The 144,179-nt window shown below is 43.3% G+C and overlaps 1 protein-coding gene across 2 annotated transcripts; it reads left to right on the top strand.

Annotated features, from left to right (window-relative positions):
• The first annotated feature begins 62,510 nt into the window (after positions 1–62,510).
• MAMLD1 (mastermind like domain containing 1) lies at positions 62,511–143,409 on the top strand. Of its 2 annotated transcripts, none has more exons than XM_050310288.1 (5): positions 62,511–62,932; positions 109,836–111,542; positions 139,223–139,369; positions 140,819–140,900; positions 141,172–143,409. In XM_050310288.1, the coding sequence occupies exons 1-5, from the start codon at positions 62,879–62,881 to the stop codon at positions 142,188–142,190; spliced, it is 3,009 nt and encodes a 1,002-aa protein (XP_050166245.1). In that variant the 5' UTR covers positions 62,511–62,878; the 3' UTR covers positions 142,191–143,409. The 2 variants fall into 2 exon arrangements, with proteins under 2 accessions (XP_050166245.1, XP_050166246.1); XM_050310289.1 differs by lacking the exon at positions 62,511–62,932 and adding an exon at positions 74,981–75,192.
• Positions 143,410–144,179: the final 770 nt, after the last annotated feature.

Genomic DNA, 144,179 nt, shown 5'->3' with positions numbered 1-144,179 from the left:
TGGCTTCCTTTAAGCACTAAAACTAGCGAGGGCCCAGCCGTGATGGAAAAAAAACCCCAACAACCAAACAAAAAAAATCTCCTTATATGTTATTCCTGTCCAGGAAAGGTGGCTAATGGGGGAACAGTGTTTCTGTTAAAAGGGAAATTACCAGTCAGGTTTCTTTTTATATCAGATCATATTTTAAAAAGAGGGGAAAAATAAATATAGGCATTTCTAGAACAGCTGCAGCTACCTCTGCACCACTCTGTCTGTATCCATCCGTTTATACCCCTTTACTCATGCAATAATAAAAACAGCCCTTTTCCATATTCACACTTTAAAACACACACTGCAGTTCAACCTGGTGTTTCATGTAATAATCAAACCAATTCCCCTGCTAATAGCTGCACACACATTTGTGCGTCAGTTCTTTAAATACCCGACCTTTGGGAAATAGGCCCTGGGTTGGAGCAGGAGGCACTCAGGCTGAGCATACAATGAGTTTAAATGGAATAAGCTAATTTGTCACTGTTTTGTTATGATTGAATATATGTGTTTAGAATGAAATTTAATTTAAATCCAATTTGTAACATCTCTGTGGGTGGGACAAAGGGAAAAAAAAAAACAAACCCAAAGGATATATGAACTGGATACTGTACTGTGAATGTAATAGGACTTCTGAGTTTAATGTTCAATTAAAAAGCCCAACATGTTCTTATTACTGTTTACAGGAGTGGGTTTGGGGGAGATTTATTTTATAAAAAAACTCACTGTACAACCCTTTTTTTGTCACCAACTCATTCAAACTCTTTACCTAGTACAGTTCAGCCATCTGTTATTCTTGAAGGAAAATTCAGTCACAGAGGTATCAGGAGATAAAACGCGCATTTTTATATAAACATTTCCCTGAGTTGCCACGTTGGTTTTTTTTGTGGGTTTTTTTTTTTTTTCACTTGAGAAAATGAAGATGAATTAGGATCCCTGGCTGTTGTGTTTTGATACGAACCAGAAGAATCTAAGTGGAATAAACAAGCGCGAGCCTTGTGGGCGCTGATTAGTCACAGGCGGCAGCGCTGGGAGCGGCGCTGCACCCGCGCCAGGCTGTGGACCCGCACCCAGCCCTGCCAGCCCTGCCAGCCAAGCCTGGCATCCTCTGCTCCCACACCTCCTCAGCTGGGGAACGTGATGAATGGGAGGAGGAGAAGCAGCGCTTTTCAGTGGATCGGCAGTTTTTTGTTGGGTGCCTGACTGGAGGTGGGGGTCAGAGTTTCTATTTGGGGTCCCAGCTGGTAGAAGTCAGGATTGCTTGAAATGACACTACTTTACACTGGATTTCTTCTATCAGTTATTTTTTTTTACTCTCCTTTACTTAGGAAAAATTTTGCAATTATCATATATTAAGCAGGGTGCTTAAAGAAGGTTCAGAACATGATACTAGCCCAGGAATGATAAGTCAGAGGAAGGGAGAGAGGGTGGGAAAGCAGGTGCTCACTGTCCTTTATATGAAGGATTAACAGCTGGAATCAAGGTATCTAACTCTGAGTGTATTGGCAATCATTAGTTCGTATCACCTTTGCATTGCTTGTTTAACCTTGAAGGTCTGTATCGAATACACCCTTCAAATAATCATTATTCATAGATATATAAATATATACCTATAGTAGATCCTGCAAAGACAGATATATTTATTATAGACCCTTAAAATACATACAAATAATTAAATACTTTGTTGCTTATACAGTATGTTCTTTCATTTGCATTTGATTTGCTTAATATTAAGTAAGGACTTATTACAAGCTCTCAAAACAGATATATCCCTTATTGAGTAATTAATACTAATCTTGCAAACACATTAACAACAGAGAGGCAGTAACAGCTATCTTAGGAGCTGTTACAGTCCATCTTATAAATCCTGTCTTAGTGTGTGGATTAGTTCATGTTCCTCTGGAGATGTGAGAATCTACAGTGTTGATCCTGGTGCCGTGCATAGGGCCGAGTCTGTAGGGATCTCTTCCCCTCAAGATTTTGAGGTTTTTTGAACGCAGCTCTAACAGTGCATTTGAAGTGTATGAACATGTAGTTGGGTGAGGAACACACATGAAAACCACACCTGCAATTTTGAACTAATTCAGAGCTTTTCATTGTGTTTGGCTGGGATTAGGAATAAGCAAGTTAGGTCTTTAAATTTAAAATATTTAAAAGTTAATAGAAAAAATAAGAAATCCCTTTTAAAAATTTGTTTATTAAAGTCAACAAATAGTATTGCTTCAGGTAAGTTTTGATGATGTTGCTGTGGGGTTTTTTGGTGGGTTTTTTTTAAGTCTCAAAAACCTGCAAACATAATGTTTTTCCTCAGATATAAATATGCTCTCAGGTTGTGACCTCCAGAAATTACTTCCATAAAGGGAGTGCTGACTGAAATGATTGTAAGCATGATTTTACTGCAATAACTTGCAGAATAGAGATGATGCAGTAAGTGTGATGGTTTCGTATACATTTACTCGAGGCTTTTAAAATCACTTTTGTGGCTCGATGGTAGGACCACCCTGCTTTATCTTCCATATGTATATTTATATTTGGATGTCCACAAGAGCTGTATTATCCTGTCTCTGAGTAGGAAGTGCATGGTACCTCCTGCCCGCATTGCCTACGCTGGCTGTGCTGCACCCTCACAGAGCCAGGGATGTCACCTGCTGTCTGTGCCTGCATTAATCTTCCTAGAAATACAAAAGCAATCTTATGGATGCAAAAGGAGTGTTTTGGTACCGTCCATGTTTACAATTCTAATTGGGATTAATGAAGAAAACAGATAGACCATACACACACACACAAAGGTACAGTGGCAGAGTATTGATTAAAATTAAATGGGTTCTGTTCATGTAACCAAATTAACTCAAAAGTAAGCTAGGTCCACATTCAAAGACGTGTAAGAGCTGAAGTCATCGTGAATCCAGAACCACTTTCTGAGATCTGAAATACCAGCTTACTTCAAGCATGGCAATAAATATTTATATTTACAGTCCTGTTTGGTTTGAAACTTGGCTTATCACATATTTGCCAGAACAAGAAACACTGTTACATTGATTGACTGTATACAGCATCTCTGACATAGTCTGTCTTAGAAATGAGCGTTCCTTCAGTTTTCATCCTCTTTCCTTTTCATCTGCACTGTCAGATCAGTGTTTGTAGTGGCACAAAAGGGGATATGCTACAAATAGTCCAACTTTCATTACACTGGTGCCCAGCAATGCAGGAGTGGATTTCGGTTCATCATGGGAGAGTCACTGTAATTGTCTCAGAGCTTCATTAGCTGTCAGTCCTCCCCTCTGTGTCTGACATGTCAAAACCCAGAGACAAGCTGCTAATTTCTTGTTGAAAGCAGCCACAGTCTCTAGAGCTTGAAAAGATATACAAGCTCCTTCCTTTTATGCTAACACACCTGACAAGTGCCAAATGCTCTTACCTCCTGGTGAAATCTGAAATCAACAGGTTTCGTGGGTGCTCAGAGCTCTCAAGTGGCTTTTTGAAACACAGAGACCACAGTGCCCCAGCTGGGCTGGGTTTTGGGGGTTTCTTAGCATCCATCTGTGACTGCCACGTGCATCCTGTTGACAGTGAGCAAATCACTTAGTCCACATCCTTGTCAGCTTCTTCATCTCAAAACGGTGCCCTAACAGGTCTGTGGTAAATTCCTGAGTATTGGTTATGTGTTCAGGTTTTACGCTGATGGTCATTTTACAGGAAAATGTCATAAATAATATTTGGATCCTTAAAGTACTCATATGAAATTGTTCATGTTGTGTCTTATCCTGACTCCACAGCCAGACAAGATTTAGGTCCTTCCCAGCTCCTAGTCTTGTTTGCCCGAGAAGAAACTCAGGAGCATGTGTTGGAACCCAACCAACATGGGAACACCATGTGGGTGTCTGTGGGTGCACATCTGCCCTACATCTGTAAGATGAGATGCTGTGACAGGCAACACAGTTTTTCTTCTCCTGAAGCTTGACTTTCTCAAGTAGGTTGGAGGCAGCTTGGCAGCTTTGTTATTCCCAGCCTAGCAGATCCAGAGCAGTCCTGGGGTAGGTCTGTGAAGGCTGGGGATTCTGCCTACATGGTTGCCTTCGGCAGCAACATGATAAGCAGCAGCTTGTGGCACCATCACACCCTCCCACACTGGGGATGACTAGAATGTGCAGTTGTCTTCCTTGTTTCCTAATCTAGTACATGATTTTATAGCCCTTGGATCCCGCGCTGATCCCAGACAGGCATACGGATCTCACACACTGTTACAAAGGAGGAAACCCTGAGAAGTGCTAAACCTCTACAACTTAAGCAGAGTTGATAGAGACTCTCAGAATTGCAGCTCTTCTTTCATTAATCTGATGTATGCAACCATTTGGCATTTAAAGAAGAGGTTTGTTTTGTTTGTTTGTTTTTTTTGTGAGAACGGCATTGACCAAAGATATTGTCTAAACACACAGATGTTACATAGTCTTTACTGTGATTGCTTTCTGCAGTTTTGGAGCTGTTAATTTTAGCTCTCCATTTCTACAGCAAGACCTTTTGGCATCTTCATGGAACAGGAGCAGTGTCCTGATTTAGCACAGCTCCCTGATACTGACATTGTATAACTGAAGGAAGGAAATAGCTCCCTTGGTATGTGCTTTTACTGTGAGCAGCACTGGGATATTTGTTGAGATTCATTGAGAAGTAGAGGCTGTAAGAAGTTGTGGAGTACTGTAGCTTTCCAACAGAAGACAAGGATATGGAGGCTCCAAGGGAAACAGACAACATTTTAATTCTCATAATGCTTACTATCCTTTGCTTCCAGGATGAGAAAAGCAGTAAATATTGAACAAAGAAGTAAAAATCAAGCAAAGGATGTTGATTTGTATGCACAGCAATTGTTGGAATAAAAATCAGTTCAGACCCCAGTGACTCTTGCCAGTCCTTGTTATGGCTGTAGAGATGTGAATGCACAGAAAGTAAACACAGCTTAAAATTCAAGGTACCCATCAGATTGCAACTTCAAATAGATCGTTCTCCTTTCCAGAAATGACTGGAAAGTTTCCATAGGAGGGCAGAGGCCTCAGGGGAGCAGGACCTGTGGAACTGTGTTGTGTGGGGAGCTGTATCCCCAGTCCCGAAATGCTGCTGCTATTCCATTTGTTGTTAAGTAACACAAAAATCTATTGCAGAGCAAAACAAAATGAGAACTCTGTATCAGAGTAGATGCCAGACATGCATTAATAAAACAATAAATGAAATTAATAATTTATCCGTGGCTGTTTTTACATTTTGGGTGGGTTGTTTTTGTCTTTTTTTTTTTTTTTCCCTAACACTAGTAGAAGGATATTTCCATTCAAACTGAACTGGAGTGAAATTACTTTTACTATAGATAAAACGTATTCAGATGAGTGGCATGCTTTCCCCACAAAGCTAACTGCAATCCCAATTAACACTTCTCAAAACTGAATTTATTTTTTTCCCCCTACTTCCTAATGAGGTTTTTTCCTCCCTGCTGTCTTGATACAAAGCTTTATGCCGTATGAGTGTGTTCATATGGTGCTTGAGTGCGTTATCTGACCTTGATTGGTGTTTTGGGAGCCAGTTAAATAGATTACATAGAGGTTACCTTGACAACTGTCTTTGCTGATTTAGCAATGCAGTTCATTCTTGGGCACAAGACTCTCAGCAACTGTGGAATTCCACTGACTTCATATTAATCATTAACACAATGTTCTGGGGAGGCTCTGCCGAGCTAGCAATAAGGACTGTATTGAAATTATTTTTTTTACTGGGTAAATGTTATAGACCAAGATATGTTTACAGTATGAAATGTTGTTCACAGTCATAAAATGAAAATATATGTTCCTGTTTATTTTTTCCTCTCTCTTCTAGTTTCAACAATAATATTGGAATAATAAATCTCCTATCATGTCTGATGGGAAAAGATGGTCTTTTAAATGAAACTCTTTCCTTAACATTGATCTTGCACCGTACCTTCTTTCAGGTCTGTGCTGTAACCTCGCAGGCATGACAGATAGTTAAATTCAGTGTGCAAAAGCTTATAAGCCTGAAATCTGATCTCTATTAACTTCAAGGAGATTGCTTCCGATTTACATTAGTCTTACATATCGGTCAGAATCTGGCCCTTTTCAAAAGATGTTTTTGAAGAGACAGCCTCTTCTTTTTTCAGAACTGTTGTCCAAAATTGTTTACAATAGCTTAAACATTAAAGCCTGTGTGTGACTGGGGCTTTGGGCTTTGTCTTTAAAATTAGTATTTTTACTTTTAAGCACCCAGCTCAACCAGAATTTTGCAGGAGGATGTTCAAGATCCTGGGACTGTGCTTTGCAGGAGGCTGGAAACCTTGTGGAAATTAGACAAAGTTTTTTATGAATTAAATATGAAAATGAATAATGTAGTCAGAGCAGGGGCCACACTGTGGTTTTTCTTCCAATATCATATTCAGTATACCTCGTAATGTCTTGTCCATCCTCCCCATTTTCAATTGGCAGCATTGTACTCCAAATCCAGCTGTTTTCTGGGGGTTGAAAATGCATAACTGTGTCATGCAAAATTTCGTGCACAAAGTCAGTGAACAGCAGAGTTGGGGTCTAGAACACACGGATTTCACATGTGGAGGAAGATTGTATGGAACTTGTGGACAGACATATTGACTGACATATTTATCTGCCAGCATTAGTTTTCAGAGTTAGTCCATTACAAATAAGGCAGTCATTTGTACTTCCTGGAGCAGTTGTTTGCAGACTCAGAAAGGCAGAATTAATCATGGTGTCTTCAGCTCCTGGTTGTGAGTTCGTGTTTGCCCAGTTTGAGAAATATTTTCTTTAAACTGAAATTATACTGAAGAATAATTTTCCCCAGATTTGTTCTCTCATTCTTTGAGCAGTTTGGTGCTGGGCCAGTACCACAGGCATGAGCCCTGTTTTTTGTTTGGGGTGAGGTCAGTGCACACATTGCTGGGCTGGGCGCTGCTGGGAGTTGACAGCAGAGCCTGTGGCCACCACAGCTCCTGAGGGTTTTTCTAGGTGTTTTCTGCAGAGAGCACTAGAAAAAATAATTGGCACTTTTCTCCCAGGCAGGGTCTGGCAATGGTCTCATATTCTTTCTGAAGCCAAGAAGGACCTTTCACTCACTTCAGTGCAGAGGACCCCACTTGACCACACAAGGAGGCAGCTCTATCTAAACTGATTTCAAATCTTTTGGAGGCAGGTATCTGTCATTCATAAATGGCTTAGGGAGACTTTACAACTGCTTTTGTACTCCTGATTTTGTGTCCCTGATGATGCCGTGGCATGCTGACAGCATTTGAGACAAAACATTGGTGGCATCAGTGGAAGAGTCAGTAGATTGTGTGGCTGAGTTACTTTACCCAAGTGCAGTTCTTCCCTGGTCCCCTCCAGCAGAGCTCTTCTGCATGCCCAACTTAGGATTTCTTAGCATAAAAATATACAGGTCTGCAACTGGAGCCTAATTTTGGACATGCACCAAAGTATCTCTGATACAGTATACGTACATTTATTTTTTGCTAGTGCAAGTAAGATCAGGATCAGTCTGAAGCAGGCTGGTGGGGCTTGAAATGCTTCACTGTGAGTGGAATTGCTTAGGGATTGCTTAAGGAAAGAGCAGAACTTTGTTACTAGAAATTTTAATCTGTCACTTTAAAAGACAGTGAATGTTTCCAATACATGCTCTAGGGTGTTTCACAACTGGCAGAGCTGATTTATTTTGGAGGCCTGTAACCCTGCAAGGATTCAGAAGTATTTTTGGGGGGCCTCTAATTTTAAGTTACAGGGTACAGCTGATAGAGACTTCCTTGACACAATTTCTCCCTTTTCACTTCCAATATCTAAGTTTGAATATTGAGCACAGTGGTGCCCAGCTGCCAGCCACCTGACTGTGGTGCTGCAAAATTGGTCCTCCTGGAAAAGGACATGGAATAGCTAAAGTATAAATAGAGAGAGGATTGGTTTAGGATTTTCTATTGCAACTAGGACAGTTCCTTTTATCAAAGGATAAGCATGAAACATCTAACTTCTACATTTTGTACTAGAAGAGTTTCCAACTATCTTTGACTCATTTGAAAATCTAAGGATCAACAAAAGTCTTATTTTAGAACAAGATCCATTGCAGACTGCTTTTAGCCCTATGCCATTTTTACATCCATGTACTCATTCCTGCAAGCTGTGACTTCATTTGATCAGAATCCAACCCATCACTCCCATCTGCCTTTCTGACACTGCAGGAAAAGCAGGGAGATATTTTTGTCTTTCATAAATAAATATTTCCCTTGTTCATATGTGAATCCCCTGTGCAAACCCAGTGGCCCTCTGTACTGATAATTGCCACATTTCAGCATTCATAGGAAAACGGGGTTTCATAAGTATCAAATTACCACTGGTAAAAATTTTAAGAAAATGTAATTTGATGCCAAATATCTATGCATATCAAAGCTTAATGACTAGTCAAGACAAACATCCATGGTAACATCTGGGATATATCTATGCTTTAGCCATTTAACCAATACAGTCAGAAGTTTCCAGGCAGTGGCCATCTGGGCCTGAGCAAATTCTTCCAAGACTATTAGATACAGTTTGAGGTCCACAGACCTGAGATTAATGGTCATTTATAGCTTTTAAATTTTCTGAAACAAAAAATCAGAAACTTTCACAGACTCAGATATTATAAGAGCCACTCATGGATTACCAGGAGGATACTTTAACTAGATACTATAGAAATGATGTTAAATTATGAATAGCAGCCCCTGTGATATATTCTCACAAGACATGGTCAAAACTATCCATACTGAAGTTATGCAAAGAGTTAAATCAGGCTTTATCCAGGCTGATGAAGCAAGTGTCTCTGGAACCTATTAATTCTTTTCCCAGAGAATACTTCTGTGGTATTGGGGCATGGTTCCTGATGGGCTTTGGACTGGAACAAAAGACATGTTTAGATGCTGATGCTGGAGGCTGCTCTAACTTATGTTTGGGGACTGTCTAGCAATTAGGTTGGGATCAGGGGATTTCAAAAGCCACCTTTGCACCTCCTGTTTTGAGCTGTAGTGTGCTTTTTTATCTTGTGTCATAGATCATACCGGGGAGGGGACTGGAACAGTAATTTGCTGTATTACTTTTCCCTACACACCAATAAATAGAAAACATTTTGTATTTTTTCCAGATTTATTCTTTGGGAATAATTCCAGAATTTAGGATAGGTACAATATTTTTCTGGGAGGAAAAAAACCTTTGCAGACTTTTGTTGTTATATATGTTTTTCTAAAAGATCCCTAATGGAACAAGATAATTCCACCTGTGTGCCATCACTCAATATAAGGGTAAAGTTGTCAACAGATTGTGCAGGGAGATGAGCACTCTGGTTCCCTTCATATTAAAGTAAGATATATGTGTGTTATTTCCTTACATGTCACCTGGAAGGTTTCCCCTGAGTATTGCCAAGCCATACAATTAACACTGCTGAATTCCCCACAGGACTCTGCACTTCTAATTTTCTACCCACACTAAGACAGTGATTTCAGCCCCAGCCCAGCTTCAGCATTGAGTAGCAGTCAGGTACAGGCAACTAGAAAACTTGTGTGACAAAGGCTTTGCTAAAGCAAGACAGAGCACTAGCTTAGAATAAAGAATTAATTCTCTGTCTTTGCTTTACTTTTCTATTTTTTAGGGGGTGGGGAAGTGGGAAAAACAACCTCTCAGGTCAAGGTTGAAGACTTTGTAGTGCAGAACAACAAAGCTTGACTGTGATAATCTACAGAGCACCTGCCCTGAGGATAAACAAACAGTTCACATTTTTGTGCTTTCAAGTGTGGTATAAGCAAAATAGCACAAGCAAAAGGTTCTTTTGAACCTTATAGAAAAGGGAAAATGGAAATCTTAAGAACAAACAAAATATTTTATATCTTGTGATGGATTTTGTAACAGAAGCTGCAGCATGCAAATCAAATTGATCAAAATCAACGATGTCATTAACCACATGGTTGGATCCAAGACCAGAAGGTGTTTTCCCAATTTTTACCAGTTCATTCTTGAGCTTAATTTTGTCTTCCATGCCCTGCACCTTGCTGATGGCAGAAGCCCACTGCTCACCTCATGAACCGTGCCTGTGTTTAGTTCCTCTTTGTCTTTATTTCACTCTGTTAAGGATTCCAAATTCCAACCCATGACTTAGCTCCCCACTGGAATTTTTGGTCAGGTCATTCCTGTTGCTTCATTCCCTGATTCTGTGAGCAGTACCAGCACGTAAAAACTGCAACTGAAATTTGGCCAATTGCTTTATTTTTTTCTAAGTTGATTGAACAGCTCTTATGATTCTCTCATACCCAGTTTCCCTTAAGCAGGGTGATTTTTCCAAAAAGTTTTCCTAGTTGCCATTCTTTAATATCCTTTCCATGTACTCCAGAACTTCCCAGCACCTCCTTTCTTTATAGCCTGAATAATCACATTTTTAGACTCTGCTGTTCTAAAGCCTTCTCACAGCTAGTTGAATTTTCATAACTAACACACCACACACCTATCACATGCTCCGTGCTGACCATCCCACTGACATACATGCAAGATTTTCCTCCCTCTTTTGGATTTCTGTTGTTCAAATATGGTGTTGATGAGACTTCAGGAGAAGTCTTGCATGATCTCTACTTTGTGCATAATGTACTCTCCAGCCTTTGTGAAAATGTTGTTTGGGGTAATCCTTCAAGGAAAAAGTTCCCCTTTCAAGTATGGGACTTTGGTCTTCCAGCACAAACACTGAGCAAATGGGCTTCTGGTAGCTTTAATTTTGCTTCAGGTGGTATTCTGAGTGATACAGAAATTAAAAATAACTGAGGAGGGAGAGCGTTTACAGACTGCACAGGGAACCATTAACCAGGAGTATGTGGTTAAGCATGGATAGTGAGCTGTGTGGTGTCGAAAGACAGACAAAGTGAAAGGGAACACAAGCCTCAGGAGTTCACATCAGGCTGAACAGCAACAACTGAGTCCAACAAACAGACACGCTTGGATTTCCTGAGGGCAGACTTTGTCCTGTTCAGGAGACTGGTTGACAGAGTCCCTTGGGAGGCAGTCCTGAAGGGAAAAGCAGTCCAGGAAGGCTGGACATACTTTAAGAAGGACATCTTAAAAGCACAGGAGCAGGCTGTCCCCATGCATCAAAAGAGGAGTCAGTGAGGAGGACGACCAGCCCAGCTGAACAGAGAGATTTGGCTGTAGCTCAGGGAAAAAAGGAGAGTTTATGACCTTTGGAAGAAGGGGCAAGCAACTCAAGTGGTGGACTTGGCAATGCTGGGTTAACTGGTGGACTTGGTGATCTTGGAGGTCCATCTGAAAAGATTCTGTGATCCTAAGCTTGCTGGTGTTCTGAGAGCTGTTACTGACTACAGCCAGGCTCCGTCTTGATCCCACCGGAAAACCCTAACAAAATTCCTATTTATTTCTCTTGCTGAACAATCCTGGGAATAACAGAAATATCTATATGCAAGCAAAATGTGTGTGTGTTTGTGATTCTCCTCTGGGTTCTATTTTCTGTAGAATCAAAGTCCCAGTTCCCATTTCATGATGAATCTAAGTCTTCAGTTCAGCTTCACTTCTGTTAGCACCACAGAGAAATCTCTGACAAGACAGATGTCTGCAGCCACCAGAAGCCTTAAATTGAACACCTAAAAATAGAAAGCTGCAGAATTTATAAATATTTTTGCAAATCAACCTTTTATAACTACCCTCCTTTTGTAGCAGTGGTAGTTAGCATTGAAATCCAAGTATATTTCAGCAAAAGAGAAAGCTGACCAAGCAGCCCAAGAAATTCTGCAGAGTTCTGCAAATTGCAGGAGGCCCAGGGAAGGAAATCACTGCATGCCAAATTTTCCCACTGATTTCTATTGTCTCTACTTATCATATGTAACACTGGGAATTCATTGTGGAGCACTGTATCTTCCCCCAGTTCTTACCTAGCTAATAGCCTGATTATGTTTTATGACTTTGTATTCTCATTCAACATAATTTACTCTTCAGTTAGAAAATAAGACTGTCCCCAGAGAAACAGCCAGCCCTTTGTTCTCTTTGTTCACAAATTAGTTTGGAGAAGGATCGACCGGTAGTGTAGAAAGCCTGTATTGGATCTGCTAAGATCTCTTCCTATTCAGATTTGCTTTCTGTGGCTGGAGGCTACTCTTGATAGTTATTTGGAATGAAATATTGTTCATCCCCTTAACAAAGAGATAGTTGGTTCCATTCAGTACTTCCATGAACCTCAGACAGTGTTTATATAGCACATATTCCAAACACGCCAGCTATTTCTTACCATCATATAGTTTCTCTGACCGTGGGCTGGGCTTCTCTTTTGTCAGAGGGCTTCTGTTTACCTGGCATCTTTTTTGTTCTTTTGTATCTTTCTCTGTGCAGTCATTTCCTAAACTGTCTGAGCAAATATGATTATGAAGAGGAAGAACTGCAGAATTCCCCTGAAATGAAGTTCCTTCAGCTTTTCTTCCAAAGACTTGCTCCTCTCTCCCTATCTCACACCTGAGGGTGGATACTCCCTTCTCCATTTCCCTGACCCCAGCATGTGGATATTGCTGTGGAGCCCACGAGCAGGTCACTGTGGATGATTTCCATTTATGCCTCATGTCTCAGTAAACCTCCTCCTGAGGACTTCTCTCTTGTGCATCCCACAACCCGTTTCTTTCTGGTTTCACATTGCTACTGGATTGACCTGTGCCAGATAGGAACAAAGTCAGGGGACTCTTTAAAGAGAAAGTTACTCAGCCTGACATCTTTGTTGTTGAATATATCTTTCTCAGAGTTGATCTCTACTACCAAGACTTTGCCAGGAAAGTCAAACCAGTAAAGGCTTTCTGAGAAGGATTGAGTTCTGCATATAAAAACTGCCTCTATTGCTAACCAGGCTTCCCTAGTTACATAAGCCATCCTGCAGAAGATTTCTCTTGCTGCTGTAAATTGTGCCAGGCCAGGTGACTTCCTTTCTAAGCTATTTTGGCAATATGCTGCCTATGCAAGCATTGTAGGCTAAACAGATCCCTTATGGTGGATTGTTTTGGGCCAGGTGAATTCTTTCTGTTGCCCTGCTGTGAATATCTATGAAAATCCAACTTGGGTCATACCAAAGCCTCTGGTTTAGCTGCAGTAGTGGGAATGGGGGAGGAGGAAGGCAAGAGGCCCCTCTATTGAACTTAAATCCTGGGCACTGCAGCCAAAAAAGCCCCCAGCACATCTCAGTATGCCCAGTCCAACAAAGTAGCTCACACACACACATATATATATATATATAGAAACTATCACCAGAGGATGTGAGCATTGACAGTACATATCCTTCCTCTTCTGCGTGTTGAAGTCATCATGGACAGGACATATTGGGCATTTTCTTATGCTTCTTCAGCCCTTTGAAAGTGCAGGGCCAGGTGCACAATTCCTTTAGATTAATGCCAGTGCATCTCTTTACACCAGCTGACAGCCTTGCCCACAGTTCACTAAATGCTATTTATTATTTTATTTTGTTTGCTGGAGTGACAATGGAAATGACATTGATACACAGGTCAATTTAATCCTGCTGACATAGCCTCGAGGGGTTTTTTGTTGGTTTGTTTTTTTATTTTATTTTATTTTTCTCCTCTCCCAAGAGAACCTCTCTTACAGTTTTATATTTGGTAAGGTTTATTAAATAAGATCAGCATATTAGCAGTCTCATAAGCTTGTTATTTTATGTATCTCTTTATTTCTTTAGCTTTATTAATCGTCATGGTACTTGAAGTTGCTAGCATGAAAAATGCACTGTAAGAATAAATAATCATTATTATCAAAGTGCTTTCATAAAATGATCTGTAGGATTAAATCCTTATTAGAGCAGCATTATTGGTCATGATTATCATTATTATTACGTATTAATTAGTAGTACCAAGATAGTGCAGCTTTCAGAGTGATCTTTACCAAAGTCAGTTAAATATGAAGGTTTCAAATTTCAATAGATTTAGTGGTTTAGGACATGGTAGTGGGATTATAGTTAATATTATTTATTCAGTTCAGTACTTGAAAAGAGCTGATGATGTGCTCAATGCTTGCACAGCAGAATTTGCTGCCTGAAACACATGCTTTAAGAAAGGGAAAGGAAACAGTTGCACTAGAGTAGGGTTTTTTTCTGAATTCTGAAATCCAGGAGTTCAGTGTTGTTTATGGCTCTGCCACTTCCTGCATCTATTTAATTTTGTGCTTTGTCATTTATTTAACACTTCTCTGACTCAGTGTATTGATGTGCATAAAGTATGTTCCATTAATTAATCTGTGTAAAGCATTTTGAATTATAGGTACCACGTAAGAATGGAGCAATTCTTCCCATACCTGAAGAGAAGCTGCAGTTGACACAGATTGCCATGTTATATTTGTACTCTTCATAGATGTGGTGCCTGTTTGGTTAATCTAACTGTGAGGTGACATGATGGGCAGATTGTGTACAGCACACTTCTCTCTTTTTCTTTTATCTGAAATGATACTATTACTCCTTCCCTTTGATGCAGTAACCTAGTCAAGCTTCAAGAGACATAGGATAAGAAAAGACTGACAAATAAAATATTATTATGGCAGGTGTCACGAGATGGTACTGTTATATAAAGTCTTCCAAGTTCTTTTTTTTCCCCCCCGCTTTATTATGTGAGCAAACGTTCAGTCTTGGGAAGATACACTGTGTTCGTAAATTTTCTTTTGCAAGGTCCTGGATAGAGAAAGTCAAATAAATAATTTGTTTTGTTGCCTCAGCCTCTGGATGGAGTTGTTCTGGAGACAGTTACTCTCCAATAGACAGGCATTAGTACTTGGCTAAATGCCTGAACAAAGCCATTGCCCTGCTGTTGCCATCTCTCTTCCAGGTCTAATTTTGCTTGTTGCCTTCCCTCTTTATGTCATGCCTCATATGTAGCATCCTAGGATTTTCTCTGTGAGATACAGAAATCCAACTTAGGCACAGACTCTGCCTGCAAAGCAGGACCAGGTGAGGAACTTAAAAGTGACGGTCCCAGAAGAACAACATATTGAAGGGGAGCTGATGAGTGAGGCAGGAGGAGATGCCCCAGAGAAGGACAGCCTTTCACTCTGGCCTCTGAGTGCATAGATGTCCCCTGCTACTCTGAAATTTCTTTTAAATATCAATACACAAAAAAAAAAAGCTGACCCTTTCCTGCAAAAACAGAGTGAGGGAGAGACCATTTCTTTTCTCATCTGTTAATTGGGCATCTTCTAGGAAATTGGAAGCTGAATGTCCCTCTGCCAAATCTGGCATGTAGAGCTAAATTTGGGTCTCTCATGGGCTCTGCCCATCAGGCTTTTTGAGTGCTGTGGGCTCTCTCAGCCTCTTCCACTGGCACTGCTCCAGCTTCACACAGTGAAACACCAGCGGTTGAAAGAACTGCTTGATGAGATGTCCTAACTTTGTAACCTGCCATGTGAGTGATGTAACCCTTGTTTTACAGGATATTCCTGTCATAACCCTTCTGAATTGAGAAGAGCCAGACACTCTGAAGAGATGAAAGAGATCTGGGTTGAGGTCCCCATCCAAGTGAGGCAGAGTGGGGTTTAAAATGCAGATCACCCAGGTCACAGGCACATCCCCTGTCTCCTACAGCGTGGGGTTTAGTACATGTTTTAAAGATATCTACTCAACTGGTCCCTGCTGGTTAGTTAATAGTCTCCTGTGCTGAGTAACCTGGTCTAGATTCTTGCCATTAGTGTGCCACGGGGGGCTTAACATATTATGGACATAATGGCTCTTCCTTTAAAAGCACCAAACCCTTCTTGCACTCAGTGTCATTTTGGGGTATGCAAGGAATGCACCAGCAGGCTGCTGAGAGCAGCAGCTAGTCATTTGAGCAGTCTGAACTTTTTGCTTGGCTGCCCTATTTAAAATGGGTACCAGTGGAGCAATAGATTGGCATCTGATGTTAGTTAGAAAAAAACCCTACACACTTAAGTGAAACAGTAGCAAAGTGATTTTTTTCTGTAAATCTCTGGAATTAATAACTACAGCTATTTGAGAAGAGAAACAGTATCATTCATACTGAAAAATATTCTCTTCCCTCCCACAGGGGAAGCCTGTGTAGGTGTGGAGCTGTAGTCTGGGAAATTAAAAAATGCAAATTAAAAAATGCAAATGTAAGAGAGAGGCATTGCTTGCTGCAGTGCTCTAAGGGTTTTCTTGAATAGCAGCAAATTAAAGAAATGCTATGTAATCAAAGTTTATATCAAGCCTATGAAAGAAAAGCAGCATTATTTCTAAATATAGTGATAGGACTCTCTGCTCCTGATCCTTTACATTGTGTACGTATTACCAGTAAATTACAAAGATACTGCATTATGTGTTTCAACAAGTCCTTGAAGAAAATGCACATTATCCTTTTATATGCCACTTTATTCTGTTGTATTAAAACATGATGATTGGGAAAGAAGAGGTAGTTGGGCTACTTGTTTTTTCAGCTGGGTTCATTCAGGTTTTTTCGCTCCGTTTCCCTTTGCTGTCAGTACCAACAAGGGCTTCCCAACCGCAGCTCTTCGCTGCCGATGGCAGTGCAGGTCAGTCACGTAAGTGGCATTGATTGGGTAGAAGTTCAGATAGTAGATCTGTTCTGCCTTCCACATCCCCTCTCAATTTATCCCTACATAACCCTGCCCGCCTGCTTTTCTCAGTTTCACATCAACTTCATTTGTGGTCTGTTTGCAACATTTCCCACAAAAGGCCAACACAGCCCATCTAGGGAAAATAAATGCACATGCAAAGACTACCTGTTCACTGTTTCAAGGTAAGCACAGTGCAGTGAGGAGGAATCCAAGCCACATGGCTACTTAGGAACTTGCCAGCATAAGGGTACATAAGGGCAATATCCAAATGGATTAACAGCACCGAGAGTGGGCAGTGTGGCTGAGGAAGAGAGAATCAGGCAAATGGTGCATCCTAGCAACATCCAGGTAACCTGTGGTCTCCAAGGCAATATGTAACTGGTTTTGAGAGGGATGAGATCGTTGCCAACTAAAATGAAAAATAAGCTGTGGATGGAAACTCATATTTATTTGATTGGTAATTACATTCACTTCCTTCAGCAGAACTCGGGCACTACTAAGAACAGAGGCACAGCCATGAACCACACAGCTGGGAGTGTCACCAAAGGTAAGGAGATTCTCTTTAGGCTTTGATTCCTATGTTTGAAAGAACTTTTATTGCTTTGTGATGTGATGATTTCACAAGTTTCACTGTTTTTTGCGATTCTTGGTCACTCCTCTTTGGCAGAAAACTCATTGGGACCGGAGGTTTGCCCATGACTATCTCTGGGCCCCTGCAGAGACTGGGTGGAAAGTAAAATAGAAACAGAAGTTTCATGGAGTCTTCTGTCTTCCTCAAATGTTGCAGGGGAAACCTGCAGCCACAGCGAGGTGCAGAGCCTGGAAGTTGTGGAAAGTAGAGCAGATTTGTATAAAAGCAAAACAGGCCTTACACAAATGCTCGTGGCCAGAGAATTCAGATTCTTTTGGCTAAAAATGTGCCTGCAGCCTGAGCTGTACACAGAATGCAGCTCTGTGGATTTGGCAGATTGAGCAAATGAAGACTTCAGCAGAATCTCTAGGTACTTGAAAAAACTAGGCCAAGCACACCCAGGTAGATAGCCACTGAATAAAATATTTTTTAGATCCTGATTTTAATTAAAATAAGGCATAACTACCCCATTGTGACACTGCTACAGTTTACAAGTCTTTCTTCATTTATTTAATCAATCAAAGTAGATAAATCAGCAAATAGTGCTTTCAAAGTCTCCTAGATTAAGAGATGAAACTCAGATAACCTTCACCAAATATGTTAATAAAACCAGAATTAGCAAAATCCTCCAAATACCTCTATGGATGAAAAATACTAAAGGGATTTGAAAACAGCTCTTAACAACAGTTGTAAATAGCATATTTTTTGATTTAATAATGTAATATAGGATATGCTGCTTACTGTTCTTTCTCATTAGCTGTGGATATTTGAATAAAATTAGGCCTGGATTGAGATATCCTGCAGTAGAAAAAAAACGTGGCATTTTCAGCAGCTGTTATCACCATGGTGTGGTGAGGTGAGCAAAGATTCCTCCAGGGCATCTTCTTGAACTACTTCATATATTTCAATGACTTTTCCTTTCTCTTGGGCTGTCAGAGGGAAGAAAAACAGAACTGCATTGGGGGTGCAAAACACTCACTGGTAGGACTATGAAAGTCACTTATGATGTGACCTTTACTACCTCAGTGCTGAAAAGTGAACTTCTCCAATCCCAAATGATTACTTCAAAGGAGTCACCATCACAAAGGAGTCACCATCACATTACTCACATATTGTATCTTAACAGGCTTTTGTAACTAGGCTAGCTCTGATTCCAAAGTGGCAGTTTATTAGAAAAGAACTTAAGGGTTTCCATGATTAGCATTCTAAACACTTCATGGTACGACATAGGAAAGGCAGGTCTACCTCTCCTTTGACATTTTAATCCTAAATTGAGATGGCCACTCAGATTTTACAGTCATCAGTGTGTCTCTGTGGTGAGCATTTAGCAGCCTTGAAACTCTTCCAAATTGTCTGGCTTTAGCTGCTTAGAAGAATCCATTACTCTCAAATTCAAATACCATCATAAAAGCTGCTGTAGCACCAGGGGTCCTCAAAAGGTCTTTGTCCAATTCACCTAACATTATCAAAGTGCTTGTAACTGGACATTTATGTTACATTCCTAACTTAGTCTATTTTTAATGTAATGGGCATTGGGAAAAGATAGTGAATTTTTCAAGGTCTTAATAGAATCTAATATATCTTTTCTATTGGGTCTTCTGTTATTTACTCTCATCCCTTGCTCCTGACAGCTAGAGTCAAATTCTCCTAACAGCAGTTACTGGTTTTATGGGTGTCAGTATTAGCTGTTCTGCAGCCTTTAAAGCGGCTAAAGAAGTTACTGAAGTCATTATCATTTCTATCGCAAAACAAGTCGAGGTGTCAGGCTTGTCATTTTCAAACAAACTAAATCATACCTTCCTGCCCTGACATCACTGGAATTACCCATCTGTTTCCTGTATTTTAGTGCCTTGTTGATTTGAGGAGTGCCTCGCTCATGTTTCTGGCTAAAAGTGACGTGCACATCAGCAGGCATTGAAGCAAGTTTGCAGAGCCTGTTCAGGGAAAGGATTGAAGGACTTTTGCCTCTAAAACTATTAATCTTGTAACTTCCAAGCAGAGAAATCAATGATGTTTTGGAAAGTCAAATTGTTCATAAAGGAACTGTGGGTGGTGTCAGCGCAGAAAAAAACCATGGAAAATACAGACAAATCGGTGTATTTATTTGATATTTGATGGTGTGTATGAGAAATGTAGCGAATACCTGTAACAAGAAACAAACAAGGACATTTTTTTAAAAGCCTTGTTGACCAAGGAAAGGGGGAAACAGATCTAAAACCAGAAGAAGCAGGGCTGTAAGAAGTAATAATCAAATGCATATAGTAACTAGAGCTGGAGTACAGTGCATAACCTTTTCCTTCAAATGTGGATTGAAATCTTTCCAAATATCAATTAATCCCTAATCTACCATGCATTTCCTAGTTGCTTCCTGTGCATTATTAATGGACTGGTCACCCTGAGATGAAGGTAGGAAGTAAAAGCAATTAAATTCCTCTCCCACCCCTGCAGATACAATTGACCTAGAGGATTCAGCTACAAGTAAAAATGAAAAAGCTCCCAAAAAAGAATAAACATGCCCTTCTTGCCTGAGCCAAACTGTGTAGTTTAAAAAGCCACATGCAAGAGCAACAGCAAGCTCTCTTTATATAAAACATCAAATTTTAAGGTTCAGGACTAATCAAGGAAAAAAGCAAGTGCCCAGTCTCTGCTGATTTTTTGCTGGTGGTGTTCTGTAGCTGAATGAATACTTTGAGCCAGAACTCCAGACACTGATTCTTTTTTCAGTGTAGAAAAGAAAACCCCATCTGTCTCCTGAGAGGTATTGATCCCATTTGAATTTGAACAAACAGTTTTAACTTCGTGTTTTTGTGGAGGGTGATGGCCACAGAATTCAGGAAGGCTTCTGGCTGTATAATACAGTTAACTCTGGCCTGAGAGGGTACAGTCATCCTAGCCTGCAATTATCATACAGATCAGTCAGCAAGGATAACAAGGAGAGCTCTGTGGCTGTTGTTTGCACTCCAACGTTAAAGATTCGTGTTTGTTTCCACGGTGTTGTAACGCCGAGGTGAAAGTCTATCCCTTTTGCTCTGTTTTCAGCATCATTGGAGATAAATACCAGGCTAAACCAGGCATATTTCCAAATCACCCTGATTGTCCTTCTGTTTAGAAAAAGTCTCCTACCTTAACAAAGGTTATGTTACCAAACTCAGGGTGTATTAAGAGCTAACTGGTAAGGGAAGAAGGAGGAAAACACTGACAGTGCCTACGCAGGGAAGAAAGGGGAAGGAGTGTCACATGTTTTTATTAAAGCAGAGGGTCCTTTCTGAATGTCTGTGAGTGAGGTTCTTGGTAATACCCATCTTGCATGTGACTGGAAGTATTTTCTCACTGCTTTTTCTCTATATTTCTTTCTTGGTCTTTTAGGACCACAACATCTTTGAGATGTTGCTCAGTTGAGTGACAGGGAAAAGGGAGGGAAGGAAGAAGGAATTATTAAAAATGTGAGCTAGACTTCCTTTTGAGCTCGAGACATTTGGTCTTTCTTATGATAAGAAGTCTTAGAGGGGTGGCAAGAGGAATGCAAACAGTTAGAAACTGAACCAGTAGCCCTGTAACAACTGGATCATAGGTTCTTTGAATGCTTATTTTGCTGGTGCAATAAAGCTTTTGACAGCAATTCTCTGAATCTGTGCTGATCTCAGGTGAATCCAGTCCACAGGCAGTGCTGGCTCTTCTGGGTGACTCTTTGGTTTGGTTTAGAAATAAGCGCCTAGGTTTGCACAGGAGCCCAAGGTGTGCACATAAAGGAATGATTCAAACATGATCACAGTAACAGTTTATACCTACTAGAAAAAGACATTTTGAACTAAGTAACTTAAGCATATCTTTCCCATTTTCTCATTGCATGTATTTTTTCAGAATAATTTATGAGGGAAAGGGCAAGTTTTTACGAACGTATTCTTTTTTTTCCATAAAGCCATCAAGGGACTTCATTATCTCTTTGGGGATAGTCAGTAGACATTGCCATTAAGATACACAGCAAGTGAACCAAATTTGGCTCTCCTTGCCATGGAATCCTGTTGCAGTCAGGAGAACTCCAGCAATAGAAACCAAGGCTGACTCCTACTAAAAGGGCTCACAGTGGGGCACAGGTGAGGATGGCTGGAATGGGAAACAGGAGGTGTTTGTTTTGCACTGTAATGAAGAATGGCTTTGGAAACAGAAAGATGGACAGCAGAAAGATGGGCTAATAGTAGCTGAGACTGAAGTGACCATAAAACCATGGGCAGGATGCAAATTGGTATTGTCATAAAATACTCAAACAAAACAATATCAAGTATTAAAAACTGTTCTTACATGCCAGCAAGACTAAAGCAAGAACTGAGTAAAGTGACAGAACGTGAGCTTTGGTTGATTCTGTGCCTTTTAATGAGACCATTGTGCCCGTTCTGCAAAACAACATAAATTAAGGAGAGACCGTCCACTTTGATTTTGAATTTCCATGTTTGTCAAACTGAGTTTCTAAAGTGATTTTTTTTCCTCTTTTTCTTTTCAATAGACAAAAAATGTGGAGATCGTATTATATTCTGATCACTTGTCAAAATTCCTTTTTTAAAATCAAAGCTGTTTAATGTTCAAGAATCCTTTTTATGCATATAAAAGACTATGTTTTACTCTTCTATGATTTAAAACTGATTTTATTAATATTAGCAAAAATGTTCTCACAGACAGACTGAACTCTTGTGCCTTAAGTCAAATCCCAGCTAATTATGGTTCAGCTGTAAAGTTATAAACCCTTGAAAAACAAGGTTTATAAGAGAAGTATTGACACAGTCTTAACTATAGCCATGTGAATGGAGCTACTGTAATATTGTTTGGAAATACTGTTCTAAAAGGGAATCTTTTATGAAAAGAGATGCCAGCTGTTCACTCTGGAAACATTTATTTCATTGGCCCGTGATAAAATTGGCTGTGGAAGATATTATTCTGAAACACAGCAACTTCTTAATTTCATTACGACCTGAAGTCACTAAGGAAGACATGATGCCTAAGAGCTGAGAAAAAGGATTGTCACTGTGTTTTTTGCTTATATTGCTTTTCAACAAATATACACATTTTCTTAGAATAATTCATGCTGGGCAGGCCCTCAGCTGGTCACCAAGTAACTCCTGCTCAGAGCAGGAGAAAATAATGATACACCATTTTTATTTCATTTTTGGAACTAAGATTTTATTTTTATTACTAATAACAAAAACAAACAAACAAACAAACAGGAATAGGTAGATAGTTGGCTTTAACCACAAGAACCCAAAATTTAAAGAGAGAGTGTCCAGTTGGCTGGCTCATGACAATCTGCCATGTGGATTCTGAGTTAAAAAGGTTGCTGTGTCTGGGAGTGAGATCCAGCATCCAAGAGTGCTGGCAGGGGAGATGCCACAGCTGAAAATGCTGCTCCAGTGATATTTTTCTGCAGAGAACCTAACAGGAAATAGCTGTCTACCCTCAATAATAAGATCTGGCAGGAGTTCTCTTGTACATCCCGTGGAGCTTGCTCACCTCACAAAATCCCCTTGTCTCAAAAGTAACGGGGAGGTATGGAGAGGTGTAACTCTATATGTGCCCAGGTACACCTGGGTATGAAGTCCTGAAACATATCCTATATTATATTCTATATATCTTATATCCTATCATCTTTTAATGGTGCAAAATTCTCGGAAATGCAGGAGAAGAAAGAACTTTTGTTTACCTGAGTTATTTTTCTGTAATGTGCATGCAGTGCTAAGACACATCCATGTGTGTTCATTCCTTATTGCTGAATCTTCTTGTCCTTGAACAGGGATGATGAACTTCTTGTACTGGCCAGTGCCTGCTGCTATTGCTGACTGCAGTCTCTATCCTCTGCCATGTCATTGAACTTCCATCACCAATGGCTTCATTAGCAATTACTGTTTTGGTGAAAAAAAAAAAAAATCCTATACCATGTATTATGGGATGACCTGAGACCATTACGGAACTGAACGTTCCCATAAGGATAATCTAGCCACAATATATCAAAGTGCTGAGAAAATATCCTTTGTCTCAGGTCATGTAACCAATGTGGCTGTTAAATGTTTTAAAAGCAGTTATATAACTGGCATTTAAAATGTTTTATTGAAAACCCTTAATGCTACTGTAACTAAAGTGACCTTTAGCGGAGTAACACACATCACATCTTAAAATGGGATTTGATTAAAAATATCAAATGTTATAATGTGCTCATGGCTGTACATGCACCATCCTGTCATACCAACCACAGAGGCAGATGCGCTCGCTTGGGCTTTTCAGTGTTATTTTCAGCTTAAATTTATAACCTAGTTACTTTACAAGGAATGATTATTATGAGCTTTTAAACATTCCTTGCAACATTTGACATATGAGCACTTTATTATTGGTATTTTTTTATGAACAGGTGGTATCTTTTAAGGCAGATGTTCCCAAACAGAGAGCATTTGATCTAGGGAGAGTTGGCTGATCAGAGGATTCTCACTGGCTTCTCTTCTCTTCCCATGCTATGATTACATCCTTCTGAGAAACAAAAAAATGCATCCATTAATCTGTACTGTCGTACAAGAAACCACAGAATTGCGAGAAAGTAGAAAGGTGATTTTACATGCTAATGCAAAACAAGACAGCTGTGAATTATTTTTTTTTTTCTCTTAAGAGATTGCCCTTATTAGAAGCAATTTTAAGAGCCCCACAGAGAAACCTAGATTTAAAAAAAAAAAAAATTAGTAAATGTCATGTTACAAGTCATATACTGCTGATGTTTGGAGTTCTGAAACACAAAATCATCTGAACAGCTGAGTGGAAATGTTTTTGAACTCAGGATAACAAAGCTAGAAGTAGAACAGATACACAGGTGAAAAAAAAAAATCCCTGAATAACAATTGAAATGAGAGATTCTTTAAAAAAATGGAGAAATGCCCTCTCTGAGACAACCTGGCCCGCTAAGAAGCATAATCCTCTTTTCACTTTCAAGTATTCTGAAGAGGAGTAGGTGGAAAAAAACTTACTCCAACATATTAGAGCAAAATATCTTTTTATCTTTCTTTCTTATCTTACTTACTTTCCTAATAGCTTTTTCACCACAGCCTCATGAGCACTGGCCATTCCAAACAGATTATCCTCATTATTTTACAGCTAGGAAGTTCAGCCATGAAGGAGTAAAGCACGGTGTCCAAGATCGATCCAGAAGGCCCAGGATAGGTAGAATCAGGAGCTGAACAGAGTCCTTAACATATGCTTTCATCACCTAAATATTCTTCCCACCCCAAATTCCCCTCCCAGTGCATATGCAAATATCTCACCCATATTTAACTGGCATGTACAGGATGGGCAAGACTTCTGTTGTATATGAGATTGTCTGGAGCAGCATTCAGAAACCCAGCAGATGAATTTGTTACCAAAGTGTTTATAAGTAAACTGAACAAATGCATGGCCAAAACAGACATACAGCTTTGAAAAAAAATCCATGCAGAAATACTGGGGGAAAGTTTACCAGTGTTAAGAGAAGAATGATGTTTTATAGTAATAAAATGGACTTGATAACCTCCCCATGTCTGCTCACACTTTCAGAAAGTCACCTCTGCCCCCACAAACTTACAAGGGAGGGTCCTGTAGGGAGGCAAAGCTTTTTAGGCTTCCTGGGTGCTGCTGGAAAAGAGGCTGCAGGTGTGCAATATTGAGAGAAAGGCTCAAAAAGGGGGAGCACTTGGGGGCTGGAAGCAATCAAGGGTCCTGGAGGAGCCTGGAACCACAATGAAGAAAGATGGCAGCACGAGGTAAGAGAATTCAGCAAAACAAATGTTGTACTAAAAATTGTTTGAGAAGTGATGCTTCAGGTACCAAATTTATTTCTCTGTGGCTGGTATGTGACTGTGAAAACCGTAGAGGTTGGCTGGATGAGGCAGAATTGATGCTGTTATTGCCAGAGCTGCTGTATATAAAAGGGAGCTGATCTCTGGAGCCATGGGGGTGCCTTAGGAAAATGTTTCTGAGTTGCAGGAAGTTAAGAGTCCTGTTAAATACATTTAAACTAAAGTACAGAGAAACCTCTCATATTGGTAGCAATTGCACAAAAACTCTGGAAGTTGAAACCAGCCAAGTGCTGCAAAGAGGGAGGTTGAAAATAACTGTAGTTGTGAAGATCATACTGAATAGTCAGATCAGCATTTGTGCTCAGTCAGACCAGGACTTGTCTGCCAGAGAGTTTGATTTTTGCGAAGGGAGAACAATGGAGTCGCGCATGCAAAAAATGATGCTTTGTGGAGGGGAATGTCTCTTGACCAAAAGGAAAAGACAGACTTTGGGAGCATGGGCTAAACCGATGCTTAAAATCTATAAGTGTGAGCAAGAAAAATAGGAAGAAATAGAGAAATGGCATAAGCAGAAATTATAATATCCCTGAATAAAGAGCTCTAAAGTCACTGGATAAAATAACAGGCATAATGGTGGTGGCAGCTCCTGTACGCTGTTGGGCCATGGTGGAGATGCCAGTGAGCTTGTAGCATGTTACTCATTTTGGTACTTTTGTAGTAATAACTGAGTGGTAACAACAAAACAGTTCTAAGAAATGTCACTGTGCAGCTGGGAAACCAGAAGATTACCCGTAGAATTTCTTCTAAAAGGGAATAACTCAGAGAACAGCGAATCCCACTAAATGTTTATACACTAAACTTCACTTGCTGATGAGCAGTTCAGTCCCCCCCCCCACTACAGGGCCCTGGAGTGGAGCTGGCAATTAATCTCCAATTGCTTGGGTGGGAGCAGTTCACAGCTGAAGGGGCTCTGTGGATTATAAATCTGGCAAGCAAAATGGGAACTCGGAGAACTGGTAATGAGGGAAGTGCCAATAGTTAAAGCTATAATCATCAGAACTGTAGGGCAGATAGTCGACACCTATATGGCAATTTTCAATTCAGTAACTAAAGCTAACAGAGTTGCCTAACAACACCACTGAGCTGCGATTACAACTGGCAGCATTATGTAACTGTGACAACCAGACGAAGCGGAAAAAAAAAAAAACCTGAGAGAGAGAAATGCATATATATTTCCAGTCTTAGTTACTGAAGGAGTCTGGGGGATGGAGCCCCATATTTGAAAGCTGCAGAGAGAACATGCTCCAATCCATTTCGGATGCTCCTCCTCAACACCCCAGAGACCTACACACACACAAAGAAAAGGATTAGACAAAGGTTTTGTGTTTTTTTTTTTCCTTACCATGAAAGTGGCACCAGAACCATATATTTTCCATTCACTGAATAATGCAATCCAAGTACACTTAAAGAACCTGGAGGCATGGCTAGCCTCAGCCCTAGCCACCAGTATGGAATTTTGCACTGCAATGTTCACATGCTCAAATTTACCATAGCAACCTCCACATCACATTTAATACACAGAGACATCCCTCCTCTTGCCTGTTTAAAGAGCCCTTGTTAAGTGGTTTTGCTGTATTTTAGATGCCAAGATGTCGGTAAGATTGATGGAAGGGTGCACAATCAAACTTGCAAGGAGAGCCTAGCATCTAGCTCATTATGTAAGAGAATTAGCAAGGCAGTTCTTTTGACATGACAGTCCATTATGGCGGCTGTCAATCATACCTTAACATATGCTTTTTTTGTCCTCTTTGGTGATTTTTTTTTTTTGGAAAAAAAAAAGGTTGTTCCGTTCCTGTTCCTCAATAAGGCAGTGTGTAGATGCTTTGTGTGTGTGCACAGTAGCTGTTGCAGACCTAGATGGGCAGTGCTTTCTCCACATAATCGCTGGGTAACATATAATTATGCACGCATGTGTAATCCTGACTTGTGTGGTTCTTTGTCCCAGTTATATGTGCACAGAGGCTTCAATCTGCTGTTGCTTCTCATCCATCTAACAGTTTTGGCCCTTACATATGAGATAGTGGTGCTTAGGTGTTTTGGTACAGAAAGCCAAGGTGTACTACCTGAGGAAAATCCACCTGGAAGGGCAGTTGTATTTATTAACTCCCCCTTCAGGAGAGGGAAGAAAAACTTGAACTAAGGGTTGTCTTACAATGACAGTGAGACCAGAATAATATCAACCACTTTTCATAAAAATAGTTTCATATAATGAAGAGAGATTAATGAACTAAGCCTGGAAGATCATTGACTGTTACAGTGGTTGGTAAGTGGGGAAATAGAGGCACAGGGAATTGAAGTTTCTAAATCCAGTTCAATACCTTTCCTGAAGTCTTCTACAATTGAGCTATCTCCTATATAAAAAGGAACAGAGATGGAAAGGAAGCAACTTCTGAGAAAGGCTCTTTCATCTCTGGAAAAAAAAAACATCTGAGAGGGGGGAGGGGGAACCAGAAGGACAGATTGCCTCTGAAAAATAAAGAAGGTCATCTGTACAGGCTCATCTTGACTGGTGTGCTCTTTTGAGAGAGATGGTAACTGGCAGTAATGCATACAAGGGACTCTGGGAAGTTAACACATATCAAACAATAGTGCATTTGCAAACATAGAATATGTATTACAGTAGCATTATCTTTTCATGTTATTTTTAAGAGAAAAAATACTCTACATTACAAGGCAACTCTTCTAAATTGTGGCTTTATCTGCTTTGATTCACACATGTGTATCAAGCACTACGGTTGAGACTAGGAGTACCCTTTACTGGCTTTGGGTTCATTTATGGGAGGGAACACGTGGATAAGTTGGAAAAAGAAGCTTTGTTGCTGCACATCCATCTTTCTGCCACTCCTTTCTTAGTATCTCTCCTTTTTAGCCCATGTAAAACCAGTCTTCTGGGGCAACAGAAAGATAACTGGTAAGACAGTGCTGCACCAGTGGGAAAGGTGTAGCACATCTGTCCTAGTAAAGATGAACTTCCAGAAGGAGGTTGGTTCACTGGGAAAAACAAGGTTCAGCATGATAAAAATGCTTTATCTTGATTAGAACTTCCATTGAGGTGAGTAGGAAAGTGGGGTTGCATTTCAAGAGCCCAGTGAGAATGCAAAGGTTTGGGAAGGTTTCTTCCTGAAGTAAATGTTTTCAGAGAAGTCCTTTAAAATATTCTCCAGGTTCTCAGTTTATCTTGAAAGGAGTGATGTGTGACTCACTGCTTGGTGTTATGGTGTTACTTGTAATCCTCGACAGGACTGGGACATCCATATAAATGCAGATAAATTACACCCTCTACCCCAAGGATCACACAGATTGAGGCTTCTGTCCTGGAAATTGCTGACTGAGGCAAATACTCTTGCTTGCATACATGACAATAATTTTGAAAGGGTCCTCCAGAGCCAAGGCTTAAGAGACCTCCCAGCAGAACAGGTCTTGGACAATTGGTATCATAAACATTGTCTTTCTGCACAAATGGATCAAGCATCATTGATTTCACTGGTACTGCTCAGATGTGCGGTGGTGTGCAGATGTTTGCTTCTGACCTTTTAACATTATTTTCCATTAAAAATAAATGAATGATGTCCTGAAATACCAAATAGCAGTCCATTCACATCATTCTAACTGACTTTAGGTTAGGTGTTTTCCCTTCTGTGCTATCATTTGATATTCCTTAATAACTATTCTTCTTTATTTGAGGAGGAGAATATAGATAGATATATAGATAGATATACACACAGACACACACAGCCTATTACATTCAAGGATGTTCTACTATTTCATCCTGAACCAGCCACGTGGTGACTTTTCTCCTGATCTGGTCTGCAGTGAAATCAACGGGAACTGTTCTATTAAATTCATTTGGCAGCCTGGTCTTTGTGATATCTACCATAATGGCACAGTGTGGTCCCAATCCTGCAGTCTGACTCTGGGAAAATCCCAATTGACTTCAATGAGAGCTTTCCTAAACTATAGATTTCACAATCAGGTAATGAGAAGCAATGAGCATACGCTGCCCTCTCTATTAGATCCTGTAGTCAGGCTGCTTCTGATGGGCTTCTATAAAGTGATTTTTCTATGGCAATCTGTGCTTGCAGCAGCACCTGCTCTGTTAGTCTCTCAATTCTTCACTTAACAAAACAGCTTGACACTGCAGGTGAAAGATTCTGAAATGTTTTAATTAACTACCTTGAGCACCGTTTGATTTCCATCTCCCTAGATGTTTCACAAATTCCAAACTGCTTGGTTCCGTGACTGCCATCAAACAGGATTTGAATGTATGAAACAGGCTTCTATAAAAGGAGGAAAAGGTGTTGAGTTTATATTGTAGAGTTTATATTGTAAATTTTATATCAGGCTTCTGTAAACAGTGTGTGTACACACCTCGTTATCACTGGGAGATTTGACCAGCAGTATTTCTAAGGCTGCAAGAATAGTTCTAGAAATCATGGGCCAAATCTTATGGATCTGATTTAGTCCAAAATCCTATTGATCTTGGAACTTTTGGGTTGAGGCTCATCTTGAGTTTTAGAGAATGAAATGAAAGATCAATGGGAAGAGCAAAAAGAACCCACCTAGGGTTTTTTAAACCTATTAATTTTTCAGCTTATACAAGAATATGCATTTTGGTGGGCTGACATTGTACAGAAGCAATCAGAGAAAGAACCTCTAGGTCGTAGCATGGAATCATTACTGAAATGTTCCTGCCATAATAGCACAGCTCAGTTCAGCAGGTCAGTGCTGTGCACCTACAACCTCTCAAACAGGGATCAAAGGAAGGCAATAAAACACAGGGCTGGCAATCTTTCCGAGACAGCCCACACCTTAGACACCCAGCCCAGCTGCTCGGCAAGGCACGGGAGAGCTGGAGAGACAGGCTGGGTGTCTGAGTGCAATGGAACAGGTTCCTCTTAAAGAGCTCAAAATGGACCTATATCAAGCTGGGGCACAGCCAGGCAGGAGTAGCTATTACGTCTTATTTACATGTATCAGCCAGAGTTACTTGCTTACAGGATTTGATATCAGGCTTCTGAAAAAAAATGGGAAAAGTAGGCATGTGCAAGGAGGGAAAGCCATCAGATGTCTCTTGTGGCCAGCGGGAGCTTCTTTTAGTCCTGCCAAAATGATGAAAATATACCTTTAGTTAAAAGATAAAAGCTAAAATTCTCCTGTAACAACTTGCCTCCACGATCTGAAATATCACAATACTTATAAAGGGATGAAAGCAGAGCAGTTTTACCTGTACAGCAGCAAAGCACAGTGTATATTTTTGGAATCCAGGATTTGAACATTATTTAGTCTATATGGAATGGGTTTAAAATGTTCTGCACACCAGAAGAAACACCAGTTACCAACAAACCTTTAATAATCAGTAAAGTGCTGCTGGGGGAGAAAAATATCCTTTTAAAAATTTTTTTTAAATTTTTATTATTTTTTTAAATTTTTTTAATCGACACAGGTATCTTTGCAGATATTACTGCTCTGAAGTCACAAACCTTAATCTGTAGGGTTTTTCCCCCTCACATTAAGCCCAGTAAGCTAAATGAAGTGTTCTGTGCTCCATTGTGTCTTTTCATAGTTCCTGAACAGAAGCCAATTTAAATAGTTAAAATCCATTTATGGGTAATGTTCCTCACAAACACTGCACCACTGAGACTATTTGTCTTTCTGAACCTGTGCTACTGCTCACTGCATTAGCAGTTTAATCAGATTTGTTAATGAATAATGTTTTGCTTGCAAAGTATATCTTACGTGCATTAAGCTCTTAATTGTGGAGTTGCCACAAGCCCCAGATAAAAGGCAGCGCACACTGAAGGAGTTGGGGAATCCACATTCCAGCTGGGTTCCTGCTTCCCCTCGCTCCTCTGTGTAATTCCCACTGGCTGGGTAACAGACCCTGGTGAGCCCAGTCTGGCTTAGCTGAATTTTCTGGGTGCTCTGAGCACTGTCTTGCTTCCCTCTAGTCCTTAGTGGGGCTCAGGTAGGAGAGGCAAAAAAGATGATTTTTGTGGGGTCTGGTGGGGTTTGTTTGTTTAGGGTTTCTTTTTTAGTAACCTGAAACAGAGGAGAGTATGGGAAGTTTATTTCTGAAAATATCAATTTAACCCCATAGAGTATTTTCTGTATTGTTGATAATTGATGTGGTTTTCTCTACTGATACCATTGCTCTAACCTTGGAGTTTACTTTCAGTCTTTGGCTTAGCATTTTAAGAAATTAACCAAAAAATGGAAGTTTGATGTAGGTCTTGGGCTGTTTTAGCCTGCTATTTCTTAATGCCTGGTCCTTACTTTCATCCTGAAGTTCATGTCTTTTTCTTGAGTGGATTTAATTTATTAGTCAAATCTATTTGCAGTTGGGCATCAGAATTCCACAAACTGGGCAGTCCTTATTAAAGTACACGCTGGCTTGTACATTCTGACTTGTGATAAATCACAGTACTGTGTATGAAACTACTCATTTAATTGCAACATGGAACAGTGGGGCAGAAGTAGGAAGTGAGGTTTTATTTCTCTTTGAAGTTAAACACTCCACTTCTCATTTTCTTATCAAGTTTTCAGTTTCATATGCCTTTGAAATACAGCAATTATATAAAACACTGCTTTGAACTATGTCATAGAAAACTGTGTGCCAAATTTTTTAAGTCCTGGAAGTACATATAAACATTAGTTGTTTCACATAAGATCTTGTTTTGTGGGTTTTTTTGGAATGCAAACTAGAATATTGAGTCAGAGTTAGGCACTTCTTTAAGGACATAATGGAATCTAGAAATTATTAAGTAGGAAATCAGGTCCTGAATCCACATATTAGTGATCAATTCCTTCCTCAATTTGCTTGGCAAAACGCTTCTGCAATGTTTTTATTATATCCATTTTCTTCTGTAGTGATTCCATTTTTTCTTCCCCCCAGGAAAGACCAGTATGGTCTCTGGTTGCATTATCTCAAAGTGCCTTCCTTAAAGCATCTTTTTCAATACTGTAAATTGTAACTTTTATTGAGTCATTTTGAAATCTGTCTGACTTCAAAGAAACGAGACAGATGTGCTCATCATCGGGGTGGTTTTGTCTGCTCTGTGCCTTCCTTCAGCGTTGGGCTCTGCCCCGGAAATCTGAGGAAGCTCTGGCTGTGCCCACACACAGGGCACAGCTGGGCTGAGCACTGGCAGTCCTGAGCTATCAAAAGCACCCGTGGGCAGTGAGCTGAGCTCAGTGTTCACTGTCCCTTACTTCAGGGTAAGGCTCACATGGCTCAGCCATAAGAAGAGGTGAAGCACTGCCCGTGTGGGAGACCACTCATGAAAGCCATCACAGATCCCTGTTACCAGCACCTTTCCTCCTCAGCCCAGTCCTTTTTTGCCTCCCTGCCACTGAGCACTTTGTGGGAGGCAGCAGCTAATGGTCCTCCACCCCCTGAATGTCATCAGAAACTGCCTACACGCATCTTCCCCCAGCTGGCTCTGGAGGCAGCACGCTCAGGTGAAAGGTGGTGCTGACAGCTGGGACTCCTGGCAGTAGCACAAGGTACTTATTGAGGCAGACTCTGCATTAAACGTTCCTCTGCCTGCTTCACTCACTTGTTCCTGCCCTTTCCCAGCTGATACAGGGAATTGCCCTGCTTGAGTGGTGCTAATTTAGGACTACGTTGCTGGCATGCCAGCCTGGCTCTGTGAAACTCTCCTGCGTTTTTTTGCCTCTTTAAAAAAAAAAAAAAAAAAAAAGGAATAAAATAAATTCCTTTGTGCTCTCCTCCTTCCGCAGTGGTTTCACAGGTCGGGATTAGCTGGTGGCACAGCAGCGATGCTGTGGCACCACCACTGTGGCACAGCTGCTTCCCAGGCAGGGCTGGAGAGCTGGGGGCCCTCCTCCCACGAGGCTCTGCCACCACCAGGCACCGTGTCCGGCTGGCGGGGCCACCGCCGTGTCCCCAAGGGAGGGTGCGGAGCCCTCGCCGGAGCGGCCGGGCCGGGGCAGACGCGCCCAGGGCGGGCGCGGGGCCAGCCCCGAGCGGGGTCACACCGAGCACGTCACCGCCACCGACGGCTCCCCCGCTGGCCCGCAGTTCCTTCCTGGCTTTATTTATTCCTTGTGGCGAGCACCAGCTGAATGCTCCGTTTTATCCCCGGCAGGACAGGGCACACCCAGCGAGGAGGAGAAGCAGAAAGTTCATCGCGGCTCCAGCCAAGGCTGGGAGTCTCCGCGGGGTTACTGTCGACAGGAGCGAGAGAGGCTCACTGGGCTGGGGAAATAGGAGGTGTAAAACGTAAAGAAGGAGGCAGAGCCGAGCGTGTCGGCTCTACCCAAAGCAGAGCTAGGTAAACCTGCCGCTTGTTGGGTCACAGCAGCTGCTGTAGCCCCTTTTCCTACTGTAAAGGCACAAAGAAACCAGATTGTGACTGAAAGCCTGATCTTACATGTTTGCTGCTCTGACACTGTATTTTGGCAGTCAGACGGATTGAAATTGTTGAAATTAACATATATGTGACTGACTGCTTTTGTTGTGTGTGCTTCTGTGATGCTTATGTATGGGGTGGCACACCCCAACACATCCCACTGATTCTGAAGCTGATCCTGACTGTTTATCTGGCTGTTCTTCCTAATCACTGCAAGGTTTTTATTTAGCACCTATCACTGTGCCAAATTCTTTGTATCTTCTCCCTTCCCAATACACTGTCACTGCTTGCCCTTCAGCTGATTCCTCAGCAGCCCCCGTGGCAGAGAATATTTCAAAATGTTGCTAAGCTGACACCATTTTTCTGCAAGCTTCCCTCATAAATCCAGCAGACTTGGAGGAAGTAATTGCTCCATCTTTGGCTCAAGATAACTTCTGACACCATGTAATGTTTTATAAACACTCGAGAGGCAGGTTTCTCAGGAGAGAAGGCACACTACCTATTATTAAGTGTATGAACAGTCAGCTCTGGCTGATTTTTATGCTAGTGTTTAGAAACTTCTGAAGTTTTACTTCAGTAGAACCAAGATTTTACCTTTTTGGTAGACAAAGGATGCTCTCAGCAGTTCAGTCTGATTATCAGCAGTCACATCCACACCAAAATTATGATTTCATTTCTTAGTCATGTTCCTACTTGCAACCAGATACCTCACCCCTAATATTTCTCGGGTAGCTCTGGTATCTTTTTATGTACAGTTCTATTTCCTCTCTGGACACAGGACTGAAATATGACCAGGTGCCAAGGTATAAAGTGCATATGAAGAGCAGTCTGGCTCATCAGCACACCAGCTAGTGCTGCAGCCAAGGGTTTGTGTACAGGCTACATTTTTGTGTGAACTGAACTATGTATGCTATAAACACTTGAGGGAGAGTCAATGAGAATATTGTTACATAAATAAAGTCATTTATTTCTTTGGCCTGAGAAACTGCTGTGACTAAAACATAGAGGAAGATCAAAGAGAAAAAAAACCCCACTTAAATAAGACGTTATTAATTGGTGAGTCCAGCTTCCCTCTTATAAACTGGTCAAGTGGGCCAGTGCAAGTTCTTAAGCCCTGTAATACAACTGGAGTAAAGCTGCAGAGCACAGGAGAGGGGAGGCTGTTCTTGGCTGGGTCCTGGCTAACACAGACAAGTTATCTAAAGGTGTAGCTGAACCAGAGAGCAGCAGCATGTACATAGAGTGGTGCTGTACTTCATTTGAAAATGAAGCTTTCTCTTTCATTAAGAACACATGTAAATATCTGAGGAAAACTGATTTTTAGAACACTTTAGGAAATGGGCAAATTAAGTCTGACAGACTAGTGATAGATAAAACAACGAATCTAAGACAAAAGGTGCATCAGGGAATTCTCAAGACATCTTTCATAATAACAAAGCCGAAAGCCCTGTGAGATATGGAAAGATAATTTTCTTTCAAGATATGGATTTTTTTTTTCTCTCTAATTTTCTGGCATGCTGTTCCTAGTCAGAGGCCTGGGAGCTTCTCCTCCATCTGCTTGCAATGCTGGGTCTTGCTTGCACAAGACATCACCAGTGAGTAAAGTTACTAAGACCTCATGCTCTCAGACATAAAGTATTATTCCTGTTCTAATAGGAGAAATAAAATATTGAGGCCTTACTAGTATTCAGGAAAGGACAATTAAATGTTCAGAAGCAGGTCATGAGCTTATCTACACCGATGTTAACTAGGATAAAAATCTTAAGAGATTTAAATGCTTATGATTCACAGCGTATGTAAGTACTGACTGATGAGACTTAAGGAAATATTTCCCTCTAGGGCAGGCTTTTCCATAATCAACCATTACAGGCACGCTTCCTCTGGTCCACGATACCAGACTACAGGGACGGCAAGTGTGATCCAGGATGGCAGTTCCCATCTTCCTGCAGCTGTGGCCAGCAATCCCTGTTCTCTTGGAGACATGCCCACGGCAGATGTACAGCCCATGTGGGGGTTTCATCGGGCAACGTGGGGTTTTCCACTTATTTCTTCTTTCCTCATTTTAAGCTCCTGCCCAGGTAGCCTCATTGAAAAGACTTCTAGAATTACTGTGTGGGTTGATTGTTGATCTGATGTTACGCCCTACTAGTCAGTGACTGGTTGAGCAGGGAGTGTTCTCATACACGTGTGTTGCTGTTGAAGACTGGGCTGTGGACTATGCAGAGTATAATGTCAAGACAAGATCACAGTCTGGAAAAAAAAAATATATATATATTGGGAAATTACTTAGTATGCTCTACTTTGGGCACAGTATTTCTTCTGTAGTCATCACATGCCTTACTTCAAGGACAGCAGAAACTGCGAAAGGGGCTGGCAGGAAGGCAGGTGTGACTTTGAACAAGTATGGTCCTGTTAGATCAGCAGTGAAACCCATCATCTCCTGCCACCAAAGACAGGGGTCCTGTCAGGCTGCTGCTTTTATGCTGTGAAACTAATGCATGGATACATTTGTAGGAGAAGGGAGGGCTGTCTGAGGTACACAAGTAGGGGACTCAGCAGCTGGGGTGGGTGCCTGCATTTTGCACATCCAAGGGGCAGCTTTATAGACTCAGTGAAGCAGCTTGGCATCCACTACAGTGCTGTGATCTGTAACAAGTCTCCTGTACCGTGAAGGCACTAAAAGTTGAAATCAACTCCCTTTTCTGTTGACAGCTCTTTATGATCCTCTCACTGGAAATACTGAAGTCTGCAGTTAAAACGGAAATATGTTTAAGAAGTATACTTTTGTCTGTGTTTGCCTTGGCTGGAGGCTGAAGTGAGTACAGTGTGCAAGTGTGGTGCAATAAAAGGGGCTTCAAGAAAGAAAAGAGTATGAGATGTGTATGTTACAGATGTAAATATCACTAGCACAGCTGCGCTGCAGAATAAATTGAAAGGTTTATAATGGGTTTCTGTCAAGAGGTTGCATAATGGTTAGGAAGGCGATACATGGTTCAGATGGAAGCATGGTTCAGATGGCAGCAGATGGAAAAGTATTGATTTATATTAGTGACACTAGAAAAATAAAGGAAATAATTGAGCTACAGGAGCTAGTTTCATGCTAAAAGAACAGTGTTCACATTCCAGTTGCTTGCTGCTACTGGGTGTCAGGGTGACACCAGGGGAGATGCCTGTATGTCAACCACTGATTAGCAGCTCTGAGGGCCAAATAATTTAATAGCTATCAACACTGAATTTAATAGCGTTATTCTGTATTCAGCTAGTGCTACTGGAAGCAGAACTTTGTTTTAATAAGAAACAAAACAAACAATCTGTATTTCTACCAGATTCTATGTAAATCACAATTCTGCTCAGCACTGGAGAATGGGAAAGATGTCAAAATGCTACTATAACCTCCTATGTGCTGATCAATCTATACTGACTTACCCCGGATGACTTTAAAAATGATGACAAGATGACTCCATTTTCCACTACTGGACTGGAGTTTAACGTGAAATGGAAGATCACCAGAGCAGAGCATCCCAAATAACCTTTGTTCCCAGTTAAAATCCATAATGAGGTTGGTAAGACACAGAAATTTTATCCCTGTACTGAAGGAGGGGTTTTTTTCTGGTCACATAAATCAGAATCTGTTCCTTTGTGCCACTTTTAGAGGATCTGGCTTTCTAACTTGGGGCTTGTAATTCACCTGTATGGGGGCTGTATCTAGGCTGAATGGGTTAGGAGAGTTCCCAGGGGCTCCAAGTTCCCCAGGCATGCAAATTGGTTCCCTGCTGCCCAGGCAGTCAGGCTCCTCCCCATGAAATCAGGAGGGATGATGGTGGGTTGCTGGGTCTCCCCTTGAGAGAGACTACCAAGAGAGCTGAGGCAGGAATCTGAAATGGGAACGTGCTCCTGTATCTTCCAGCTGAGCCGATGACATAAGCATGGGCTAAACTCACAGCTGAAGAGCTGCATGCAAAGGGACTCCTGCTCTCTCCACTTCTTTTCTCTCCCTTCCTTCATCTCCCACTTCTTTTCTGAGCAGAAATGCTGAGCTGAAGCAGACTGGGTTCCAGTTGAGTCTCATCTCCCACAGGATACTGTGCTGCCCTTTCTTGGAGCTTGGACAGAATTCATTTTGCTTAAATGCAGCTTCTCTTGCAAATGTAGTTGCATGGAGAGATGCACCTGAATGTAGGTCTCCATGTAACTTAGCCTTGGAACAATAAAAGTTTTGTAAATTAGGATTAGGACTTGAAATCTGAGCCACAAATTATACAGGGGTCAATTAAGGCTGTGAATTGTGTCGTGCAAAACTATGTATTTTCATCAGCCTCTTTGCACACTTAACTCGTAAGGTACAGGCTCCTCCAGCTGGATTTGCACTGTGGTGGAGCAGCTTTCTGGCAAAGGTGGCCACAAGTTCACACTGGCAGAGTGAGGCCTGAAGGACCTTTCTTGTGTTCCTTTGGAAAGATGGAGTGTGCTGAGTTCTGGGGTTGCTGCTGACATATCCTGCCCCTGTAAGTGACAGTGCAAAGCCAGAAAGATGACTGGGATTTCTGGAGGGACCTAGGCTTCCTCCTAAAGGAGTATTAATAGTGGCTGCTGCAGGAGCAGATGGGATTTGTAGGAACCCCAAGCTCCATCTGTTCACAATAGACGTGATGAGCCCAAGATCCAGGGCACAGCTGAATGCCATGGCCAGCCCGGCACTGTCAGCTGGAGGTGAGGAACAAGTGGGTCAGAGCAGCAAGATTAGAAAACAGGCAGAAAACACTTTGCACCACTGTTAAAATATACCTGTAGTAGAACCAAAAGTCTAGCAAGACAACCTTCTAAATACAACTGGCTGTCCTTTGAACAACCTTCTTTTCCCTTCTAAGTTGCCCACGGTTGTGGCTGTACTGAAGGAACCAGAGCTGACTGCAGCCTGCAACCTTTTACTTAGTGGGTGGAGCTGGCACAGCAGCATTTGTAACCTCAGAAGCTTGAATAACCCAGTTTCTAAAATCATCTTACTCGCCAGCCTATGCAAAGAACATATAATTAGAGCAGCCTTGACTATTTCAGTTGAAACAGCTCTTGCAGCTTCTTGTTAGTTTTGATAACAGGAATGTTGCTGCTTCTGCAAATTGCTGTAACAATCTTCCAAGGGCTCAGTCCTGCAGTCAGTACGTACCATTCCTGCTGAGCAGGCTGCTCTTAAAACTAAGGGACTGTCAGCCCTGGCAGAGCAGGGAGCAGTATTGGCTGATGTTCTGCAAGTTTTCCTGCATAAGAGGTAGAAAAGACATTATCAATTGTTATTGATGCAGTTCTTCACTGTAATCTGCTCAGCTAAAGGTGTTTGCCTCCATCAGGATGTCCACAGCTAACTTTGGTCAATGTCCATGAGCTCAGCTGTGGTCAGGAGCCATCTTTCTCTGCTGCAAAAAAATCAGCCCCCTTGTCTCAGACAGCATCCCTTGCTAATTAACTCAATGCTTCATATGGGGAGAAGCTGCTTAAGCTACCTTAACTCTGTTACCTTTGTCATGTTTGCCATTCTCCAGGATGGGAAAGCCTTATTTTGGCTGTGATTCTCAGTTACCATCTGATATTTCCACACCTGCAGCACCAGGGCACAATTTGCCTCTTCCACAGCATCAACTCCTAGAACTGCTAAGCTTCAGACGAGGCCACATTTGAAGTGGACTTGTTTTGTCAGCTGTGGCAATCTCAAACTGTAGCTGTGGATGCACAGAAGGCCAAATCAACTCTGCATCCTGAAATGCCTTGGGATCGTCAGAACTTCTCACCAAAAGGCAAAGCTTCCCTTAGAGAGCCCCGGCTGGTGTTGGTGGTGTCAGGCTAATGCATGAGCACACCAGGATCTTCCCCACTTAACATAAGTTAGAGTGGTGTATTTGAAATACTTTAACACAAATTTATCAGTCACTGCCTCTGGGGAATTTGCCTGATATGTTGCAATCATCTGGATATTTTAGCGGAGTTTCAATAGACTTGCGTCAAAATCATTTTGCCATCATCTTGACATAGTAATGTAGTCTCCAGTGACTGCAGTGACATTATTTTGCCATCATCCTGATATCATCTATTACACCACTGTGGTCCCCATGCTCTGGCATTGCTGAGTGCTTTGCCTCATTATATTATTTTCATAAGCTTGCTCTGAAATTAGTGCAAAATAGCTGTGGTTTTCATAGCACGTTACATGCATAGGGGGAGTTCCCTGAAATCAGAAAAGATATTTCAAGTATACTGATCTGCTATTTTAAGAACACTCCAGATTTTTAACATTTTTCCTTTAAATGACCAAAATGTTTAATTCATGCAAAACTGCCAGAAAAAAATGTTCACTTAGGAGGTAAATGATGTTTTCCTCAGACTTTGGCAGGAGTACTGAAAACTGGTTCCAAATTATGCTTTGTTAAACTCTCCATCATTAAAAGCAACATAAACTTAATCTTTTTGGGGTGTATACTATATACTGGTATATACAGGCTTGCTTATTGCAGCCTGAAATAGCCTCAGTATTCTTATGTTTGTGATTCAATGGCTCCTATGTTTGGGATGCAGCTCATTTTGAATAAGCTCAGTCCTTGATGATATCATTTTAAGTCTTGATCACAAACATATCCCAAATATCTTCACAGGCATGGATAATTTCAGAAATGGATAGTACTGCTGAAGTGTCTTGGATAGGGAAAGGCTTAAGTCTGTGCTTAGCCTGGCCACATTTAGCTAAAGCCATCTTAAACTCAGCCATTTTCTGTCGTTTAGACAAACAGTTTCTTCAGTGGGATTGTTCATGCGAACACCAAGTACACACGTAAGTACTTGGAAAATCCAAGAGTGCAAGAGACAGATGTAAAGATTTCCACTGACTTTAGTGGCTTTAAAATGGCTTCAGTAGCTTTACACTGGGTCCACAGAGAGCTTCTACTTCTCAATATTTGTAGAAACAGGAAGATAACTTAAGCTTGGTGCATCAGTCAGTGCACAGTGGTGAGCATCTGGCAATCCTCTAAGTACTGGAGTTTGAAACTTAAGTATGAAAAATGCTGTCTGTTATGTTTCAGCTCTCTTTAAACACCAGGAATGAGGAGATAACAACACTGACATCACTGGAGACCCAGGGCTTGATACTAAATAGAAGTTCATATTTTGCAACCTTTTTGTAAATTGCTGTAGGGTCCCTGCTTCTTAGCACCCTGCCTTAGTGTTCTCATATCTCTATTCCATGGGTCTCTTTTCCACCTTTTTAGTTAATCACATTTTCTAAAGAGAACAGCAGTAAAAAATAGGTATCCAATGAAGGCATTAATCCTTTTTTTCATGCCCTCATAGGAGGCCATCAGATTATAAACAAAAAATAATAAAAAAAAGTTTGATTATTTCTTAATCAGGGGAAAAGTAGCTAGGGTTTCTTTTTTTTTTTTTTGCTATTGATGTTACCCTTTTCAAAAGTACACACATAGCAGGAGTTTTAAAGTTTCAGCTTTTAAAGTGTGTTGTCTCACATTCCAATACTGATCCTTGCAGTATTGTCTCTTGGTTGGCTGCCCTTTCATTTCTCTTCAATTACAGCTCCCTCAAAAGCTGTATAGAAAAAGATGCAAAAGAATAACACAGGCCATTATTCTGGGCTTTCAGTGGTGATAGACTCCACTATAGCAGACATTCAAATAATGACTGAACTATCACTCCCCTCAGAAGCTGTTCTAACAAAACACCACCAACAAAATTCATGGGTTAGTTAATGTTTAATTGTGACAAGTTATGGGATGATATGGAATCACTTTTTGTTCAAAACCAGAATTACCTCACGGTTCTGTTAGCTATATTAAATCTTCATTAGCCCAAAAAACGAGACTGAAATCAGGCCATTCATAGACTGACATCTGCTGAGCTTGCAGATGAATAAAACTTTGTGCTTCTCCCCTACATTCAGTGGGTTGGCAAACAAATAATTATTTTCTGTTTCTATTTTGTTCATACAAAGCCACCAAATCATGGTGCAAATACATGCAATAGTAAATCTCCCATTGTCTCTAACCGGAGCCATGTCTGGGCCCATCTATATGCAAGTTGTAAAGTCTGTCCTGAAAAAAAAGCTGCCTGGTAACCCTGTGAGTATGCCAGCAATCATAAATGTGGGCTATTTTATAGGGCATGCTGGAAAACTACTTGTGCTAGGGAAAAAGTTCCTGACAGCAGCAGCCCCTGTCCCTGGGATGAGAAAGCAGGCACGTCCATTAGCAATTCCTTTGTCAGTAGGAGCAGCTTATCTTCATAATGCAGCCAAGGGAAGGGTGAATTACTATCAGGAAAACAGGCGAGTAGCTGCTCCTGTAAGCTGAGTGGAAGGAGAATGGGGAGCAGGTTGGTGGGACTGTCCTCTGCTGAGGGGAGCTAGATAAAATCAAAATAGGGTCAATGTCAAAATGAGGATGTTTAATTAAGAGGCAGCAGCCATGGAGTGAGCAGGGACAGGAGAGAGAGGGACAGGAGATTATAGGAGGTAAAGGGATGGTGGGGAAAAGTAATAAAGACAAAAAGCTCAGGGGCTGTCTTCTAATTATCTGGTTTCTTCTCAAGGAGGAAAGTTGCTTCTGGAAAAGAATCTTGGCGATACTTCAGCAGCTGTGCTGGTAGGAGGTGCAGGAGGAAAGTCTGAGAGAGTTTGGTTGATCCTCAGTGAGGAGGGGGTGACCCTGGGGAAAAGGACACGGCTGTCAGAGAGGAGGAGAGGCTGTGTAAGGAGCACCTCTTACATTTCAGTGTAGGTCAATAATAGTAAATGTTCACATCAGGGACAGGCAGGTGGGAAGCCCCTCTTCTCCAAAGGCAGGAAATGGCTTTTGTGAGCCCATGTGCAAAAGCTGATTGGGATGAGGTATTGAGGAAGGGCTCAGCATGAAGGAAAAAGGTCTTTTGCTCTGGTTGCCCACAGGTTGAAACCCAGCACAGAGTGTTTAAAATGCTTCTGCCAGGCTCTGCTCACATCTTTCATTTTAAAACAATGAATATAGTTATTCCTAATTTATTGTAGGATGCTCAGAGCTGGCAGAGCACCAGCGTTTTCTTCTCTCCTTGGATTAACCCAGCGTCCTCTGCATTTCCCTGAGCTGCTGCCACCGGTGTTGTTTTGAATCCTGCAGCACCAGCTCAGTCAATCAATCACCACAATCAGTGCTGGCATTGAGACACAAAATAACATGGAAAAAAATCCACTCTGTAACCCAGGGAAGGGCTGGGTGGCACTGTAAAATCAAGAGCAGACACATCCTGCCAGTGGCTATCTCAGCTCCTCGTTCCCTGTTCTCTGTGTGTGTGTGTGCATGTGTTGTGGCTTTTCTCCTTCCTGCTACAGGTTTGAGAAACTTGGCCCAGTGTGTCAGAAAAATCTACTGAAACAGCAAAATATTTAATGAATCCTCTTTATGCTTCAAATCCAGTCCAGGCTAAGCAGACTGGGGGAAGGATTTGTGATTAAATAATTAGTTTGATGTATTCTTAATACATGTTTTATTAGCATGTAACTAAGTGTTGTTAACTGAATGAAATATGTTGTGTAACAGATCACACCTCCTTTACAGCTGACACCCTACGATAGAGATCAGTGCTTGTACAGGAGGGGAATGTGAGAATTGTTGTACACTTTTCCTTTTTGACCAGCAGACAAGCCCTGCCTCCTTCTGATTCCCCCCAAATTTATTATCCTTGCAGCGATGTCATCTCATCCTGTATAAGTTCAGATACACTAACTTTCTCATTTTCTGGGAGCTGGGACTTTCTACAGCACTGTGGCTTCAGTGGCCAGAGAGAGAGTGAATTTTGTCCAGGACTACTGTGGGTAGGAATGTGGACATCTTTGTGACTGTGAACTTATTGATTGATGTTCTAAATATCATTTTAATGGACAGATTCAACTGTGTCGTTTTACGTGTGGCTAGATTTGGGTTTAAAGGCATTTGTTGTAGGGATAAATTCTTGGTTAGTGGTCAAGGAGCCGATGTCTTCACTGCATGTGCGTTACCTACAGGTTGTTGTGCAGATGCTCCCGAGCAGGGCAGGAGGTGCAGTGGGTAGCACATGATCTGCTGCATGAGACTGTAACTCGGGCTTCAGCATTTCTGTGGTTTAATGACAGTGTTCAGTACTTTGTTTCCCTCTGAAATGAGTTTTTAGCCAGAGCACAGAGTGCAGGTTATGTTTTCACCCAGCAGTTCAGTCTCCTGGAAATGAGGAGCAGAACTGTACGTTGAGTAAAGCCCCTCCGTGTCCTTCAGCAGCACTCCAGGCTGAGGGCTACTGCAGGTGTGAACAGTGGGCAGTGGGCAGTTGTGCTGCACCTTGGCAGGGAAAAGGCTGCCAGCTGAGCTCCCGCTTCCATAAAGTGTTGAAATGTTAGTTCAAGTACAGAGATGCCTGCAGGAGGGATTGCCTCTCTGCTGGAGGTGAAGCACTGGCTTACGCACCTGCTGAGCTGCTGACGCCGTGAGAGGGCTGGGATTGCTGTACTGTTGTGCCATTCCAGCATCTAGGCATGGCTCCCATTTCACCAGAGAGAACTGTCCTTTCAAACTAGGGGAAAAGTAGTCCTCATAAAGGGAAGTGGGTTTTTGAGTGGTCATCTAAGGTCCATTACGACTTTAAAAGCGTAATTTCTGATAAGCGTACATCTTGCATACTCTTGAAATCTTCGAAGGAGGGAGGCTGAGCCTCCCCAGGTAATTTTTTCCCAGTGGTTAACTAGCTGTATTATTACCAAGTGTTTCCTAATGTTTAACCTAAATTTCTTGTGCTCCTGTTTAACCCAATACTTCTTATCCTATCCATAGTGGGTGAGGAAGATTACTTACTCCTTTGCTCTTTGTATATGTATAGTACATATGTAGTCTTTCTCAGCCTTTTCCACAGACTATATGAGAACATTCCTTTCAGTTCTCCTTGCAGTTTATGTTTCCTAGGCCTCTACCTATTCTCAATGCTCTCTGCTAGTTCTGTTCTGTTTGGTACCTTCTTTAAAGCTGAAATGTGTTGCCCCAAACTGGCTCCCTTGCTCCAGCTGTCAAAAATCGCATTGTATTCTAAGCAAACGTCCTCAGACTGGCCTGTGCAGCCCTTCTCACTACCACTGTGTGCAGAAAGTAAGTCACTGATCTAACATGCAAGACTGCAGTAGAAGTATTTCACAGAAGCAAATCCAGAACAGATGCCTGCAGAAATGTATTTAACAACACAGTTACAGCTTGACAGAGAATTTTGTAGGTGGAGGGAGACCATATTTTTCCTAACTCACTTACGACCATGAGGAGGCTGATCCTGGAAAGCTTTAATAAAGTTGAGATTTATCTATTGCTTCTCCTCTATTCCCACTAAAGGAAATTAAATTGGTTTAACAAATCTGTGTTTTTGACAAAGCCATGCTAGCTGTTACTCATCTCCTTGTTATTTCCTGAGTGGTTACAAATAATGTGATTGTTTCCGTATTTTTCCAAAAACTGACCTTCACTCACTGCTCTTTAATTCCCCGTTACAATCTTTTCCCTCCCTGTAAGGAAACACTCACTGTGTGCCATTTTTTATTCACCCATATTCCATAAGATCTCCAAAAAAACCCTGTTAACAGCCCTGAGATTGCTTCAGATAGTCCAGTAGGGTACTTTAAGACAAATTGTATCTGACCTAGCCAATTTGAAAGATCTGATTTATCTAAGTACTATTTAATCTGTTCTTTCCCTGATTTCACTTGTGTTTCTCCCTCTTTGTCACTATTGCTGTTTCCTCCCTAACCTCATTTGACCTTTTTGGCAAAGATTGCAGAAAAAACCTTTGAGCCCTCAGCCCCTTCAATATCACCTGTCGATAACTTTCCCCGTCTTGTTCAAGAGCCAACACGTTTTTCTCTCATTATGAAGTATGTTTGCATCATATTTTCTTGTTATCCTTTCTGCATTAATGTGCTCCCTGTTCTCACCTGACCCTCCTGGTTCGGGCCCTACACTTTCTGTTTTCTTTCATCCTGGTCTTCAGTAATCTGACCTGGGTTCAACTTTCCATGCCCTCCTGGTGTTTGAGGTCAGAGAGGACTTCATGATTTAGCTAAGGTGGTTTCTTACAACACTTCTAATGGTTTTGCTGCTTTGGGATAATTTGGACTCATGCTGCTAATAGAACTATTTTAAGGAACTGTCAGCTACTCTGAGTACGTTCCCCATGAGATAATATTTACCAATTCTCTGAGTTTATTTAAACTGGCTTTTTTCATGTCTATTGCTTCTATTTCCTGTTCATTTTCCCTTCCAGGAGCAGTAGGTTTTCTCATTCCATGATAACTGTCACCAAATTGCCTTCTATTTGCCTATTTCTAAACCTGTTTCTCCTGACTCTTAAAATCAAGAGTAAAGAACCTTTGCTTCAGTTGCTTCTTCAGCCTTGGTAGCAAGACATTGGCAGCATGGAGTTTATCCTGTGATACCCTGTGTCCCAGCAGGCATCTCCATTAGCCTCCTGCCACGTGCCTCCATCATCTTCAAGCCCAGTGGCCTGGATGTATGATTCATCTTGTTGCCCTCCAAAAGAAGTAGCTCCGTCCATCTGTTCTTTGTGGCTTTACTCTGTACACCCCACCCCCCCCATCGTGATAACACCTGTGTTCATTCCCCCTGTTATTATTAGCTAGGGATTTTCAACTGGTTCATCTCTTTCCCATGTTTTACACTGTGGAGTGAATGTGTCTGTGGACAGCATTTCATCCTTCTTCTCCTTGAACAAATTCCTCTAACTGTATTAATATTCTAGTCATGTGAACTATCCCAACAAGTTTCTTGTGCCAATTAATTCATAATTTTGAGCACGTATTAAAACTTCCAAGTCCTCCTGTTTATTCCCTGTATTTCTTGCATAAGTTCTTGTGATTACTTTTTGTGATTACACCCAGCATCTATCAGGAATAACTCTGTGAAGTCAGCGGGTCGTGTTTTGCTGTCGTTTACACGAATGTCAATCCAAATGATTCTACTGATTGGCAAGAAGTTATTTCAGTCGTACTTATGTGAATGTAAGGGAAGAATTCGGTCCATTGAAATGAATTCTGTGTGAAATAGGTCTGGGCCAGGAGGATTAACATGTTTCTCTAATTGCTAGATGTGTTATATTGTACGTAATCAGTGTAGTGGCAATAAAATATGATTGCCACACCCAGAATATTTCATCACCGAGCTTTTTGGATCCTTTAATTGTCCTTCACTTGTTACTGTGCTCACATTAATAAGGTGCAGGGTTTTACATAATTTAAAAAATAAATTAAAATAATTAGAAAAGAGAAATCTGAAGTGTGCATGCAAGCAGACTGTACCATGTAGTTTGTGCCACAGCAAAGCAGCAGAATGAGGTAGAAAAAGTCAGCTTTTGAGGTTTTATTACTTTTTGCTTTGTGATGACTGGCTTCAAGCCCACACATTTCTTGAATACACAATAGGGAGTTGGGCAAGACTGCAGAAATAAATTTTATTAACACACAATCACTGCAGCACCAGACAGAATAATCTCCTTTAGTCTCCTCTAGCTGGCAGAGTCCTCTTTGTACCAGGTCAAGTCAATTAGCAGTATAATGTACGACAGGTTTTATTTAAAAAGGGTTTAATTAAAGTTTTGTTACAAAGCTCATACAAACTAACAATCTGTCTTTTAGGGATATGTATTATCTAGAAATTGATTTTAACTTAAACACTAATTTATAGACTGTCCCCTTTAATAAGTATAATTCCTTGGAAGATATTAAGGTCCTCCTGCCCCAAATAAATTCAGGTCCTGATTCAGCAAAACACGTAATTACTAAGGACTTCAATGAAGCCACTCATGCACTAAAAGCTGAAGGTGTGCTCCAGCACTTTGCTGAATCGGGGCCTTACTGTGTAACCCTGCCCTGATTACACACATGGGCCAATTCAGCCATGTCTTTACTCAGAAACATACTTGAAAGAATTTCTGATGTCTTTAAAATATCTCATGCAGGCCATTAAGGATGGAAACATTTTCTCCTGCTAGATATAGATGCCTTTCGCTTCTCCTGGTATCTTCTCAGTTCTTACATTTAAGTACAGTGATTTACCTGTACTGCCTTTTCAAAAGAAAAAAAGAAATCACCTTACTAATCAATGGGGTTTTTTTTCGCCTCGTCTTTTTTCTCTACCCAAGAAAGCAAAGGCTGTCTTCCCCAGCTGTATTAACTTAAATGGAGCTGTCAGTTTATGCCAATAGAGGATGGTACCTCCAAAATTTAAGTAGATTTTTTTAATGAAAACTAGCAGTGTTACTCTAATGATTGCTAACTATAAACTTTCACCTGATTGTAATCCCTACAGAATAATAATACTCTCAGAGACTGAAGAGTATCTCACATTTTAGAATAACTTAAAATCATTGTATATGACCTCTTTTGTTATTCACAAGCTATATAATTTAGAATAAGAAACTGTAAAGGATTTCTGTGTAGGAAAGATCCCAGGTGTTTTTATGGCACTCTCCTGGGCACTGTAGTTAACTTACAGCAAGACCTCTGGGTCATAACTTTTCCCAGTGACCAGGAGGCAGACAACCTGGACTCTGCAGTCCTCCTCGGAGACACCCCAGAACTCGCTGCATGTTTATAGCATGTGCTGGAGCCAGGAATGCTGGACCCTGCTGGGGCAGCCCCAGTGGGGGGGTCAGACACTTTCCCCATGCTGGGAGCAGTGCTGGGACAGACCCAGCAGCACCCGTTTTGGCAGCTTACAGCCAGGAATCCACAACAATGGCCAGAAGACACCAAGAAGCCTTAGAAGGCATCTGTCTTCTCTTCACAGCATATTTGGGAAAGTTGTGCCTTTTTGTTGTAGCGTTTATTACCAAAGCAAAGCCCCCTCATTTTTTATTTTTACTTTCTAAATCTTTGAGACACATGGAACAGCAGGCCAGAATTTGCTTTGATTAATCTCCAATCTGGTTGTACTGTGCTCTTCCCCATGGTGTAAATCTAGACTGCAGCTGGTAGGGGGTTGTATGCTTAAAAAAAAAAACAAAAGCCTCAGCACCAAAACATGCAAAGTAGCAAGCTTGTGTTGCTTACTTCTAAGTCTGAATAGTCTGAAAACCAAAATGTAATTCAAATGCTACTTTTCCTGCTGCGTTGTGCCTGAGCCGACCAGAGTTGGGGCAGGGAAGGCAGGTGTGTATTTGAAATGTGTGACAATAGAATAAAATAGGGGGGGGAGGGGGGGGAGGGCAAGAAGTGAATTCAGAAAACCTGTAGAAAATATTAAAGAAAAACTTGAGTAGAGTAATAAATTCTGTGGGACGAGTCCTGCACTGATGGATGCAGTGACAGATCCCTTGATTTCAGGGAGGCTGCCGACACAGAGCTACTTGGGTGATTTTCCTGAGATGGCCCTACTTGTTTGAGCAGAGCTGTTGGGTGGAGATGCCTGGCCTGAATATACATCACAGGCTGCCTGCTAGCTAGAAGAACAGGCTTGTTCATTTAAAATTGAATCAGGTTTCGAGCTCAAGTTTGCAACAGGGAAACATAAGAAATGAAGTAGTTTGCAAAGAAGTCTTAAGCAATCTTATAGATTCTTAAATAAAACTCTTCAAGACTTGTCCAGGATTACTGCTCAGTCGTCTTGCAAGTTAAATGCATGATGGTCAAAGTGTATTTTATCAGACCTGGAAGAGCCCTGGTAACCAATAGGGTGTGGGGTTCCTCAGGAATAACCACCAGGCCTGGGTGTGCACAGGGCACAGCCAGTGCTCCACCAGGCATGGCCAGTGCCCCTCACAGAGGCTGCCAGGCTGAGGGACGACTGTCCCCTGCAGTCATACAGAAATATTTCCACTGCTTGGATTTCTTGTTGGCCAGTTAAGAGGTGTGGGGTATCTTTACTTGCCGTTCTACAAGTCTGTGTGTGACCACGTTGTCCACAGTATGTGGGGAGAGATGTATTTAAGGACTTGGGTACTGTTTTCCTGGCTCCGCGTACACAGACACACAGGACCGTGGTAGAGGGTGGTGGAATGGCTGTGTTTGAAATGTGAGCAAACCCTCACAGGTGGGAGTGCTAAGGAGAGGTGGAGGCTGACAGTATGTGGCAGGGAGAAAGGAAGGGTGTTGGGGTGACCTGCTGGGAACGGTGGGATGCTGGAAGGTGCACCAGCCAGTGCAGGTGACTGTGCTTTCCAGTGCACCGGCTTCTAAGGTCCTGCAGTCTTCCAAACATCTGCAGGTTCAAAGCTAGGCATGTTTTTAGAAGTGCAGTTGAGTTTGGGGCCAAATTGATCAGCATTTTAAGAGTTCCAGCCCAGAACTGTAAAGCAAAATAAACCCAGGCCTCCGTTTGCCAAAGCCTAATGCGTTAGCCCGCTCTTTCATCCACCCTTTCCTTCCCTCCCCTCCAGAAACAGTCTCACCCAGTTTTACTGTACTGTAATGGAAAATAGGAACCAGAATGCACTGGGATTTTTACCAAATTTTTTAGTGTCCAAATAGGTCCTGCAGAGCTCTCACTAGGTGATTTTGGTTCTCTCTGTAAAAGTACCCACCTGGGATAAAATACAAACAGCGTTAATCCTAAAAGACAAAATACAACAGAAGAAAAGAGTTGCAAAGAAAATTAAAATATCTGCAAATGAATTTAGCCAGCGTCCACCGTCCTTTTAACATTCAGGGTGATCTTCCTCTGGAAAAAAATAAATTAAGGTCAACACACAAACTTCCTCTGCTTCCTGGAATTCTTACATATTTTCACTATGATAACATGATTTGTGTGTGTGTAAATGCGAGGGGAGAGGCGGCCGAAAGCTGGCGGAGAGCCCCCTCCCCCTCGGTCCTGGGAGAATGCCTGAAGCATGAGCTCAGCTGTTCGGCTCCGCGCATGGTGTCATACACTTCCACAAGCAAATTCACAGTGACATTAAGAAAAGAAGATCTGGGGCCCTAGTCTCTAAAGTGTTCACAGCGTCCACGAGACAGCTCCCACATAAAGGGCTGTTTATTTGTTGAATTAGCAAATTGTTACCCGTGGAGGGGGTTGAAAATATCTGAGCGGTCCTGGGGTTTTCTTTGGTACGGTCACAAAAATGTGTTTTCTTCTATGTTAGTTTACTCTGAAAGAAACCCAGGTCTTTGCATTTCTGCTTCTTGCACCCCACCCCCCCATATATAAATACCTTTAAAAAAATGGTAGCTCACAATTAGCCATTAATTAAGTCTTTTACTGGTTTAAAATAAATAATTGCTGAAAGCTTAGGACGAGGATCTCAGCACAAAGCACATCTGTACACCGTGGTGTGCTTCTGAGAAACAGAATTTAAATGATTTGCATATGGCCACCTAAATATTTAATGGGTTTGCAGTTTAGGAAGGCAGGCTTGAAACTCCGCTGTGCAGCCTATCATCTCCTCTGGCTCTGCTGGCTATGTTGGGTCAAATGTGTTGTTATTTTTAGGGCCTGATCCTGGAATTTCAGGAGCTGCCGGAGCACTTGGCACCATTTTAAACGGAGGCTCCTCTCCAGCGTTGTGTCTGCGCACAGCTGAGCCTAGGACACGTTCAAGTTTCTAAACTGCTGGAGTGTTTGAGAATCTTTAAGCCAAAACCTGGCAATGTTGTTCCCTTCACAAAGGAGTTTCACATTAGCATGGTATCAGTTCTCAAGCTGCCTTACAGCCCCCTCTTTCTTACCCTGCCCCACCACCCCCCCCTGCCATGGCCCGCTACGTACCCGCTCCCAAACCCAGCTGAGCGTTTCGTGGGTGTGCAGGGCTGAATGCACATTCACAGGAAACAAAACCGTGAGATACTTTCAAAAATGCAGACACACACAACGCTTCTAGACAGCTACGGGCAGGTGCAGTGTTTACGCTTCAGCTGACTGTCCGGTGTTACAGCGGGACCGAGGCATTCCGATGGGACTGCGCTCCAAGGCCACGGTAAAATATTAACTGAATGGAAAAGTTAAGGGAAAAAGAAGCAGCTCTTCCCAGTGGAATTGTAGCATTCTCTCCTCTTCGCATTCTTTTGAGCTCATTCATTCCTTTGAGCTGCAATAACAAGTCAGCTCTTTGTATATGGTGAGACTTGCAATGGAGAAGGGAGAGAAATTCCCTCAGAACCAGAATCCTGCCTTGCAGTTTTTACAGGGATCGTGATGCTTCTCCTCTAGTCACAGACTTCTTCCCAATTCCACTTCCAGGCAGCCTGACTCTCTGGCACAGATACCTGGTCCCTCTGCTTTAGAGATCAAGTCTCCCATCACAAACATGCATCCAAATAGCCAGCATTTTTGGAGCCCTCATTCCAAGTGCTCCATCAGGTAAACACTGGAGCTGGGGAAGCCAATAGCCCTGGGGATTCTTAATCTCATGCAGAGTCAGGTTTTACTGGCCGAATCCTGGCAATCCAAAATTCCTGTTGACCCCAATGGGAGTTGCAGGTGCTTGAAAACCTCTCAGATTTATGGATCGCTTCATTCATCATTCCACTGCAGCCTTGTCTGGACAGGAAGACAGTAACCTTTAAAGAGCAACACTTCACAACCATTAAGGAACTAATATTTTATGCATTTGTATCACAGTTGGCTCCAAAGCCAACCTTGGCAAGTGTCTGGAGGTTTCTCCTGAGAGTCATTTTGTCTGTTAATACTGCTGCTCTGTTTAAGGTGTTTAAGGGTTGTTTTTCTGATCCTTCTTCATTAGAGGTAATTGAATAGTTTAGAATCCCGATCATTGTTTGGCTGAGTCTTCCAGTCAACAACCTACTGATTGAATAATCTCTCACAAGACACAGAGGCACAGGAAGATAAGTTTATCACAATTTTCTAGCTCTCAGAACATCTTTGGAAGCACTTGGCAGGCCACTAATTACATTTTTATAAACAGCTGTGGATCCCAATCTTGCCAAAATGCAGAAAGATTGCCATAGTTCGTGATTTCAATTTTCCTACAGCTTCACTGGTGACTTCGGCAACAACACTCAAAGCACAAGCTCCTCACTTGGGGAAAAAAAAATTCCCTCCAGTTGCTTTGCAAGGAGGTTCTGTGCAGCCCCAGGTGCCAGCCCCTTCCTGCAGGCTTCCGAGCAGCTCCGTGTTCTTTCTGTGCTAAGAGATTTCATTTCACCACCCCCAGCGAGACAGAGTCTACCTTCTGCCTGAGGCAGAGCTGCAGCTCAGCCATGCCAATTATAAAAGATGCCTCCCAAACGTGTATTCCTGGTTTCCAGAGTGACTCCGAAGTGCTACCACACCTATCTTCAGAGTGGCTAAGAGTTACCAAGAGGCAGTGTGGTCACAGGGAGTCACATACCGTGGTGATGAGCATAGCATGAATTGCTAACTAGACAGCCTGGGACACTTGGATCCTCCTCCCAGAACCCCTAACTGACAAAGGCAAATCTCTCTTTTTTTTTCTTTTTGGTGCATGAGTTGCTGTTTGACACTGCTGGGACATCCCATGCCTTGCTTCCCTCACAGGCATTACACCCAAGGTTGAATTTGCCTCCTCCCCCACCTCTTCAGGCTGCTCTGTACCAGGTGAGCCCCAATGAGGAAACTGCTCAGTTTCATTGTAGCTTTCAATCCACCCGTCTTGGAAACACTTTCCCGTAGCCCCTATGGAAACTGGGATACATGTTCATACCAGCGCCTTTCCAAAACCTTTGAAACAGTGTGAATCCTGGGGAATTATGAATGTGTGATTGCTTTCATCCTCAGACTGCTGACTCCCCAAAAGCCTCAGAATCATTGCACCAGAAATTGTATCGAGATGTGTGGTTAAGTGTCCAGAGGGCAATGCAGCCAGAGCAGAGTGGCATGACTGCTGCATGCAGGGGAATGAGTACAATAATTCAGCTGCAGGCTCGTTCTGGGGTCACCTGTGCTATAGATATTTCAAGTCCATCCAATTAAACAATGTTAATTAGTGGTGGTTCTTTTTTCTAGAACAGTCATAGCTGGTTTTCCCTGTCTAATAATGGATGATGCCACCACCTTCAAAAGTGATTTCTCAGGACTGATTAAGGAATATTTGTTCAACTTAGAGAAGAATGAAGTCCTACATATATGTTATTACATCCCCACTAACACAGAATGGCTTTCTGTTGTTCTCCTCTGTCTGGAATATGAACAATTTATATAGTCTCCTGCTGCATCTAATTAGTGGATCTGATCCTTAAATTGAAACAGTAGAGGTTTGTGATTTTTAAGTCCCACATTTCCAGGCTCTATCATGGAAAAAAGCCTTCATCAGAGACTCAAGAGATGCAGTATTACGATATTTAAAAGCCAGTCAGATGCAGCCAGAAAATAAAAGCATGCTCTGAAGCAGTTGCTTGGCTGTCTTGGTTCATATTCACAACACAGAGTGAAGGTAAACTGCTTTCAACATGGATATGTGGGAAGAACTTGGCCTTGCACAACTCCTTCCTTGGTACTAGCCAAGATAAAAATACATCAGGATTACCAGCATCTAGGAAACTAGCATATGGTGCTGCCACAGAATGTAATACTAATATATTTTAGAAAACCATTATTTTTCTCTTTTTGAGCGGTTTCTCATTAATCCAGATGCCATTCATTCTCTGCCTGGATTTTTCCTGCATTTTTTCCCATGAAAAGAGAGGATATGCTTGAATTAATTTAATTGCCAAATGTTTTGTTCAAATAGCTGTGGCAGAAATAACTTTTCCTGGCCAGGTTAAATAGCCCCTTCAGCGCAGCAGTTAACACGTATTGTTGCTGTCAGCCCCTCTGCATTGATTTGGGATCATACTGCTGTTAGTGCTGAAGTGGCTTGGGAAGTTGCAGTGCTTCCTTTTCTCTCTCCTTTCTTTCTCCTGCAAGAGCAAGAGGGTCTCCCCGTAATCTGGGAATAAGTTGTTTTCAAATACTTTAGGAAGAGCCAGACCACTCAGAAAGAATTCAGGGGTTCATTTCCAAGCCAGCTGAAACTTGTCCCTGAATGAGCAGGCCTGTGATCCTTCCCTGTGGTGATCCCTGTGCTTTTGTGGGGCTGCACTGTCTGCACGAGGCGGGCATCAGCCGGGGGGACTGGAAGCTGCTTCCCACCTTTTCCATCCTCCCATGGCAAAATGCAGCTTCCCACAATTTAACGTGTAAAATGCAGGTGATGCTGCTCCAAGAAGCAAGAGCTACAGCTGGAAGGCAGAACAGAGCAGGGTGATCACCATCACCTCTCTGGGAGGGAAATGCTTTGCCTGTCCCAGCTGCACCAGCCACAGCAGCAGGAAGGGAGGGAAGCTGATTCATGTACCTCTTGCAATCTTTACCTACAAAGGTTAGACTGGCTGGTCCTGCGAGGGCTGTGCCCTGTTCTGCTGTTCGCAAAGTTAATCAATTCTGTGCTGTACATAAACAAGTGAGGGTGAAGTGAGAAGTCAAAAGAAAAGGCAATCCTGTTGATTCTGTCATTTCTGCCACCGCTGTCAGCCCTGAAGATTTTGTATTTTTGTAAACACAGAAGTCATTATGACAGGCAAGCAAACTTGAGAAAAGTGATGGTAAAACAGAGGTTTCTTTTTTTGAAGAAAAATATAAAACCAAACGCATTCTCAGACCACTGAGATGGATATGGACCAAAGGGAGCATGCAGCACAGTTGTCAGCATCTTTCTCCAAATCTCACAAACGCTATTGAACTTTCATAAGTAACTAATGACTGAACCATAAAGGTCCAAAACCTCTTGAACTCTCCTGTTGGTCTGTAAAGTCCCCTGTCAGTGGGGAGGCAGCCTGGTGCTGTCCACAGGACTGTGTGCCATGTCCTGGCAGCAGGGGCTGCAGCAGTAGCTCCAAGACAGACCTGTCTCCACCCAGGAGTATTTCCCGTGGGAAGGGAAGGCAGCAGAGTGGGTAGCTGGGATTAGAGGTGTAAGCACAGCAGAAGGACCAAGAGAAAGTCTTAAGGAGTAATAGGGCCAAAATGAAAAAAATACTGTGGAGGAATGTGTTGGGTAACAAGGAGCATAAGATGGGCAGGAGAACAGTGGGATCAGGGAAGGGTTACAGTCTGAGAGGACACACATGCTTGAGCTCCCAGGGGCTCAAGGTGGTATTCTCCTTTCTTTCTGCCCTAACAAGTGCTGGCAATTCAACTATTGGCCCTATTTTACAGAGTTAGTATACCCATCATCCTTTTGCACTTGCATGCTCTGTAACTGGCTTGTAACAGATCTGTACCTAAAAGTAGTTAAATTCAAGTTGTTTCTTGATTTATATGAGAAGTCTGAGGCTACCTGTGTCGTACTTTTCTTTGGGGGACAGGGAGGGAGGGTAGTGCAATTTCTCAGATTTGTGCCGCCTTATTAATTTTAATAACCAAATGTATAATTCTGGATGGATGCCACAGTTTTGTTGATGTCCTATTAGATGTAGAAATGTATCTTAATAGTTGTTATTCGTTCCTGTACTGAAGGGAAGTAAAGCCTTATTTTTTGGCTCAAGAAATCTGACACTAGTTGAGGCAACACACATTTTTACAGAAGGCTGCAGCCTCTAGCAAGCGGATGCATATTTATATGACAGGATATGCTCAGTAGCCCTGGGAAACCAAGATTTGAAATCAATAATTTCTAGTAAATCACAAACTGACATTGGCAACATCCTAGTCTGGCTGAATATCTGTATCATCACAGACACTGTTCTTTAATAAACAGAGCATACAATGTTTCATGCAATGGTTTTGCATTTTCTTGACAACTGCATAAAAGTATAATTTCTAAGCATGATCCAAGGGATCGCTGACAAAGGGAAGAGGGTAACATTTGTCTCTGTGGGCTTTATGGTTTTAAATCTCAGGGCCAATTCTGCCATCAGGTAGTTTATGAATATTCATGTAAATTGTTTTGAGTTGAAGAATATGTAACTTTGCCATGTATCTGGCATGGAAAGAAAGGTTTGACAGTCATGAAACAGAAAATGCTTTAAAAAATAGTGTCAGCTCTAGCAAAGAGAGGACAGCTTTAGGAATTAAATGAAAAATGAAGGAAGAAAGGTGTGTTTCCAGAGGAAAGAAAAATTATGTGATCCTGTCTTAAAAACAATGAGTATAGAACCATTTTCTCATGCTTAGATATTTAAATTTGGAATATCTTATATCAAGTATGGGTCAGATTCTGCCTTTTTGCTGACTTTTAGAGGAACTGAGGCAGGTCCATATGTCCCTGATCACTGCTTGTCTGTATGAACTGTGTGTGATCCAGCAGTGAGAAACAGCAGGGCTAGAATTATTACTAAACCTTGATTATGTTGTTATATCTTCTGCGTGGTGTCTTATTGCAGTCAGGCACAGGAGTCAAATAAGTGCATCCTATTGCCCAGGCCTGTTGTTAACTTGGAAATTTGGCAAGTGATGCCTGTCAGTGTTTGCTCCTTGATCCGATACCCTGTCCTTGGGCTGTGGGAGCTGGTTTTGTGCCCATCTGGCTGCTGGAGCTCTGCAGCAAGTGACAAATGTGAGAACACTGCTGAGAAAAGGCATCTCCTGGGGAGCGACGGGCATCGCTCACACGGGCTCGAATAGACGATGCCTGTGGGCTCGCAGGTACCTTTGGGTTCAGTGTGGGATGGGTTTTATTCTCAGATGTAGCGGAGGCTGCAGGTGAAATGCTCATCCTCGCCATCCCACGCTCCTGCAGCCCAGCACACAGACTGTGCTCGCTGGGCAAAACCAGCAGCGGGGCACGCCACAAATCAGGGGGGAAAATGTTTTGTGCACAAGTCAGAACCGGAGAAATGTCAGTAATTAACAAACATTTCAATGTATTGGTGCTAACAATAGAGCTATTAGATGTGATATTATGTTTGCTTGTATCATTCTCTGTGCTTTTAATGGAAAATCATATTAGCTGCAAGATGGTCAGAATTGAAATGCCTGTAAGTCTTCTACACAAACAGTCCATGGAATCACAGAATGGTTTGGGCTGGAAGGGACCTTCAAAGGTCATCTGGTCGAACCCTCCTGCAATGAGCAGAGACATCTTCAACTATATCAGGTTGCTCAGAGCCCTGTCCAACCTGACCATGAAAGTTTCCTGGGGATGGGGCACCTACCACCTCTCTGGGCAACCTTTCAGTGTTTCACCACCCTCACAGTAAAAAACTTCTTACAAACATCTAATCTAAATATACCCTCTTTTAGTGTAAAACCATCACCCTTTGACCTGTTGCAACAGCCCCTGCTAAAATGTTTGTTCCCATCTTTCTTCTAGGCCCCCTTTATGTACTGGAAGGTGCTATAAGGTCACCCTGGAGCCTTCTCTTCTCCAGGCTGAACATGTTGGTCATAATTCAACCTCTCTATAGATTTATGTGAAAATATGAAGAAAGTATTCATAGAGTTGTCATGTCTTAATTCCCAAGCAGAGAGATTAGATTGGTGTCTATTTTTCTGTACAAAAGATAGAGTTTTAATTCACTTTAATTTATAAAATCTTCTAAACTACTTCATGTACCCAGTGAAATGATAGCATGGCAGTCCATCCTTTGATGATTTTACCTATGCATTCCTCCATGGAAATTCATGTAAATAGTGATTTATGGAAGGGAAAGTTGATCAGCTGTGTTCTTCTCTTGTATCGAATGAAAGTCATGCTGAAACACTTTAGTTAACTGCTCACAAATGCTTTTTGCTTGAAGCTTCTTATTTTCCTAAAAGTAACATTTCTTAAGAAAATTAAAATTTATTAGAATTATCATAGTTGTTTTTCTATATAACCTATAAAATTACTTAATGTAGCAAGCATTACTGAGGAAATTAAAATTGTTTATTGATGCAATTTATCTATTTTCATGTATTTCCCATATACTTCTAGTAGGAAAAAATCAGGTAGTGATAGAAAAGAGATAAACTGAAAGAAGGTATATTTAGATTAGATATTATGAAGAAATTATTCCATGTGAGGGTGGTGAGGTGGAAGGAGTCCCTGCCCATGGCAGGGGGTTGGAAGTAGATGATCTTTTAAGGTCCAACACAAAACATAGCATCATAGAATGGCTTGAATCTGTGAAAAAGAACATGCAGTTTCATGTTCAGAAATGATGTGAGATGCTGCTTTACTCAACACACGATGTTACTGGTGCTGACAGCATCATGGGTTTCAGAAATGAATTGAAATTTTGCATGCATTAGTAATTTCATCCCCAATATATTATGGTGTCCTATGGGGAAGTACCAAAAGGGCATGACCCTTCCTGGTTCTGAGCATCAGCCAGTTACAGATTGGCTTTGCTTGAAAAGAAACTTGCTAAGAAACTTGCACCACTACCTGCAATTCGTCCTACAATTGTTCAGTAAAGGTTTATTTTCTATCTTCTGTTGCATCAGCTATTGCCTGTGGTCAGAGACAAGATACCAAACGAGCTGGATCGCTGATGTGATCATAAGAAATGCAATACTGACCAGTCAAACCCAAGGTCCATCTGGCCAAAGCCATTGATTTCACCAGATTTCAGGTTGCAGACGTGTAAGAAGAAAGCATCACGTGCTTTCCATCTCCCTGGTTCTGAGTCACTGACATATTTGTGCATCCTTCAGTGAATCTGTGGTGAATCCTTGTGCTGCTCAGTTGGTGCTTCCCTTCAGTGTACAAGGCGTGCTGTGGAGCATCCCTTGTCTGCTCGGACTTCTGTTGTCCTTTCTGATGTCAGGAACACGCAGAGGCCAGCTGGGAGTCAGGCAAGGTTCTGGGAGAATGGAGTCCCACCATTGTCTGCCTGGATGCTCAGTTTTAGCATGTTTAGTTCACACCAACCTGGGAGATGCAAGTCTTTTTTCTAGGCCTTGGCCATTTTATAGTGGCAGTGCCTCTTGCTCATACAACTCATCAAAGCTGTGTCTGAGTGAGTGATCCTTTCCCTTGGTGAACCCAACATTGGGCAGTTATTTAGGACATTGCAGCTTTCCAGCTGACAGTTCTCCTTAGGTAAAAAAATACTGCTTTTTCAGAACCGTAAAGGTCTTGTTTGGAGTTTTTTGGTTTGTTATGTTTTTTGGGGTGGGGGGTTTTTGTCTTGTTTTGGTGTTTGGTTTTTTGTGGTTTTTTGTTGTTTGTTTTTTTCAGAAAAGAGTTCAAAGCACTCCTTTCATCAGTTTGTTGTTTTTCAGCTCTCAGACTCTGGCTTTTGAATAAGACATCTCCACTTGGAAAGAAACACTAGTTTTATAAAGCAATGAAGCAAACTGTACTTTCTATGGATATTAAAGATGCTAAATGAAATGTGGCAAACTACTGTAAAATTTGTAAAGATGGTGATTAATCACAGCCAGTCAGGCCCAGGTTTGATGGCCAGTGTCAAGGGAAGCATTTGAGGTACTAGAATACATTCTGTCAAGCCTTATGGCCATAACAACAACCTTGATGCCCTTAGAATTGCCTCTCTCTTCTGCAAAATCCTACAGCTCAGTTTTTTAAAATAAGACAGAAGCATGGCAATAAGATAGTCTGCAATTCGCTTAGGGTAGGCCTAACCTGGGAAGATAAAACACTGCCCCGAAGAAGCCAGTGAAAGTTTTGTTATTGATTCCAGAGCAGCCAGGGATTCCCCCAGGTCAGCTAGAGTAAATATCCCTAAAGAAAGGGGTCATAATTTAATCACCAAAGACCAAAATTGCAGCCCTGGAATCCCCTGCTTAGCCATTACCCATCACTGAAAATGAGTGATCTCTGTGAGGGATTTGTTAAATGCTCACGCTGCCTGGAATTAGGCTTCTGTCTACACCCAAACCTGTCCTTGTGCCACTGTGAGCATCCTAGCATATCCTGTACAGCTTTGCCCAGTCAGCGTGGTGCATCAGGCCTGGCAGGATGGGGACATGGGCACTGGGCTCCTGGAGTGAAATCCAGACCCCCAGACCCTGCACAGCTCCAGCCAGGTTAGGAAAACAAAATGTTGCCACAATTCTGCTGTGGAGTAACTGATAAAAGCACTGGTCTCGATTTGAATTGCCTCCGAGAGCACATCCCATCTTAGAGAGGAGAACACAAACCACTAACTGGCAAGCAGATCCTCTTGGCAACCAAAGGCAGCAGCATCATTCCTGCTGCATGAGCAGGCATGGACAGGACTCCTGTACACCCTACTCACATCGTCATCCTTTTGGGGAAGGCCTTTGGTCTAGTTTTATGAAGTGACCAAAGCAAATGACAGTTCTTAGGAAATACTGTCATCTGTCAGGAACTTTAGATCTCTGGCAAGAATCACACATGACAAAACTTCTGGACCATGACTGGTGTGCACTGTAGGTGCTGCATAGAAAAACTGACATGGACCCACTACTGTTCATCACCTGCTCACGGTGTTGTCAGTAGGTCCAGCTACAGAGTGTGGGAATCCCTGTGTGTCCCTTGTTTCATATGTGTGTGTTTTAGTCCAAAATGCTCCAGGAAGAAAGATGGGAGCCCTTACACAAATATGTATCTTTAGGGGAGAGTTTCCAACATTACACACTGGGCAGACAGTGGCACCTCCTTGCAGGTGGAGCTTTAATCCATGATGAGTGTGTGTCCTCACTGAGCCTGCTCAGTATGTTGGCTCTTTTAGATCCCATGCTGATGCCCTAATGCTGTGTTTGAGCCTCAGCACCTCAGGAAGGGCTGTAGATTTGATCTGGACAGCCCAGCAAACCCAAACATCAGTTGTCAATACAACCCCCTCCTTAGACACTGAAACCTTCTGAGATCTGGCCCTCAGAGGCTGTAGAATTCAGGGTGTTTACACCCACACAAGTTTATTATTTTTTGTGCTTCTTTTTTTTCAATTGACAAAATACTATCAAAGTAATTTAAAATAACGTAGAAGGCAAAAACAGTGGAAAAGCTTCCAAACAGTGTAAAGTGAAGTACCAAAAATACTGCTCAGGGAAGCAGGCCCATTGTTACAGCTGTCACAGGCAAGCCAGAGGCTTCAGCAAAGCTGAAAACCAGTGTTTCTCTGCTGATGAACAGATATTGCCCATATTTATTAACTCAGGGTACAAAGATGGGTTTGGTTGTTTATAAGTCTACTGCAAGTTACAGATTATTGCTGTCCAGAAAACTTTCAGAAAGGTGAGGCCAGAGTCTGGCTCTACTTTTATGTATTTGGCTACAGTAAAGGGGTTGTATTCAAATAACTTTCTTTGTAATTTTATAGATATAATTTACTAAAATTACTATTTCAGGAATGATTTAAGAAATTAGGCATTTTATTACAAATGCTACTAAGTCTTTCACATCTCATCCATTGAGTCAGTGTACTGGGACAGGGTTTCTAGCATCTCTGATCTATCAGTACAGGAGTGACAATTGTACTGATTTAGCAAGGTAATAAAATGAAATTATACCAGCAATTATTTGTAGACCCACTGTGCTCTTCTAGCTGCTTGCATCTTGCTCTTCCCAGTCCTTTCTACACAGTCCAAGAGGAGATCTGAATAGGTTCTCACCTTTCAGTTGATGGTCTATCAAAATGAATATTCAGAGATTGCAGCTTGTAACAAGCACATTTTTAGTCATATGAGAAGTGTGTGGCTTTATGGGAGCTCCCTATTCGGAATTGTATCTGCCTTCAAAAGTACATGCACATAGAACAAAAGGTGAAAATGAAACAACTCTACTGTTTCCTTCTTGGTAACCTGGGTTCACCTGTGTGAGATGAGTTTAACCCTTTTTTCAGTGTTAAGAGTGATGAATATTATATCATAGGGCATAAAGGGACAGGAAACTATAGTCTGTAAGAAAAACCATTACATTTCATGCCTCAGGCTCTCTTTTCAGTGATTTGTGCACTTTGATTTGGAAAGGGGAAAAAATCCATTAATTGCCAGTACCTTTCTGACGTACCCAACTTTGTGTTAAATGAACCTGAAGCTCTACAAGGAAGGCGCTAAACATGCTAAGCAGCTTTTTGTGTGTTAAAATTCGGACCATAGGCTGGATAATTTTCACCTTCATGCACAGAGAAAAAAAATCCTTGGATCTGTGAGGTGTCCAGTTTCTGTAGAGAAGAAAGTGTTACTTCCCCTTTAAGCCTGGAGCCGTCCGTGTGTGTGTGAGTGTGCGGTCTGTGTGTGTGAGTGTGTGTGTGTGTCTCCTCCTCTTTGAGTGACACAGCACTTAGATATGCCTATCAGTAACTTAAACCCCACAAACTCCACCTTCTAAGTGAGGAAGCTGTGGGTTGATGGAAATGTAGTGAGCAGATCGAGACAGACAGTGAATCATTAGCAAACTGCAACGCCAGGATGAACTTGTCTGGAACCTAAAAGGAGAAAACAGGCTGCGAGTCCTCTGCGGCGCTGGGTTTGCTCAATACAGCCAAAGTGGATCTAAAAGCCGGTTGATCCCCAGTCCAAGATGCTGCTGGTTTCCCAGCGGGTAGAAGCACCACGGATGGAGCCACATATTCCAGTAAGTAGCATTTGAAATCGATAGGGGCTGGGAAAGTAGGAGCTGGTTTAAAAGGACTTAAACACCCTCGGAATAGTTGCTCGCCGGGCTCGGCACGGCCGCAGCCAGGCTGGAAAGTTTTACAGGGGCGGTTCAAGAAGTGCCCACCTTGGGCTGGCTCTGCCCGCGGGTCCCGTGTGCCGGGGCCGCCGGAGGGAAGGGGACAGAAACTTGAGGGGGAAATTTCGCCCTCCCTTGTGGCGAGAGCTCAGCTCGGACCACGGAGAGGAGGGAGGGAGAGGGGGTCCGTGGGCTTTAAAATGGTGGTGAAGAAGGTGATTTGCGGTGCGGTCCCGGGCACGGCGGCGGGGCGGCCAGTGCGCGGCGGCGGAGGACGCTCCGTGGGTTTCTGTGTCATTGCTCGGGTAGCGACGCGCTGGGCTGCGGGAAGAGGAGGTGGATGCTGCGGGAAGAGGCGGTGGATGCTGCCGGGGGCGAGCGGGAGCGGGGACCCGCCGGTGCGCCCGGTACCGCCAGCCCGCGGGTCCCCGTGTCAGTGCGGCCGGGCGGGCTCAGCCATCGGCGGGGGATTTCCAGCTAAACTTGGATCAGACAGCCAGGGGAGGATAAACCCGTCATCGCCCGGGGACTCCGCCGAGAGGGTGTCACGCGTGGAGGGGCTAGCTCCGGTCCCTGTAGTATCTTTTTTTTTTTTTTTTTTTTTTTAATAACTCCTGGTATTTTTGCTGGCAGTCGCGTGCTTGGTTATTTTGGGAGCCTGAAGCGCACGTTCGATAGGCAGGATTGCGAACAAAAGGCTGACGGCCGAGCCCCGGAGGAGCCCTGGGTTCTTGCTGAGGGCAGCGCGGAGCCCGGCGCTCAAGCCCCGCTGCGGGCGCGTGTGTTGCGGGAGCAGCCCCGAGTGCGGGAGATGGGGCCGGCGCTCGCTCCCAGACCATCCGTGTGTTCGGAATAAGAACGCGTGAACAAAACGCGTGCTGACTCACGCTTTAAACTGTTTTGGTTTCTCATGCTGTGATTAAGATCGGGGTTCAGAGCGATCGCAGGGTAAACACGGCGCTCGCTGGCTCGGTCCCACGTTCCCCCCAGGCAGGGGCTGCCCCTCTCCCCCCGTCAATAGCCGGTCCCTCCTCCCGGTCCCTCCTCCGCCGCCTATCCCGGCCTGTTGCTCGGCCCGGGACAGCGCCGGGGTTGGGGGCACCGCGGCTTTTGTTCGGCTTTGGCCGGAGGGGGTTGTCACCAGGGTGACTCGGAGGGATCCCGGGGAGAGCAGCCGTTTCTGGGAAGAAAACGGGCTTTGGTTTCCTTTCACACCGCCCGCTCTCCCCTCCCACCCCCGCCCTCCTTCCCCCCCTCATCCCCCCGGAACAATAAATTAAAAGGCCGCTTTTGTTTTCTACGGTGCTCCCGGCGGGGGGGTCGGCGGGGCCCGGGGCCGGGCAGCGGGGCCGGGGGGCGGCTCCGCGGAGCCGCAGCCGGGCGGGCAGGTCCCCGGTGCGGGGAACGCGCGGCCGCCGAGCCTCGTCCCGTCGGAAGCCGATAAACCCTCCTGGCATCGCCCGCTCGCAGGGAGCCTCCTGGAAGAGCGTTCCTCCTCTTCCTCCTCCTCGGGCAGCGGGGGGCACCCCGCGGTCCCTCCCCCGAGCCGCCAGCGCGGAGATTAACTGCGTCTGGCCCCTTCCGCGGGCCGGGGGCGGAGGCGCCGCGTCCCCCCCTCCTTCCCTCCGCCGTGCGGCCGCCCCGCTGGAGCGGAGGGCGGGCTGTGGGAGCGCCGGGAGGGCGGAACGCTCCCCCGGTTATATAACGCGAGTCTTCCCCTGCTTAGCCCCGTAATCCCCGGGTAATGCCCTAATGCTGTCGCCCCCGGGGGACTGGGGGCCAAGGGGTGGCCGCTGCTCCCGGCGCTCCCCCTCTAGGCCGAGCTGATGGGGGAAATAGAGCTGCTGATGTGCGAGATGGACCATATGGTGCCTCGGGGAGGCAGGGAGTTGGGACGGCCTTGAACCTGCCGGTGCCGGCAGCTGGGTGCTGGCCCCCCGCCCCGGCCTCCCCCGGCATCCCGGGCTCGGCGAGGCCCCGGCCGCCCCCAAACTGGACTGCTCGGACCGTGTGGTGCCAGTGTGGTACCCCTGTGTGGCAGTGGGGAGGAGCTCGATGCCGGAGGAGAACAGCGTGGGGGGGAAGACACTGCTATCGCCCCGGGGAGGAGCCCCCGCGCACGGGGGGCTCTTCGCTGCGGCCGCGCTCGCCGAGTGAAAGGCGGCGAGAGCAGTTTGAGTAAGTTACACGCGAGCACCTAAAAAAGCAGCGATCTAGTGCTGGCACTGCCCATTCTCAGTTCTCTCTCCCTGCCATATGTTTAGAGGGGAGGAAAAAAAAAAAAGCACTTTGGGAAGGATGCTCTCAGCTGAAGGAGGAGGTGGGCTGGGGGACGAGGTACAAGGAAATTCCATGTTAGGAAAGCATTAGCAAAGGGTGACTTCTAATGTTTTCCTGCCACTGACGTTGACAGTGACACACATGTGTGGGTTGATATTGGAACGTCACAGAGTTTTTAAACTCAACCAGGAAATAGTCTGTTGCTCAGGGATAAAAAACAAATAGTCTGTACTGTAAGGCAGGTAATAGGCAGTTAACAACCCTTGAGTGAGTGAAAAGCTCTTCAGTGTTTAGAATTGAGCAGCTCAAATTTAACTTAGCTTTTTATTTTCGGACATTTTTTTAATCCTATTTTTAATCCTTTTTAACTAATACTTCAGAATCAGAAAAGCATATATTGACAGGGCTTTGCTTTTAGTCCCTTGAAACTAAGTACTTCGAACCTGCAAAGTCTCTTGGATTTTTTAAAGTTAAGGTGGTTGCTGAAGGGTTTGAAGGGGGATTAGTAATTAAAGGAAGCAGTTATATATTTAAAAATTCTTTTGTATGGCTTCCTGTTAACACAGGTAGGAGTGTTTTATAAATACAGTGGTTTTGGTTTTGCTTTTTTACTGACTCTATTATAAATGTTATAGTGTGGTAGCATTCAGAGATTTAAGATGGGATTAGGGAGCTATTGTGCTAGATGCTTTCTGAACATGCAGGAAGATTTGCTGGAAGAGTTCATGATCCCAGGTGTCAGGCTGACACTCTTGCTCTGACTTAAATGGTCACTAACCTGCCTGGATGTGACTGCAGGACAAGGATTGACCTAAGAACAGGCTTCATGAGAGAGACAAAAGTTAGGGAGGCAGAAGGTAACACAAGGGCAAGGATAACAGTAAGTAAAATCCCTGAGTCGTCCAGTAGGTTAAATACAGTGCAACTCACTGGTTCCCAGTCATTTAATCAATAAATGTTCTGTGTTACTTGCTACTCTGATGAAACTTGCCTTAAAATAACTTTTATGAGCACATAGCCATGGGAAAGTGAAGTAAATCTTGTAGGAGCTGTGACAAATGGATTTATCCAAACTGGAGGATTGAGTAGTAGAAGGTTGAGCTCCTGAAACAGGGAAGGAGGAAGGATTCCCAGGTTTTCATTGTTCCCTGGTGCTGGCTGTGTCAGCGTTTTTCAAGATTTAGGCGAAGGTGACTATAAGTTACGATTCATTAGTAATTGGTATGGTCTCCAAATAAAGATAGCTAAATCAGTTTAAATGGTGCTGGCACCTCTCCAAGGAACCCTCTTTATATCTGACGCATTTACCGCTCACTTCTTTGAGGAACAATTAATATTGTACATTGCTATTTCTTCCTCTGTGGGAAGAACAGTGGTGTAACTCACTACGAAGGCTTTCTACTTGATGTTCCAGTTTGACTTGCTATGTTTAAAAAAAAACCCAAACAACAAACAAACCAAAAAAAAACAAAAACAACATTTTGAACTGAAGAAAACAGAAGACACACCAAGGCTTTGCGTTGAACTATTTTATATCAATATTGATTTTTTAAGGGAGTTTGTGTTATAAAGAGGGAGCTTTTATGCCCCTGAGCTCTTTGGCAATTATCTTCCTGCCATAAATGTTGATACGCACATAATGGATGTAACTAAAAAATCTCCTTATCCCAGCAGAAAAGGCTGACTGTTTGTTGGAGCAGAGAGAATGCTGAGAGTGTGAATAGACAAACCCATATGTCGCTGGTGAGAGAGATAAATGATGGACGAACAGGAGTTGGTTACTATGGATCAGCACAATAAACCAATTCCCATCATACACCTCTCTTAATAATATACCAGTCTCAATGCCATTGACGGGTAACCTAGGTAGCACCAGTCAACTGTAAGTTTTTCAACTGTTCTTTTATACATCTCAAAGAACAGTTGGGACATTTCTAATTTTTTCAGATGTTGAGTGCTGAAATTATGCAGAACTTCCTTCCTTGCCAGTAATTTTGAAGGGGAACTTTAAATCATTGCTGTGAAATGCCAAACGTGCACAGCAGCACTGTGTACTTGTAGTAAGTTTTGTGTTGTGCACCCGTAAAAGGGATGCCCTTGAAAAGGCAATCACTTAACAAATATGTGAAGAAACTGGTTGGGTGTTTGGTAGTACCCTTATTAGTGTTGTTTCAGGATTGGACTGGATATTGGAAGATACCAGAATATTGTTTTAAGTGAAAACAGAAAAAAGAATAATGTTGTTCAATTAAAAAAAAAAAAAACAAAACAAAAAGCCAAAAACAGCCCTGCAGAATAGGCAGTGATATTGATCACAATTTTCACTTTCTGCAGTCCATTTCAGGACTGCCAGCAGCTGAAGGGAAAATTTGCAAAACAGTGTGTGCTTGTATCACAGTCTCCTTCCCTTATTCTATATTACTACTTCTAGTGCTTTGCAGAGGTAATTGAAGTCTTTATCACTTAAATGTTTCACTTTATGTTCTTGTTTTCTGGTAGATCTCCTTCACTGCAGTTGCTCTGGACTTGCCTGTTAGGTCTGTTCACAATGAAAGTGTATCTCAGGGTGATGGTGTAAGCAGGGCTCGTGGCTCTTGGGATGTGACTCCACGGTTTTGGAAGTTACCAGTTGCGCTACCAGAGAGCAATGCAGTCAGAGAGGGATAACTTGCAAATGCAAATGAGCTTGGAAGAGTTCTTACTCCTCTTGGGAGCCCTGCTCACTGATAATATTTTTCATTTTTTTAATAGAGGAAAATGTATTACTAAGTCATTGCATTCCTTCAAGGGGAAAATACTTGCTTTGTGCCGCCTTTACTTGCAAAGTTGCAGTAGCTCTTTTAGAGCTGTTTACTTTGGTGTGCACCTTGGATGAACTGCAAGGTGTTTGTTGGGCCTGGTGGTAGGAGAGTACACCCAGATTTCTTCTGTCAGGGCCCAGACTAGCACTCCTTTTTTCATTTTGTAGTAGATGAGACCAAGTTTTCACTCTAGAGTTATGGGTTCAAGGATCAGGCCGTGGAGTAGGGATGAGGGATTGTTGTGTGCCCCTGTCCTGCTCACGCTGGACTGATGAGGGAAATGAAATGGAAGCAGAGCAGGGCTCAGGGTATTGTCTCTGATGACTGAATTTTACCTGGATCTGTGTTCCTGTGGAGTTGTGCCCAAAGGGAAGAGCAGGGGAAAAAGCTGTGGGTTTCCTTCCTCCACTCCCTACCCTGCAGCCCAGCCAGCTGGACTGGCTGGCAGACACGTGCTGTGCCCAGGGAGTGTGTGGCTGTATCCGTGGGGCCAGTGGAGAGCCAGTGGGGCCCAGGCGTGGGAGATGCAGCGGGATGCAGGGTTTGGTATGGCCCTTTACTCCGAGCGCTGCCTCATCGCTACAATGAGCCATTGATAAGCGCTGACCTGATTAAAGGGCTGCTGCTCACGGGAGGCTGGGGTGCACTCCGGGCCTCCGGCAGGGCTGCCAGGCTGGATAGAATTCCTCTTTGGGAATGGGCAGCCAGGCTGAGGAGGGGGAAAACAGAATTCATTGTCGTGCCCTGTCCAAAGAGATGTGCCGTTGAGATCCACACTGGTTTTCCCTGCAAGGGACTTGGCAGTTTTATTGATAAAGGAGTGTTACATAAGTACCCCATCAGGCATGTCCTAATTTGTTAATAATTGATGATCTGGGTAGTACAGAAATACCGGTGGTGTTAATGGGCTCCCACATGGATCTGCAATCTCTGCAGGCCTCCTGTGTGACTTTTACTTTAATTGTAATACAGGCATTTTAATTTTTTTTAACTTTTTTTTTTTTTTTTTTTTAAATTTACTTGGTGATCCCTTTGCAGGTGCCTATCATGTCTTCCTGTTTGGTCAGGGACAGCTGGGGACTCAGTCTGGTGCAGACATGATCTAGATTGCCTCTGCAGGGCTGGGTGTTACCACCAGGATTGTGTCATCCCATGTCAGGCAATCTCCTGAGTGGCAGCATTATTAGCCCAGAGAGAAGCTTTTCCTTTGCACCTTCCACCTTTGGAGAGAAGGTGTCAGTCCAGTGGGACAGAGGCAGTGATACTTCTGCAATTCCTGTACCAGGATTTGCCAACAAAAACATGGACCCAGGATGCTTTTCGTGCAGCACAGATCAAGTGCCTTTCATTTACCCTCCTTCTGATAAGAGGTTGTGTTTGCATGGATTTAAAACCCAGTTACTTTTGTTGTGCCATGGCTAGAGAGATTGGAAAAAACATTTACCTCTGTTGACACACACACAAAAGAAGTACTTGCTGGTTGTCATCATCATCATGATCTGGCTGCCTCCTTCTTCTTGTGTGCTTTTTCTTTTCTGTGGAAGTTTGGTTGTTTTTTTTTCTCTAGAATTAAATACCTCAAAACTCTGAGTGGGTTCGGGACTTACACCAACCCCAGATATACCTGTTTATTGCTTTCAGAGTAACCCAGCACATTTACTCTGTCGTGGGCAGTGAAACCCATTACCTGCATTAAAATCCAAAGCAGCAAGGTAACTTTCTAGTTATGTTGTGAAATATAATGCCATTGTTCGCTTTTATTAACATCTCGAGGTGGATTACACGGCAGTTGGAAGCCTGTTCTGCTGGGCAAAAGACTGTCTGTAATTTCAAGTGGCTGATCCTGATCAGGCAGTTCGAGTGGCTGCAGCAACAATCCCGTAGAGCTCTAAATCACATTTGTCACAAGATCTGCCCGGTAGTGTTGGCTGCTCGAAGACTTACTCCGACTTCTCAGCATTCCATCCCTTCGGCTGGATCGCGGCGGTGAGGGACTTGCCAATCTTCCCTGTTCTTTGTGCCTAATTCTGAAAGACTGGCAAGCTTTATGCTCGGTTTTCTGAAGAGGGCCCAGCTTTACTAAGCTGCCTGTCTGTCAGGGATTAATTTAACCTCTAATTACTACATTTTCTTCACAGTTTGCTGCACATGAGCGTGTTATAACAAAAGCACAAAGAAGTATGTCATTTTATTTAGCCACTACTCTGAAATTAATTTAGGGGGTACAGAGTCAGATCTGACACACTTGGTGTAAAAATAATTGTACTGACATTAGAATTAAAGTACATAATCTTGTTGTTTCTAATGACACAACAGTACTAGTGTAAATAGTGTTGTTAACTCGTTAGTCATAGCCACAGTAATAGAAGTGATATCTAGTTACAGAGAAGCACTCAAATAAGCATCACAGCAAAAGTTTCCCCAAAATAATTAATGGTTTCCTCAAAATAATGCATGGTTTCTGCTTGATTCCCGTCTCACATTTTGGTTTAGAATTACATGTCTAAGAGTAGTTGCTTTTTCTCAAAAGGTCTGCCAAATTGCAATAAACAAACATTTATGGTGGCTTGGGTTTCTTCCAGCCTGGATAACGATTTTTTTTTTTTCTTTTTTTTAAACATGCAGCATCATGGGAACAGTACAAAAGGCCGTATGTCCTCTTCTCCCTGCTCACACTGACATCAGCAGTGCCACAGTTCACGCTGCATTGAGAGCAGCCTGTTGTCTTGAAGGGAGTGAGTCTGCTCCTGTTACGAAACACGGAATGAATTTCTTCTTTTCCAATTTACAACAAAAACATGAGGTTTTTTTTATTTTTTTTCCATTGGAAAAGTTAGTCTTGGGAAATGCAACCTATCTGTAAAGTAGGTAAATGTAGCTTAAAAGAGCTGTTTTTACATCAGAAAAGTGCACTGGCTGTCTCGTCATCCTGCCTTGTGTTCATCACCTCTGAGCCAGACTTGTTGAAATTATTTTGAAAATGTGATTTCTCACATAGGGTTGGAACTGAAAAATCATTGGTTATGTACTGTAGACAGTTTATTTCTAGTGGAGACATAAGATTCATTCTGTATTTTGTATTGTGTATTCAAATTACAAAGCATGGGACCAACTCAGTAATTCTCCTTCAGTAAAAACTGTAACTGCATTTGATGGGAAACTTCCCCTAAAGATTCCCCAAGGTCAGGTAGGACGCAGTTACAGAGTCACATCTTGTATCCCCTTTCTCAAAAGGAGAATTAATGTGGCATCGTTATCCAGGCTTGTGACAACAGTGACACAGGATTGCCAAAAAGACTAATGGAAGGAGAGTGATGATTGATTCTCTTTACAGTAGTAGATCAGGTTATTTCTCTGAATTCTTTCTTCAGTCCTCTCAATTCCCAAACTGTAACCAGTTACTGTAATTATTTACTCTAATTACTTCCAATCTGCAAGTAAATCGAACATAAATTAAGATCGACTGATGCGAGGGACGGGATGGTTCAGCGAGCTGACAGTGGGGTATGGAGACGCTCTTGCTGGTCAGTAATTCCACAGGATGGTGGTTTCATAGCTGTGTGGAGGGAGTGTGAAGTCCCTGCCCTGATTTTTGGGATATGAGTTTTCATATCACGCACTGGAGGTTTCCTAAGTCGGAAACCAAGCCCAAGTAATGCCTATTCTAATTTCAAAGCTGACAGGATTTTTTTTCCAAGGGCCTGAATATCTGTGTGTATGTATTGCTGGAGGCAATTTTTGGAGTAAATAGTTCCCGGGTTCCTACATGTCTGTTGTAAAATGGGAATAAGGGTGCTTTACCTTTACCTTCACACTAAGCATCCTTAACTAGTTAAATAATTTGTAAATCATCAGTTCTTGTTACTAGCTGAGGTCTTTAGAGTCTTTTCAAATAGTTGGAAATTACATTCAAAATAAGGGCAGGCACATCCTACTCTAAGCCCCCTCAGCGTGAACAACAGTTTTATTTCTTTGCTTTGGCTGTAATGCCCACTCAGGTAGATTTATTTTTTTTATTATTTATTATTTTCCCCCTGATATCACATCATGGTATCTTTCATTTTGCTGAAACTTCAGAATTCTACATAGGGGGAAAGAAAATATTTAAGGACAAAAATGGCATCTACCCTCAGGCATGTATTTAAATGTTTTATTCTCTGTTGCAGATCTTCACTGGTTAAGTTTTGGGCAAAAGTAATCAGGTCAATATTTTATGAGGACATTTGTAGTACACAGTTCCACTCATCCACGAGAAGCTTTGTCCCCACGCATTAGTATGTACCATTTAACATTTAGTATGTAAACATTTGCATTAGTTTAAGAATAATTATGCAACACTCATTTCATGTGGTTATCAGGATAGATACTGAGTGTAATTTCCCTTTGATTGGTTACTTAAAATCTTACTAGGATTTTCAGAAGTATGAACTTGTATAAGGAAAAATATCTGAATGTATCCAATATTTCAGTAACCCAGTAGATCATGGTGATGATGGTCAGCTACTTATAAGGACTTCACTTTTTCTGTTACTTTAACTTACTTATTTTCTGATTAACTCTGTTGATTTAGATAAAGTCCCAGAGAAAAACTCGAGTATATACAATCTTCCAGTCAGAAATACAGGCAAAAGGTTTTGATCTCTGAGTGTCAAATGGTGACTCATTAAAAAGGAATTTTTTTCCTCCCTTTTCAAATGGTTACTCACTGCCAAGCAGTAAATATCTAGTTTTGATGCTACTGCATTGAAATGCTTGACATTGTTGGTGTATTCAGTCCAAACTCTGTAAGATTATTTGATCACAGGCTCCGTGAATTTTTTTGTTGTTGTTTTTCTCAATTAAAAAAAGCTCATTGGAGGATTTTCTTCAAGCTTTACCCTCTCAGTTTGGGTGCAGACTAAAATGAAATATAGCTGGCTTTTAATAACAGAGGACCCTTTTCATACTTTAGGCAGTGGGTCATTCAAATTATTTTTAAACACATAGGACCATGCAAGCACTAATTTTTTTCTAATTTTGCATTGGGTAACACTAGACAAGGACATTGGAATCTGTCTAAATCAAAAAAATGCTCTTTGTCTTCGACATCATGGGTTGTGTGCTAAGCATTTTCTAATACTGCATTGCATAAAGCTGAAAATAAATTGTACTGAAGAGACACAGACAAAATCCAGCTGAAGGCATGCCCTTTTCCTCCATTTCCATATTAATCTTGACTCTCTGAGCCGTCTCTTTTGTCTTCCTGTTCTTACCTATTCTACACGTCTGATGGAAGGGCACAAAGGCATGTTTGAATCTTCCATCTCATCTCCTCTTCTTGTGTATGGATTGGTTGGTTTGAATTTACACAGCGTTGGAAAGATGTTTTCTTGGTTACAGCAACACTTACGTTTGACTCGAAGCAGAAGGAGAGCGCATTTGAGCTTTTCAGACTTTATGAGAAGTGAATCTTGGTCCGTGATCCCAGAAGGTAGATCAGCCTTAATTTCAAGTGAAAGTCCTGCATCTTCAAATAACTTCCCATGTCAGTTAAAGTTCAATATTCTTGAATTCCGGAGATATAGATGAGTCAAACCTGAAGTTTAGGGCAAGTGCGAAGGATGTAAAAGGAAATGTAGATGTTTCTTCTGACGCCGCTCTCCCCTCCCCTTCAGGGCTCCCACAGTCTGTCAGCTGTAACAGAGTGATTTGATTACTTTGTAGTGTTAAGCTAAAAGAATAAATCTAAGTGCCTTGGGAATGGGGAACCAATCCAACAATCAAAACCAAACAAGTTAATAAATGTGAGGCATCTCTGCACGGTGCTGCTGTAGAAATGCTACTTCCAGAAACGCTTGGGGCAGCCATGGCCCAGTCAATTAGTGTAAGTATGCTCCCTGTACACACCACCATTAACTGGATGCTGGGGGCTGCACTCGGTGTTTTGAAGGAGAAGTGTGTGTTTTCTGTTAGTTATAAATTATGAAAATCTTTAATGGCGCAGGCTGAACTGTTTATTGCTCACCTCATCACTTCCCAGTCTCTCTGCGTATGTGGAAAATGGTTGACTTAGGCAGTCTGAATCGCCCTTTCTTTAAAATCATTTTGGCTTTACACATCATTTACGAATTTCTATTTTCCCCTTGTCAGTTCTTCTCCCCCACCCCCACCCCAGCACGCCACAAGCTAGCCAGAAACTGAGCGTTTCAGTGACTGTCCACAGAGGTGGTTTGAAATCCAGACGATCCACTCAGACTGGTTTCTGCTGCCCACGTGCCAGGCTGCGTACAGTCCGGAGTCATTTGGAAGGACTTAGAAATACTGTGAGCTACAGCAACAGTGTCAAGTGCTGTTCTGTAGGAAGACCCATAGTACTGCCTGCATGGAACTGATTGTGGGTGTGGGTGCCTGTTCAGATAAGGCCTGGATTACTTACCAGAGGTCCTGTGCCAGCCTGTAGCTTTAATTTTATCACATCTAAGAAAGGCAGTGATGATGAACTAGCTGGGAAATGACCAATTCTGGCCGCCCACAGGACCTCCCTGTGGAGCATCTACGTGTTAGTTATTTCAGGATATTCAATGGTCAGCAAGTCCAGCAAATGTTCATTTGTTGGCGTTCGTGCCTGGAACAGAAGCAGGTACAGCCCTTTGTATGAGGGTGGCAGAAAATGTGCCATTGAGTGCTTTGCCATCTGCTACCCAAACCAGTTCAATAGTGAAGCAAACTGTTAAACTTTACATGGAGCTTAGGGCTTGATTAACTTAAATTACCATCCTGTGGTACGTGTTTGCAATGCCAAGGCGATTAGGTGGCCCGTATTTTCAAGAAACACACGTTCATTATTAAGAAAGGTTACGCAATAACATCCAGTGGTCATTTCCTTTTGGAGCATAGGTGTGTTGGTAGTGTAGCTCTTGTTTGTGCATTCGTCCTGCTGGATCCCGGAGAGGAGGTGGACTGGCACTGCCAGCACAAGCTGAGCTGCTCTGCGGCACCAGCCGGCCCATCTGTGTGGGCTGGTGCTGCTCAAGCCACAGATGGAGAACCAGAGACCTCAGGGCATAGAGGTGAAGAGGTCCAAAGTACGAGGAGGCAATGGTAGGGGAGAGAGAGCCGGGATGGGCTGGGGTGGGCTGGGACCAAAGGGAGGGCAAAGCCAAGGAGACGGAAGGAGAGCTGAGGAAGCTGGGCAGGTATCTGGGAGATGATGGAGGGGTGGAGGCACAGCAGGTCCAGACCCACCTCAGTTGGGCTGGAATCCCTCGTGTGCGTGGCTCACCAGGTCCAGCATCTCCAATGACTTCCATTCAATCAGTAAGTGTTCCCTGTGTGCAAACTCATTCTGTCCTTCTTGAACACTGACTTCCAGGCACTGCTTTTCTTTAGTTCTGTTATTTTTCAAGTTTGTAACTCTTGTTTTTCCCTTGTACTCTTGCTTTTATGCCTTTGTTGTGATTGCTCTGTGCTGGGGAGCTCACCTGGTGTCACCTCCTCAGACACAGAGCTGTGGCAGGGAGTGGCTCAGTGCCAGGGCTGTGCAGTTCCCATGATCATTGATTGGCTTGGTTTGGCTTGGTTTGGCTTGGTTTGGCTTGGTTTGGTTTGTCAGAAGGATTTTCCTTTGGGCAAGCTCAGTGCTGGGGCAGCCCAGATATCACACAGCTGGCCTGAGCACGCAGCTGCTGTTCCATGTGCAGCTGTGGGATGTGCCCCTTGGATTTGAGCCGTGCTAACACTGGGACAAAAGTCAAGGTATGACAGCTCTGCTGTCCTTATTGTGTAAATTGGCCGGTTGGGGCAGAAACAGTGAAGACCGCTTTCACCTGGCTAACCTGCTGCTCGCTGCCAGGTGACAGCGATGGCTGCATGAGCTAAGTTTGAGCTGCAGAAGTTGCTTAAGACATTAAGTAAATAATCTGGCACTTGACCTGCATGGAACAGCAGAAGTGCCCGGAGCAGCAGGACTAGCCTTCCCCGGGTCAGCCTTCCCCGGGCCAGCCTCCCAGGCACGTCTGCGTGAGAGTAGTGCACCTTGCTGTGCACAGGAAGCTGGCTTGGAAGGTCACCTGAGCTGCTGATGAAACATCTCCCCAAATCTCCTTCAACAGAAATTTGGGATCTTAAGGTGGCCTTGGATTCTGTCAAAAAGTTGTTAATGTTCTCTTTTACAGCTGGTTCTGAAGCATTGTAGCTTCTCTGAAGTGAGGAGATGTAATTCAGTGTTTACAAAGGCAGACAGGAAAGTAAAAGACTCTTTGGTTCTCTCTGAGAGCTTTTTCAAATGTAGAAAGAATGAGTCACTCGACATTTCATTACTGAATAGGAGCTGATTTACAAGTGTGTATGCCCTGAGATGAATGTTGGTGGATGAACTCCGATACTTTCCTCCATGACCATGCTGTAAATGGGCTTCAGCCAGTTTGATGTAAATCATTCTGTGGCACTGTGCTGTCTTTTGAAATGGAAGCATCATCCTTCTTATGATCTTCTGTATGCTAGAAGGCCGATTAACGTGGGAATTCCTGATTAGCTTTAATTCAGCTCTACTACTCCAGGAAAGCACAGTTCCTGAATTGCACAAAGAAAATCTCTTCAAGCACGGATCCAAATCAGCATACTGGAGATCCTGTTGGTAGGTGTGGTGACTATGATTAATATTTACTTGATGCCTTTCATCTTCCAAGTACTTTACACAGAACAAGCATTTCATCTTCACAAAAGACATATGAGTTAGGTGAAGTAAGTTTTACTCCCTCTGCTTTATTAATAAAGACAGGGAAACGGAAGCAAGGAGATTAAAGTACTTCGCTCATGGTTACAAAGAAGGCCAGTGCTGAGACTGTGTAATTTCAGGTTTCTATCTCTGTGTCCAGACTAGAGTCTCTTCTTTGTAAGAAGAAGCAGTGGGACAAACTTTGGAGAAAGAACATCATAAGAATGTAGTGAGGCACCCAAGTAGAGGCTGCCACTTAGGCTGGTGCCCTGCCGAGTGCTGTTCTCCCTCGGCACTGCAGTCTCTTGTCCACCACTCAGGAAGGCATCCCCACAGGCTGCTGCTTGAGTTGCAAAATATCCGTGGACCTTCCCTTAGGATGATGTAATGGCTCAGTTTAGTCACTTGTCCAGCTGGACCATTGGAGAAATAAGTGTGTGTTGAGATTTCTGGAATAAAAGATTCTCTGCTGGAGTGAATATGATGGGATACATACATTATTTTATTCAACTCAGTGACTTACTGCGTCAGAAGGTGCTTAAATTATATTGTTGAATTTTAAGCATGCAAGTGGTCTCATTAACATGGAAAAAATATTTCCTTACCTTTGGTTTTGACAGGGCTACTCGTAGAGCTCAATTTAAGTATACACTGAAGTTCACTGCCCAATAAGGGCCCTGGTTAGCAGCAAAGGCCATGTCACCCTGAACTGCAGACTGGCAGGGAACCTGTTGAGGGCCCAGAGGTAGTTTTTGGTTTAAAGAGCTTCCTATCAAGATGAGTCAGTGGACAAAGCTTAACATCTCAGAAAGTTCTTATCTGCGAAGGCATCTGACCTTTTGAAAGAGAAGCTTCCTTTGTAGATGCATACAAGTTGTGTGCACCCTCAATCAGATTGTGCAGCCAGTTGACTGTAATAGAAATCCTAACCTGGCTCCTCTGGGAGCCTCCCTCCTTCTGTGCAGGGAAGCACACTTGCCTTTTAGTTCCTCCAATCCCACCCTAATGAAGGAAAAAAAAAGATGCCCTTGCGTGAAATCCACTCAGAGATGGTGGCTGCAGAAGCCACTTCATTCTGTCTAGATTTGACTGTAATTTCAGTCTCCTGTTTCCCGTGGAGTAACGATTTCAATGTGGTGGTGAGGAATCACTGGGCAGGGAGGCAGGAGAGCAGAGCAGTGCAGCCCTGCTCCCTTGTAAGGCCATGGTTCAAAACACTTAATTAGTTGTTTCAAACTGGTGGCTCTTCTCCTTTGAGGCAGGAATGATGTATCAGCAAAAGCTGACCAAATTGATGTAGCAAATCAATTCTATGGTAATCCGTTTATTTAAACTTTGGTACTTAAATTTATAAGCTCTTCTCGAGTGTGCCTGTGCTGCCGTTCATTAGCCCGTATTCTTTTATGCTCTTGCTTGGAGGTTTGTGCTGCAGATAGCAAAATGGCCAGGACATGCCACTCGAAACTGCCTCCAAATGTAATTCAAGCAGGTCTGCAATAATAGTGCTAAAAGAAGAGCTATTTAGCGGCATTATTAATGGGCAAAGAGTTCAGGCAGGATTATGAAAAAGTAAATTTTTATTAAGAGTGGAGGAGCTAGAAGAATGGACTGATTGCCCTGAGTCCTCTGGGTCCTCAAGCAATCAATTTCCCTTTCTAGTATTCAGTTACTTGCTAATTGTATTGATTTTTATCAAATATGTGTACAAATCAATTTTATATTTTAGTGCTATTAAAAGCTTCCTTCCTTCCTTGCAAGCAGCGCTGCTCTGATCATTTTCATTGTCTTTCTTTATTTTAATGCTTTTATCCTAATGCATATTTTTGTTAGGACACACATGTTTTTCTGTAGGACATTGGGTTGGGATTTTACCTCGATGCCCAGGGGTGGAGCAAATAGGCGTCACTCAGTCCAAGCCTCTGTGAACCCGGTGGAGCTGTCTGCTTAAGGAAAAATTGCAGGAAAGGGATGTGTGGTGCCGTAAAATGGGTGGGTGCAAGTGACCACATAGTGTGACCCTCTGAAGAGCAGGAAGCACGGCTGGCTCGTGAGGGCGATTGTGCTGCAGAAAGCTTGTTATGAGAAACAAAGAAGGGGATAAATGCTGAACGTGATGCGCTCTTACTGAATAAATGGGAAAATGAAGGCAGGGTGACAAAAATGAAAACTCCTGTTTTATCGGTACGACCCCCATCGGTGCTGCAAACCAAGTCACTCAGGCACTTGAAGTAAAGTGGATGCTGGAGACATCTCTGAGCAAAGTAAATGTATTGAGCTCTGAACAAAATAAAACAACATTCTCCATTTGTGTTTGTTTATGCCCATGGCAATTTAAATTGTTCCTGTCAAAGGTACCTATTTTCTGAGGTAGCGCATGCTCACGTTCTCCTTTTACTGTGAGCCACACAGTTTTGGGTTGGGGGGAATCTCTTTGGCTGTGTGTGAGTGTGAGAAATGGACTCTCATGATTGAAATGTTTGGGGTATGCACAGTGCTGCTAGAGATGGGGGAGACTTTGAACTTCTAATGGTGTGAGCAGTAGTCATGAGGAAAAGGGGAGTTAGAGCTCTACTTTTCCTCTTTCTCTCTGACTTAAAATTACAGAGTTTATGGTGCTGTATTTTCTGCTCTTATTGTTAAGGTACATGCAAAAAAATACTTTTATCGTTTCCTCAGGAGAGAAGACTTGCATTAGCAAGTGTCTGGGTAAATACACATTAAACCATACAAATACACCTTACATTAGATCATCTAATACAGTGGTACAAACATAGAGCATTTTATATTTTGCATTGATCAGTTTAGTCCTTTTGGTTTTTTTCTCCTCCCTGGTTCCACTGATGTTTTTTCATCACACAGCAAACCCAGCTGGGAAAATCAGCAGAAACCACAGCTTTCTCAGCCTCTCCTCCCTGCCAGTAGCTGCTTCCAAAGGTGGTGATGCTGTAGTATGAGAAGACAGACCAAAGCCTGTTCCAATGGCACGTAGGGACCAGGGTGGTGGTTCCCTGGGAGCCCCCAGACAACAGCTCAGTGGGGAGCAGGCATCCTTTGTGCCTCATCACATGGCGCTCCCCAGCTGCCACAGTAGCTTTTCTTGCTACACAGGGCTTGGTGTTTTCAGATCCAGTGTAGGCACCACAACCATCACCATCAGGGTAATGTTTTGGAAGCTGGTTAGAAGAAACCAGTCTTCTTCTCCTTTGATCCCTGTGTGCAGTGAGATTCCTCCCTGAACTCCCAGCTCGAGTGAGGGGATGCATCCTGTGTGTGTGGATGTCTGCCTGCCCCTGGAGCCGGCAGCTCCATCCCCCCAAGGGCCAGGGCTCCGTGGGAGCAGAGCTGCTGCAGCGCTGCCGCTGGCCCGACATCGCCTGGCAAACCGTGAGCACGTTTTTGTCATTAGGGTTGAACAGCACCTCTTGTACGAGAAATCACAGACTGGATAAGCCGTGTGAGGGGTCATTATAACACAGAGAAGATAAATGTACCGGTTCTGCTGGAGGCTGTCCTCAGGCTGTTTGTTATGTGTCTCTAACACTGTCACTACATCACACACTTCCTCGATCTCCGTATTACCCTACAAGCCTGTCTAATGGGATCCTCTGTTGCTGATTCCGGCTTACCCTGACCTACTTCTTTCTTGTGTCCCAGCAAGCTGTCAGGAGCTATCAGAGCACTGGGAGCTGAAATAAACACTCACTGAGGGGAAAAGCAAGGCTGTCTCTAGTGAATTTAATTAGCTTTGTTTAACTGGCTTGTTTGCTTTGTAAATCACATCATTTTTAGTCAAATTTAAGGGATAAAAAAATCTGTAATTAAAATCAAATGATGCGCGACCTTATTAAAAGTCAAGGGTTTTAGAAGTTCTGTACAAAAAGTCATTTAGTTTGTAACACATTTGCAGCACTCTGAATATTTTAATAGGGAGAAGTATGAAATTGAAATTCTTTTCGGTTTTGGGATCTTTCTTGAGACTGCAAAGAGACTGAGGTTTTTTAAGTCATTGTCTTTACCTTTCCTTGAATTTGGATTAAAAAAAAATGCTGTTTTTTTTAAATTAAAACTTCAGTCTTTTCAGCTGCATTGCAAGCTTGCTGGATAGAATTTTTGAATCCAAATAAAGACTCGTACTGCTCCTTTCTGCCCTGTGGCCTAAGCATCAGTGTATTATCCATAGTTTGAATCCTTGCTGTTGTGTGAGGCCATGGTTTAAATCCTGGCTTCCCTTTGCACGTCTGTTGCGTTTTTGGGCTTTGGAACAGAAGTCATTGTAATTTTGGCTCTGCCAGACAAATGAAGCACTGACTCGGCAAGTCATCACTGGGTTGAATTTGAAAGTGCTTAGAGTGTTTTTATCAGACAGTACATTATGTCTCTCAGGTGCTTTACTGTATTTCAGTGTGGCACATATTTCTTTTAACAATTGATGTTCTTGCTCTTGTCAGCGTAGGGTCTAATCCTCTTGCTGCTGAAAATGATAAAAGCCCTATGAATTCCTAATATGTCTTATCAAAATCTGGCTAAAATATAAAACGTCTGACCCCAGCTTCTGATTCTTCTTCAGCAGAAATATGTTTCTGCCTTGCACCATGCATGCATATTGATCGAGCCTCCTGAGCACGCGGCTTATAGAGATACCCCCGTCCTTGTGCTGAGCTGTAGCATGAACAGAAAAGGATTAAAGGACCACTGAGAAAGAAATGGGTATGGGTGAACTTGCAATGTGCAAAAAGGTAAAATGTGGGATAAAATGACTGCCAGAGAGTATGAGAGGAATTAAAAATGCAGTCCTTCTTCCAGTCTTTTGAAGAGGATGTAAGATTGGGTAACCTGTAGTACTGCGCTGAGAATTACTTGTGGTAATAATTTCATTGAGGAGTATAATGAGCAGCCTGATTGCTCAATGACTTCTGAGTAACTCACTAACTTACAGATCACTGTGAGGTTTCAGAGGAGGAAAAATAAATGTTCTTTTCTCAGTGGGAGTTTTGGAGGTCCCTTGGCCCCATTTGGAAAGCGTGGTGCTGGAAGCTCTCTGCTGTGCCTAGGTGAAAGTCGTATGGAAGTCTTACCAAAAGAAACACAGGGAGAGACTTCAGCAGTTTGGCAAAATTGAACTGAAACAAGAATAGCCAGGTGAGGGGGATAAACCAGCACCAAGCTGTTGAAGTCAAGCAACCAAATTTGTGGTCTTACAGCAGTGATGAATGAGGCAAAGTTAAGATGTCTCAGTTCAATTCAAATATCTTCAGTGACTCCACTGAACAGAGACCAGAAAATTTGAGGTATTATAACTTCGGGAACTTTGCTCTCATTCTGTGGCTTTACCAGATCCTGTATATCCCTTGTGGATTGAGGTCTTAAGTATTTTTGGCATCTGTAGCTGAGATGTGTAGAGTGGGAGGAATACAAGTACTTCTCCTGGGTCATTACTCTGGAGAAAGTGGGTGAGGTGGGTATTGTGGAACTTTTACCACGGGCATGGAAGCAGACACGTTTTATAATCTGGTTCAGTGTGAGTAGCAAGAAAAAACGTATGGTCTGAATACCCAAGCAAGAGATGAGTGGTGGAGCAGGGAGATACGAGGGGGCTGAAGCTAAATGCTCATTTGGACCCATTAGCTGCCAAGTGCTGCTCACTGCAGCTGAGAACTGGGTGTGAGGACAAGGAGACCTCGGCGCTGTGGGAAAGTGGGAATTTGGTGTGTTTAGCAAGAAACATGTGATTAATGGCTGCATGCCTGTCATCTCTGCGACAGCACCATCGTCCCTCCGTTCATCTCCACAGTGGCTGGGGGAGGGGAGCAGGAGAGTGGCTCCGTGCTCGGGGAGAGGGGGGGGGGGGATGTGTGTTCTTGGTGGAAATTGGGAGCCAAGGAAGGGCTCTGTCCCAGCACCTCCCTCCGCACGTAGAAAACTGCCTGGCAAGTTTGGGGCACCACTGTAATCCTAGTAACAGACATTAAACTCCGAGCTCCTCGTATTTGGCTGCAGTTGTTCTATTCAGTGATGCTTTGCTTAGAGGACACAGAAAGGGACAAATGTTCATAAGACTTGAGTCGTTTAACTTAAATCAACCTCCTCCTACCCACTATTGACAGATCAAGAGAAGCAATGAGGCATGTTTAATTACACATGCACCCAGTTTACAATTAGTCTGCGGACTGATTTTTTTATTATTATTATTTTTATTTTTTTTACTTTTTCTTTTTTTTCTCCTGACACAGCAAGGAGAGATTTGCTCCTGCAAGAGGTTTTACTGGCTGTAAGATGAGCAAGGCTAGGGTGGGGGGTTTTTTTCCATTTTAAATGTAAGTGGAATGTTTTTATCTTCTAGGTCAAATGATTTAATCCGATGCTCTAATGTGACATGGTTTAGCAATCCTTCTGCTCCCCTTCTGCTTGTAATAAGTGACAAAAGTACGGCTTCTTGCTTGATAAATGGGTTAACAGTATTCACAAGGCAGGTAATAGAAATCCATATTAATAGGTGGAAATTGGCTCTTGATGCCAGGCAGGAGATTCTAATGAAAGTATTATTGTTTTAGCTTCCAGCTCCTTTGGAAGGTGAAAGCTAAATGCCCGTATTACGTTCTTATTACCTATTTATCACACCATATAGCTGAGGGGATGTTTATTAAATTACATTCATGTTTAATGCCTGTTTGTATACTTTTCATTCAACGTGTTCTCAAAGGAAATTTTATTGAAGTGTTTCAGAAATGCACAACTATTTTCTCTTTTTCTTTTTATAAAGTAAACCCATTGTTGCCAACTGTCAATATACAATTGGCTTGGAAATTAAATTGTTTCCTGCTAAGCTATAAGAACCAGTTAAACCTGCTCTATTTAATTTAGGAAATAAATATTTAAAAATCTGAAAAACACACGGTGTTCTTGGGTAGTGTTGATTCTATTCTAGTCTTTGAAAATACCCTAGATCCCAAGAGTTGGGCTTACCTAGTTTCAGCTTTAATTTAGCATTAAATTGCTTCATCAGGGATTTTATATATGACCTTCTGTATGTTTGTGATTCTTTTGAGAATATTTAAAATAGTACTGAATACCATCAAAGATAAGAAATTAGAAACCTGTTTATTAATACACCTACTTATGGTGCTTCTCCACTTTTACATTCGTGTTTTCTTCTTAAGCAGCGCTTTCAATTCATTCCATCAAGATAAAAAAAAAAAAAAAAAAAAAAAAAGAAGAAAAGGAAGGAAAGCAAACAAACAAAAAACCAAACCCAAAGCCCAGCACAGCTCAGATATTCCCACACAGCTTTGACCTGCAGAGTGCTGGGATCTCAAGGGCTTTCTGCACATCCTGGGAGGGGGAAAAAAAAAAAAAAAAAAGAGAAGGTGGGCTTGCATTTTCTTCCACTATGTTATTGATGGCTCGTGCCTCTCGTCAGAGCACTGTGACCCTGCAGCACGGTGGGTGATGCAGCTTCGGTCACAGCGGGAGTCAGGTGAGGGCCGTGGCTGGTAGCCAAGGGCTCCTGGTTGCCTCCCTGCCTCATCCTGCAGAGTCACACCACTTCCTTTCCTGACCCGCCATCCTGCACTCACAAACCAGGCCTGATGTTTGTGGAAGCTGCATTTACTGGTCCTGGGGTGCAGACACCCGTGGCTGGAAATCTGGGCCAGTTTATTTAAGCAATCCCAAACAGGAGGTTTGACTCCCACTCTTACACTGAGAAATAGCTGTAATGTGTAGAAATCTGAAGAGTGTATTCTTTCACTTCACCAAGTTATCAGCAGATGCCTGTGCTTGCAGAGAGCTTTGGTGGCTCTTGCAGGCCCCCTGACCAGGGATGAAACCGCCCAAGTGCCAGTGAAATGCAGGGGCTGCTGCCTACAAAATCCTGTTCAGGGAATCAGGGTGTAAGATCTGGCCTCAGATTTTCCAAGAAGGCCAAGGGTTTTTTTATTCAGGAACTTTGATAGCTCTTGTCTACCTGAAGTTTAAGTTCAGTGGAATATTGTATTGATCCGTCAATGCAATCTGTTAAATACTATTTGAACCAGTCTTACTTGTTTATATTAAGGATAAATAAATAAACCAGGACTTCTACACATATTTCAGCTCTCTGCAGTGCAGGTAATAATGCAATAATAATACTACAAACTTTTGTTAAAATTTTGCTTCCACTGCCTTTCAAAGAACTAATCTTTGTCGTGAGTGGGTTGTAACAATGAGCAATGAACATACTTTCAAGTTAGACTGGATAATATTAACATTTTAAGAGCCATTGCAAGCTTAGATTTTCTGTATGTAAATAGATACATACACTGAGGAAAGGTAATATATATGTGTGTATGTAGAGAGAAACTCCATCTCTGTTAAGCATTTTAGTTGTCATGGGAATAAGCTCTTCAAACTGTTACTCTTTCAGTTTTAATAATCTTAAGTTCCTTTTCAGTCCTTGCCTCTCTGCTTTACCTTTTTGTTCACTCAGTTTGATAAAGACTCTGTTGGCTAATTAGTTTCATTTCTGCTTATGACTGATCTCTGATAGTTTTCATTCTTTTGGCTTTTCAGATCTTGATCAATGCTCTGCTGTTTGCTGTAAGCACTGCAGGGAATGATTGTTCTCTCTTCTGTACCCCCCTAAAACACATCGCAGCACTCGACTGGTTCCCTGTTTTGTAATACCTTTAAAATATGTCTTTGAGTCAAGATTTCATAAAACATATTGATAGAAAAGCTGGATTTGATCTTTTTTCATGTATTGTGACAGTGCAGCAGAATTTATAGCATTGGAACTCATCTGAGGGACACCCATAGTAACACTACTATTTTCTGACCTGCCTTAATTTCTCCTCTCATTCCAGGCATCTATAATTGACTGTGTTAATTTTTTTAATGAAGTTCTTTAAGAGGAGACTTTGCCAATTGGTGTTTGGACACCAATTGTGTCTTTAATAAGATCTTTTATTTTCTGAAGTTGTTATCTTACTCTCCAACAGTTTGTGCATATTTGAGTTTGGATTCTGTCCTTGGAAGTCAACACGAAGTGCTTGGCACGGGGCAGAGATCTTGTAGATCCTACAGTAACATGAAAGCAGTTTGTGGCACTGCAAACAACAGCAAAACCACTCACAGGTTTAATATGTTTGGCTAGGGAATGCCCAAGAAAATGTATTTCTGAGTGCCGTGTTGTTTGTTAAGTCACACTGATGTACGGCCGAGGGCCCGAGGAAAAGTTCAGGAGTGGCAGAGCTTGACGGCGCAGGGAGCAGGGGAGAAACTTGTCGGTGGAGCATTTCTGTGGAGATAGTTTGTCGGCTGTTTATTGATTGCTCAGGTCATTGGTGAAAGGTCAACAGCTCTGCTGTGTCGGCAGATAAAGACAGAGGAATGGCATGCTGAGGTCACGTTGGAAAGGAATTCAGTCATGCTAAAGAAAGAACATTTTAAACCTTTATTTACTCAAAAAGGGTTGTGAGGTATTGAGCTTGCACATTTACGACCCTTCAGTGTAAGATTAAGAAACCTTATTCTCGGCTTTCCCTGGGAGTTTCCCCCTTCGCTTTACAATCTGCTTTTAGAGTTGAACCATTTTTAGCTCATTGCTGTAATCCCTTGCTTCTGCTTTTGTGTCTTGCAAAGCATTCGAAGCATATTTCTTTGTGCAAAGAAACACTGGTAATTTTTTCTGAATGACCAAATTTTGAAGCGATTATGCCCTATCATTAATTTATTTTTTTCCTCTTTTTTCCTCAAAGTGCCTAAAGGGTGCTGAGCCCTGTTCACAAAGTTTATTTCTACTGTATTTTGCTTTTACCCTATATGAGGTAACTATTGCATGGCAGAACTGAGATTTAACACATCTGAAAGGTGTCTATGTTCAGGGCAGAATTTAAATCAGGAGGACTCAGGTCCTGTCTGAACAAGGTAATGATGCTGCTTATCAGCTGGTGTGTGCTTGGGTTTAGGCAGGCTAGGTAAAAACAATCCTTTTCATTTCATTTATCTGTATTAGGAACCAATTTAAATGAAAGCTAATAGGCCATTATTGTACTTTTAAAAAAGTGTTCTTATACAGCTGCTTAAGTTCATGCTTTTAACTAATCGGTGCAGATTTGTTGTGCAGTAAGGTGTAAGTAGATGGGTGGCTGTTTTCCAGATTTGTGGGCCAAGACATCTTCCAATCAGCATGGTATTTTCTCTAATGTAAAGTCCAGACCTTCCTAGTCACCAGATTCCACTTAATCCCTGGAAGTTACACAGGGAAGTACACCCAGACACAAAGTGGGTGACAAAGAGCGCGTTTGTTTCTTTAGTCAGATCGGGCACAAAGGCAATAAGTGAGTAAGAATTGCCTGTATAGAAGATGTTAGAAAAGGTTTGTATGTTGGAGACAGGGTTGCTTTGACTGATGATTTTAATATTGTCACTTAGTCTGGGCTTCTAAACTCCAAAATTACATTTAAAACCTCCCCACATCTCTTTCTCTAGTGATTCAAAGCCTCCAAGTTTATTATCAGGGTAGGTTTTTTAATATTTTAATATTAAAACTAATAAATCGTGCCTACTGGATCTTTTAAGACTGCTCAGGTAGTTTGCTTCCCCCCTGCCAGCCTTGATGCAAAGCACCATGTGAAGGTAAACCCTTCTACTTTCATGCAGTTTGATGAAGGCACTCAGAGCTGCTCAGGAAAAGATGCTAAGGAGCACATCCAAGCGCTGGGCACATCCCAGCATCCTTGAGCACCCTCTGCATCGCTGGTGCCAACAGGAGCTTCTCAACTTTATAGGTTGATATGTTCAGTGCAGCGAGTTCCCTTCTGTACCTCACAAAGAACACGGTAAAAAATAAATGTCTCACCTGTGTTTTGCAATCACCTTATCTCTGCTCTTCCCCAGCAGCCCGTACGTGGGTGGAAGATGACTGTATTCTTCCAAGCTCTGCCCATGGAGCAGGGGCCACTGGCTGGAAGCAGCTCATGTGCCCTGCTCTGGCACCGTCCTGAGAGGGCAGAGCAATGGAGAAGCTGCTTCAAGCAGTTGGTGTAAGACACTGGTGCTGGGAGCTGTGTTTTGGGGGAAATTTTGATAATACAGGGAAGAGAGCTTTTCAGAGGCTAAGCCCAATGTGATGCCAAGCACAGAATTTATTTAGTCTTAGGGATGTGTGACAATACTATGATTCCTCATAGCTTTTCTGAATACTGAAGGAGAGGGGTAAGAGGGGTGTGTGTTATGTTAGACCAGTAGTGACTGTAATAAAAGAAGACCTAAGTAAAAGTGAATAAACTGATTTTTAGTTTGTTAAGAAAAAAAAAAAAAAAAAGGAGTCTTGAGGATGAAATGGATACACTGCTACTTGCCTGTAGTTGCTGAATCACATCCTGCTCCATCCAGAAGTAACTACATGTTGGCATCTAAAGGCTGTTGAGTCACCTCTGCAATATGAACTGGTGATTTACATTCATACATCAGAAAAGTGTCTCTGTTTAATAGAAAAAAAATCATAAAAAAACCCCGCCTTTGCAAGGGACTGTCCTAGAAGAAAAATCTCTGGACGGGGGTTAAGATTTCTCTTGACAACAGACGGACAAAACCTTGCCAGAAACCTTCCCCATGTAGCTACTGGGAGAAGGTGGAGAGATGCAAATACCCAGCTGCAGCGCTGGCCAGGGATATACCCAGGAACACATCCAGGAGGCTGGTGCTGGAGGTGCAGGAGCTACAGCTCCCTCCTTTTTCATAATGCGCAGTCCCTAAACCTGAAGCAGAGCCTGGGGAGCAGACTCCTACAACTACTGGCAGAGCAACGTGCCAGCACTGTGCCCAGAACACCGTGACCATGTTCTCTGGTGTGTGTGCCCTCCCATTGCAGAGAATCAGCCCTTTGTCTGAACAACTCCTTTCTCCTTTTCTTCTCTTTCTGAAGTTTTCAGTTGGCGACTGGAAAGGGGGGAAGGGGGTTGTAGGGGAGCCTGCAAAGATGAAGCAGCTCATGAAAAGAAAGCTGCTGAATAGGCAAATTGTTTTATCTGGATGGGTTTTGTGTTCCTGACTCTGTGTTGCAAGGGAAGGTACAGTACAAACAGTGTTCTGGCTCACACGCTCCTGCTCCAGCCAGGACATCGCTCTTTCTCCTGCTGCTGCTGCTGCTCGAAAGCCCTGAGCTTGTGTTATCTTCTTCCTCCTCCCCCTGAAGATATCTGTTCACTGCTGATGGCATTTCTGTTTAGTAACGGCCGTGTTTACACAGTGTAAAAAATGTGAACTCGTCTCAAGGATCCTGCAGCTTTGTGCGCCCCCACAAAGTGGTATTTCCTATGGCCACAGACTCCAAAAGGGTCCTGTGTTCCCAACCTCACTTGCTTAACAGTCTGGAAAGAAATCTGGGAAGTTGAGAATAAAGCATCTACATGAGCTTTAGGAGGAAATGTGGAAGCCCAGGCTTAGAGTGGGGTCCTAAATTGCTTTGCAATGGCTGAATCTTCCCCTGCTTCTTTCTTCTTCCTTCAGAAAAGCTTTAGGAATAGCTGAGGCTCTGGTCAGCTGGTGGTCGCTTTAGTAGCCTGTGTAATCCCAGGCTCCAACATGGGATGTGTTGATAGTCTTTGAAACGGAGAGGCCATGGTCTCTGTATTATTAAAGGTCATCAGGCATCTGGTAAAAGCTGAAGGGATTTTGTGCTGTGAAGGCAAAAGAGCAAAAAGGGTGTATAAATTTTTAAAGGAAGAAAAGAAGAGGAAAAACAAATGATTGTAAAGTTAGTGCTTCAGGTTCAACGCGGCGGGGAGGGACAGGAAGGTGGGATGTGTGTGTCCAGGCAAAATAATCCTGATTAAATAAGTCCTGTTGATTCAGGGCCCTTGAAAAGAGAATTCCTCATCTGATGCAACTGTTGTTTTTTTTCTAACCCTGAACTGTGTCAGTGAGACACTGAAATGCTCATCAGTGGGGGGGAAAGGAATGGGACTGGTAGCCCCTTCTGTGCTAAAATCATAATTTGAGAATGAGGGGGGCTTTAGGGCTGCTGGAAGTTTTCTGGTGTTTCATCTGAGAATAAAATGCTAAGACATCCCCCTGCTGAAAGGTAGGAAGCCAGTGAGCAGGACTCTCCACAAACACAATGGCTCTATCTTGCTCTATTATGCCACAAAGGAGTGGCTTGCTTAATCTCCGAAATTAATAGAGCAGAGAGGAAACGGCTCTTAAAGAGATGTGTGTCTGCTTCCTTCCTGTGCGGAGCGCGGGGAGCCTGGGGCACCGAGGCAATGTCATTTCACATAACTAGAGGGCTCTTCTTATAAAGGACAATTACAGTAAGTGTAGCGAGGCTGGAATTTTTTGACTTTTCAGTGTTTTTTTTTTCCCGCTGGGGTGGTGGGGATTTTTGTTTAAAGCCTTATATATTATTTTGGTGAAAGATGATGCGTAAGTGTTTGTCCCATGTATGCTTTTTCAAGAAATTGATTTAAAAAAAAAATTTGTTTTTTGGGGGGGGTCTACCTCTTGTTTAGTGACATCAGAGAGAAACCAGCCTGCTGCTCAATTCCCTGCCACACTTAGTACAATAGTCTAAATGTGTTTTAAGCCGTTGTCCTAGGAGAATGTCAGTTCAACCAGAATTAACGGAGTGTATTCTAGTAGAACAGCTCCTTTTTCACACTGTGTTGGCCCTTTATAGCAGTGTGTTACTCTTGGTGTGAAGCCAAATCGACTGATAAGCAATGCACTAGATTTTCCTGCACGTGGTCAAGGCTGCTCACATCTATCCTAACATTTTTAGCTTTAGGAAAAGGGCCTAGCACTTACAAAACTAAACCCCACCTAGCCACTGTCACTTCAGAGGGAGGGAGAGAGAAAAATTGGCTTGCCAAAAAGCCTTCAGGATTTTTTAATTGCTTCAGGGAGAAAGATGGGGAGAGCAGAAAGAGATGCCGTGGGGACCAGGGCTCCTGGGTACCCTGCTGCCTCCAGCCCATTTGATTTGGGAACTGGGGGGATGCTGCTCAGCATATTTCAGGAACTGACTTTAGTTGGACAGTTGTAGCTATGCTCTGCTTTCATTCCTTAACTTCTGTTAATAATTTATGTGTGATACTGCACAGTAGAAATATTCCTCCAACACCGCATTTTGAACCTCTGTCTGTGGAGGCATAGCATGATCCGGCCATGTTGTGTATCCTGTGCATTTATTAGAAAGAAAGGGTGTGTGAAGTGTGTGGGCTTTGAGTCACAACCGGGGGAATCTGTAATAAAATGACTATCTGTAAACTGCAGGACAGTTTGTTCCCTCCTAACAGCGTGATGTATTTTACATACGAACAATAGTAGGTTGCTTTGCAGAAAATGTGGTTTTGATATTAGGATTATCAGTGCTGCCACCCCTCGTCCCTCGCTTATTATTGGACTCACCGCAACAAAACTGCCAAGCTCTTCGTGCTTTTCAGCTTTCATTCAGCTGCATGATTTGTAATGACTGTGGTGAGCTGAGGAAAGGAGGAAGTTTAAATTTGGGCAGTTGTGCATCTATCCACAGCTAACGAGGCATCTAATTTCTCTGCAAATCCGACGCAGCTTTACCACAGCTCTGGCTGTAGCTTCAAGGATGCCGTAATTTTTTTCAATTTTTTTTTTCTGTACCTTTGCCATTGTCTGTGTTTTTTTTAAGCTTCATCTAGTTTAATTTTTTTTTTTTATTTGTCTGAAAGATGAGGTAGAGAACTGATTTTGTATCAGTGCTGCTCACCAGTGGTGCAGGAGGCTTAGCAACCTTTGGCTGCCTCACCCCCCCACTTCCCATGGATGTTCTAAGCAGGTACTGAAAAGGGCCAACTCTCAGTGGAGATTGTATTCCTGCAGCGTCCTTTTCCTCTTGGTGCATTTTCAGGAGCACCAAGTAGCTCCATCCATCTGTCCATACCATCACTTTAATGCCCTGCACCAGATCTTGGGGCAGGGACCAGCCTTTCTCCTGGTTTTGGGCAGGTGCCCAGGACCAACCATTGTGACCTTGTCTGTCTTGCAAGGAATTGCTGTGATCCATGCAGTACTGACTGAGATCAGGCAGCCACACAGCACAAGGTGGAATGGCTACAGTTTAAAATAGAAGATGGCATAATGAAGTTCTTAGGCTAAATGCCAATGTAAAATTAGCATTTAACCTCCCCCTTAGTATTTGCCTGTTAATTAGGTATCACCGTCTATATTGGCATCATTTTTAGAGGTTGTTACAGCAATATTAACATGACTGAAATGCATTGCAGGAAATTATATTAACCATCAAACTTTTCTCCTGTTGGGGGGCTTAGATCATCCAGCCCAGCTGGGAATGGTATTATTTTACTTGTTCTATTATAGACATCTAGACAGATACACAGCCCTCAGACTTAGAGGAATGTGTCTGCAAGTTGAAATAATAAGTGTATACCAGACAGTCCACAGGATTATAAGGCTATTTAAATGAGAAGGGAAAACAGGGGGGCAGAGATGAGAAGGGAGGGAACTACAGGGCTTGGAACAAGACCCTCTTTCACCTTCCATCTAGGACTTCTCAAACTGGATCAGGGCACTGGACATTCTCTTCTTAAAGCCAGGTCCGAGCATCCTGGAGCAGGTTGGATAGGGAGGATTTCCATCACATCCTTTCTTTGCAATCTTTTTCTTTTGACTAAATCTTAATGCAGTGCCTTTCATGCATTTTGATGTGAAGTTTCAGACTTGCATAAAGTTTCCACTTCTGGCTGTTCCCTCAAAATAGATGTATAGGTGTGGCCCAGAACTGCTGTTGTTGGGCTTCTGTCTGCTCCAGGACCTTTCTGAAATCCCAAAAGTCTGGGGTCCAGAGTGTGCAGGGCTGCCTGTTCTTCACAATGCCTCCCTTTCCCGTGCAGGCATTGTCTTTCTTGGGGGGGTCCCCAAGGTGCTGGGGTCCCATCCAACTGGCCTGTGATAGCTCTGCCCATTCATTTTCCCAGCTCCATTTCTTTCTCCCCTCGTAACCAGCACAGGGTTAGAAGGATACAGGCTCTGGGGTCCTGTGCACCACAGGAGTACCAGAAGGCAGGCAATTTGCATTTTAATAACTCCCTCATTATGTATTTGTCTGATCTTGTCAATATTTTGCATTTTTTAAATTTTGCTGACTGTAGACATTGTGGACTATCAAGTCGATAATTAGATTGCCTGATTTTAAACACCTCGGTTATAAATCAGAGCAGCCCGGTTCTATAGCCCAGTGCTGTGCCTGGAGAGCAGCTGCCCTATATATGTGGAAGGCAGAAGATTTGAGGAAAGCATTGCACACAGATTTACTGGTGTTAGGAATGCCTTAGGGAACATACTTAAAATGAGAGGGGATCGACCCTTTGTCAGAAATAAAAGTTACAGAAATGAAATCTTCATCACACGGCATAGCATCACCTTGCCTGTCGAGTGAGTGTGGTTCTTCCCACACCAAGCAGGACTGTTGCAACCCTCACCTTTAGTTTATTCCACCTGTCTAATGAGGTGGAGTGTTTTGTTTCACCTAAAGCCTGAGCTAATGGCAAAAGCATTAAATGCAAATTGCACCTTCAGGACCCCCCTTGAATCACCCAGCACAGCTTGCACTGCCATGATGATGGGTTTATCTCCACTGTTGTCTAAGGCTTTGGAATTATAAATGTTTGTGTTAGACATGTACTTTCCCTTTCCTTGTAGTGCAGTTATTTGTATTACATGTGGGGTTTGAAACAAGTCAAATATGGTGAGTGCAGAAACAACAAAAATCTCTCCAGATGCACAGATGTGGTGAGAAGTGGGGTAAGTGCTGGTATCATTGTAAAAGATGTGGAGATCATTTCATTCTCAAAAGAGGTAACTGTGAGTGAATACAAAGAGAAATGCCCACGGAAATCAGCAAGAAAGTTTCCAGTTGTTTCAGCAGCTCAGGTCCAGTTACAAATGAGAATATGGATTTTTCTGAATATAGAATATCCTAAAGACAGATTTCAGAGAGGAAAAGCCCAAGTTCTGCTTTTATTTTAAAAGAATATTACTATGAGCACTGAGAAACCCCAAAAGAAATGTGTTTGATGCATGAGGCAGTGGAGAGGCTGAACACGATGAGATCTGGAGGTGGCGTTGGAATGTGGCAAAGTGGGTGCTGGGAGGACATCTGCACAAAGGAGCTTCCAGGAACAGGTGAGCACAGACAAGGGCAGGGTTTGATTCTTTAAATTTGCATCAGGAGCCAAGGAAAAGTTGTGTACAGATGCATTGGAGAGGGAGTCAAAGCAGCATTAGAGGCTGCATTATTTCTCTTACTGTAAATAGCTTTTTGTTCAGCATGGAAAGACAGTAGCTCCTCCTGGGGTTATTTGCTGTTCTTGCGTGACTGCTTGATGGTTCAGCTTGTTAATGGACCAGGTTTCTATTAAAAGTGTTTAGTTGTTTGACACCCATGTGCTTCACAAGCCAGGAACTTATTATGTGGTGGTGAAGGCTGCTGTTGCTTTCCTATATGGAGATATACACCTTTTTAAGAGGTAATAAAAATTCTCCATGATTCTTGGATTACCCTTAGAGTTAAGCACAAGCCATTAGCAAACAGAGGAAATGTACTTGAGGTTAATTCTCCTTCCCTCCCATTCAATCCATGAGCTTCTGCACATTTTAGGGGGAAAAAAAGTTTGGCCTCTTTCAGAAAACCCCAAACAGGTATGTGTCAGTGAGAGATCCAGACCATGGCAATATGAGAGGTGTCTAGGGATCCCATAGGAGCTCTGTTTTGGCACAGTGAAACAGACAGCCCAAGGTGCCCCCCCCATCCAAGCCCCATCCCACCTGGCACCCCGAGCCCTGGGAGCAGGGACACTTAGTGATGAGCAGAATCTCATCTTGCACAAGTGCTTGGTGAGGAAACGTGGAGACATGGCATGTGATCAGCTTGCACTGCTGTTCTTGCAGGGAATCAATTTTCCTGAGCTGAGGAATGGGGCTGTGGATCCACACTTTGCTGTGGATGCAGCTCCTTTCCTGCAGTGCAGCTTCACGTCCCACACCAGAGTCGCTGTATTGTAAGTGAGCTGAGTTTATTTTCAGGGAGTTGCTCATATTGACACTTCTGACTTACTGTCTGTCTTGTTACAGAAGAGATTTGTCTCGCAGAAACCAGGAAATGCTGTGTAAGGGTGCACGGTGCAGCTGGAACAGAAACTTCCTTAAGTCAAAAGTCTACCCCAATGTCACTCTGTTTCTCCCACACACTATTTTTGGTGTCTTGTGCACTAAGGAAAAGTACTTCAAATTGAATTCAGTATTGTGAGTTAGTCCTTCTTTGGTCCTGACCAAATATGATACAGATTTGATTTTTGAAAAATGACTAGCGGTACAGATGGCAGGATCTGAAAGACACTGGGTGATCAATTAGGACCTCTAAAATCTCCAGTGCTTCAGTAAGACATGTTTTCTTGGCAATAAATAGAACCTGCAAAAAGGTAAGACAACTGTTGTAAAAAGAAAGGACTACTCCAAGAAGGAGATTTTTTTTTTATTGGAGGATTGATAAATTGTCTTGTGTTTTTCCTTCAAAGATACACTTGACATTTATCTATCCCTATTCATATATAATAAATGGTGGGGAAAAAGACGAAAACTGTATTTCAACTTAAGGCATTTAAGAGGAAAAGAGGAGTAGTTTTACTAGAGAAAGACGTGCTCTATCTGATTGCTCTTCCTTATTCCTTAGGCTGTCATTTACCCCTGGATAAAGCAAATAGAAAATGCTGCCAGGTTAGAACAGTACTGCTTTACATCCATTGTCCAAAAAATTGCACAAAGAAACAAGGTGAAGGACTAGGTCTGTGTTGGTTTTCCGCCTTGGATTTTTAATGGAAACAAAGTGAAAATGAATAAAAGGGAGAAATATAACAGCTGAAACCTCCAAACAAATGTGCTTAATCATAGTACACCTTTCTTGTGCATCAGCACCTCTCACGTCTGTACAGAGCTCAAATAATATCAGTTTTGTAACAGTCTTTACACTGGTACCAGAAGAAGAAAAATTAGGTTTTTTAATTTTAGTTGGTCATACAAAATTCATGCAGTTAAAAATGCACAGTATGTTTTATATTTGAGTACAAATAGGTATAAAACAGGCCTTTTTCATTTAAAAAAAAATTTATAATTAGGCCATGTTTTTGGCTTTCTGTTTGGTTTTGGCTCCAGATCTGACTCAAATGTTTGTGTAAGAAAGGCTGCACTAGAAAGTGCAAGGTCAGGTCTTGGTGTGCTGCTCAAACGTGTCATGGAGGGAAGGGGAAGAATTGCTGCGATACATAAGGTTGACGTTTCCTGCCCATTTCCTATATCATGTCTGGTAAAAGTAGTGACTGAAGCACGGGAAACCAGGGACGTTTTCTCTGCAGTCTCTGCAAGCAAATTCAGTAGAAAATAAGTTCATTTTGAAGAACTGGAGCTCTCTTCCTCCAAAGCAACCACAGTGATGAAGGATGAGGTGTGCAGGGCTGGGCGTGTGCCACAGTATGGAACTGATGGTGCTGGTGAGCATTAGGAGGGATTCCACTCAAATTTGCTTCAGAGGAGAAGTGAGTTTTCTATTAGGAACTTGGGAATGGGAGGCTGGTGAAATGCTTGTTGGTCACAGTGGTTGCAATGCTGTCAAGGACCTTGCAGAGCTTTGAATAATAAGTATGGAGGTGAGGGGTTACAGCCTTGGTAAGCACTTGGAACTGCTGAAGTCAGTTCATCTGAAGAAGTCCCAACGTGGCCCAGAACAGGGGGTCATGTTAACACAGTGCTCACCCACACTAACTAATCCCAGAGGAGCCTTGGCTTTGGAATGTATGAGCCCCAGGGGAAGGAATGTGGTCCAAAGTGATGAAGTGATCTCAAGCATCTCTGAAATGAAGTGAACCTCACCTCTTTCCTCTAGGGTTAAACTGGTGCCCCTTCGATTCCCTGAATGCCCTTAAACTTGAAGGTGGACCCAACATGGTGTTTAGTGACAAATCAGCGCACTTCCAGCAAATCCAGACCTTTATTCCCAGTTTGCAAGGTCCTTGCATCTCGCTGGTAACACTCCATAGTGCCATCCGGACATGACAGTTTCCTGGTCGTTGCAGCAGTTGTATCCTCACTAAGCAGTAACAGTAGCTGAAAGAGGAAGTTCCTCCCATTCTTTAGGAAAAAAAAAAAATGAAGAGCTACCTGCCCTCCAGCTCTCTGCTTTGGGAGAATTCACAGTTCATTCGGGTTTGCAAAGTTTGGTGTGAATGGTTGCGTGGGCAGCAGCTTGCCATCAGCTGCCATCTGGGCAAGCCAGCTCCTCCTGCCCCTTGTCCTCAAAGGCAGACAGGACATCCCCATTTCTGTGACCTTGGGTGGCTGAAGCCCTTTGGGGAGGAATGGCAGAATTCTCAAGAAGTCACTGGATTCAGTGACAGCTGTGATTAAATTAATACAGAAAAAGAGTTTTGCCTTCACTTTCCAACAGTGGAAGAAGAGCATGTTCTTGGGCGTGAAAACTTTTAGGGGAAGTAGAGTAATTCTTGTGGGTAAACTGAAATGTCATAACTAAAAGGCAGTAACAGGTTTTTTCATCCTAAACTAGGTAAGTACAGTTTAAGTGTTCTGACCTTTCAAGAATATGTTTGCTCAACTCCAGAACACCGTGTCTGTGTTAGAAAATGGAAGGGTGATTTACTGTTGATGTTCAAAAGCATATGTGAGTTTTCCTGTAATACTGTTGTTTCTTAGCAAAGGCCAAGTCTTGCAACCCACAGTTCCCAGTTAAGGAACCCTTACTAGGATGAGGACCATAGTCTAGGATGTCAACCTTGCACTCTGGGTGGAGGGAAAGCCCCTACTCATTTGAAAATTTAAATCCTTTAAGAAAGGGCTCAGGGAAAAAAAAAAAAAAGGGAAAAAGAAAAAAAAAAAAAAGTCTCTGTGGGTTTCTTTCTTTCTCCTTAACCTGATGCTCAGATTATGTAATGTGAACAGTTTGGACAGATAACTGTGATACTCTTGATTGAACACGTGCTATGCTTACAAAGAAAAAATAACTCTAACCAAAAAAAAAGAGAAGAAATGCAGATTAATGTTGCAGACATAGTGTACGGTGTGTGCTGCTGCCTGGCCACTGCCTGCTGTGCATCTCAGCCTTGCTCTGATGCTGTTTCCCCCGTGATCACACCTCCCAGACGTGGCCATACCTGTGGCAGGGTAGAGGAACTAATGAACACAGTTTGTTTGGAAAGTCCCATCATCATTTAAAGAGTTTTAATAACAGAGTGTTTGATAGCACATAGTAATGAGAGAGAAGATAAGTGAAATGTGGAAATAAGGAGCCCATTTGTGAAGCACTCACAAGGTCTAAGGTTTTTCTAAGGTTTTCAGGTTATCTTGTCCCCTTGAAATTAAATTGGAACCCAGTGTCTAGGCTCATCTGCAAACCTCAGCTAAGGCACTTAATGAAAAAAATAGTTCCTTTACATGATTCCCTGCCCTTCACCATTAACAGGATATATAGGATTCTGTCAGTACTTCCTCTGTAAATCAAGATATTGTCTCCATGTGCAGCTCCAGCTCAGTGTGGAAAGCATTTCATATTCAAAGCTTCAAAGGTCAGTCATCTGATTAATCCTGCCATTCCCACGATGAGTCTTTTCTCTCTTTGTGGTAACCCTGTAGTTCTGAAGCGCCTCATGCAGATGACACTGAAAGCATTTCCTATGCACTCAGACTTGACCCAGCTGCTACAGCAGAACTGGGGGTGCTGCAGCCATTGCAAAAGTTCCTCTAGGGAGTGAAGGAACAAGCTCCAACCATCCAGGAGGCTTGCGTAAGATAGACCCACTGCAGCCAGCAGTAAGTTTCAAGGTCTTTTTTCCCCCCTCTGCTCTACATCTTCCTGGAGTTTTAAAAAGAGACCAGGACCACATAAAGTATTCCCAAACCGAGCAGCCTGCTTCATCCTGTGTATTCCAAACTACCTCCTCTGTTATGACAGATAACTGCAGTCTGGCTACAGGGTCTGTATCAGGGATTGGTAACCCTCCAGGATGGTACTTGGCACTCAAGAGCTAACACATGTTTTTGTTACATGAGCATGAGTCTAATAAAATGGCTCACTGGTTTAATATGCCCCTTTGTAAAAACAAGGCGCAGTTGGGTTTAGAAATTGTGATGATTTGGCAAGTTCAATTATTAACTTCTCTTGCAGGGTTAAGCTTTGACCAGAAATTTGCCATGAACCCATGGGCACATCCTGCTAGGAAACAACACGCAGAAATCCTTCGCTGTCCTACTTGATTTATCTGCACAGTGCAAACTCGGAGTGTAGAGCTGTATTTTCCCTGGAGGAAGTCACAGCAAGCTCCATCACCACTTCAGAGTAGAATGCTCTGAGGTTTTATTGTTTTAGTACTTTGATATCATTCCGCTCTGCTCAAGACCGGGCATTGAAGGAAACTTTGGCAGGTCTTGAACTGACGAGTTTTATAGTCCACTTTCACCGTGTTTTGGGAGAAAAGCTGGAATGTTATGAAGAGCCCGAGCTATGTTAGCTATGCAGTGTCCTGTGGGATTGTTTGTGAACACAGCAGCTAAAGATAGAAGCGCACCACAGAGATGCTAAAAATATTGTCCAACTCTACGGTGGTTGTTTAGCATTTGGAGCGCTATAGTTGGCCTTACACAGACAAAGGGAAGATGCAGTTTTGCAATTTGAATATGCAAATGAAATCCTGATCTTGCAAATGTGCAATCATATGCTTGAATCTAAAAAGACCACTTGTATTCCTGAAGTTAAGCATTGGCACGATTAAGAGTTTAATCAGTCAAATACGGTGTCATCAGAAGTCAGTGTGATTGCAATGCAGTGCAGAGACTTTGCTTCAAAAAACAGCCCCAAAAAAATCGTGTTGTGTGATTAAGATCAGATCTTTACATTCCACATGTTGATACTTGGAACCATGTTGTCTGATAAATCATCTCTTATTAACGCAGTAGGTTGCAAACAGTTTCTTCTTTACATTTATATGCATGATTTAGTAAACAGTATTTTAATATCAGTGGGAACACATGCTATGCTTCATAGCTTTCAACTGTGTGACCTTTCAAGGCAGAACAAAAGCCTCAGAAATTAGAGTTTACATAAAAACTGAGAAGTGTAGAAAGCTTAAAAGGCTGTGTAATTCACTTCTGCAGCAAGAACACCATTTTCTCTAATATTGTTTGCACAAGTCAGCATTTATGTTGTCAATTTGCAGTGATGAATGTGTGATTAACATTGCTTCTAGGACAGAAGGGAACCAGTACCTATAGCAAGTGGAGAGGTTCTCTGGTTAAAACCCAAGTAACTTAGGCATTGCATATTCTGCTGGAGAGAATTTCTCCAACTCCTGTATATTTTTTCAATTCACTCCTTTAGTTAATAATAACGAAAGAACAAAGAGTGAACTCTCATCCCTGATGAAGTCACTGTCCCAAAATATTTATGGAATCATTTAGGTTGAAAAAGACACAAAATCATCGAGTCCGTCTGATTTATTTCATTGAGGCCAGGATTTCAATGGCTTTATACAGGATAAAGGCTTCAGGGGTGGAGCCTGTGTTTGATTTGGGGTTTTTAGTACCACTGATGTGCAGAGTCCCCTTAAAGGTCCTTGGGTAAGTAACAGATACATGTTCAAAGAGCATGTTACAGGAGCCAGAGCTGTGTGCTGGTCCAGGAGGAAAGGTGTGTACAAACACCACGTTGCCAGTGAACAGTGTTCCTATTCCAGTTGATACACATTGAGAATTGTGGAGGTGCTAGGTAGGTGGAGATGAAAGTGGTGGGACAAAATGAAGTAGTGAGAAACAAATTAAATATTCACTTTTCTGCTTTACAAAACATTTCTGCTTCTGTCTGTATGCAGACTTCTCTCTACACCTAGTGGGACACTCACTAGATTAATCTTTTTTCTCTGAGTGAAGCTTGGTTTTTTGGTTCTGTACTGATCAATATCCTGTTTATTGTTTCATTTTCTGAAAGGCAGAGGAACATCCAGGAGGCTACAAAGGAGCAGGAGAGGAGCTTCAGGATATTTCCTTTTCTTGCCTGTTGTTCCATCCTTTGTCTTAGAGTTACATTCCAGTTTCTGATACCACTTATAAGAAGCCACAAACCACTCTTCTAAATGTTTAGGCCCCCATCAAGCCTGGAGGAGAGCTCTGGATGCAGTAAGGCATCGCTTTCCAGTACAGACATTGGGCAGGAGGGCACTGGGCTGGCAGTTGTGGCAGCATTCGGGTGCAGCCACCCAGAGGAGGCTGAACCTGTTATTCTTTGGGGGAGTAAGTGTGAGTACTTCAGCTGTTGGAACAAAAATGCCTTTTTTTTCCAGACTGAAATCCCATTGTTTCTTACTGTTCTGTGAATTTCAGAGCTTTTTTTTCCCCTGGTTTTGACCTAATTGGAGGCTTTGCCTCCAGGCTGTTAATTCCCCAACCATACCTTTTGACAAAATGGCACTGGTAGTTTGGTACAATTGCAGGAGTAAGTCTTCTGAGATTTTAAAAAATAATGCAATATGTAGCAGAGAAAAAAGTGTCAGACTGGGTTTTATCTGGTTATCTAGTAAATGGTAAACTCACCTCATAATTTAGGAACATGCACAGCCTGTTTCTTCTACTTGTGGTCATTGCATAACTGTGCTGGTGTTAGGGGATGAAAAAGAGGAGAGAAAAATATCTTACAAATCCTGGGAGACCCAAGTAGCAAAAACATCCCTTTTTGCTCAGTGGAGAGGAGCTGCAATTCTCCAGCCTGGCTATTGCCATGAGAAATTAATGTAGTCTACAAAATTACTGCAAAGTGTTCCACGGGACTTTGAAATTAATGGACTATAAAAAAAGATATAAAACAATACTGCTGGTATTAAAACTGAGGTAAGATGAGGTAATACTGATAGAAAGGCGTTGAGTCTAAGATTGATCTTGATTTACAGCCAGATATGAAAGAAATGCTCTTGCACTACAGCTTAAAACCAAGAGGCAGAGAACTTGTTCTGTCTTCAGCTGTCTAGTTAATAACACTTGTCATTAAATGGAACGTGGAAGTTACAGCCAAACAATATGCGTGACGTGATTGCTGTAAGTCTTCAGATGACTAATTGCGAGGCATCTGTACAGAGATCTCCTGCTAGCAGCACAACACAGGAGCAAGCAGTAGTCCTGTTCCTCCAGATCCATTTGTCAACAGCAATTTTTCTCCTGGAAAAATTTCCATTTTAGCAGTGCCGTTAATACTGAAAGCAGATGAATTGCTAAGGCAAGACAGGATGGGAAGTCTCTGAACATTTGTTTTGATGGGGCAGATCTCTGTTGGTGCCTTCCAAATGAGTCTGGTAATTCTGTCTGACCTGAAAAGTAGCAATGCTGCTGGTTTGTTTGGTTTTTTTCTCTTGCATGCAGCTGGCTTGTGTGGGATGGCAAAATAGGTATGTTCTTGGCGGTGTCTTTTTTCTCCTTGGAACTGGTCCTACATTGATCTCTTCACACGGACATTAGTGATGTTTCCTGTCATTTTACAAAAGGGTAATTAGAAAAACCTTGTTCACAAACTTGCTGCTCTGGAGCCTGTCAGTTGTTCCAGTTTAAATCAGGATATAGATCACACATATGTCTGTCATTAGAAGCATAATTGCATTCACACAAATCTGTATGAAAAAGTATTTTCTTCCCTTCCATTTTTTGCTAAAATTTAGAAATTTTACAAATTTACCTTAGGCTCATAGTAATCCAGGATGAATTTCCTGTTAGTTTCTGTGGTTTAAACTTATTGTAAGATCAAGTCTTTCTGGTTTTGTATAGTCATGACATTTGCTCTTTGGGATTTTTGTGCTTACCAGCTAAACAGCCAGGTCTGCTGTCACCTTTTAGAAGTTCACATCTATTTAACAGTCAAACAAAAGACCTGTTGTACTGCAGCAGTGTCACAGGGAAATTGGTTTGATCATGGCTCTGGAGCCACTGTGCAAGGAAGAAAAACCTCCTGTCGTGGTCTCTGGAGACACACACGAGGTGTGTCTGTCAGCCCAGACCCCAGTGGTGCACACAGTTCTGCTGGTTCCTACAGCTTTGCACTCACAACAGGGAGCGTGGAATTTATTAAGGCAAAGCACACACCTTGTTTTCTCTTTTCCTCTTTTAACACAGCTTGAGGTCCCTGATTTACTGAGAGAATAACTGGAGAAGATCTCAATGAGTGGTGACAGTAATGGGGCAAAGGATCACAGCACACTCCTATCAAGTCAACTGATGTGTACTGATGGGAGATCAAATTCCAGTAATGTAGCAGCAGTGTTTAAGAGGTGTTTTATGTGTGCACAGCCTAAGTAGCAGCTTTGAATCCCTGTTAATATATTTGTTTTAAACATGGCAGATTTCATATTGCCACGGTAAATTAGAAATTGGGAGAAGCTCTAGTATCAGGTAAAAATAACCCTCATATGCATGCAAGCTAGCTAAGAACCAATGTCCTTTCATGGTTAAAGTGACTGCTTACATCCCCGGTTCCTCTTCCTACATCCTCCCTTCCAGTTGCCTGTTTCTGTGAGCGTGATGAATAGAAGGAAATCCACCTCGTGAATTTTCCCTATTCGTAATCCTTTCTCCGCTACCACACCTCATTGTAAATGGATCTGCCACCTTTCCAGCCTAAAAGTACCCAACAGACCCCAAAGCCGACTCTACTCTAGTACTCCTTAGCTGAGGAACTGGGGAATTGTTTTTCATAAGCACACTGTGGTAGCTTGGAATCGCAGTGTGATCTCTTTCCTGACAATGTGAAATGACAACTTTATGTCCATCCATGCTGAAATCGCTTGAAATCAGAAGGGTCAAACAGCCTGAAGCAGTAGGAGGAATGTGATTTTAGCTTATGTTTAATCATGGTATGAAGAAAGTGAATGGTAGCTTTAATTGCTTGGCCCTCCTTGAGTTCTCCTTGTAGACCGAGATGTGACTTCGATAAAGCGCAGTTTATGTTCCTCCTGGTTAGGTGCTGCTTTGGCTGCTCACTGGTCGGCAGGAGGCATTTTTTCTCGGATTCAGGTGTATAATGTGAGTGTCTGTTACCAAACTGCAGCCAGCATGCAGGAACAGAAACTTGCAGATGTGCTAAATGCACTTATTGCAGTGCCAGGTCCTGCTGTAGTGGAATGGGATCGTTGCCCATAAGAGTTTGGGCTTTGCTGTTCATGTGCAAGCCAGGCTGTTACCCACACACGTCTGCAAGTAACACAGCACGTCTGCAAGTAACTGCTGCCATTTAAGAGGTAATATTGTATCAGATCCACTTTCCAGCCTTCAAACACACAGGCACATTCTCACCTCTTCTTCACAAACTGTCCTCGAAGATTAGTAGGACACTAAAATCTATCTAGAGTGTGGATAAATGAGCAATAGAGAGCACAAAACCTTCCAAACTGTGAATTTAAGGCACGGGAGAAAAAATTGTGAAGTTTTCTTGTTTTACATGGAAAATTGCCAGTTCCATTTTCTCATTGCATGACTGTTTTTGTCAGAACAGATAGAAACATTTTGGGCTGATGGGCAGATAGGTCTCGCTGAAGCTTGTTGAAGCCACAGAGGCTGAAGTCTTGATCGCTGAATGCTGCAAACAGTTTGCCTCTGGCAAATACATACTTCCAGTTTTGGCAGTGTCTAGTGTTTGAAAGAGACAGAGAGTGATAGATTCTCTGGTCAGTTCAGTTGAGCAAACCTTAGACTCAGATTTTATACTTTGCAGAGGGGAAAAACAGTTTGTAATATGCCTTGAGAAAATACTGGGAAAAAAAGAAGACTTCTACTCGTCTCGGTCTTTTGCCTTCCTCAGCCCTTCCACCAAAAGTTAAACGTGCTCTCTCTGTCAAAATAATTCAGATATGCCAGATCTTAGCAGCCTGTGGATGACCTGGATTTCCCAGGTGTTTTGTTCTGAAAGGTAAAACTGACACCACATTAGGAATCCCAGGATCTCTGGTGAGACTGATGTTTTCCCCACCTGCCGCATCTCCTTTTACCATCATTTCTCTCTTTCCTTCAATCAAGTAAACAGAAAAACCAACGTCTGGGGTTTCCCGAGAGTTACAGGAGTCTTGAGATTCCTAGTGGAAGATGGTTATCTGACTCCCATTCTGGATATCCCAGTCATGGATCCTTAAAATTCGATTTATTAAATCAGGAGAGTCTGCAGCAGTGATGCTGGATGCCGGACAAGAGGCAGGTGGACCAGCTGCTGAGGGAGGATGCAGACAGCAGCATCCCACTGGTCTCAGTTCTTACTTGGAGTGGTTGTGTAGGTGTGGGAATCACTGCTGTAGGTTGGATCTGTCCATGGCAGTGAGCAGGGTGGGGTGGTGCAGATCAATACTCAGCACCTTGCAGTTGCTGTAAATCAAGGCTTGACTTGCTGACAGGCTGCAGGCACTAGGAAGAGGCACAGAAATACTTTGCCTAACATTTTTCCTCTCTCATTTATGCATTATGTTGACCTAAATAGGAATCTCTGATTAGATGTGGCTTGTTTCTGGTGGAAGGAGGATCACTGTGAGAATGGAGAAGTGAGACTCTCTGGTGCAGGATGCTGCTTCCTCCACGATTCCCACTTACAGGTGAAGGTGTGAGTGACAGGTAGAGAATTAACCGGGCTGGCAGGAGGGCCATGGTGCAGCCTGGATCATAGGGAGAGCTGGGGTGGCAGCTGAGGACAGCTGATGTGTTAAAAGAAGAGGAAGGCTGAGCGCTGGCCAGGCAGGGAGCCAGTCCAGAGGTGCCCATTTGGTTGGTTATTAAAATCCAATGGAACCACCACAGTGGGTATTTACTAACCATTTTTTCTCTCTGCTTCAGTTTTTGTCACTTCCTGCCTTCCTTTCTCCCGTTTATTGAGCAATAGTGAGTTACTCAAGGCCAGCCCCACCTCCTAAGTTTGGAAGGTGCCCGAAGCCCAAGGTCACCCGAGCAGGCAGGCCCAGCGAGCCCAGCCTCGGGCAGGTCACAGCCAAGGACTGGTTTCTCTTGCCAGGTCTGCCTTTCCCTCCTTGCACAAGAGGAGCCTGTGGAGCCCTCTGCCCACATGGAGGGAATCAGTTCTGTGTGGACTGGGAGCATGTGACAAATTAGCTGTTTGTAACCACAGCTGTACAGCTTCCGTGGACAGAGCAGCGTAAACAGTTATTATTTATTCTGGTTGTGCCGCCACTGCGAGCTAACAGGGCTACTCCTGTGTGACTCGGGGCTTTCCCAGAAAGAAAGCCTGCTGGTTTGGAGAGGACAGTAGTGCTGGGATCGTGGCACTCTTCATTTCTAAAAGCAAACCTGAGATAATGGAGAACTCATAATCGGATATTCCCCGAATCGGAGGGCCTGCCTTTGTTTCCCAGGTATTCCCAAACAGAAGTTAGCTTGTGCATGCCAGAGCATTTTAATGCATTTTGACAAGGTCGCCAGAGCCCCTTTGTTGCTTGTCTGCTTCGTCCTTGCTTGCACATCTGAATGAAGCTTTCCCATACTGAGCCATAGGCAGCCTCCAGCCAGCTTAGGAGTGTGTGTGTGTGTGTGTGATGCATTTCTAAAATATTTCTCTTCTCAGGTATTCAGTTTGAAACACAGCTGCCCAATATAGTAATCAGCAGAGAAAGGGGAAGAACATATATTTTGGTGCTCTTCTCATTTCTGTTTATTTTGTCAAATGGTGTAAGCCCTCTTGGAAAAAAAAAAAAAAAAAAGAGGAAAGATTGGAATAAATTGGCTCCTTCCTGGGGAATCTGGGGCCAGATGAAGAAAGTGGATAGTAAAAATGTTTTTAGCAAGGGAAGAGTTTAGAAAAAGATAGGCTTTAAAGAGGTGGTCTTGAGTTGTCTGGAAATACTTCATGAATGTTCTGCAACAAGCAGCCTCCTGAATTAGTGAGGTCAGGAGCTCCTGGTCCTAAAAGGTGTAGTGCCTTGGTGATGCTCTCCTGCCACTGTTGTGGTTGACATGTCTGAGCCTGGCAGTGTCCCAGTAACATGGAACTGTGTTGCTGTCCCCTGCACTGGTCAGGGCTGCCGCAGCAGCACATGCATGGGGAGCAGTCACTGGGAGCTGGGCAGGAAACTGCTGGCTCCTCACAGCCAGCACCAGCCCAGAGAAACAACCACCTGGGTGTCCGTGGGGAATGCTGAAACCAACCTCTCAGCCAGCCCAAGGAGGGATTTCTGCATGTAGTGGATACTTCATGCTTAAGTGCCTGGTGAAATACTGCTGTCTGTTTTTTTCATTGGTGATGTGCTTGAAGCAGAGGGGGCTGATGGCACCCAGGTGTCCCTTCTAACCAAAATTATTCTGTGATTTGTTTAGTTGCTTTAAGGAGAGTTATCTTTTTCTCTCAAGTTGGGTCTGTAGTCAAATCTATCTTAAGCAAAGCAGTGCTACTAAATTCTGTGGAGTTATACCTGCCTGCACTGGGAGAAATTGGTCTTCTGGATTTTATGGTCCTTCTCAAATACTCACCTGGGAAGCAGGAGTCTTGATTTTCAAGAGAACATGACGCTCAGTGAATTTCACTCCCTCTCTTACAGCCAGGCTTCTCAGGAGGGCGAAGCAGCAGCATCCTATTTAAAAGTCCTATCCCAGTTCTGGAACGCCCATGCCATCTGAAAGCTATGGCCTTATTTTATCTGTTTTTATCTAGTAATAGTCTTGGGGAAATGGAGTTTTGTTTTCCCATCACATTTATTCCCCAGTGCAACAGTTAAAAAAGCATTTTTCAGAGTGTTTAGAAAGCCCACATTCTTCCTCAGTAACTCAGAGCACAGGAATGTCCTATGGCAAAGGAAGAGCTGGCAAGGACACGCATGCCAGCATGTCAGCTGGCCAAGGGTGGGAGATCCCCCACCACTTCCTGCCTGAAGGTTCCCAGGGTGCAACTTGGGAACACACTGTGTTTGTTTTGGATGTGTGAAGCCCCTGTAAAGATTCTCTATACATGTCTGGGTTTTAAATATATGTAGTTATGCTCCACCAACATGTTTTCAGCCTACGCAGGGCAACATCTGTTGAAACATGCAACTCTGGCTTAGTTTTAGCAAAGAAAATGAAGGAAAACAATTTCATCCATCATTAGACTAACACTTGGGAGAAGATTTAGGCCTTGTTCCATTTCCTAAAGCTAAGCAAATTTTGGCCTCATCAGCCCAGAGGAGCAAGCAAATGGCTGATGGTTCAGCAGTGTCTGGCTGTGGTGCAGGGACAGTCTCTCACAGAGCAGTGATCCCAACCCTGCCCAGCACTGCTGCCCAAAGAGGCACTGGAAGCAACTCTCCAGTGTTTTTTGAGCACAGTCCATGTTAAAGCAACTCCATAAGGGATAACTCTTAAGGAGTAAAGGGAAAATAGCCATGTGAAAAGGTCTCTGCCCTAATGCCAAAGTGGCTGTGTCTGTTGCTGGAGGGTAGATGAACTCCTCCTAAAAGCTGATCAGCAGCTCTCTGTAATCTGCAGACCTGCCATGATGATCATGGACAAATGTATCCTCTCACTCTCCTTCAGGTGTCTGTTTAAGCTGGATACCAGCATGGCAGTGTCCAGTACTAACCCCAAACTGCATCTACAGCCTAAGCAACTGTAGATACAAATCTGCCATGGTCCCTCTGCCCACCAATTTAGAAATGAGTGATGAAAGGGCACTGATGTGAGTTCAGCTCTCCCATGTTCCCAGGTCAGAACAATACACATTTGTGGGTGATTGCCTGCAGGTAGGCTGAGTTTAGGGGTGGCCAGTAGCTGTTTGCACAGTGACCTTCATGTGCATGATGCAGAGGGAGCCACACATGGCGTATCCAACCTGTGCCCTGCAGCCTCCACACACATCGTGGTGACAGTCCTGTGACACTGTTGTCTGAGAGCACCAAAGTTGCTGCCAGCTGTGGAATGATTTAGGTAAAAATGTGACGTGTTTAAAAATTTAGAAATTGGTCGTACCCAGCACAGCCTTTTTCTATTGCTGATCAGATACTTTTCTAAATGTTGCCTCCCTCTATTGATAAACAAGGTCATAGTGCTTATTTTCCTTAACTTGAAGGAGCAATGTTAATGTCTGATTAATCCTGTGACATACAGGTCATGCTTGTTAAAACTGAAAGCCACGGATGATTCTATTTGGAAGGTTTTGCCATATGCTGAATTAGTATGAGAAGTGTTGTTTTCAGTTTCACTTTCTCTATGTGTAGAGGGCAGGTTTCTTTTCCCTAAGATTTGTGGATTTACAACTCCACCGTGTCTTGTAGATGAAGATATTTATATAATGGTGTTTTGAAAACACATCCATTTTTATGAATGAGTGGCAATCCTTCAAAGGAGCAAGGCCCACAATGCCTTAGACTTAGAAGAATAAACAAAAATTAAGAAGTTTAGCTGTTATTTACTCTTTCTGGAATCTAAAACATCTGTGATTAGGAAGCTGGAAAGTCTGTTTAGATAGATAGCTGAGAATTTGTTTTGTTTTGGTTTGTTTAGAAAGTATGCCAGTTATTTCAGATGTTCTGCCTATAAAGAATGTAAAACAATTTAGTTATCTCAGGTCTGAATTTAATCCAAGTCACTGGGAGAAGGTCACTAAATGCAGTCCAGAGTTTCATTCAGATCTGCCACTTAGACCTAAAAAATGTTACCATAAAAATGTTGGCATGTTTGTTATGCAGAGAGTATAATGTCTTAATTGAGATAGAAACTGTTTAAAAACCCTCTATTACAGTTCACATGACAGTCAGTGTTTTATAGCTTTAACATCTGTTTTAAGGCCAACACATGAGATTTAGCCTTTGTCTGATTATAACTCTTTTGATTTCAGTGAAGTAGCACCCATTTAAATCCTGATTGAATTTGCCTCACATGACTGGGTTTTTAATTGTATGATTTAATTTTATTTTGCCTCCAACCCGGTGTTGCAGTATGGAACTTCAGCACACATCAGAATAATGTCAATAATGGATCCTTTCTTCGTTTTGTATTTCCACAGTTACAGGGATCCATTAAAAGAAAACTGGAAGATGACAGCTCTCCTGCCTCCAGTGGCGTGCCTGATGTCATTTTCCCAAATGACAGTAAAAGACTTTGTCTGGATGACGTAAACCTTGCCATGGGCCAGGGTGCCAATCCCAGTGTGGCGTGTCCAGAAATGCAAAGTTCTCCATTCTCTGCCGGTCATGGCGCTTCTTCCCTGGGAGTCGCGGGGCATCCGGTGCTCCTGGAAAACAATCACATGAATGGAGGTGGCATTGGCTCCCCGTTTTCAGTGGCACCCAACACGGAAATAAATCAGAAGGGGTCAATAGGAGGGCAAACCAACAACATTGTCCACTATGACGAGAAAGGGAACAGCTTGCAGTCTGTGGACCAAGAGCTGCAAGATCTGCTGGAAGAGCTGACGAAAATGCCTGATCCTTCTCCCAATGACCTGGATCTGGAGAAGATTTTGTGCAGCAAGGCTGAAGATCCACTTGGTCTGAGTCATTCTCAAGCAAGCATAAGTACCACTCCAAAGTCCTCCCCACAGACTTCCCACTTGGAGAACCATGTCACTAACAAGGATTTTTCTCCGGGCTGCAATCCAGCGAGTGGAGGATCTCCTCAGATGAGACCATCCTCTGCTGGAGCTAACTTCCAAGTTCCTCCCCCAAACAAACCTGCTGCATCGCCCATCTCTACAGCAGCTCAGAGCAAGAACCAGCCTCCACCAATGCTTCCAGTACCCCTGCCCAGCATGCCCAGCTCCAACTGGCACGCTCAGCAGCTAAAGCAGCTGGCAGCAAGCAAGCAGGTGTCTGGTACTAAGCAACAAGTGCAGGCTCCCAGCTGGCCAACTATGTCTCCTCCTGGTCTCTCTCCGCCTTACAGGGCAGGATCATCCCCACACCATCAACCTTTCAGTCCTCAAAATGTTATGGTGTCTGGCCTGCCTGCCAATAATTTACCAGGAAACAACATTCAGAGTCCTCAGAACACTCTGCTTTCGAGCATGACTTCCAGCAGCACCCCATCCAATGGCCCCTCTCCTCCTTACGGGTCTGAGAAGCATTCCAGTCCGGCTCTGAACCAGCAGCCCTTCAGCCCGCAGAGCTCCATGCTGCCTACCCTGACAGCAGCCAGCTTACCAGCCAACAACATTAAAAGTCCACAGAACAACATGGTTGCCAGCATGGCCTCCACAAATACTGGACCTTCTCCACCATACAGGCCAGAAAAGCTGTCAAGCCCAGCTCTGCATCAGCAGCCTTTCAGTCCTCAAGGTACATTAATCTCTAACATCACTCCCACCAGCAACCCCACAAGTATGCAGAACTCGCTTTTTAAGTCAATGACTACAAACCAGACCAAAAATATGAACATAATTATGCAGCAGTCATCCAGTAGCTTACAGCCAGGTCTGGTGAATGAGAGCCCTGTTAACCAAGACCAGTTTTCTTTCAATAACACCAAACCACTGTCTCACTTTGCCTCAGAGTCAGCTACTCAAAAGATGTCCCCTCTGACAGCAGGACAAGGACAGCAGTCTCTCATTCACTATCTCCAGCAGCAGCAGCAACAGCAGCAGTCTCCAGCCACACAGCAGTCCCAGCAGACCAACAACAGCCAGTTTCTCCAGCAGCAGTTCCGACAGCTGATGCAGCCGCATCGAGTACAGAGACAGATGCAGCCTGCCACACTGCCATCTCAGAGCAGACAGGTGAGAACATCTCTTCTGTCTTACATGGCTTGTGTGAAAATATTTGAGTCATTTATTTTCTTATTTTTGCTTTCCTTTGTGTTTGAAATGTGGTGTCACTAAACTTCTGGGGTGTGTGCAGTGGACACACACACGGATGAGGCAATAACAAGGTTCTGGTGTTATCAGAGTAACTTTATTTTTTTCAGTTGTAATATACTGTAATTCCATGGAATGTCTCTTCTTGCCCAGTGAAGAACTTTGTGCTAATAGTAAAGCTTATTTCATATCACAAAAATAATTTTCTTTTACATGTATAGGTGATATTCTTATTTAACTTATAAGCTGTAGAACTACTCTTACTGCATTTTTCCTGTCATCCTTTCAGTGGGAATATCTTCTTTTTATCTTAGTGCCCTTCAACAAATCCATATCTGTGTTATGCTTCTGAGGCTAGAAAAGATCAGGTGGGGTGAGAAGTGAAGTTAAAATATGTCCTTCATGGACAGCAGGTCAAACAGTACAGCTCCCGAATAGCAAAGAGGCAGACCTGAAATACCTGTTATTAGCATTTGCCAGAAGCCATTCCCTGCTTTGGATGAGGGCCATTCCCCACCCATGGTGATCTGCGATACCAATCGAGCTGGTGAATGCAAAAGTGCAGCTGGCAGAAGGGAGGCACAGCCCTGGTTTCTCTCCAGCGACCTTCTCCCTGAGACTCACAGAGAGGTGTGACTCTGCTCCTACCCCAGATAAGACACATGTACTGTGAACAGGGACTTGGGAGCACGGAAGGGCTCGGGGAGTCAGTCCAAGAGCAGCCTGGCTGTGAGGAATAAACAGTTGTCTTTTTGTTAGGAAGAGTAGTTGGGAACACTGAACCTCACCACCAAACCAAGGACCTTCTTAGGGTGAACCAGAACTTTGTAAGCTGAATCCTTCAGGCTGCTTAGCTGTGCACAGAGGCCCTCCATCAGCTCCTTGGGAAGGACTGAGACACTTCTCTGCCAGCAAACCAGAGACTGATCTCTGAAGCTCTGCTGGGATCCGTGTGAGAGCTGAGCTGGGGAATGCACTCCAGAGCTGGGCTTTCTTTGCTCTCCTTCCCTGCTAAGTGACTGGTGTCTCATGGAGGTGGATTTCTTCAATGAAGGTGACTTGGTGTTACCTTTTCCTATTATAGCAACAAGAAATAAGGGGGTAGTTACTAAGTGTCATCTTCTTAGTGGTAAATCAATGAGTGCATTTCCACAGTGCTACTTTAGGATCAACTTGCTCTTTTCCAAGTTGTGCTCGCCTGGTACTCCCTCACTTCACACAGCAGCTTTCCATACCATGGAAAGGCGGCAAGGTGCAGCAGCTTCACTAATTATTGCCCACCAGATGTTTTACTCTGGAGGCAGGTGTGGGTGAAGAAACACATTTCCAATGCTTCTTTGAATCTTGGATGAGAGCTAGTAAGTTGTTAACCATAGTAACATGATCCCTTTTGAGCATACATCCATAACCTTTGAGCATTTTTTTTTCCAATCCACCACTGTGGAGCTGCAATATCCCTGTTAGATTCCTGAGGTTTCCTATGCCCCAGTTTTCCCTGCTTTGCATTTGAACCACCTCTGAACCCCCTACATAACCAACAAGAAAAAAAAAAAAACAGGGGGAGAGGAGGGGAGAAAAATTCCTGCAGTGTCTCTCTAATTGGCCAAAATAGTCCTTCTTCCAGCAGCTTTCCTGGTGCTCTGCCTGTGCTGCATTTTCAGCTGATTCTCACTGTCAGAGAGAGAGTTATTATAAGCTGGCTGCTATCAGTAAAGATCAAGGACAGTTAAGACAATGATTACAGGTGATGAGCATTTTACATTTTCAGACTAGTTAGGTAAGCTTATGGTGCCTCCCTCGTTTTACAGGGAAGACTTATTACAGTAATTACACACCAGATGACAGTGCTTCAGTTTTACAGTCTGTTGAGCTGCCGAAGAAAGATGGTGGATGTTCAGGAGTGGAGCATTTTGTAAGATTTTGATAACTTCACTGCAAATCTCGTAGAAGAAAATGGATCCTGAGCGCCGAATTAAAAGAAAAATTACATGGGAAAATTATTGTAGGTAGGAATCTTTGAGAGTCTGAGATACTTGCTATGTTTCTTTGAATCTAGCATGGGTATCTGTCATTTGTCTGCAATAGATTTCTTATTTACATTGAGAGATTGATACTGAATTTTGGGCCCAGTCTGCTGTGCACCAGTTTTACTCAATCACAGTGAAGGAGCCCTGGTGACTGTGGTTTTGTTTTCCAGCAGTGTACCCAGAGCTGAATTTGAGCTTTGCAGAATCTCAGTGCCAATTCTTTCCTGGGGCAGGTGATGAGTAGGACTTTTCAAGCATAGAGCAGTTGTTTCATTGAAAGGCAAAATGTTAAAGATTCAGGAGGCAGGGGAGTCACCTTCTTCATCTCAAGAATTAGTAGCCTTCCAGGGAAAAATTGCCCTTTTTTAGCCTCATTCACAGAAATTTGCTCAGAGAGAAGTAACAGCATTCCCTGGAATGTCGTTTAGTGCTTAAATGTCATCCCCTTACTCTGTGTGTGTGTTTGCAAATGTGACTAAAATTTATAAAAAGAAGGCATAGTACTTTCTTCTTTGGAGCAAGAGGTGCAGCTTTGTACAGAAGAAGAATGTGGATGGTGGCCAGTTGGAGGGAGAACAATAAACCATGAAATTTGATCCTTGTAGCAGGCACAGCAACATGGGGAAGAGAGCAGCAGCCAGGACATAGACCCAGAGTGAGCATTTTGCTGTTGTTTAAATGCATATTAAAGCAAAGATTCCACGTTCCAACAGTGAGGGGGTTACTCCTGGAGTCTCACAGCTCTACCATTCCCGTAGTTAATGATGAATCTCTTAAGTGTAATCAGTCTGTGTCCCAGATCCTGCATTGCCTGGACAACTGGTAAATCTGATAGGGGCTAATCTGCCCCCATCTGAAGCACTGTGTCTGCATTGTTGAGCATTGATGGGTATTGATGGAGGCTCTGACAGTTCGTATTGTGGGACAGACAGCTCAAAGCCTGGCGGGGCTAACGCTGCTCCCGTGGGTAAGGGCAGGTTTTCGTTTTATTCCTCTAGGACTGGTGCTTGTGAGTGAAATTACACTCAAAGGTCTGGACTCGTAAATCCCAGATATAAAGATGGTAGTAAATGCCAGACAGTCAAAGACAGTCTCCAGAACTATCGTACACAGTTTTCAGGGCTTAAGCTTCGCCACTTGACTTTATTGGCTGTTTCTGAGTGCATAAAAAGCTGCATTTGCCCAGGCAGGTTGAATAGTTGGGCATCTCCCTGATTTTCATGTTTAAATAGAGTTTGTACTTGCAGATCTCCTATTCTGGTATGTCAGATGCATTGGGCCCAATTCTGCCTTCAGCAATGCTGATACAACAGCCCTGCTCCCAGAACAGCTCTTCTGTCACTCTCTCCAGTGTGAGAGCAGACACAGGGCTCTGTGCAGGCCAAGGAGGGATCCCCTCCTCCCTGAAGGCAGCAAAAAAAGCTGGTGGTCTTCTCTTTGCAGTTGAAGTCAGGCCAGAATAAAATAAACCCTTTGGATGGCAATTCCTTTTCCAAGCCCAAACTGATCTGAGTGAAAACTTCCCGATAGTGCCGGGGAGGAGGGCAGCACTGCCCACTGCTCTATGGGTGAAATATTGAGAACCAAAACACAGCCCAAAAGGTTGTTGTGCTGGGGGGGATGTAGGTAATAAACAGCCATTGTCTGGGTGGGACATGCTGTGCTTCTCTGAGCTCCTCTTGCGTGGTAGGAACTTGTGCTATTCTTAGAGCTCTCTGCATTCCTGCTGACAACCAGAGAGCTGCACGCTGGATTGTCAGTGAAGGGTATATTTGTTTCATCTCCATTGCCAAATATGATGGTAGAGAAAAGATGATAGAAGAGACACAGAGAAAACTAATATTATTTGCAGTAAAAGCGGCTGTATTTTTACTACACGTGGACTGCATGTGAGATAGTGAAGAACACGCTGAAGACTAAAAAAACTTTTGAAAAGCAAAGTGTTTCTTTAACTGTGGTAAAAGCAGCAATACATTATCTGAGTTGGAAGAGTAAATTGTAGGTTGCAGAGGAACACCAAAACCCCTGAGCTAGATTAAATATACTGGGCGGGGGGGCGGGATTTAAACAAAAATCTTGTTTCTGACCATGAGTTCTCAAAATATAGAAACAAAACTGAAGAAGAAACACATTGTTATAAAGAGCAAACTGACCAGAGCTTAGATGTCAAAGGTTAAACAAATATAATGGAATACAAAATACAGCTTTTATTAATATAAACAGAAATGGTAATACCACAGACTGATTCCTGGGTGTCATATGTTATGTGAAGTTATTTCTGCCTGTCAAAAGTCAGTGCACTGTGGCTGTTAGATGAGACTGTTCTGATCCAGAAGCACTTTAGAAGCTCTGATGCAGGTTGATGAAAAGTTTGGAAAAGCAGATTAACACAACCCACAGTATCTGACTACATACAGTCCTCTTGTAAGTACAGGGAAAAATCATGGTTTATTTGGGATTTCCAGGATGTCACAAAGAGTCTTCCTAATGCATAAAACAACTGAAGTATCATGTATTATTAATAAGACCAAAAGTAATGGCCAGATTTCATCTGCAGTTTCAATTCTCCATCCTTTTTCTTTAAGTGTCAAACTTATTTTTAAAGCCACTTTGAATGAAGTTCTGCTGCTATTTCCTTCTCTTTCTCTTCTCTTCTCTTCTCTTCTCTTCTCTTCTCTTCTCTTCTCTTCTCTTCTCTTCTCTTCTCTTCTCTTCTCTTCTCTTCTCTTCTCTTCTCTTCTCTTCTCTTCTCTTCTCTTCTCTTCTCTTCTCTTCTCTTCTCTTCTCTTCTCTTCTCTTCTCTTCTCTTCTCTTCTCTTCTCTTCTCTCTCTTTTCTTTCCCCTCTCTCTCTCCTTTTTCCTTCTTTCTGTGGAAGAAGTTTTTAAAATAATACTCTTTTTTTTTTTCCTTTACTAATGCTGTGGAGGCAAATACCAGATTTCATTTCAAAGGGCAGTGGTAGCACAATACCAAAGCAAAGCCTTTGAGGGATGGAGAGCTTTTGAAGGCAAAGCAACAAGCCCTTCAGCTAATTAAGTGCCTTTGAATAGATGAATAAAGGAAGCTGGTGATGAATCTGGATTACAGAGAGCGATAAGGCTGAGCCTAGAGTTTGACCTCTCCACAGATGTAAAAACACCTTCTTGAATGGTCATTTTTGAATTTATATTTATCTGTGCACTTGCAACTGAGGATTTTTTTTTCAAACTTGGAGATTCTCTACTCCCTTCTCAGGAGAGTTGGAGAGGAGCTTGACTGAAGCTGTTGACTGCCATCTTCTCCCTTCCCCCCTTCTCCCTTCCCCCCCTCTCTGTGAATAAATAATGTCAGATAAGTTTTGGAAAGTAAGGAGTAAACTTGTGGAAAGAAATGGGATGTTTGGCCTCAACGTGTCAACCTAATACAAAATTTGCACAAGTGCAGTAATCAAGATAAAAAACCTTAGTTCACATCTGATCTTCTGAGCATGTTGCTCTTTTGCAGTGTTTTTTTAAATTGTGTGTGTTGTCTTCTTGATTTCAGGTATTTCAAAGCATTCCCCTGTTGTAGTGGAGCCCTTGTAGCCATGTCTTAACCTTCTCACTTCTTTGGCTTGTATTTTAAGATGTTTACAGGCACTGATGTTTCCAGCAGCTCTGCCTAATGCACTCATAAAGCCTTCCAGTTCAGCTATCTGTTGTGCTGAAAGCAGTCTTGGACACCACACAGCACATCATTAGGGGAAGCAATCTGCAGAGGAGAAGCTTGTAAATAGGTCAGACCCTTCTGAACACCATGTGGGGAGCATCCTTTCCCACCCTCACCATCGCACTCCTTTTGGATCCAAAATGAATGCGAACACCACATCAAAGCTGCAGCACTTTCCTTGACCCAGACAGGCCTTTCTCTTGATTATGACCTGTTTAATAAAATGGGAGATGTTATTCTAGCAGTTTAGCATTTAAGACACAGACAACTCTCTGGGAATCTCACGCTGGACAAATTGAAATCCAGTTAGAGACTTGGGAGATCCTGTAAACACCCATGAGGGGTGCTGGTGGTGCTCAGGAAAGTCTTTCTCTTTGGTACCTGCTGGACGATGAAGCGATGTATGTGTGGGCTGGGGGGTGTTTTCCAGGGTTTTGGTGGAGAAAAAGGAAGTAGAGCTCATGTACTGTGAAGATTTAGATGGAAATGTGAGTTATCCCAGAGAAATTTAAGGCAAGGTGCTGCATTTCAGCCTCACAGGCTGCTTGCAGTGAGTTTCCAGGTGCCCAGGACAGGGGCTGTGTGTCAGTACCGTGTCCCCTACTCTGCTCCTGGCATGGCCATATGCTGAATCAGGCTCCAACTGCAGATTTTCTTGCCTTTCTGTTTTTTTCCAGGTAACCCATTTTGCTTTCTTTATTATTGCAAATATAAAAAAAAAATCATCCCTTTGCAGAAATCTTTAATTTATAAGCAAAAGGTTTTGAACATACACGTTTTCTCCACTGCACCCTTAGATGCAATGAAGTTATAAACATTCCAGGAGTCCAGGGAAAGGCTCAGCAAGCTTCTCACTGCTTGGCTTCAGGATAAATGCTGTAACTTCCTTCTGTGTATCATTCTTAAAAATAACAACTTGTAGAGTGGTTACTGATGGGTAAGGCACACCACTTGCATCCTCACTTACAAGTCAGCACACCCATAACTCTTACACTGCGAAGGTGTGTTCATGACCTGGTGTGCTGAGGAATAGCAATGAGGAAATGGTTTCCATGACCCTATTGTACACCCAGCTCATTTCAACGGTGCTGTAAATCCCCATTAATATCAGAGCACCTTCATTCCATTTTTCCAACGTTTGTGGAAGATAGGTTTGTTCACTGTCTGTGTTTTCTGTCTCTTTCTTAGTAAATGGCAGTTACGTTGAACTAAAAGCAGCTTGGCTTTCGGAAAATGTGCTCACTTCCCCAAAACCATGCCCTCCTTACTATCTCAAATTTGATGCCTAAATTAATAAATCACTTTAATGCTTTCTGCAGTGATACCGTGAAAGCCTGGTGTGCACCGTTGAATTTTGGGGTGCTTTCTACCCAGTATTGTCTTGTCATAGTCTAAACTGACATCTGTACTCCACAATGCAGAAGCATGTACAGAACCAAAGTCTAATTTAACAAATAGAATAACAGGCAAACAAATGAGCAGGAGAGTCCCTGAGATGCTGTTAAATCCCGTGCCTGGCGCCGGCCGGCGGTTCAGCAGGGTGGGGTGACGGGAGCAGCCCACTTTGCCTTTCTGCTCTGCTCCTCTGTCATTTCTGCCTGGCTGCAGTGAGTGCTGCACACCAGCTCAAAGTACAAACATGTTTTGTTTCAGATGCAGTACCTAGAAATAACTTTCCTGGTAAAATGAACTCAGTCTCTTTTTTTTTTTTTTTTTTTTCTTTGGGCATTTTGGAGAAATTTCAGTGTGTGGGTGGAGGAAAACAAAGCCGAGGCTGTAAACAGGAACTGATATTGTCTGTGCGACTGAATGGGGAGAGAAACTGAACTGGCCTCGCTGGTTCTCTCGTACATCTGTGACTCTGGAAACACTGGGATGATTCACAGTTTGCTGATTAATACAGGAGCAAGCAAAATGGTGTGAATTAACGGCCATTACAGAGCTGCGCTGGATGGCAAATATCCCCCTAGAACAAATGATGTTTCACGAAGATTGCTTAGAGGAAAAGGTAATGGGTCTTAAATACAAATTAGAAGCAGTCCCATCAAAGCTGTTAACATTAAGGTTTGAAAGCCAAACACTATTATGAGCTGCTTTCAAAAACTGTATATTTAGGAAGCCTATCAGTCTGCCCTGTTGGCTGTATAATATTTCTGTCTCAAGCACTTTGGACTATTTCAAGCAGCCGGCACTAATAATTGATAGAAATCCACGATCAGAATGCAGCAGCTCTTTGTAGGGCTTTGAAGGCTAATCACTGCGTTACATCTTTCAAAGTTAAATTTTTATAGCACATATAAAGGCAAATATTATCATTATCGCTACATAATTCTGAAAAGCACTGCTGTTAAGAAGTCATCCTGTGTTACAGTTTAACCCTTTGCATATAGGAGCGTTAAGAAGATAGGAAATGCATTACTTCAGTATGAATAATATTCTCCGTATAACCAGCAAAATTATTTAATGTTTGTCACTGAAGTAATGAAAATGTGATTCCTTGGATCAGCGTCAGACAGATGCAACTGTGAATGCTGGTTACAGACAAGCTGTGCTGAGTTATTTTTCCCCCTTACACAATTGATGAGAGACCCACAAGGAGGGTAAGCCCTGTAATGCAGACAAAATAGTATGATATCCTGATCTAAGACATTACATTAACAGCTTGATCTTGTAAAGATTCAAACACACGCCTGAATTTACGCAGTGGGAGGTCATTCCAGGACAACTGCAGGATTATTTCTGAGAGCAGAGTGAATCATGTATGTATCTAGGCTTTGTATGCTCAAGAAAGACCAAAGATGCAGCAAGGGGCACAAAAATCATTGGCAATGGCATATTAGTGCTGCAATAAAAAAAGAGAGGGAGCTGGAAGCTTTGGTGCACTTGAATCTACCTCAGCTTAACTTTATATTTGAATTATTTTTGGCTTTTCTGGTGACTGTTGTTGTTGTTACTGGGGTTTTTTCCCCCTGGAGGTTAGCACCAGCATTTTGCAAACATGCCAAACTTTGAATAAGTTCATGCTTTAATCAATCCAGTGATTATATTCTCAGTCCTCTGGGGTTTGTCTTTTGTGGTCATCAATTGCAGAAGCAAAATTTGGCCCTTGCAGGAAGAAAAGCTACCCCCTCCTATCAGGCACAGTAGTAAAAGCAAATGGGCAAAAAAATCTTAACCAAGACTCTTTCCCTCTCTTTTGTGATTGCAGGCTGCTAATGTTAATCTGTTTCTTCCCTTTCCAGCAAGATAAGGATATACTATCCTGAAATATCAGTAGTATTTGTCCTTTGTCATAAACAAATGAGTTTCTCTGAGTGCTTAAATACTCAGGGCCTTTGGAAGCTTCCCTTTGCATAATAAATGTGTTTAATATTTCCTTTACTCTTTGGCATTACTAAGTGTAAACTGTTACTGTACTGGATTGAAGGGTAGTTTACATGGCACTTGTACTTGGGTAGTCTGTTTTCTTTCCCTGTTGCTCTAAGGGGTGTGTTTAAGCAATGAGTGAGTGATCATATGAGTATTACTTTTTGTTTCGTACAACCCCCTTTCCCCCCCTCCTTTCCAGCTCAGTCAGCACACTTTTCTGCAGCGGCATTTTAGTTTTCTACGTGGAATTGTGGAGTTTAGCAGAATAGCTGCATGATGAGGATGAGGTACTTTTTTCTCCTTTCCCTCCTCTCCCAAGAGATACCCTGTGACTTCCTCTATTAGTCCATTAATCGCCGTAGCTCAAAATTCAGCCTGATCAAAGGAGCAGAACGAGGTTGAAAAGTGCAGATTCTAGCAATTGACTTGACTGTTTAGATTCCCCGCTGAGCTCATTTAGAGCTGGAATTAAGCTATTCCTGCTGTATTTTTCGTCCTTGGCTCGGCAGCAGTGCTGCACCGGGGAGCGCCAAAGGCGGTGCAGCCACTCGCTCCCCCAGCCCGGACCCAGCCTGTGCCAGAGCAACCTCCCTCCCCCGTGCCAGGAGAACACTCAGTGATCTTGGTTTAGTTTGATAAGAAGGTCGGTGTTTAGATTGCATTAGTTATTTGACTGCAGAAAAAGCGGAGAACCTGTTCCCTGAAGGTGCCGGAGTAAATCTTGATGAGTCTTTGTTTTTAGCTTAAGCATCAGGTTTCTGTCTCTTGCAGCTCTTTGCTGAGGCTGGGACACGTGATGTGAGTGGGAAGGCAAGAATTGAAACAAAATGTAAATGGGAAATTTATAAACAACATGAAGTTTCTTGTAAAAGTTTTATTTACGTGGTAATGGCTCACTCGAGGAATAAAGTTGGTCTGAATGCGAATTTATACGTGCAGTTAGCAACTGGTGCTGTTTTCTCTCATTAATAGTCTTGTTGGTTCTTGTTTGCTTAAGGCAAAAATGCAGACTGCCCATACCTGTGTTGTTTGCTGCAGATTAACATCTGATTTTGCAATTCTTGCGCATCTCAAATTCCTACTGATGTAACTGGGAGTTACAAGTTCTCCAGGAATAGTGTCGGACTCCTGATGTCATTATTTGTGATTCTGCAGTTCCCCAAAGTCTGTTAATATCTCTCAAATAGATGTAGAGTAATTTGATGTGTAAGTTCTTATCTCATTAAAGTGAATTATTATTACTGAAATGTGAATGGCGTTCTATTATCAGAGAATATTATGTATTTAATGGTTTAAGAGTGCTTAAGGTCAAGAAGAACAGAGAAATGCTGATAACATCACCATAGACTCTGTGATGGTCCTGAAATGCGAGTAAATCTTTAACTGGAAAAAGTTTTGCTAGACATACCAGTGTTTTCCCATAGTTTAGGACTTTGACTAAAATCCCCAACATTTATGTTCTACTTTACTATTTAAGAAGAACTGTTTTATTAAGAAAAAAATATTGGTATTGAGGGGGAATATGGACAAATCCATTTCATGCCCAGTCCGGAGTCTGAGCTTTTTCCTACACAGGTGGCATATATCTATATGCCTATAAATTTTATTTTTAAAAAGAACTTTGACCTTCATGAGGGACCTTATGTAGAACAAGATTATTAAGGAACTCCTGTCCTGGGTGTTCTCTGTTCTATGTTGACACAATATATAACATCATTGTGCTTTATCTTACAGAGGTTTCCTCAAATTTCATTGTTTATAAACCATTTATCAGGATAGTGGGCTAAAATCTTGTTCTCTATGATTTCTTATTTTTTCTGTTTATGATAGCGGTGTTGAGGCACTTCATAAGATGAAATGCTGTCTAGCTGCATTTAAAATACACATTTTGCATTTTTCTGCCTTGACTGAGCCAGGGGGAGGATACGTACCTGCTGCCCAGATTACTGTCAAATTTAACTGAAAGTAGAGTTGAATTGTACTCTGTTCTCCTAAGAGAGCTTATTTACTCCTCTGACTGGGTACTAAAAGGCTTTTACTGCCTTGCTGCACTAACATTTTCCAAATAAAACATTTTTGCCAGTTTCTGAAGAAATAGCAGAACAAGTACCACCTTAGACATGCTGGAAGGAGTCCTGTCCTGTGGATTATAAACCAAAGCAGTTGGCCAGAATAAGGAATTAAAGTAATCCCTGATATTAGGAACATGAAAATGAGATGACCTTCTTTGTAAGTGGGTTTCTAACCCAGCTGCACCGCAGGCTCCCCTCTATCACTGTTCCTCCACACCTTTACTGGGCAGAAAACAAAGACCAGCCATTCAACTGGGAAACTGGAACTCATGCTTGCAAATGTTACAGACTTTAGATGCATTGTATTTTTAACAGTAGTTCGTGATTGGAATGACAGGAAGGAAATGAGTAGAAAACATCCTATTCTATCTCTATATAAAATCTTGCTTGTGAAAGATACAGTTACCACAATAATGATGGGATGCTAATTGATTCATTGTGCTGGGAGACAAGTGCTGAGCTGAGGAGCCAGCGGGGTCATTTTCTTGCTCCAGCTCCACTTTGGTTGTTTGCTGAGGAAGGGCAGGAGAGGGTTATAAAGCTGCTGCCACTACATTCAGTGCATGTTTTTCTCAGAAAAGAAGAGACACCGCCAGCCAAGATCTCTTTCCTTTGGAAATTGTGGCTGGGAAGGGCCCCTTTGGCTCGGCAGACAAAGTGGGCAGTCAGACAGCCCCTTTCCTGAATCCCAGGCAGGCACCAGACGGCTGAAGGAAGAGAGGCACCAGGCTGAATTAGATTGCCTCCTGCTTTGGACAGTACGGCAGGGAGGCAGGCTTAATTGCTTTGCAGCTGTTCATTTTTTCCCCTTCTCCCTCCCCTGCCTCCTCTCCCTCCTCCCATCTGACTCCGGCAGCAGCCCCTGCTCCAGCCCCATGGAAACCTCCCCAACTTGGGGGCAGAGTATCAGAGATTTGTGGGCTCGTTTTTATCAGCCTTTGTACCCTTACCTCAAGCCCAGCAGCAAATGGGAACAGAAAGGAAAGTCGTTTTTTTCCTGGGTTAGTTTGTGCTCTTGTTTCTGAATGCTGCTGGGACAGGGGACACGTGCCAGGCAGGTGGCTCAGGAACATCCTGTCGGGAGAAGCAGCAGGGTGTCATCACTGGCAGCTCCTGGCATGTTGTCCAAGCAGACAAACCAGGAGAGCGTTCGAACGAGCCCCCTGTGATGTTTCACTCCCTGCAGCAGGATTTACAGGACATTTGAGATTTCCTCTCCAGAGCTGCTGTACTGTTTATGGAGCTCTCCCAGCCTCTTGCAGGGTGGTGTGACTGTCAGCTGGGGGGTTTTTGGTGGTGCTCTCACTGTAAAACAGCCCCAACACTGACATGCTCTTGCCATGACTATTCAAGGCAAAGCTCTTTTGAACCTTGGAGAACTTGCAGAGGTTCTCCAGCCCTCAAAAACTGGCTCGGGCCAGATTTGCAGATTTGCATGTATCTGAACCCCATGTTTGTTCAGGAAACAAACTTTGTTTTCTTAATTGCTCTCACTCCCGGATTTAAAAATTTAAAAACATGTTTCTGTGCTGGAGCAAAGAGACTGCAGGCAGTGTTGTGCTCACCTGGTCTGCAGAGAGGGGCTCTGCTCGCCTGCTACTCAGCTCAGCCAGGCTCTGTTCACCTCCAGCAGCAATGTCAAGCTAACCCAATTTTGCAGCTGGTATTGAGTGCCAGAGGCAAGCTTTGGAGATGTCTCTTTAATTCCTGCACTTGTAGAATTTTGTGTATGTTTTCCCTCCAGTTCCACTGACTCATGCAGTCCTTGGGGGCGGAGGCAGGGGGAGAACACGAAGGCTGTAACCCAGGTCTGATTTACCCATCTGGTACAGCCAGTTGTCAAGTGAGCCTTTCCCCTCTCCGTCAACAAAGATAGTCCCTCTCAGGGGGTCTGTTTGGCCTCCCAGTTATAATTATGGCATCTGTAGTTTCGTACTTGGCTGTCCTAGGCCAGTGCACCTCCTCTGCCGGGATGTGTATCCGGGTGGTAACATTCCAGCGTGAAATGCCGCTGAGGTGATGGTGCAGCACAAGGCGCGCAGCCCCGCGTTGTGCGGGAGCACAGGCTGTCGTGGCACGCTAATCTCTTTATTTTGGACCTTTTTGCTGCTTATTTTTTATGATATCCTTAACAGCACGAACCAGAACTTGAGGTGGGTGCCAGTGCAGGTTCTTTGGCACATTTCTTTTAAGGCACAGAACTGGTAATGGGGATTGTTGCTCAGGGCCACTGGAGAGATTGAGGGTGACATTCCTGGAAAGGGATGTAGCTACCAGGTTCTTTGGTGGTCAGAGGGATTTGTGTCTGTAAGAAATGGATTTAGAAATAAGTTACAGTAGCATGGAAGTGACTTTTTCCTTTTTTTTCTTAATCTGTTCAACATGCAGCTACAATAGCTCTGCCAGTTAGATTTGAATTAAAACCGGCTCCACAAGGTACAAAGGCTCTCGAGCCTCATTGCCGAGACCGGAAATCCATTGTGGCTCCTGATTAGTGCTGGTGAAATCGGAAACCTTTCTTGGGGCAGATAACAATCTCGCAAATGAAAATATAACCTGTTAATCCTGAATTTTAACAGGATGGTTATGCAACTCCGGGCCAAATCCAGGATGTGTCTTATCCGTGTGCCCCTTGGTCAGAAGGGCTTTGCCAATAGGGCAGGGTGGGATTGCATCCCTGCAGTACCCTCTCCTCAAAGCTCCCCTGCTTTATGCCTGACCTGTGGCAGGAGAGGGGTGCTGGGGGTGAGCCTGAGTGCAGAAATTGGGGTTCATGTGTTGGGACTACCCCTCTGAACCTCTTGGCTGAAATACCTTAAGATGGGACCTCTATTTAATGTTCCTCCCCATGACAGTCACCACTGCCAGAGGAGGGGTGGTCTGACTGGGACCATCCGTGCTTTTGCAGCCCTATAATAGTCCCTTTAATGATGGGTAACAATAGGTTCTGTTTTTTCCTATGTTAATAACAAGTTCCAGGGTATAAATAACTCTGCAATTAAAACAAAACACCTAACAATTTACCATTTGACACCTATGCAGTCTGCCAGAGCCTTGGCTGTGCAAGGAATAATTTTTTTCTCCTGCCCTGAATATTTTATAATTGTTTTACAAAGAGCACATGGATGCTCCAGTCATTAGAAGAAATGCCAACCAAGGTACACTGTGGCACCAGGGAGCAGAGAACAAATAGCTACACCCGTGCTGCAGCCGGAGGGAGTGCTCCTTTCGGACCTGCAGCCCTGGTTTGTTTGACTAGTTCTGTATATTGACCTTTGTTTTTTAAGAAAAACACAAACAATGAGGATTGCTTTCTTGTAGGACCCATTAACTCCTTCAAGGGCTTTGTGGTGCCTGTCGGTGAGAGAAACACATGTGGCCATGTACTGCTGACTGGAATACCTCTGCTGTTCCACTTTAGTTGGCTGTTTGCAGGCAGGTGCTGCATAGCCCTTGCTTTTTTTTTTTTGCTTTTGAAGAGCCACTCTGTATGTAAAAGTACATGGAAATAGGCCTGGGCATTTTAATCACATTGGCCAAGGAGATAGGGGCCAGATAGGGGAGAGGGAAATTCACCTCTGCTTCCCGTGGGGAGGCATGGAGCACTGACTGTCATTTCCGAGACTGCCTGGGATGTGTTTGATGTGGAGCCTGCGAATGGAGTTGCTAAAATGCACAAGTGTGCCTAAAAATATAAAAATAAAAGCAGTGCTATTTTAAGCCTCTAGAATCAGGGATTATAAATAGCCCAGCTGGTGTGTTACTCCTGGCTGGGTGTGTCGGTCCTTAAACATCACAACTGTCACTTCCCTTTGAAGCAGCTTGTCGGCTAATGACTGCGGCTGCAGAGACTCCTCTGCATTCCCATGTTCTCCTGATAAGCACAGGGCAATGATAAGGTGCTCTCCAGGCTGACAAGTCCATCACACCAGCCCTCAAATTGCCATCTTGGGCCAACAAGCACTCACAGCTGGAAGATGGGTGCAGGCTGGCGTGAACTGCGCAGTTGGGATTCAGTGGAGGGAGGCAACGTTGGCAGGGTACAGTGGAGCTGGGGCTGCTGAACCCCAGACAAAAGGCGAAATAGCTGCGTGGTTGAGCTCTGGTTTGGGCCTTGTGAGACGAGGATTTAGCGCTCTCCATTGTGAGCCTTCCTCTGTGACTGGTTGGGATTCATCTTCTCCCATCATTTAGGCTCCTCTTGTGGCCAGCGGAGGAAAAGATGTTTAGAGGGTAATTTCTGCTCACCCTAATGGGCACCTCTGAGATGTGATGGATGGGCTGTGGTGAGGGAAGCCCAGACAACACATCTAGGCTTGGCCCTTTGTCTGCTGGAGGAGCTTTTATTCCCTGTCTATGGAAGCAGCAGCAGCTGTGGTGATCCAATATACCAAAGTTTGTGAAGTAAGAAGTCACATGGCTACCTTAAATAGCGAACTTTCAACTTTCTGACTCTCAGAAATCATTTTTGTTTGTCTCTTTTCCAGTGTGGTGGCTGGAAATAAGCACCTTTGATGGTGTGTTCCACAGCCTCTGTACCATGGGCAGGCAGCTGGGGGACAGGCTCTTCCTTGGCGGCCGTTTCCAAGAGGAATTCTGGCCGACTCCTGCACCGAGTAATGATATGTTTATTTGCAATATATGGAGCCAGGAGCTGTCTCTGGGTGATAGGGATCTGGAGACTAGTAAACAAAAGAAGGCAAGGTTGGAACTCAGACTGTAAGAAGGCTTGTTTGGGTCTAAACAAAACAACTATAAAACCAAATAATGGTGGTGTTCAAAAAGGTCTAGAGTGGTGTATCTCAGGACAAGGTACAAATGTATCTGCCAAGCCGTTGCACTGGTAGGTTGCCAAAATCTGGGTTATTCTCTCAAGGAGCTCTAAGCAGCTTGTTCCCAGAAGATGAAGCAAAGGGAACTTGTTGGCCATTTATTCTTTTCAAAACAAATAGAAATGGGCCAGGAATCTCTCCTGGTGTAGCTGAGTCTTCCTCAGAATAGGGGAGCTTATTTCATGTTCTCTTAGTGGAGGAAAGCTCACAAATAGCCATTGGTAAAAGAAGCAAAACACTGCGATGTGTGAAGGTTTCCAGGAGTTCAATCTGAATCCTTCCTCTGTAGCCTGATAGAAACACAGAGGAGCTGTGTCCTGACAGGATGCTCTCCTAGCCATGATGGTGATAGAGAAGATAATTTCTATCAGGGCACGAATGGGTGCAACAGTAGTGGTAAATAAAGATCTCATGGGTTCAGACCCTATAAGCTGACAGCTCCATTCCCAAACCTGGATGTCTTCAACTAACCACATAGAAACAGTAGTTGGCAATCTGCTGGCTGCAGTGTGCACCTGCTTTCTGCACACTGCTGACAATCAGGGAGTTTCTGGGAGGCCTGGGCATGGATCTGAAAAGTTACAGTTAAGTGCTAGGCCAAAAATTAAAGCCTTTGTCTGAAAGTGAAGTTGTTACTTCAGTCTGAAAGCAGAGACTTCTCCCATGGCTTGTGTGGTCAGAGCTGCTCCTGGAGGGCAATGGAAGGACTGATTTAATGCTCCATGTCTCTTTCCTTTTACACTGAACTCTTAATCATGCCTGCGTTTGGCTGCAGCCTAGCAGTGAGTGCAGCGCAGAGCCCGAGACCCCTGGGGTGCTGTGAGTGCCCAGATCTCCTCTGCCCTGGCCCTGGGGTGTGTTTGCAGCCGAGGTCTGTGTCTCTGTGAGGATGCACAAACACACACACACACGGTATGAAGCAGCTCAGTTTGCTTTTTATTCCCTCCCTCCCCCCATGCCCCCACCCCCCCCGCCTTCTTCTTTTCTATAATCATTGCAAAACAGGAACAAATGAGTGTGTCACTTTAAACCATGAAACCACTTAGTCCGTAAAGACAGATTTGGCGTCTTTGTGCTGGCAGTGACAGGCCAGCGTCGCTCCATAGTGATCCCACTGTTCTCCTCGGCCCCGCACCCCGCCGCCGCTCCCCACCCCCTCCGAGATTTGCTCCGTGTTTGCCTGCCTCTGTTTTTGTGGTTGGTAACCAGCAGAAGAATGGAATGGATTTAATGATTTGTTGGCTGTGGTGCTGGCATGATTAAGTCAATAAAGCTGCAAGCTGAAAACAGTGTAGTTACAGTATATGACTTTAACCTTGTTAATGCATGTTTATGTCCTCCTGCCCACTGTATAGCTGTACATTGCATAAAGAAGATCTGACCAATCTTTAACCCATTAAATAATTCATAAAGTGAGAGCAGACATCAGCTACTTGCAGAGCGGATCAGTAACCATGGGGTCAGCAATAACTTTGGCTCCCTGGACCATATCCAGCATGTTTAAACTCTGGTGATGTCACCAGGCAAGCTTCTAACCTAAATCATTTGGATGGGAACAAAGGGAATTTAACTGTTGACATGCAGTGTCTCTGCTGAAGAAACACTTGCGAGTGTTCTGCAACATCTTTGCCTCACGGGGATGGTGGCCGGACTCCAGCCTCTAAGCTTCTTTTGTACGCTTGCCTCTCTCCTTGCAGCGAAAGTGTGGCTGGCCAAATGTTCAAAGGCACATGTTTCTTAGACTGCTATTGTCTTAAGTGACAGAGACCCCAAAATCCCACAGAATTTCAGGGAAATCTTGGCTGACATGAGAGGATGGTATTTGGAGGCACTCGGGAGGTTTTCTTCATTGTGGATAAATTTCAAATGAAAAAGTGATGGAGAAGGACATATAATGGGGATGGAGTGGGGCAAAGCCAGGGATGCAGGAGAGGGCATGGAGTGAAACTGGATGGTTCTCCTGGAAGTAAAAAGTTGTCACAATAAAATAACAAGCAGGACTTGCAGAAAAATCCTAGGATTCTCACTAATAACTACCTCAGCCAGCCTCTTCTTTTTGTACCAGCCGGCCCTCCCCGCACAGCTCCCAGCTGGGCACTGAGGGATTCTCCAGGTGTGGCGATGTCCGTGGCTGTTGGAGCAGCATCTTTTGCGGCATGTAAGGGTCAAGTCACGGGATCACGGGGCATGTGGCTGGGACATGCTGCGCTCCACTGGGCTGTGCAGCCAGGTTGGAGGCCCTGGGGGACCATTACAACTCGGTGTAGTTTAGTGCTGTGCTGAGACGCAACCAGCTGTGGCCAGACCCGGAGGAGAGAAGCAGAGAGGAGAACATGACAGTGCTTGTACATGGAGTGAAGCAGGAAAAGCCCTTCCACCTCTCAATGGTGAGCAGCAAGAAGCTGCCTTAGGTCTGCGGGGTCATAATACAAGGGCATGGGAAAGGCACCATTTCAGGAGCCTGGAGCTGTACACCCCATGCTGCCCCAGGAAATTACTCTCATCCCCCTTTTCTGGGACTAACTTTCATTCCTTTCAGAGGGAACCATGTCACATGAAGAATCTACGTGTGACAGAACTAGGCCTGGTCATGTAGCCCAAGCCCATAGGAACAGCTTTGGCCAGTGACTCAGTTGCAAAACAAACTCACCGTTCAAGATCATCTCCTTTAGAGGCTTGGGAGTTCACCTGTAATGATCCCATTTTCCACGTCTCCTCTGACAAATTGCATGCTCACAGTCTCATGAGCTGACCCTCCACTGCGTGTCCAGAGGGACGCTTTTTGTGCAGCTGAAGTCCTCAGAGGCCTGAATGCCTGTCTGCACAGCACAGAGCCAGGGGTGTTTGCAAACAGACCTCCGTGATGTGCACATCTTCGTGACTAGGAGTTCTGAGGCTATTAAAGGCACCCAGGTAAAAACTCTTACATGGTTATTTGTGAGCCAGATGGCTGCGTACAGCAGAGCATATCTCAGAACCCACCACATCCGCCCACTAATGAATTTTCCAGGTGCCAAAAGATGGGCACCTTGTGTTGGAGATTAGAGCCAGGACCTTCAGTCTGTTGTTGCCAGCATCTGCAAACAGAGACTGGGGGTGAGACTGACCCCCAGAGCTAGTGCTGATTATTCTCAGTCACTCAGTTTCCTTATGGGTGGGTTATTGAAGACTCTCAATTGAATTTACCCTGCTTTTTTTTTTTTTTTCTTGGTTTGGGTTTTGCTGTAATGCAGAACAGCAGATGCTCCGCATCACAGAAGATGCTCCAGAATTTGTGGCAAGTCACATCTGATCTGAGGAGAAATTCCATGTTCCGTTTCCTTTGTTTTTAGCTTGGAATGTTGCGCGATGCGCCTGAAAATCTTTCTTTACCGGTCTATTGATTTCGATGAATGAACCCACATACACCCAGTGATGTTTTATTATCACTCACCCACCATAGGGTATCTAGCAGCTGCTAATTTTTGTGCATTGACTGCATTTTTTTTCTGCTTGATGGAAAACAGAGTCTCTCCAAGCATATGCTAATGCTGAATGGGGGGATCCCAACTTCTGACCCATAGCTAATATCCTGCAAGTCACATGAAGCTTCCGTGGATTCTTGAGCTGGAGTTCGAAATGCCTATGTTATCAGCAAATAAACACCATTAATTGCTTCTAATATGACATGCAGTGGTTAAATTACAAGATCCTTATTAATATGTGTGTATCTCAGCCTTTTCAGTGTGTATGAGGGGGAGTATGAAGTGGTAAAATTATTTAAAATTAGTGGGGAGTATTTACAGGAAGGCATAAAGAACTGTCAGTTGAGGAAAGCAGCATTTTATGTTCTTGTCCCAGATGACCTTGCTCCAAGGACAAATCAGAGCTTGATGAAATGAAGCTGCAGATGGCTAGTGATCTCAACTCTGTAATAATGAAATGACACCAGAAAAAAATGAGACATCTACAGTTTGTAAATACAATCTGAATGGAAGGGGAGAAAAGGGATTTTTTTAAGGGGAGATTGAGTTGACTTGGTTACAACAGTTCAGCTTCGGGTGTTTTAATAATAATTTCCATTTAAAAACATAATAGAATTGCTCCTTGTTCCCCATACTCAAGGTCACCTTAATACATTTTTCTTTTTTAACATGTCAATATCTCGGTTTAAAAATTTGATCGTGAGGACTGCCTAGTCACAGCCTACTTTTTATCCATTATTTTAGCATATTATTGATCACTGCATTTTGTTTTGTAAGTCATGGTGGTGATTTTTGACACCTGATACAACCATTTTTAGGTATTTGACTAGTTTTGTCTAGAGTAAGGTTTTGAGAGGTTTAACACTGAAGAAGTGATGTGATACTTTGTGCCAGAGCGTGCACTGTTTGTGCACTTACATGAGAAATCAGGAGTAAATCTGCTGGGTTTTGCATGCAGGCGGGTTTTCATGCAAAGGGCTTCTGAGCAACCAACTGCTATTGAAACTGAACGCTCGGGCATCTGCCCCTGCAAATTGATCCTTTGCGTGCAAAGCAAAAAGAAATTCATGGAAACATTAACTTGGAGAAAGCAGGGGATTTGCAGAATCTCAGTGATCCAGGTCACCTCACTGCAGTTAGTGGAGCTTTTCAGAAACAGGCAGGTAGAGAACTGATTTATCCCATTCGTTCAAGATTTTATGACTTTATCACTTCGTTACTGTGAAATCTTCAGGGTTTTGGGGTTTTTTTCCAAATCTTTTCTGCTCCCCCTAATATATAAATTCACCAACCAGTCGTTGCACTTCCCTGTAGCGGCTTCTGCCGGGTGTTGAGCTACCTTGGCTCCTTTGGAATCTCATCGACACCTCTGAGAGCATGCCTTGACATAACACAAGGATTACTTGAGTCAAACCACTTTATAGATACGAGATGTTGTAGTTTGTCATCACAGCTAACACAACCTTGTAGAGACAGGCAGAAGGACTACCAGCTGAAATTGGGTGAGATAAATACAGTTTTAGATTATCTCATTGAATTTATAGGCAAGCTGCCCTCCATGGGAATTGAGAGCGTGGTGTCAAGGGTTGGAGAATCATGACAGCTGTACAAGCCAAATATAAATATTTTGTTCTTTGCAGAGAATTCAATTTTGGATCTTGACTATATGTTATAAAGACAGGTACGAAACACCCATCTCTGCATCTTTGGGTGTATACACAGAGAAACAGTAACAGTTTATGTTAAAGAATGGTGGGGGTGGATGAGTCCAACCCTAGAGTGCTGCTCTCAGGTGGAAGAGCAACACCTGGGCCACAGCATCTACTTGCAGGGGAGCTGCTGTGGCTGGAATCTTGATTCTGCCTCTTTACAAGCACCACATTTCCTGGGAGGTTGTGTGTGTCTGTGATACACTACCTCTTCCATCTGGGTTGTCCCTCAGGCTCTTGGCTGCTTCCAAAGCTGTTTCCCATGTTCCTTCTAACAACATGATGCATCACAGCTTGATTTCCACGTGCCTGTTAAAGGATGCATTTTCATCTGAGAGAAAAATCACTATTGCAATAATTCACTCTGGACTTTCTGTGTTTCTGTTGCTCTGATTGCTGTTGCTCTTCAATGACATGTTTTGATGGATGAAACCAGTTCTGAAAATATTGGTAGAGTCTTTGCACAAAAGCCTTAACTAATTTCATTAATTTTTTTAAGAGAGGGAGTGGACTGGCTTCTTATTAAAATTGTGGGTGCATTAGAATTGCATTCTGGATACTTGGATGGGATTTTGTTTTGTTTTGAACAGCACGCAGTATAAGAACAGCTATAGGGAAATTAGTGTTTCATCTGCTCTGCTTTAAGGCAGGAAGGTCCTGATGCAGTTGCTAGCCAGGTGTAGTGATCTTGTCACTGCCCCTAGCAAAGGAGGAGGACTACCTTTCAAGGAAGCTGTGCATGCTTGTGCTGTATGGAAAGAAAGAAAAACTTAAAAGAACCTTTTTTTTTTTTTTACAAAACTGTATACCCACAGATCACTTACAGTCTTCAAACAAAGCCTTTTCCTGACTGACAGCCCCCACGATAAGCTTAGAAACTTGAGTCTGGCAGTATTTCACATGCTTGTGTATCAAGTAAATGGGTGAAAGATGGGTAAAAAAAAAATCCCAGATCCACTGAACTGCACAGTTTGTTTTATCAATGTTCATACATTGTGCTAAAGCAAACACGCAAACAAACAGAAAGCTTTGGAGTATTTCTGAGCTGAAAGGCTGTTTTATCTTGAAGAGCATCTCTGAATTGCCAGCAGAATAGAGGAGGGAAAAGAGGCAGAAAACTTCCAAAGAGTAAATGGAGAGTTTTGTTAAAGGCAAGAAGCAGAGGTAACCCCTGACTTCTCTGTGAAGCAAATTTCAGTGGCATCTCAGACATCACACTCTTGAGTGGGCTGACACGATCCTTCTGCCAAACCGTGACCCTGGATTTTGTTTACCTTATTTTCATGCACTGGCCAAACAGATTCACCGTCTTAGTATCTGAATGGATTAACAACTGTGGAGGCTGTGATCCCTCTTTGTAAAGGTGGCATCAAGGTTTCCTATGGGTCCACACAAGGTTGCTGCACACCAGGACTCTACATGTGGCTTCTCTGTGGTTCTAAAACATGAAACTCCAAAACCCATAAAATCGGGTGAGGCATCTTTAATGCTATTAAGTGGTTTTATTTGCTTAGTCTGTAGTACTTGTAGAGTGGTTGTGCCTATGAGTCTCGTTCTTGGGCTTCAGAACAAAGTGCTGCCCAAGCATGAAGTCCCCACCACAGAGATGCAGGGTGGGCAGGTGGGAGTGCAGGGAAACACAGGGGCATTAGTTTGAAACCAACCAGTATTTGCATTTCCTCAGCAGAGTGCAGAACTTCCCGTACGTAACACATGTTCTTAAAATACAGAACAAAACTCAGTTGGTGAAACTTCACCCCACCCCTGGAGAAGAGCTGTCCCTGCCCTGAGAGCCCGAGTCCCCCTGGAGCCCCAGCCCAGCAGCCGGAGCCTGGGAGCGGGTCAGTAGCAGTGGCTCCGCTCAAGTCCTGTAGCCATGGTGTTCTGGTTTTGTTTCTTGTTTACTGTGTGATGTCTTGGTAAATACTACAAACTAAGTTATCTTTGGTTACCAAAAAAAAAAAAAAAAAAAGAAGAAAAAAAAAAAAGTTGAGCTGGTGGAAAAAACAGTTTGTCCCATTCTTGTACATCCACCCTGGGCGACCACTGCCTTTGGTCTTTTGCTTTTATGCTGTGGCTCATCTCAACAACCCTTCTGCTTTGAGCCCTGTAATCCCTGGATTCAGCTGGAGGCCCCACTGGAAGTGGAGGGGATATTTCTCAAATTAGCAGTGTCTTTTGCAATGGAATAAACTTTTTAAATGCAGGTACTGGAAGCGTTTTTAATTAGCCACGTTTCCTTTCTTCCACTGCTGCTAATGCTTTCAGTGAGGAAGTGCAGCCTTTTCCCGACTCTGCAAATATCTACCGAAATTTGCAGTGCTGCCTGCCTCTCTCTCAGTAACCTTGCTGTGACCTGGTTATCTGTTAGAACCACAAAGAATTCAGTCTCTAATTAGTCCATCTGTTAACTATTGAAATTCATGACTTAGTTTTATTGTCTGAGTCTTTACCATAATGCTGAATGGTCTCACCTGGCAGCTTATTTCTTATAAAGCAAATGTGCCTTTCCAAGAGCCATTTTGGTGCAGATAACTGTCTTTTCAGCATTGGACAAATGACTCTGTCTAGCAGCCTGCAGTCCCCTTCCTGCCCTCACTGAAATAAATTGTACATCTCGAATAGCTCTGGGCTTAAGTCAATACAATTTAACATGTACAATTTCTTTGTTATATTCTTTGGAGTTACACCGTAAGAGCAGATGGGAAAGTTTAATAATGATAAATGAGTTTAGTGTTTTCACATAGCCCTAAAAAACAATGAATGCTCTTTATTAAAGATTAGAGGGATTTTTACATACTTGCCAAGGAGTGATTAAAGCTCTGATTCAGATCCTCAGAAAGTCTTGCTTTTAAATTCTTTTTGGACTGTTTGTTAATGAGGATTCAGAGGAATTAGGGGCCATAAATTTCCTCATTCTCGCTTAAGTGAAGCCACAAAGTGATTACTGGATATGTAACTAAGTGCTGAGGACTGAAGTTTATCAACCACGTTCACGCAGAACAATTCATCTCCGCACTCGTTTGCTGCAGTTGTGCATCTTGTACGTAGTCAGATGGTGTGTCTGGGCAGGTCGAGCTCGCTGGTGGATTTTTGGAAGGATGCAGATTCATGAATGTACGTGGTGGGTCTCAGTGGGACTGCTTGCACGCCGTCCATCAGGCGGCTGCCTGAGTGGTTTGTTGGACCAGGCCCACGCTCGCTGCTGGGCGCAGGAAGGGCAGATGTGTTCGCCCGTCGTGCACAGCTGGGCGGCTGCAGGGCACTGGTTTCACTGGGCTGGGCAGTGGCTTTGACAAGTGCACTCAGTGGTGGAACACTGACACGAGCAGTGTACATTCCTGCAAGCCTGGAGCCTGCTTCTTTCCTCCTTGCTCTTGAAACTGGTGCGTAAGACACTAAGTCAAAACTGCACAGTTATTCCCAGTGCCTTTTTGAACAGAAATTGCCCCATTGGGAAGAGCAGGGAGTGCTGCAGGAGCTCCAGACCTGCTGCATAAAACTCTGCCTGGCAAAAAGAACACGTTCTCAAACACGCTCTCCAACTCCAGGTCTGTGTGGTGTGCCAGTTGGTTAGGGATTCAGCCCATATTGATATGAGTTTTTGGAGGGAAGAATGGCAAAACACCCTGATACCTACATGCAAATGCCTTTTTTTTTTCTTTTTTTTTTAAGTCAAAGAATCAGAACCCTCTTTAGCCATCTGCACTCTCCATTGTACAGCTCAGCCACACGGCCCCTCGGGTGGGAACACCCACTGCCATCGTTCCCAGCTTCAGCACCAGAATCCTCTCTTTGCTGTCTTCCTGCGTTTTGTAGTGGGATTGTCCAAACTACAGATGAGTTGAGATTAGGGCTGGTTTGGCTTGGCCTTACTATGGGAAGGAAAGTGATTTTTCTTGGGGAGCGATGAAAAGGAAAAATGTTTGAAGTTCATTAACCTTTGGTACAGATAGCAGTGTCCTTTAGACTACACCAGAGCTATTCTTAGTCATGACGTGCAAGTGGTTATTTTTTATTGTACAGGAATACAGTAGTTCCCACTAGTGGTGAAAAGAGAGAACTTTTTCCTTTTCATTTTTTTTTTTTTTTTCTGGTTTAACCTAAATGTGAACTTGTAGAAGGCAAGATTTTGAATTCATTCCTTGTCTTTCTATCTATGCTATTTTGTCCTAATTTTCCCCAAAGCAAACTGTATATCTATAGATTGTTTCTTTACTGGATAATTAAGTGTTATACAACTTTGCTCTGAAAAACTCAGCAGCCCATTCTGTGTATTTGCAAATGAACTTCACTGATTGTCATTATTGCTATAGGGTGCCTGCAGAAAATCCCATATAATTAAGCTGTTGTACCGCCACAGCACCAGAGCAACAATTAGTAATGTGATTTACACTTCTTTACCATTAATAACATGGAAAAATCAACATTATTTTCTTGATGATGTTTAGGAGAAATTAGAATGAGGTGGACATGATTAGGAAAAGAGACTTTAATGTTATGACTTGTTAATGCAATAGCCCAGAGCAAGACATCAGAATGATTGTCCTTGCACTAAACTCATTTGCTTCAGTAAGCACAGACCCTCTGCACGCAACAAGACAAGTTTGGAGGAAATTGGATAGATGGCAGGGATTTTGGTGGTATGAACATTTCAGTGTCTTTCATGTGCAGAGTACACAAACTGAATCCCTCCACTTTCAAATATTCCCCCAGAGGCAATCTGCATTATTCAAAGCTTAACTGTGGCTGCAGAATCCTGTCTGACATGAAAGCAGAGTGCCAGCTTTACGTGAACTTTCATATTTACATCTGTAGTAAATCATATTTACTTTTTTCATCCCCTCCTCTTTTTCTGTGGGAGACAGAGAGTAAAATGGGTAGGAGGGAATGGGGAGGAGGAGAGATGTCCAGCAGAATGGTAAGCAAAGCACTGGTAATAAAACCTAGTCTTATGAGACTGCCCATGAATAGGAATGATAATGAGAGCAGTGATGAGCTGCAGGTTTGTGTCTTTTAGTAAATTATCTAGCAGGCATTTACATTTCATCAATTGTGCTTTTGCATAATAGACCAAAGTGCTACGACAAAAGGAGGCACCATAAAAATGAGTAATTTCAGTGACCTTCTTGGTAATCCCTCTTACAAAGAATATCTTGGAAGGAGTTGGGTGATTCCTCATGGTGAAGCCTTTGTGGAAAGGTGCCTCAGGCCTGAGAAGCTTTCCTGGTGACAAATGCCTTCCAAGGCTTTCTTCTGGCCACTCTGAAACATGGCTCGTATCCTGTTTTCTCCATCTGAGCATGCTTCTAATTGTCAGATGTCAAAAGGCAACAACCATTTTCTTCTTGCTTATCTCCTGATAACATTGATTCTCAAACAAAGGATGTGGGCTTCCATTCTGAAAACAAAGGAAGCATGGCCCAGCTAAGGATGCTGGATATAATATACATACTTCTCCCTGCCAATAATAACAAAACATCATAAATAATGTAGAAGCTGGATGTGAAATGGAGAATAGGGAATACACTGGTGCTGCTGTTCCTGGATACAGCACTCACAGATTCTTGTCCTCAGTGAGGCCTTGACTTATTCCCTCATTTCGCTCTTGTATTTCCCTGAATACCTGCCAGCTCTTAAGTTTGGACTTCAGTATGGTTTTTTTTTCCATTTTGGGTTGTGTCTTCATCATGTTCTTGAAGAATTTTTTTCTCTTCTCCCCAACATGCTCTTTCTTTGGAGGCAAGTCCTCAGCTGTCAAAGCCAACTCAGATCTTCCACTGAAAACTTTCAGCAAGGCTGGTTTGCACCAGGCAGGATTCAGACCCACTGCATTCAATACTGCTTTGTGACCTGGCCCTGCATTTTTGCATATTCTCCTTTCCTTTCCCAATGACCTCTCCTCATTCCTCTAATCATGGAAACCACAAAACCCACTTCAATTCCAGGCCCACATTTTCCTCATCTCTCTGTGTCCCTGGTCTGATGGCACCTTTTCCCCTCTTCTCTCTTTAGTTTGCTCTTTTCCTGTAGCCTTCTCCTTTACATTCATGTGCCAAATCCTACCCTGATGCAACTTTCCTTTCCTTCTGTCTTTCAGTGTAACAGTTGGAGAACTGGTGGGAAATGTGACGCTTTGCTCACTGCCAGCCAGGCAGCCCTGACTGCAGCAGTGGTAGTGAATCAGTCCTGCAGCCTTGGGCTACTCATGAAGAATTTGGGATTAACCTTTTGCTTGTCTCACTACTTCTTGTGCTGATGCTCAGAAATCAGAGCAGTCCCCTGCACCTCACTGTAACATGCAGGTCCGTGAGAATCCATGAGGTGTTTTGGCCTTGGGACAGCCAAAGACCAGAGAGAGGGCATCAGCAGAGAGGATAAGGGCTTCTGTTGTTACCTCCCTGATGAGATTAATTTTCTTTTTTCCGTCTTTCTTGGCAGGATCAAAATCCTGGAATTGTTGCCAGACTTCAGGAGCCAGGCTCCATCCCAAGTGGGGGCTCTGTGCCGGCACCAGCCACGGTCAACGGGTACACGATGAGGAACCATTTACTGAAGCAGCAAATAATGAAGCGACAGCTGATGCAGGTACGGTGCCGAGTGCCTCTGTGGGTTGCTGTGCTGTCCCCCTCACTGGGAAGGACCGGACTAACTGGAATGAGGAAATCATCAGTCAGCAAACACCAAGGAGTGACCCTGGAATTGCTAGGCTGAGTCAGACTAGGGCTGTGGTGAGTCTAAGATGAGGCCAAGAGAAGCCAAGGCCAAGTGCTGCTCAGCGAGTCTGACTGCAGATCTGCCCCCTCATATGCAAGGGAAGGATTTGGTCACCTCCATATTCCTGCCGTCATCTGTGGTCAGCCACAGAGTTGGGAGGGAAGATGCAGAGCAGGGAGGTGTGGAGAGTGAGTCAGCCCAGGGAAAGAAGTTCTCCTTGCTTGCCCTTCTCTCTGGTTCCCTGGGGATTTACCAGAGCAGATGCTAGCCTCCAGTTTGTCCGGGACTTGACTGGTCTCTCTAGCAACAGGAGCCCCTGCAGGATGTTTGTAACAGACTGTCTGAGGAAGTCAGGGTGGGGGAATCCCACAGACGAGTTGGGTGAGGCAGCTCTGACCATGTGCCTCTGACTTTCTGAGCGTGCTGCTGGATTTGGGTCAAGGAGACTCATTTCTGTGGATGGGAAATGAGATGAAAAGTAGCTCGGTAAAACCCTCAGTGAAACCCTGTCCTGCTCATTGATCGAACTCCCTTTCAAAACCAACTCTGCCTCTCTGATACTGGTTGGCTTCAAGTTTTACTGGGCCACTCTAACACAGCAGGAGCCAGCCCTCAGCTCCCACCATCCACAGACAGCTCCCCAGGTCACAGCTGCTGTCCACAGCGGGGATGCGAGTGCAGTGGTAGGTTCTGGGTTCTGGTTTAAATCAGGTCACTTGGAGTAACCACCAGTTCCTTGCTGAGGGAGCACCTGCTGTGGATCCCTGGCTCCCTGTATTCTGAATTAAAGTGGCAACCAGCTCACAGGGTGATGGTACACATGGGCAGAGCCATCCTCCAGACAGGGTAAAGGCCACCAGTGCTCTCCTGCTTGTGAGTGTGTCCCTGCGATGCTGCCACAGAGTCCGGTCACTGATGGACTTCTGGGCACTTTTTGTCCCTGGATCTGGTGCTTCAGGGAACTCATCCAAATAGTCAGCACAAGAGGCGCTGGGGAGATGCCAGGATTCCTGCAGCCTCCAACTGTGGTGTGCTTCACACGTAGGCTGATGAAAATGGGAGTCTCCATGTTTGTCCAGTTCCCCTTTGGCTGCCTGCTCAGCATCTGCTGAAGGCTGTGCTTCCCAACACTGGGCTGTCATCAGGACACCTTAGCAAGAAGGGCCATGTCAGCAATTATGGGCTGAGTCTCATCAGAGGAGGTGGGGTGATGTATGGAAGAGGTTGTTAATGATAACAGTGGCTACACTTCAAGTTGTCTGCTGCTCTTCTTGCTTGTCAAGAGGCTACAACTTGACTATTATGCCCCTTGTTTTCCAGGAAAAGCAGAGACAAAACATGCTGGGAGTAACATCTGAGCAGAGGAGTTTGTTTGCGGCGCAGCAGATAAACCAGTTTCAAGGTAAGGAGGCATGCTATGAAAATCCTTAAGAAGCTGGGGCCTGGGGTCTAGTTAAATACAGTTAAATTAATGATTCTCTGCCCTGAAGTGAAAGCATTTCACATTTTATCGCATATCATGAGGTACCCCCATTTTCTTACGGCTCCAGTAGATCTCTGTTATAGAGAACAGAGAGGAGAGGCCCATGCCATGGAAGAGAAAGAGCAGGAGTTTTTAAAGGTTCTGCCACGTTCCCAGGGTTCTCACAGCTAACGTGTCTCTCTGCCCACAGCCGTGCAGCAGCCCATTCCTGCTGACTGCAACCAGGTGATGCCGGCTCCTCCGCCCAACCACCGCATGCTGCCGTCGAACCCAGCCATGCTGCAGAGCACCCTGGGCTCTGGCATGGCCCCAGCCACCGCCAGCCAGAGCACTGGGACCATGGTGATGATTCCACACAACCCTGGCAAGCAGCAGGGGATTTTCCCACCTAATTCTGACTTTAACATCCCGCTGCGGCCAAGCCAGAACTCACTGGGCATGAACTCGGGGTGCCAGACATTGCACAGCCACTCTGCTGTGCGGCCGGGAATGCCGATGGGAGGCTTCACTGCTGGTTCCTTAACAAACCACTCTGCAACACAGCAGCACTTGAGGCAGCCGAGTATGCCAAGGATCCCTAATGTCTACCCCAACTCATCTGGCCAGATGTGGACGCCGACTACTGTGCCAAGGATGCCAAATCAGAGCCAAATGGATACCAGCATGCAGCAGTTCTCCGGGAACACGCTCTTCTCCAAACAGAGCGTGAGGCCGAGCACGCCGGGTCAGGCGTTCTCCCAGCAGGCTGTGGTGCCACCAAATCAGATCGCTCCCGGCGTGCAGGTCAGGCAGATGCAGAAACTGAGCATGGGACAGTCTGGCCAGGGCTTGAGCTCGATGAGTAACCAGAACTTGAGACACAATTTAACCAGGGGACCGTTGCCAGCTATGAATGTTATGAAATCGGTGCCGCAGGGAGTGTCCAGTTTTAACCACCTCAATCCTGCCCCAGGCCTGGGCCCACCGAGCTACCCTTCCACCGGGCAGGCGCCCGACGCCTTCAGCAGGATGAGCGCCGCCGCTGAGCTGCCGCAGTACGACTTCGTGTCCCAGCACAGCAGTCCCATCCTGCCCGCCAACTGCAGCGACACCGACTTCCTCGACTCCCTCATGAAGAACAGCGGCAGCAACGACGAAGAGTGGTTGAACAATCTGACAATGATAGATGACATTTTGGGACAGCACGCTCAAAGCTCTGGACACGTTTAGCTCGGAGGGAAGCAGCCTCGTTGTAAATAACGCGCGTGTGGGCTTCGAACAGAACGGACAACCCATGAAAGTCGCCGCCTCCTTCAATACAGAGTGAATAGACTCAGCCAATTCTTTGCCTGCATCAAAGCTTAATGTTGGCAGTTTTTCAGATGACTGTATATATTTGAATATTTTGTAAATTATGTTTTCCTAAACCTTAAATGTAGAAGTATTTATACTTCTTTGCTGGACTCTTTGTAAATAAATCTATAGCATAACTTTTGGTTTTATTATAGGGATTTCATTATACCTTGTTATAAATATGCAAATAATATTGTTAGTTTCAGTAATACTGTGTATTACAGCATAAAATACTTATGTTTTTGACATAACTTAACACATGATCTAGGGGTGTCATTGCAACCAGACTAAGCAGAAATCAAATGTGGCATCTGTTCTCTCATATCAAGAGGAAAGATTGAAAAGTTGCATTTAAAAAAAAAAATAAAATCCCTAAAAGGAGCTGCTGATTCCCTCGTAGCTCAGCCTTGCAGCGCAATCCTGGTATGTAGGTCCCATCCAGGCCCCCAGTGCATTCAGGGGTCTGTCTGCAGAGATCCCTTTGCCAGATCCTGGGCATGTTCTCAGCGTGATACACTCCAGTAGGTCAATTCAACACTGACAACATGCTGTCTCTGTCCTGCAGTGAGCGTGTGGTTGTGATGTTCCAGCTGCTGACCAGGGTGTGTCCGTGTGCCCAGGGGCTGCAGGGCTGGGGGTGGCGTGGCCCGTGGAGAGGAGGCGCTGGGCAGGCACTGGAGAGGAGGTGCTGGGCAGGCACTGCCCGGCCTCCGGACGCTGAACTCATCAGCAAAAAGGTAGCTCTGGTTTGTGCACCTCTGCCATGTATATTTGTAGTGTACAGGTGATTTGTTCCTGGTTTTAAGGCTTTTCATAATTTCTGTTTTAATGTGAGACTTTTTTCAGGGGAAAAGTCTATAAACATTAATAGTTAATTTTTGATGTTTTTCTGTCAGCTACTATTGTCCTATGTATATTTAAGAGTCTGTTTATAAAAGATTCACTGTACTGTAAACTTCTTAAAATGTTCATACTTTGTGTAATCATATTTTAATAGTCACGTCATACTTCGCAATACATTTGTAATATAACGTCAGCTTCAAGCACAGAATGTTTTTTTCTTCATACCATAATAAACTGCCAGGGGAAAATTGCATATCCTTTATGTGCTCATTTCTCAGCTACAGCCTTTCGTACCTGCAGATATTTGAATTAATTTGATTTGTCCAGGATGCTACAACGTCAATCTAATAACATGTACAAATGTGTATGTGCTTGTTAGTAGAAGCAGTGGGCTAGATGGACAGTTGAAGCAGGCTTTAATTTTATTTTAAGATGGGATTGCTTAGGCCCTCTGTCCTTTTCCAGTGTAATTATAGGTGAATGTGAAATTAATCTCTGCTGGGTTTTGGGTTTGTTTGGGTTTTTTTTTACATAGCACATGTTTATTTAAGTGACAGTTCTTGTGCATAAACACCGAGCGTGAGGTGGTGAGGAGGGGACCTGGCTCATTCCGTGACGCCTGCGAGGGCAGTGGCAGGTATGGAATGTCACTCCCTCGACACAGAAATTGTCTGACTGGAGAGCTGGTGCCTGTCTTGGGGGAGGCCAGGCTGGGAGGAGGGGTAGGAAGGAACAGGAAAAATTTAGTAACGTTAAATAAGTGCACAAATAGAATCTGGAGCTATAATTGCCTCCATTTAACCGAGCCAGACACCGCCCCAGCTTCCTAGAGCTGGTGCAGAAAATGTGTCGGTGCTGCCCTTTGTCCCAGCCGTACTGTGGGCACAGCAAGGCTGAGGAAATCTCCTGGGGGGATTCCATGCTGGAGGGAGGGATTTGGCAAGGTCATTCCTATCCTGGAGTGGGTCCTTCCAGAGGACTGTTCTCCAAAGCTGGATAGCAGAGAACAGCTCCTGGAGTAAA

This window comes from Myiozetetes cayanensis, unplaced genomic scaffold, assembly GCF_022539395.1.
Source record: "Myiozetetes cayanensis isolate MyiCay16 unplaced genomic scaffold, myiCay2020 scf15, whole genome shotgun sequence".
Classification (NCBI taxonomy): domain Eukaryota; kingdom Metazoa; phylum Chordata; class Aves; order Passeriformes; family Tyrannidae; genus Myiozetetes; species Myiozetetes cayanensis.
Note: the sequence above shows the minus strand (reverse complement) of the source record. Positions and strands in the feature narration are given on the sequence as shown.

What these genes read in the sequence shown, in the direction of transcription:
- MAMLD1 (XM_050310288.1), top strand. Translation starts at nt 62,879, where the DNA reads ATGCTGCTGGTTTCCCAGCGGGTAGAAGCACCACGGATGGAGCCACAT. An exon ending in GGATGGAGCCACATATTCCA is followed by an intron (nt 62,933 to 109,835) that starts GTAAGTAGCATT and finishes GTATTTCCACAG; the next exon opens with TTACAGGGATCCATTAAAAG. An exon ending in GCAGATAAACCAGTTTCAAG is followed by an intron (nt 140,901 to 141,171) that starts GTAAGGAGGCAT and finishes CTCTGCCCACAG; the next exon opens with CCGTGCAGCAGCCCATTCCT.